This window comes from Choloepus didactylus, chromosome 4 (assembly GCF_015220235.1).
Source record: "Choloepus didactylus isolate mChoDid1 chromosome 4, mChoDid1.pri, whole genome shotgun sequence".
NCBI lineage: Eukaryota > Metazoa > Chordata > Mammalia > Pilosa > Megalonychidae > Choloepus > Choloepus didactylus.
Window position 1 is genome coordinate 48,277,723 of NC_051310.1, and position 139,466 is coordinate 48,417,188.

The 139,466-nt window shown below is 39.2% G+C and overlaps 2 protein-coding genes across 2 annotated transcripts in view; one reads left to right on the top strand and one right to left on the bottom strand.

Moving 5' to 3' along the window:
- The window catches only part of GPHB5 (glycoprotein hormone subunit beta 5), a 1,952-nt gene extending 967 nt beyond the window's left edge, over positions 1-985 (top strand). The window contains exon 2 of the mRNA XM_037831578.1: positions 797-985. Coding sequence (XP_037687506.1) covers positions 797-985 — 189 coding nt within the window. The remainder of the gene's footprint in view (positions 1-796) is intronic.
- Positions 986-14,614: 13,629 nt separating this feature from the next.
- RHOJ (ras homolog family member J) lies at positions 14,615-114,817 on the bottom strand. Its single transcript, XM_037832576.1, has 5 exons — positions 114,191-114,817; positions 37,360-37,418; positions 24,976-25,140; positions 22,952-23,047; positions 14,615-15,553 (listed from the first exon to the last, which is right to left on the bottom strand). Exons 1-5 carry the CDS (start codon positions 114,366-114,368, stop codon positions 15,407-15,409), a joined length of 645 nt encoding a protein of 214 aa, XP_037688504.1. The 5' UTR covers positions 114,369-114,817; the 3' UTR covers positions 14,615-15,406.
- Positions 114,818-139,466: the final 24,649 nt, after the last annotated feature.

The window sequence follows — 139,466 nt, forward strand, 5'->3', positions numbered from 1 at the left end:
CAGCATTGATTACTGATGAAGCACCAGCTCCCATCTTGTCGCTCCTGAAAAACCTTTAAAGATCACTTACTACTACCAAATGTAGAAGGAAGGGGGATAGGAAGTTCTGGGGTATGGAGGTGGGCTGTTGCAATTCAAATTGATGGGTAGGAAAGGCTTCCCTGAGAGAGTGATATTTGAATAAAAACCTACAGTTGGTGAAGGGGGGAACCATATGGCTATTCCAGCTAGAGGGAATAGCAAGTGCAGAGACCATGAAATGCAACCATCCCTAGTGGGTCTGAGGAGCAGTAAGGCCATTTTGGCTGGAGCAGAGAGACCAAGCCAGCAAGGTAGGGGTGCACGGAGACATATCAGAAGGTGAAGGTGCAGGGACGATGGCATAGGGTCTTGAAGGTGATTGTAAGGTCTTTGACTTTTACTCTGAGTGAGATGAGAAATCACTGGTGGTTTGAGCAGAGGAGAGACATGATCTACATTATGTTTTTATGGGATCCCTTGGTGCTGTTGTGATGCCAATAGATGGTAGGGGGCAAGGATGGAAAAGGGGAGACCAGTTAGCAGCCTTTTGCAATGATCAAGATTATTCATTTGCTATATATTTATTGAGACTTGCTGCGTACCTTGGGTTCTTCAGGTTCCTGCTTTCTAGGAGTTTGCTTTCTGCTGGGAGTAGACAGATCACCAAGTGAGCAAATGAATAGCAAGTTAATTTCTGATAGTGATAAATAGTACGAAGAAAATGAAACAGGTTAGTATGTTTTAATGGTTCCTTGTTTTCTGCCTGTGGGGACAGAAGCCCATTCTGGAACCCCCTTACATTGAAGCCCATCATCGAGTCTGTACCTACAATGAGACCAAACAGGTGACCGTCAAGCTGCCCAACTGTGTTCCGGGAGTTGACCCCTTCTATACCTATCCTGTGGCCATCCGTTGTGACTGCGGGGCCTGCTCCACTGCCACCACGGAGTGTGAGACCATCTGAAGCTGGCACGGTCTGCAGAACACACCTGGCACCTCGTGACCCACCTGCATGGCAGCACAAGCAGCTATAACCCCTGGATTCATGGACTGTTCAATTTTGACTTTACCTGTGGAGTAGGTTACTTGTCTCCCTTAGGTCCAGCTAAGAGACAAGTAACTTGTCTCCCTTAGGTCCAGCTCAGGCACAAGGCCCAGATCTAGCATGCTTATGCTAAAAATGTCAAACAATATTTGAGCCTTTACCAAAATAATATATCTGGTTCATAGATGAGTAAATTAATTCTCCTTAGCCTTGAGTCTTGGAACATAATCTGAATATCACAATCTTCCCTCAACTTGGACTTCTGATATAGCAATGATTTAAATGCTTTGGGTATAATTGGGAAATGGAACTAGAAAGTCTTCAATATCTCATATCCCACCTAACTACTGGTCTCCAACTGAATTCCAGGAAGAAAGAGCCAGAAAGTAACAAAACCAATGCTTCAGTTCTTCCTGCCCCTAAGGAAATCCAACTGCAAACTTACTTAGAGAAAATATCCCCTCCCCATTTTAACTGAGCACATTTTTTCTGCACAAGACCTAGAGCCTGCTCAGATCGACAGAGTATAATAGTATCTTAGATTAAAAAGTATCTGGATTTGGGTGTCTTTTCCCAAGAAAAATTTTGTCTGTTCCTTTAAGATCCTTAGTAAGAGGCCCCTTTGTGATTAAAAAAAACACACAAAAAATCAGAGAAATACATACTGGAGCTATCATTTTAAGCTTAAAAATGTATGAAGCTAAACCCATGTTTTTAGAGAGTGCTGCTCTCCCAAAGCTCTTTCCAAAATGGTCAATCACAAGTATTCTTCCCCATTTAGAGTATTTTAAATTAAAATTGTAGTTTATTAAACTCAGAAATTTTACATGTTTGTAAGGGTAAAGCTGCACTGGCTGGCTCAGAGGAAAATGTCTGTGATTATCTAACTCTTGCCTTCTCTAAAATCTTATAGCAGTTGATTCTCTGTGGCTTTACTTTATTTTTTAACTCCAGGCAAGTGTCTTTAACTAATTCTGGAATTTAGGGGGTCAAATTTAACCTTTTCTCCCATTGTAATATGCCAGGAAAATCTATACTAATGCCAATAAAGTATGCCCTCTGCCTTTTGATTTCGTGAAAACTCAAAAAGTCTTTTTAGTCATTAATACACTTGAAATAGCAGCAAGAAGCACACTTTAAAACAAGGTTGTTTTTATTTCAGCATGAATTAAGGATATCATGTTTAGTAAAGGATACTAAGATGTCTCTGGGTAGTCAGAGGCAGATGACTCTGGAGCCAAAGATGACTTGATCTGCATCGATACATACCCTTGCCATGTCACAGCAGGGAGCCAGGAGTCCTCCTTGAATGAGAACTCAATGAGTCTCTATGCCCAACAGTAACTGCTGGTTATTGTTAACCAACCAAAGCAACTGTTGGTATTAATAGTTAAACACTGAGATTCTGGGGTGAAAGTCTGGAAACAAAGGGCGTGAGCGAAGGCCATCCCTAACCTTCAGTGCAGATCTATTGGTGAGCAAGAAATTCACTCCAGTGCAAGGAGTTCAGTGCCTGGTGTCTTTTCTGGGGCAGTGCTCTCCAACCCATCCCTAAGTACATTCCTCAAGGTTTTCCGAAAGGACTGCTTCTTAAGGGAACTTAGGGAGAAGAAATGGAAGTAAGGGCTAGTGAGACTGAGAAAAGATGACCACAGCATCAGTAAGGGTTTTGGTATGAAACAAATGGTACATTCCAGTGGGATATTGAGGAAAGTTAAATGAACAGACTATAAATGTGTGGGCAGGGTTAAGGGAACTAACAAGGAATAGCGAAATGCCTCCAGGTTAGAAGCAATGGGTGACCCTACAAACCTAAGGGAAAAAAGAAGAAAGTGGTTATCAGACTCCAGAGAGAACTGTAGGAGAGGGATGTTGCCAGGGGCTGTGGCCTTTGGTAGGAGGATGCAACCATTATCAACTTGAGACCTGGAGGGAGGGAGGTAGAGGAGCAAATATACAATTAGTCTCTTCCAACTCTCTGATCTTCTAAATCAGATTGGCCAAATCAAGTGGGAAGACAGAGTGAAGAAGCCTATTGATTCAGTCTATAGAAGTTGGCTTCCTGGGCACAATACAGGTTGGAGAAGGATGGTGAGTGGATCTAAGAGGGGTAAATGGTTAAAATCCAATGAGCTACCTTTTGGGAAGCTTAGCTAGAAGGCAGTGGGCAGCAATGTTGGCTATGAGTAGGTGTGCTGTAGCATCCCAAGTATTAAGACTTACCTATGGTGAATTGGGATGGATGAGGTATACACGGAAAAGTATGCACTGGCTGATGCAATACATATAACATGGTATAGAGAGACATGGGGACAATGGTATTTTTTAAGTACTGTGAAGTCAGTTGGTGGTTCAGTGCAATCAAAACGTTCAGGGTAGTATATGGCATGCAAACCAAAAGGCAGCTGAAGGGCAGACTTTACTGAAATTCAGACCTAAGAAATAATTCTGAGAGTAGCTAAATTATTTAAAAAAGGCTGATTTCCCAATGCTGGTAAGTCTCCTCCACTTAAGTCAAGACTTTAATAGGGAAGGAGTGGGACACAGAGACCTGAATGGGAACAACCAGGTAGATGTGCTTGAGATTCCCCTGCAGAAGGGTCCACTCCTTGCTATAGAAGAGCAGGCTCCCCTTGCTTGGAGATCATACAGAGACCCCATCTGAGGAGGGTGATTTACGCAATGATATTTGCCTTCTTCAAATACTGACCCATCTTCTCATTGCTTCTGGGTTAATAATTAGAGTCAAGCCTTAGGGTTGACCCTACTGTGGAAAGACTCTTCCAGCAGTGGGAGGAATGAGATTCTTCACTGAAGGAGCCTTGGGACATGACTAATGCCAAACAGCAGGAAAGAATATGCTTGGGAATGGATCTTGAGGGTGTTGGACTGCGATGAGAGGGAGAAGGTGGCAGAATATGACTGTAGAAGAAGCGTTCGGTGACATAGCATACTGGTAAGGACACCTTGATCTAGTCCTCATGTGCTTCTGGGATGGCTTCTTAAAGCTTGGGCAAAATGATGGCCCACCTTAATGAGGAGGAGATGCCAGAACTACCCTGGTAGAGTATTAAGGAACAAAAGTCTCAGAGAGGTGGGCTGGCTAGAACAGATTTACTAGATGAGACCAGAAAACTCACCAGCTGGTTATGCTCATCAGAAGGGCCCGGTGGACACTCCCTTCACTAAAGCAATAAGGAATCTACTAGTGAGGGGCACCTGATCATAGAAAAGCTCAAGACTGGCTGTCCTTTGTAGGCTGGGATTGATGGCAGGGGAAGCTGCCACGGAACTGTGTTATCTGGTGTTGTGGAGATGTTCTGGAATGGCGGAGACCAGGTGGGGACACATAGCTGTAAGAAGCAAGGTGGATGAAATTGCTGTAACAGGCAGCAAAGGTGCAATTGCAACCGGGGATGTATGGTGCTGGCTAATACTCCATGGTGCTCCTAGTCCATGGTATTCCAAAGTTTTCCACAATAAATATATATTTATAATCAGAAAAATTATTAATAAAAAGGAGGAAACCATCTCAGGATTTATACCTGTGCTAAACTGGAATCTCTTTCAAATCTCCCACTTTCCTCTCCCTTTTCCCCTTCACTTCTCCTTTCCCTTCCTCCTTCTCTTCCACAAATATTTATTCTAGTTTAGGGCAAATATTTATTCTTGTTTAGGGAGAATAAAAACATAAATATAGCTACCATGTATGGGGCTCTTACTATAAGCCTGACCTTTTATACCAATTCTTATTAATTCTTTTTACAGATGATGCAACTGAAGCTCAGAGAGGTCAAGTAACTTTCCCAAGTTCACAAAGCTGGGAAGCAACATGTGCCAGGCCTCTCTGACCCAGAGCCAAAGCCCATGGAAAGTCACCAGACCATGATGCCCTTTGGAATGCTTCTCCCAAGTCATTCCTGCCTGGAGAAGTCTTTGAGTTTATTGACCTCAGGTTGTTTCTTACCGTTGACTAGCATTTTTTGTCTCCTAGAGGAGGCTCAGAGGGAGCTTGTGTTGTTTTATGGAGATTGGCATTTCTTCTGTGTTCCTGTATAACCTCTAGCATGATAATATTTTGCTGTAGCACAAATCATAACTTATAACAATGGAGAGAATAAGGGGGAAAAGAAGCAGAGAGTCAAAGGGAAATTCAGAGACTTCTGTAGAGATGAGGATTTATGCTCTTAGACTTGTTTCCTAAACAATTGGAAAATTGGTTGCAGGGGAATGGAGTTCCAGTGCCTTTCAGGGGAGCTCTAGAGAAAACTAACTCTCAGCAATCCCTTACTCTTGGAAATATGTTCATTTTGCAATTAACGAAAGATAAGGGGAGGGAGAATTCCCTGGAATTTATTTTTCATGGGCGCGTTTTTGAATGAAGAAGATACATTTTCACAGTTCATTTCACTTCTGGCTTTGGGAGTGGTGCGAATCAATATTAGATCCACTGGTTGCAAACGTAATTCATACTTATCTTCTTCCATTGGTTAGGAAATGAATGAATCACCAAGGAAGTACTGATTTCTGCTGCAGTGGCCCAATTAACTATTCAAATTAATTAGACTTTAAAAGTAATACAAAGCATTTCAGAGATGATAAGTGAGCTGTGTTAATTAAAAATAAGGTAGCATAGATAAAACAAATTGTATTTCATAAAGCTTTCCAAGAGGACTGGTTATCTTGTTCATTCATTCAGGAGACATTTTCTTCAAAGGAGTATATAGTTTCCCTTTTTAGGCATCCTTCAAAACATTAAAGCAAACTATTAAGAAGCTTTTAAACCATTCTTCAGCAAATTCTGCAAATTTTATTTTCTGTTGAAAGTTTCTACTAGTGAAACAGTTTATTGGATTAGAAGAAATTTGGTTCTTATTTGTGAAATGAATCTTTTGGCATTTCTTTTGCAATGACTTCCCTTTGGCTTAATGAATGGGATTGTTTGGAATTGCTTATGCAGACACATACAAAGCTTGGTCTCTTGCTATGTTCTGGAGTATCTGAAGGGGGTGCTGAAGACCTCTGAGGAGGCAATGTCTAACAACAGGACAAAGAAAAGGGAAAAGAATGAGAAATAAGAGGGGAGCAGATACAAATCACTGTAATTGGCAATGGAAGACTAGTTTGTCTCCGACATTAAGGAATTTAATGGGAATATTCTATTCTCTTTTCCAGGTCCTGGTCTTTATTATCAGAAGTAAGGTAAATATTTCCTAAGTCTTTGGCTTTATATTTCACCCTAAGTTCCTCTGGCTGTACATTTTCTTTAGCATACTGAATCATCTAATTAAAGGAAGACCTGATATACAGGCTGGATTATAGGCTTTGACTTTGTGAGCAATTGGTGCTTCTGGAAATTCATACAATATAAAAACAAGCATACCCCCCCCCCAAAAAAAAAGAAGAACATAGACCTCCCCCAAATAGAAAAAAAATTTTTTTTTGCTTTAACATAGAATATCAGTATCTTGGTAATAAGATGAGAATGGTAATTTTCTTTTGGTGATATTAAAAATAGGATTATGAACAAGGAATTCATGTGAATAACCCTAAGTCACAAATAATATTACACAACTTAAAATTATTTGGAAGACATTTATTCACTTAAAAATAAACTATATACATACACAATAAAGGATATTGATGAATTATTAATAGTCATTATCTCAAGGAAGTATACATGAAAAATTATGCACTTAAAATAGAAATTTAATCTGGTTAGTTTGTGAGTTCTTTCTATGAGAAATGTTTGGACAGATCACACTTTCGTGGCTTCATTGTTTTGCTCCTGTAAGGGTTCCTGAGACGTCTATAGCATGGACATCTGGGTCATTTCAGATCTCCACCTTTGATTTCCCTCTTGGAATCTGCTTGTCAAAATTAATCTGCTTGTCAAAATTCCCTCTTGGAGTCTGCTTGTCAAAATTAAAATATTTGGGGGGACCAATTTTACTGAGTGGAATTAAAATATCTCATATTTTAAAATACGTTGGAAACATTATTAAGAGAGAGATTTTGATGAACTTACTCAAGATGGACAAACTCAGGAAGCCAATGCTGAAACATCTCCCCTTGAGTCATGAACACCACTGAGTGAGAAACAAAGTCTGATTGAAATTGGTCACAAATTTCAGTATTAAAATCGGAGTCAACTTCTGTTCAAAGCCAAAAGGAACCAATGTGCCATATATTCATTCAGGCCAATCTCTACATTCTAAGTTGTAGACAGGTTGAGGGGGAGAAGTGAGAAGGCTCTGGTCAGCGGATTTCTTTTATTCAGCACTTGATTATTTAAATGTGCTTAATTCAGTAGAAAAGTTTTATTCAACTGAAGAGAGGCTTTGAGACTTCTTGGACTGGGATGTTTCCTTTTACTGTGATGGAGAAAGGGACTGGGAATTAACATCTTAAAATTACAAGTAAATGGATTCTTGAGTAGAAATTGATTGTCGAGGCCAGTTTTCTTCCCATATAAGTGTAAAATAGACCTTACTTTGTGACCTGGGGAAGGAAGCAAATGGGGGGGCAGATGTGATGGTAGATTACAGGCAGATACTCAGGTCCTGGTGGAATCTTGACAACAGAGTAAGAAGCATGTTTTGGCAGCTCATGCCACTGGTTACAATAGAACTCAGGGATACATTTGCAATAATAAAAATAGTCTTTGGTAAGACTTCATTTGTGGATTTGATCAAACTTTTGCGGAAATGTTAGCCACTTTGGGTAGTCAAGTTGCTCCCAGATGTCAAAGCTGCCCCGTTTTACAAGCTTTTCAGCTTAAGGACACCACTGGGACATAGTGCATTCCTGCAGCCTGGAATGTGAGCACCAAAGCCTGCTCAGTCAGAACTTGGATCAATAGAGCAAAGGGAAATCTGACGCAGGAAGCCAACTCGTAATGACTGCACCTGCACAATGACATTAGGTCCTTATTCTGGGATCCAATCACTGATATCCTAGCCAGAAAATTAACTAGGCCATTTGCAGGTGCAAAAGAAGTGGTAACCCTTGTGCTCTTTCTTGATTTGTTTGAAGGTCTTTAGGACTTCTTAGCAATGACAGGAGTTCAATAAAACAAGAATAGGCTTCTTGGCTTCAATCTCTGTCTCTGTCTCTGTCTCTCTCTGTATGTGCTTATTTACAGTTTTTTTAAGGGCTCTCGCATATAGGGTGGAGAGTGGGCATGGAGAACAAAGCATGTTCCCCAGTGATGTCTAATAAAAATATTTGAATAAAGGAACAAGTTGAATACATGCATAAAACTCTGATATGTGCTTAAGACACCAAAGAGGTGAGTCCATGGAATGTCCTGTTTAGAGGACAGGATGTTTGTCATCAATCCTAATTCTGACATATGTCTCAAGCAATGAAGTTAAAAGCCTCACCAAAAACATTATGCTTCAGAAATTTGATTTTTCCTCTTTGTATAAGTTTATAAATTAATGTTCTATGAATTTATCTTATTTCTTCATGGAAAATAATTTGGGGGGGAATTTTTTCTCTCCCTTAGAAACACCAAAGAAACTTTCAGAATGTAAGTACTTCAGATTTATCAAACCTTTCAAACCACTTACTGTTTTTCTGCTTTTGATTCCAGAATATGCTCACACCGTTACTGCAGCTGGACAGCACATGGCAAGAAAAAGAAAGTTCTGCAGACAGCTCTGTTACTTATTCAGTAAATGTGAACTGAACCATCAGTCTAAGGAACACCCAAAAGTAGCATCACAGAGACAGGTTAAGTTGATGGACTGTTCTTTACCTTTTTGTGTCAAGCAGCTACGCATTTCAGATGTAAAGAATGATGATGATCTTGGTTGCCCCACAGACCAGTACTTCCCAAATTTTAGTCTGCACACAAATCACCTAGTGGCCTTGTTAAAATTCAGACTCTGATTCAGGATGTCTGGCTGAGCCTGAGTTTCTGTAGTTCTCGTTGGCTCCCGAGGCTGCCGAGGCTGCCAGTCTACAGCCCATGCTTTGAGGAGTAAGGGGCTAGAATTTCTCATTCTAACAGAGACCTGTGGAAGGCAGTTTCCTTGAGTGACTGATTGAGACACCACAAATGACCCAGAAATGAGACTAGGACAAAGACTTTTTAATGACTTAAAAGTCAGAACATGGCACAGAATAAATTGCGAGGGTGAAGAGTAATTGAAATAATGCTCCAAAAATTATGAAAATTGTACATAGAAGAGCCATTTCATAAGACACAGATGTGAGAAAGCCACCCTGAGAGCAGGCCATCCATGCTTTCCTTGTCTCTCATTTCCTCTGTAGAGATTATATTGTAAGGAATATGAACTGTTTCTGTTGGGATAAAATTCTGCTAAAATGTACTTAAATCATAATTACTATTTATTCAGAGCCAAAAGCAATTTGAACCAGGTAATGAGAAGAATATAGAATTCATTAACTTTTTTGCTTGTGGCTCATTGAGGAGGAAGAAAATCTGATTGGTTAAAAAAATTGATTTAAAACATGGCAGGTGATTGTAATTTTAAGTGTGTTTACAAAGCTGCCCCAACGTATTACCCTATTCTGGAAATTTCTTTTTTTTCTTCAGTGAACTAACATAAACACCAAAGACTGACTTGGGCAGGGTCGTCAGGAGGCTGTGCGCCAAGGTTGCTTTTGGATGAGACTCATATCTGGGTCTCAGGGACCTTTCCCTCAGATTGACCCAGACATTAAGTCCTCTATATAACACTGATCAAACATGTTCAGCAAAGATAACTGCATATACTTGCTTGGAGGTTTGGAAGACTTGGCTAAAAATCCCACAAGATTATTCCATGACACTTTGAAGTCACTGCAGAATTCACTGAAGAGAATGAAATTGCTAGGGTAGAATATGTTTAAAACACGCACGCACATGCACACACGCACACACTCATGCACACGTGCACCCACCCACCCCCACACACACATAACAAAACAACTTTTTAAAGATATGTAATACCCTTAAAGGGAGAATAGACTATGACCAAGATTAATCATGCTGGTTTTACTCTAATTTCCTGTGGTGGAACTTAAAAGCCAATCACTGTCATTGAATTTGTACCCCACTAATTCACAGATGAGCCAAAGCCTCCTTGACTTTCTCCCCAGATCTTCACAAAGCACATCTCAAGCCTCTGACACCTGAAGTGCCTCTGAGTAGAGCCTGGCATTTTAATTTCTGTTCTGGTCTTTGCTGATCATTGAAGCACCATGAACTGTTGCTTTATTTCATGATTTTTCACTCTGTTATTGCTGTATACATTTAAAATGCAATTTGTCTATTTAGAGTTATCCCACTGAAGATGAGTAAATATCATTCGTACAAATAACCATCTTTCCAGATATCCCAAAGTCATTGTTTCCAGGTTTTATGTTATTGTTGTGCTCAAGGAAACCTTAAAAATCATTTATTCACTTGTATTTCTCAGTAAGTTTCCCTTGACTGCCTGTGCTGTGTAAGCAGGGAAGGTGAGAGGTGGTGAGCCCCACTGCTATTAAAGACTCAGGGAGCTGAGGATTCCAAAGAACATTGTCCAGGATTTCATTTTTCTTTTCTTTCTTTCCTTCCTTCCTTCCTTCCTTCCTTTCTCTCTCTCTCTCTCTCTCTCTCTCTCTCTCTCTCTCTCTCTCTCTCTCTCTCTCTCTCTCTCTCTATTTGATTTCATTCATTTTTAACCAAATGTGAGGTGGAATTATCTAGGATTCTCACATGATTAATAGCCCACACTGACCATGTATCATCCTACTTAGCTATGCTGAAACATGGAAAGCTATTGACATAAAATACCTCTTTCTTCCCCATGCCTCTAAAGACCAGGCAGAAGTTAGCAGCTCTCTTGGAAAATTGTCAGGTATGTGTTTTTTGTTTGTTTGTTTGTTTGTTTGTTTTTGCCTTGGGTTTAGTTTTAGCTTCCTTTAAGTTCTCTAAATGCTTCCTTTTTAAAAGTAACTAACTTCCTATGTAAGAAAATTGGCTTCTCTGATGTTCTCTTTTCCTTTCTGTTTCGAATGGTCCTTGAAATGAAAATATTTTTGCTGAGTGCCCTTATTTGTACTTGGGCAGCCTGCTAAATGACTCTTAGGAGAATAGCTGGTGACCTGGAATTCTCTCTGTTGAGAGAGAATGCACATTTTAAATATTTCCATCTAAACATAGGAATGGGCTTAAAAAAGCAATACATAAGTGGTTAGATAGTAATCTCCAGTATGGTTCCAAACAGTCTTTTACAGCAAAACCTCAGTTTCCAACCTGCCATCACTTTGGTTTCATGGATAAGTTTTCTTTTAAGATTGTAATTCTGCTACTTTAAAGACTTACCAGAAATAAAATATTTGTTTTTGAAGACTCTAGTTTGCTGATCACACGCATGTCATGGTCAGACATATTATCACTAAAGAATCAGGATCACTTTCCTCTTCCTGTCATAGGTGTATGATTTAGTTTTTAATTTTCCAGTTTAGGGCTTCTTGGCTTAGGGTTGCTGCATTTATTGCCTTCAGTAATTTTTTTTTGAGTTTAAATTTTCTTGGTGGAAATCACCCCTGCTTTCTTACTCTGGATGTGGCTTTGACCCATATCTTAGTCATTTTGTGCTTCCAAAACAGCCTGAGGAGTTCATTAATTCTACCAAGCAATGAACTGAGTGAAAAAGATCTGTCAAACCAGCTACTTAATTGAGCCATTAGATTGGGATTATATATCCATATTCTGTGGATTCCAGATGTATTTGTACACAGATAAAATTCTTGTCTCTGGGTTATTAGTATTTTGATGGGTTACCTTATTTATAGTGGCCCATCTACATGAAGTCATGTGTTTGAAATGTGGCTGGAATCTACAGAATGAATATATGCAACTCCAATAATATGACCACAAAATGCCAACTTCATATGTGTGATAATGAACAGATGATAGTATGGAACTGAAAGCCACTGGACAGGAAGCCAGAAAAGCTGAGATCTGCCAGAACACACCTCTATTAACCCATCCGGACTTGAGTTGCCCACCTGTAAAATGAGGAGATTGGACTATAATTTTGAGGTCTTTCCCAGCTCTGAAAAGCTAAGACTCTACCCTCAAATAGAGCTCAACTGTCCCTTCTTGACTTTGGAAGATGGTGTAGTCCATTTAAAAGAACTTTCTTCTAGTTTCTGTGTCTCTTCTTATCTCTGGTTTCAGAATGTAGTTTATTCAATTTTGTGGCAGAAAACACATTTGAATGAAATGTACTAGATCTTGCTATGAAATGGGGAATAATTGATTAATGTGGTGGAATGACGTTAATGCATTCGGGGTTCTTTGTTCCTCATTGCTTTATTTATCATTTAACTCCCAAGGTCTCTAGGACCCTGTGCTTCTCTCAGATATCAACAGACTCTACCAGGTTCTGGTTCCTGGCAAGAGACTGATTTTCCCATTGTGAGCAAGTTAGTCCCTGTGGCCCACGGAGGGGATTGATGACCTGGGGATCCATTTGCCTGTCAGGTGCACCCATTTGGAAAATCCTCCTTGGTGGAACAACATCCTGGTCTCAATTTTTCATCCACATTAATGAAAAGTGAGGAGTGGCCCTCTAGCAACATGTAACTATGCAATAATGTAATAAAACTGGCCAGCGCCACTTGATTATTATGGGGCTATATGCTCATTACTTTTTGTAAAGGATGAATTCTTAATTTTTGTGGAGTTCATACACAGTTGATTTCCATTTACAAAGGCAGAAAGTTCTTGTTTTCTCTAAATGCCAAACTTTGACTTACAAAACTACCATTTTCTTTTAGTTTGTGGTTGTGGTTGTATGTGTGTGTGTATGTTTAAGACAATGGCTGGCAATTAGATGGGAGAGAAGAGAAATAAAACTTGAAATGAGGAAGAGGGGAAAACACATTTCAGAAATTCTAAACAGACAAACAAAAACACAAAGTGGAGGGGCATCATTTTGATAGAAAAATACCAACACCATCTTTGCTTTATGTACTTTCTCCAGGAAAGGGACTAGAAGGACTGACTTTTTCCAACAGAAGGCGTTTGAATCAGGAAGGTTTTAAACCAAAATTTCTATAGTTTCTTCTGCAAAATAGCACTTTCCTTATGCAATTGAAATAAAAAATTGTGTCTACCTGGGTATTTCTGGGATACTTGTAAGCAAATAAGATGATTTAAAATCCTCCATAGCCTCTAATTAAAAGCAAGGAAGTAATTCTATGATACATGAATTCCTGGCTATTTGGAAGATTTGTATAGAAATGGCACATGATTTCTTACTAGAAGCTTTTACTTCCCCAAGGCCAAAGTTCCTCTTTTATGTATCACATTATTCCGGAAGGCAGGGAATAAATGGGTCCAGATCTAGCCCCTAAAAAGACAATTAGGACAAAGAGTACGGGAAATAGGGAGAAGCAATATTTTAGTACTTGTTGTACCTGAAAAAATGTCATTTAAATGGAGTGGTAGCTCACACATTATAACCGAGAAGTTAGGATTTAGGGGATGATTATGATAATTAAATCATTATATAGATATTCCTTTTTTACTTTCTGGTATATTAGAGTAGACAGAGGGAAATTCCTGAAATCTCTGAGCTATAATCCAGCTGCCTTGATCTCGGATAATGATTGTATAGCCTTTATCTTGTGCTCTTGTGATTGTAAAAACCTTGTGACTGACCCTCACTTGTACCCATTTTATCTGGTTTTTAAACTTTAGAGTCTTACGTTCATTAAAGATAGCTCTTAATGAATATTAATGAAGGGCTTTGAATCAGCCCAGAACTAACCCACCCCAATTTCAAAGTTATCTTGATAAAGGAAGCTGAATCTAACCAAAATGGGCCCACCTGACATGTGCAGTAGCTTAAACTTTAAGTGACCTATACCTCATTATAATATGAAAAATCATGCCCATCATCATATTAAGGCTGCCATTTTCTTACACACATTCTGTGACTAAGCATGCAATCAATCGGCACATGCTCAATAATTAGATCACCTCTAATGACATCATCTAGAGCCATTGTGCTCATTATCCTAAAGCCTGCCCATCTGTTGATACTATAAAACCATCAAAGTTACTGCAGCCTGGAGAGACAGATTTTTAGGCCGATAGGCCATCTGCTCTCCTGCTTCGCACCAGCAATAAACTCTTTCTTTGAAACCCCAGTGTCTCAGGAATTGGTCATTTGAGTGCATCAGGCAGAGAACCCACTGGTTTTGTTTGGTATCAACATGACAATTTGAGAAGCATTTTCAGTTGAAGCAGGTGGAAAAATTGAGATACTTGAGTTGGTCTTTGGAGATTTTTAAACACTTTCTCCTCCATGCCCAATGGTCAGATCCTTCTTTTAGATCTGGTTATGAGTGAGGAAAGCAATGGGATCCAGGCATGGGAGAAAGGGTGAGCTCAAAGGAGGAGAAGGGCATGCATCGGGGAAGGGAGGGAGCAGACAAGTTTACTGTGCCAAATAAAGAATAATTTAAAAGATGGGTCCTGCCATACTCTGCTCCTCAACCAGTTTGAATGAAAAACCAAAATATTATTTTCTTAAAGACAGTTCATTTCTAGTTTATCATGGCGATATAATATGGCAAAAATCAGGCCACCCAATTTAAGCATTTCTAGGGTGACTTTTGGCAGAAATGTGAACCTGCAACAATTCAGCTGGTATTCTCTTTCAATCAGGTTCAAACATCATGGTTATTTCCACAAGGTTGAAAGCTTTCTTGTTTCTTCTTGTAGTCAGGCAGTCAGAGGTACATGTTGGTTCTAATAGCTTTGGTAGAAATATACTGAATATAGAAATGAATAGAAAACATCTTGTCTTTAGGCTAATTTGGTGTGGATTTATAAGGCCTGAGTAAACTAGAAATTAGCAAATTTCTTGAAATAATACAAATGAGTGTAAGACATGGGTAGAATAGCAGATTCAGAAAAAAAGGTTACCATTGTATTCCCATGTTTTATAAGAGGCATCAAATAAGGCACCAATACGGAACCTGAGTTCCTCTTTCGGTTTCCCTGCGATGGTTTCCTACCAGCTTCACGCTCATAGGAGGAGGCGATGTAAAATGCAAGAAGGCCTTTGACTCTGTTTCCGATAGAGAAATCCGGCTCAGCATTCTCATAAAGTGTGCAACGTGGCTGCTTCTGGCTGGTAGGGAAGACGTGGCAATTGGCTGAGTGGGAGGCTGTGATTGGGAGGACTCGCAGGGTGGAGGAGCAAGCCTGGGCATGAAGTGAACTCCTTTCTGGTCAGGCCCCCGTTTTTGGCTTGAGCTTGGACCCAGAAATGGGCTGTCATTCTCACCCCTAGATGGGATGGAGGTGGGTCTCAGGCAACCTCAGATAATTGAACAGCAGCTGGGGCACTCAGAGCAGTGTTTCTTCTTTTTCTTGGGGTGGAAAATGGTGAGGATTGCTTCATCAAAAACCGCTTTGAGACCTTTCTGAGTCAGGGCTGAGCATTCCAAGTAGCACTGTGCACCGATCTTAAACACAAGAGAAAAAAGCATGAGATCCCACTGCTGGGTAAGGAGGGAAAGGCACACTGGTGTCAGCCCTCTGCCCAGCTGCAAATGAGCCCAGGAGTCGGTCTGCATTTTGTTTCTTGGTTTACATTGCAACTTAAACCTGCTCTCCTAATTTTTTTTGTATTTTCATATTTTTTATATTCTTGTATTAGCAATAAAGGGTTGTAAGCAACAGATTCCAAAAGTGACCCATAACCATTTATTCCTAATATAAGAATATAAAAAATTTAAAAATATAAAAAAATAAGAGCAGGTTCAAAACCAATGATATGATTTAAATGTATTTTGTGAACAACGGGGTTACATGATGTTTTTAATATTCTCTCATTTGTATGCAGAATGTGCAAATCAAGTACAAAAGAAATGTATTTCCTTTTGTATGTGGAAAGGCAAGGTGTCAACTTGGTTGACAAAGCATCTATAAAGAGCAAATGATACGGTTTTACAGGTTGTGCTTGATTAAAATGTATTTGTGATAGTATATTTCTCAGTGAGGTATTATCTGATTTTTACTATTATTGAGTTTCAATATAATTTAAAAGGCATATTTTAAAACTTTTTTTCAAAAAAGCGGAACGTAAAAATAAAAATAATGAAATACTTTATTGACAGAGGGATACTCTTTGTCAGATATACAGTCTATGTATTTAAATGATAAAATATTGTGTAGTTGCCTGAAGCTTTTGATGATTTCACACTAAGGTGTATTTGATAACAACAACATTCTGAGAACAATATAGACATTCAGTCCAGAACTATAGATTCTCATTTAAAAATCACAGGCCAGAGCAGACCAGGCTTGGCAATCAGTTTCATGTGAAAGAGAACTGGGGATTTTAATTGCTCACAAGCTCAGTATGAGCCAACAGTATGATGTATGCTTTTTAACCTTAAGGGCATCTGGTGAAATGTTTCTATTTTACGCTTCACATTATAATTTAATAATAATAATAATTTTGAAAAGTTAAAGTAGATCCAGAAGAGGGTGGCTGGATGGTAAGCTCCTGGAAACCAGGACTGTTAAATGGTTAAAACACGGTAGCACACTAATGTGCCTATTAGGGCCAGTAGCTTATGTAATGAGTGAAGCAGGGCTGGTGCAAGACAGTAGGGAGGGGTGGGGATTGTGGTGGTCTGTAAAGTTCATGCCCCCTCTAGGGTGAATAATGTTGCTCAGTTTTAGATGATTGTTTCCATGTAGACATGTTGATTCATTATTGCCCATCTTTGTATTTTTTCAAGAGGAGCAGGGAATGTGGATTCTTATTTACTGTTTATCAAGTTTTAAAACATTCTGTGGGCCAAACAAGATACTCCTATGGGATGTATTGGCAGCAGCCAGCCAGTTTGCAATGTCTGAATTAAAGGAACCCGTAGGTTAGCATAGACTAGAGCGAGTAAGTGAATTGTTTAGAGGCACCCATCTGGAAAGTGAAAGAACTGGACCTAGAATCTGGGTCTCTTGATTTGTGTTGTTTTCCTTGTTCCACGATAGTAACCATGACCCTTACACAACTCTACAAGAAGCTGCTCAAGTTGTCAATTAATTAAATGAGTTGCCCACTCACTTGGAAGCAACAGAAATGGAAACAAAACATAAAATAAAGTTCTGTTGCTGGTTGTGTCCAGAAAATATTTCCTAACTTTTCCAATGGATATCATTATTATTACTATCTTGTTAAGAATAGAGTTACCATATGAGCTAAGGAAATTACAAAAAGAAAAGATGTTGGATATTGAAAATCTATTTTATGTCTTTCATTTTGACCATGGTTCAGCTTTTGGATTAGGAAACGGCTTTTTTATAATTAAAAATAGTTGGATGCAAGAGAAGCATAAAAGGCACAGACAATTTTCCTAATAATGTCATGAAATGCCACTTGTTGCATTTTGGGACAGTGTCCGATGCTTGATATGAACCAATGTGAAAAGCACACTAATCTAATAAATCGTCAATAAATGATTGCTTGAAATGTGAATGGCTTCTGTCAGTGATCCTGAAAAAGATATCCAGAAAGTGCTGCAAGGCTGTGCAATCGGGAATACCTCCCTGCTAATGATCACAAGCCTCAGGTTGTTTGATTCTGGAAATTCTTGGAGAGCCGGGCTGAACTTGCCTTACACATGGGGTTCTGTGACATTAGGACCTGAAGGGGGACAGGCCATCTCCCCTTCTCTTCCCTTAGAGTGCTGCTGACAGTGTATCAGAGTTTGCCTTTTGATGGTGCGGGAGGAGCCCGAATTTGCCTTGCTCAATTCAGACATTTCTGAAGATAACGAAACGGTAGATAAAGGCATCATTATGACTGTGCTAATATGACATTATAATGTACTGATTTATTCCAGGAAAAGTAGCAAACAGATTTTGGGTGTGATTTGGGAAATACATGTGAGAAATAGAACCCAGTGAAGAGGTGAATATACTGTTAACCACTTATTGGGTATTCTGAGTGTTCTGAGTGTGAGAAGACTTCAGCCTGGATTAGGGAAAAGGCACAGCTATGCTATAGAGTTTGCTAAAAAGTGATGTGTGCCTTCAAATATGTGAAATGGACAACTTTCTAAAAAAAAATATGGCTTTTCTTACAGCAGCAACTTCATCTGCCATTTGAAGAAAATATTTAGAATCAATTAGTGCACACTCAGGATTTGAGAATCCTTGTTTATGTACATGTTAGCAATCTCAAACATGCTTTACCAAATTACTTGTTTTCAAGAAAAAATAGAGATTGAGGAATGTAAACCGAGAGGACACTTTTCTGATACTTTTATAATAGCTAAAAACTGTTGTCTCAAAAGCTAGGAAGTTTATCAGTTTATAAAAGACATTGGATTCCAACAAGAATAAATTAAAAAAAATACAAAACCCACCACCACCTTGATGGCTAATGAAGTGAAAGAAAACCTCACATTTCTTTGAGGTTCTCTTGGTGGTGGTGGGACATGTTACAGAGTAGGATAAAAAGTGTAACTGGAAGGAATAAAGACAAAGAGGCCTTCCCAGCTGTACACATGTCTAAGCTAGACCTTGTGCCACATTAGCTCATTTAATCTTTACAAGAAACTTATGAGTTCTATGTATAGCGCTCCCATTTTACAGCTCAGGAAACTGATGTACAGAGAGGTTAGGTAACTTCCCTAAGGCCACACTACTAAGAAAATGGTAGAGACTTGAACTTGTCTGTCTCCTGAGCCAGGATCTCTGCTGGGCTGTCTCTGGCAAATGGAAAGAAATTGTGGCTGAAAGAGCAAAAATTAATGAGCAAATGGGAGAAGTTGTTATGGACATAGTAAAGGCGATGAACAAAGAAGGGAAGGAAAAGTAAGACATTCCTTACAAATGGAGAGAAGAGATGTTATTAGAATAAACAGTGAGGTGATACCCAAAGAAACTGAAAGCATAAAGAAGTTCTTTCTCCTTATTTAAGTATTAGGAAAGGTCCACAGAGAGGGCAACTAGAGAGTGAAGAAAAGGAAAAAGAACCAAATGATTTGGGAGAAAAATCCTCTCAGTGAATTGGCATGATGATGAAATTGCTGAAAAATGGAAAAGCATTTCTAGGCTGGAAGGCTTCTTAGTGATTTTTTGAACACTGTAAAGCAGAGAGTGCCAACTCAAGGGTGGACTGGGAAAGCACACTTACTGAATAGAGTGGAGGAGATTGTGGCAAACTGTAGGTGGTACACACTGTCTAAAAGACGGTTTAGATGTTGCAGCCGATGAAGAAATGCTGGCCTAGTGTTGCCAGATCTTTTGATTTGTTTTTTTTAGAACCCGGAAATGTGGCTATTTATTTAGTTTCCAAATTGTTAAATGTTGGTCACTAAATCACATTAAAAGTACCTGCATGGACTGATCAAAACATTTGTGGGTGAAATTTGGTCCATCACCTGCCAATTTGCTTCCCATGATTTAAAGGATGCCTTTGCGTGTACTGGTCTCCTTATCTGGAATTTTTGTCTCCAGTCCCCAACTGTGTCCACCTGAAAAACTTGTCCTTATCCTTTAAAATCTGGCTCAGATGTCACCCACTCCAAGAAATTTTCTCTGAACCTTCCCTCCTTCCCTGAATGGGTTAGTCACTCCCTCCTTTCTGCTACCTTTGTACTTTGCACACACATGCATGTATGCAGTTGGTGTGTTTCTGTTTGCCTGTCTCCCTCTTCTCCGTGTCTGTGGGCTCTTGAGGGCAGACTCTCCCTCACTCTGTAACCCAGAACCCAGCAGTGGAGTGAGTGATTTTTGGTGACCATGGGAGAAAGAGGAAATGGCCAGCACATAAAACAAAGAGGGTAACAATGACTTTTTCGGTAAGGAGTTAGGTATTAAAGATTCCACTTGATTTACGTGACTGAACATTGATTAGCAGGATTTTTACAGCAATTTTACTGCTTTAAATTCCACATGTGCATGTTAAAAATCCGGCAGGAAAGGATGCTAAGCCAAAGGGTGACAACAACAAAAGGCCAAATTGTACAAAGCTCCCATGTGAAGAAGACGACAGGGGAGGGCAAAAAAGAGGCCAAAGACCCAAAGAAAGGAAAAATGATGAAGTGTCATACCAAGAAATACCTTAGGAAGTCTGAACTTAGAAATTCAAATGGAAATGAAATTCAAATGGTTTATCAAATGGAACTGAGATAGAGGATGCACAAAAAATTATGATCTTAAAAATAAAATGTAGCACAGCACCTGGCTCATATTAGGTGTTTGGCCTTCAATTATTATCCAATAAATCCAGAAGCAATATGGACATATACAAAATTGTAAAAAGTGGGAAAAATAGACTGAGGATTTAAAAAACACTTTAGTGAAGAAGGAGGAAAAAACAAGTAAAGGCACAATAATGAATATTTGTGATGAAATGAAACAAAATGCTTATGTAAATGTGGTTGACTTTGGAGTATAAATATGTATGAAATAAAAATGTTCTTTTCAAATAAAATAATGCCCTTGGAGACCAAAAGGAGCTGATAGACGAAAAATGCTTTGGAAATTGAAAAGTATGGAACAAAAGGAATCAGATATGAAAAATCTGAACTTGCAATGCATTTAGGTTATGCGGAGAATATGCACATTAAAATAGGGATCTTCAGTATACAAAAGGAGATGGCTCAAACCTCAGGGTTTCTTTTCAGATTATATAAAAGAGGCAGGAAAGGGCGGTGGTGAAAGCACAGTTTCATTTCTAGCTCTGCCGCTTTCTAGCTGTGTGGCCTTAACCTCTCTGAGCCTCAGTTTCCTGTAGGAAAGTGGTGATAATAATATACACACCTCATGGGGTTGCTGGGAGGTTGATTAAGATGAGGCATGTAAACGACTTGGCACCATGCCCAGCACATTGTAAACACTCCATAAATGCTAGCTGTTATAATAAACTACTTGACAGAAAAGTCAGAGAGTAGAGAAACTTAAAGCATCTCTATAATTACATGAATTGTGATGAAACAAGTTAAAATGTTGCTTGGTTTTCTTCTAAATTGGATTTTGTGAGCTAAACGTGATTCTCTCTGTATCTGAGAGCAGTTGCTAGGAGAAACTGGCAAAAGGCAATAAAGTAGTGAACTCAGCCATTGTTCCTAAAATAAGTATGAAATGAGATGGGAGGCTTTGGAACGACTTCTTTTTTGAGGGTAGAAAACAGCTTCCCATATGCAGAAGTAGTGCTGGGAAGCTGACAGGATGACTGCAGCCCAGAAGCAAGGGACCCAGAGAAGAAGGTCCTGATGACAAGCTGGTGCTGCCCTAAGGGGACCTCCTGGCCCTGAAAAATGTATAGATAAGAATCACATACAATTATTTATGGAGCTATATATTTATGTACCTTCATGAGAAAATGTGAGACTGAATGTTCAAGTTGAAGGTGGAAAAACCTATAGACATGTACCCATTTTACTGGAGGAAAAACAGACAGCTGGAGAGGAGACTTTAGCACAATGATCAAGTGCACAGGTGCAAAGTCCATAGACCTGGATTAGAATTTGACTTTGTCATTATCAGCTGTGTGGATCAAACACACTAATCTCCTTAAGACTCTGTTTCTTCACCCATGAGATGAGACACATGCCCTCTGCTTAGGAAGGTTATCCTGAGAATCAGCTGAGATAGCCTTTGTACAGTGCTTAGCATCTTGAGAACTAGGTGAATGGCCAGTACTAGTAGACCTGACCTCACCATTAATGTCAATAACATAAATATGTATGCTAGCAAGCAGAAGTAGGAGTAAGTAGGAAAAGTTCCGTGTCTCAAGAATTAGTGAATTGTTTGCACATGTCAAGCCATCCAAACATAATTTTATTTAATTCATTTTTATTTTGAGTGTTATCATACTTAGCTTTGATGCCTATAATCAAGCTTTAATAAGGTAAACACATACATTTTTGTTAATGAAGAATTTGTAGTTAACCTTATTCTTGACCAGCTTAAAGAGGGTAACTTCTAGCTCTAACCCTGTCTGGGGCATGCATTTTGCAGGGTTAGTTACTTAGAAGCTAAAACAGAAATTTTTAGAACCTCTGATGCAGGGTGGATGGATTTGTGACCAAATCAATGAGGAAGTAGCTTCAAGTTATGGAACTGTGACTGATAAACCTCCGCTTGCATAAAGTACTTCTGTCCATTTTAGTGCTGCTTTGTATACATTTTGGTGTTAATGGGGAGACAAAGATTTGGTGTCTGGCAAATACTTTCTAAAATGTTTCCCCAACAAAATCACTCTTCATGTGAAGCTCTCAAGAATAAAGAAAGGTCTTGTGAAAATAGTGCCAGCTGTGAACAAGTTGCTATTTTCTGCCTGACAGCCACTTGGATTTACCAGCTAGTTACTTTCGGTCGATGTTACTCTTCCAGATGCTGTTTGTGACACAATCCTGCTTCTCTAAGTGCCTATTCATTATATGGTGAGAAATATTGAATAAATATAACCCTGCCAGATGCTAATCTAAGTTTCTCCCAAGAAAATCACAAAATGCCTCTTATGGGGTCATTTAAATGAGTTATGCTGATAATAAGCAGTGCGATTTACAAATATACATCTAAATGACTCCCCTTATTCACACTAAGTATGCAAGTGGATGTTCTAGAGGTTGCTAAATCAAGTAAGTGCTTCAGCTGTTTAAATTCACCAAGTTTCTTTCTTAATGAAAAGCAGACAATGCTGGAGTATAAGAACACTACCCAAACGGCCCCTCCTCGCCTGACTGCAACAGAAGGGAGAATATAAAACAGAGAGAAGATTCTAAACACATTGAACTTTAAAGCAAATCCTGCACAGCTCTCCCATTCCAAACCATTTGTTTGTCACACACCGAACTCTTTCGGCATACATTTAAAATTAAATTCAAAGTCAACTGTACCGCTTTTGCAAGCTTCACACCATGCTCGTAAGTGAGAGGTTTCTCTTTCATATACAGCAACCGGGCCAAGGTTTTGGGGTCATCGCGAAGATCAATCTGGAGAAAAAACAAAACAAAACAAAACAAAAAACCCCATACACATGTAAAAAGTTCGTTTATTTTTTCAGGCCTTACCAAATATTTTAAACTCTGATAAATAGACTTTCTCCCTTTCACATTAAATTTTATCTAAGAAAGCACATATACATGCCTGTATCTATTTAAAAAGTAAAGTGGTTTCTTTTTAAACCAACACACAAGGCTTTCCTTATACTTTCCGTTTCAAAGCAGTTACGTGGGGAGGCTGAGAACTTATGATTCTGTTGCTGTCTCAGATATATTTTTGAAATTTCCTATTTCTAGACCTACTTAAAAGGACGTGCAAAAAGTCATTCTTATTACTTTTGATATGTCATTTGATCCCAAATTGTGTTACCAAACTGGACATTATTTCACAGTTTATTTCCTGGCTCTGAATGCATCTTTTTTTTTCTTTTCCATTTCAAATCTTCAACTCTCAAAGGGATGAAGATTTGCCACGTGTGAAGAAGATAGTTAATAAATATGTGGCAGGCCCTAAGGCAAAAGGACCTTAAATCCAAAGGGTTTGCTCAAGGAATAAACAAGAATCTTTTCAAAGATAGACTTAATTTGAAGATAACATATGTGTTTGGATTAGGTTGATAATTTAATTAAATATTTTGATTGCTTTAAAATTTCACTGTGCATGTAAAACCATGCCTACATGAATGGTATGAATGTGGGCACAGAAAGGCAGGTGTCTTAAAGGAAAACCAATATAAGCATATATATACACACACACAAACACACAAGCTCTAATTTTTTTATGGACTTAATTGTTCAATTTAGTGCCCATCTATTAATAAAAAAAGGGCCAAAATCACACAGATGTTTGAATGTCCCATCACACATTTTGGCACAAGGATCTAGGCTCCATCAATATGATCAAACATTATTATCTACAATTTAAGGCAAAAGACTTCATTTAAATGAACAAACAATTATCCCCCAGAGCAGAAACATCAATGGGACTCTGATTTATAGATGTACAAATTCTTTTACCATGTCACTATTTAAGTGAACACACATACTGTGTGACAGTACAAATCTTCCCTAGAAAATAATTTCACTCCTTTTTGTTTATTCAAAATTTCTCTTTGTGAAGCCAGAATATAAACTGAGTAATACTGAAAGAAGCAGTATATGAAACGGATAACAAGAAGGCTCTTCAGTGTTACTACCTTCCTTTGGGACAATCATTTGGTTTTTAAAAAAGCAAAGGACAAAATCCATTAAAAATATAATGGTTGAAACAATCTTTAATATATTTGTGCCTATGGCTTACTGTTGAAATTGACACTATGGAACTTTATTAGCTTTCAAAACACTTTAATGACTTTACAATCGCAGGTTTGTTTATCTAGTATGCCTGTTTTAACTTCTTTTCTAAGATCTAAAAGATGGAGGGTCTTAAAGGGAACAGAGAACAATGAATTTGTCTTCCTTCTCTAGGAGTGTTGTTAAGGAGTTGCTGTCCTGATGTCCCCATTCTGATCACTGGAGTCACTTTTACATTCACATCTCGTTCGTGACTTTAAAACACCCGTGGATTTCAGATATAAAACCTTTTAGGGAACAAGCTCAACTGACACCCTTACCTGGCTTCTCGGGCTCAGGCTGAAGAAGGGTTCTATTTGAAAAATTACTTTGTTATTTAAAAAGCAATGAGAGCTTAATTGTTAAAGGCCATGTCAAAGTTTCCTGCTTCACATGAAATACTCTATTGTCTTTTCATCTATGGGCTAAATAATCACCTTAAGAACTGCTGTTCATAGGATCCATATGTCAAAGACACGTATCCAGTATTTGGTAGAACATGAAGTTTATACAGAATCTAAAGGGTACGGCCTTTTTTGCAGCCTCCCTCCCTTCTCCATCCCGCCCTGCCATGCCCGTGTTTCAACCTGGGTCCCTATGAGGACGTAAGGCACGTGAGGCATACAATCCTTCAGCTCCGGTACCCATTCCTCCTGGACATTGTGGTAAGAGGCCGGATTTACAACAGAGAAACAGATCAGAAACACATCCGTGTTGGGATAGGAGAGTGGCCTCAGCTGGTTGTAGTCCTCCTGCGGGAAGAGCAGAGCAACATGAGTTTGCACAGCCTGGCTTAGGAGGGTCCCCTGTGGACCAGGGAGTAACACAAGTAAGATTCTACCACCAGATGCTACGGCTGAATCCCTCCCCCCTGCCTTGGGTGTCTTGATAACTGGAAATAAAGGGGCCATCTGCTAGGGAAAAGTCTTTTTGTTGTGTAGAAAGATTGTTATTAATTGCCCCTTTTAAAGATGAACCTATTTATAAAAAATTATTTCAACAGCTTTATTGATGTAATTTACAAACATGAAGTTCACCCATTTCAAATGTATAATTCAACAAGGATTATTGCTATTCACCTGTTCCCTTGGAATTAGGTTGTATTCAATATGGATTTAAATTAGTGTGTCACTGGCTGAGGCACAGAAATCCTCTCCCTGTACAATTTTTAAAAACTGTGTTTGAATTTAATTTGGAATAGGCTGACTAAAATGCAAAACAAAGAACTGTTGCCAAATTAGAGGGCAAGCTATTTGAAGAAATGTGTTGGGTGAGGGCTTTGAGATGAGACTTTGGAATTTGTTTTGAGTTTGCCTAGAAGCCACGGTGTGGCCAGAGAAGTAAGATACCACATTCATGATTTTCTCCCCAAGGACTTTTCAGACCAGATGTGGTCTTGTTGAAGAGTTCCTGGTTATACAAGATGTTTATGGTTCTGCTGTTTTACTGGGAGATGGTAAAGACAAAGTAAAACATTGATTGTGTCATCTCAACTTTGGGAGAATGTCAGCAAGTATCTTTTATTACGTGTAGGACATTCCAAGGTAAAATCTATTTCAATAGAAAGCTTTATATATTTTCCTAGAATTTGGTAACACATAGGCCAAAAGTAATTCAGGAATGTGTGTGTGTATGTATGTGTATTTCTACTTTATATTTATATACATACTATTGAGAACTGAATTGTGTCTCCCAAAAAGATATGTTTGAGCCTGAACCCCTGGTCATATAAATGTGACCTTTATTGGAAATAGGGTTTTTTTGAAGATGTAATTAGTTATGAGACCAAACTTGATTAGGGTGGGCCTTTGTTCACTATGACTGATGTCCCTACAAGAAGAGGGAAATTTGGACACAGAGACGTATTCACAGGGGAGAAGGCCGTGTGAAGATGGTGGTAGAGAATAGCGTAATGCATCTACAAGCCAAAGAACACCAAGGATTTCCAGCAAATTCCAGAAGCTCAAAGAGGCAAGGAAGGAGTCACCTACAGGTTTCACACAGAGCATGGCCCTGCTGACACCTTGGTTTAGACTTCTAGCCTCCAAAACTGTGAGAGAATAAATTTGTGATGTCTTAAGCCACTAAATTTGTGGTACTTTGTTATGACAGACTGGGAAACTAAGACTCACACTCATAAACAATATATACGTATGTACACATAGGCTCTCATATACTACATATGTGCATACATGCAGCCACGGATGCCACGCTGCACACACGCATACACATCACATGTGTATGTGTGTACACACATACGTGCAAACTGATATGTTTACACTTAGTGCATACAGATGATATATAAACTTATTTTTTATGGCCCTGTCTATTCTTCCTAACATTTAAAACAGTTATAAAACTCATATTTGTTTATCACAAAAATTCAACCAAAGTACATAGAAGTGAAAGTTTGTTTTCGTCCCCTATGTGATCTCTAGTAGGTTTTCCTCCTTTCCTAGAGGGAACAACTGCTTAACAGGATTCTTCTAAACATTTTGTATTTATTTACATATATAATATACAGTCTTAGTTTAAAAAATATAATTTGATTTTATAATTCATATCATCATGCCTTTTGCTTTTTAATATATCATGGGTAGCTTTCAACATCCACCATGGTATACTTCCTTGTAAAGAGGATACACACATGTGCTCACATTTGTATACACACATGACTGGAAGTGCCTTAGAAGGCTAAGTGTGGTTCTCTCTGGCTGGTGGGCATGCACAGAGCTATCGTTTAGCTATTCAAAGTACCCAGGACCTAGGAGCTCAGTTGGCAGGGCTGCTACTAATACTACAGCTAGTATTCTGGAAACCTAAGCCAAATTTTAGCTATCTAAGGAAAAAAAGGCAAGGAAAGATGTCATGGATGCTGAAAAATAGAATCCTGGATCAGGTCTACTGGTTGCATCACTGCCAAGGTGTGTCCTTGTCCACGTGTGAGGTGGTGGGGAAGGGGTGGCTCCTCTCTTGGCACGACCCTCTCACACACAACTACTCCTGAGAATCAAATCCTCTCTCTGATGGTCTCTCTGCCTCTCTCCTCTCTCGCTGGGGCTTTCCTTCAAAGAGCAGCTGTGAGTCCCACAGGAAGAAATCTCCTTTCCAGGTTATAATCTACAACTGGCTATGACAGCACCTTTTTTTGCCATGTCGTCCTCCCACCTGGAGTGTCATATATGAAGCAGAGACCATGCTGATTTTTTTCTCATTCCCCACTGGTGCTCGGCCCACTGCAAATATTCCACAAATGATTTCGACTGATTAGAAGAAATGGGGTCTACAGTAACCTGCAGGTGAATTTGTGGCTTTTCTGAGGTATGGACCATTTACTGCTGTGGTTTTCATTAGAATCACCTACAAGCTTCCAAAATAGCCCCACTAACCATCTCCCTCCTACCCCCAGGACAATTAAATCAGAATCTCTGGACTGTGAGCCTGGGTATCTGGGAATTCTGATTTAATTGTTTGGGAGGGGGCTGGAATTGAGAACAACTGATTTACATCTTCATCTTCACTATCACCTTCACTATCTACTGTTGGATGATGTATCAAGGGCTCATTAGTAAGGACCCGGCTTTGTTTCAAGCACTAATATGCATTTTCTCATTGAATCCTTACAATAGCATTGGAAAGACGGGATATCGATATGCTCATTTTATGGATGAGGAAGTTAAGGTTTAAAAAATTTAGTAATTGGCCAATGTCACAGAGCTATTAAATACGGAGGTGGAGTTAGCCTGACTCCAGTTTTTCCTCTCACTTGTGATTATAGTACTTGATGCAGCTGAGAATTAAGCATTTTCTTAGAAATCCAGCTATCAGAATCTTAATATAGACTCATGATTTAGGCAGGGTTCTAAGAAAAGAAATATCGGACCAAAGGGTCTATTATTTCCCGGCCCGCACCTGCTTGCATCTACCACCAGATGGCAGCAGACACTGCCTATTTTAGACCTCAAAGGAAAAATGAAAACAAGTCTGGAGAAATGTCACAGTAGACAAGGTAGGAGCAAGTAACTGGTTGTCTAAAAGGTTCATGTTTATTTGACTCTTTACCCAGTAGCTATCAAAGGAATTCTTGGGCTAAGCTCTGATACATTGTGGAAAGTTAGGAAGAGCATGGGTGGCTGGGTTGACTGTCGGTGGGAAGGTGAGAGAAGTTTGTTTTTCTGATCATTTTCTCTCTCCTGCCAGGGGAGCCATAGCCTTGGAGTGAGTGCCCTCTCGTTGCTTAGGTCATTGGAGACTCTGGGCCTTGGGCTGCACCATCAGGCTTCAAGCCCTACAGGTGATTCTGATGTAGCTCAAGTTGGAGAACCAATCATTTTCTTCCCTCCTTCCCTTAGCCAATTTTATTTTTAAGAAACCAAGGTTTAGACAGATTGTGTGATTCAATTGGAATCACTGAGCAAATACACCTTTCAAGGCTCACACCTGGGCTGGTGGAGGCTCGTTTTGGACCCCCTTTCCTATTGGCTGTAGTTATGAGACATTGCAGGGGATTCGGGGTTAATAAAAGGACGCATCTTCTTGGGGCCGTGTGTGGTGGGAGCTTGGGGGATTTAAATTTGTACCAGTTGGTAACGTATGATTTTTGCAATAAGCGTGCTTTTAGCTTATGTCAGATGCCCACATGCTGAGATGTAAAGGGGCTTGGAGGGTGGATAAAGGACCTGGATGGTGTTTGAGGCCCCTTGCAATTCTGAAATTGAAAACAGCAGACAGGTGCTTGTGCGCGTTTTGAAGAGACAGTCTTCCTTTTTGTTCTAAAAGAAAGTGACTTGAGTGGGACTTTGGAGGGCTAGAATGGACAGAGAGGCTGGGGTCGGGGTAAAGGAAGGGAGGGGTTTGGGACAAGGTAGGCTTTTGAGTGCTTTCTGCCTAACTTCACTCTGAAGGCAGGAGAGTATTTGGTTTGAGTGATTAATAACAAAGATGAGTGCAGGGAAAGTCTTAGCATCAGATGGGCCAAACTCCTCAGTTCCAAATCTGTTCTGGAACAGTTGCATCCTGATGGTACAAGTGGCAAGTAAGTGGAACTATTAGACCAGAGCATCTCATACATTATGAGCATTTGAATCACCTGGAGATCTTGTTAAACATGTAGATTCTAATTCAATAGCAGGTCTGGGACAAGAGGCCTGAGAATTTGCATTTTTAATAAGTTCCTAGTTGATGCTGATGCTGCTGGTTCAGGGACCCCACTTTGAGTAGCAGGAGAGTTGCATTTGGCACTCCTCTCTCCTACCCCATGCCCACATTAAATTGGAAATACAGTCTGCTTCCAGGTCCCCTAGGATTCAGTGACATTCATCCCAGATTTTCCAGTACAAGTCTCATTTTCTTATTCTCTGTAAGTATGCTTGTCTTTATCAGGCTTGGTTTGGAAAACATGGGTACCAGGTGTAGGGTGGGAGTGCAGCACAGAGCTTGTGAATATGGGCCTGGAGACAAATTCTCTGGGCTGGAATCCCAGCTGTGCTTGTGACTACCATGTATTCTCGAAAAACTTTTCTCTGCCTCAGTTTCCTTATCTGTAAAATGAGGTTGATAGTAGTACTGGTCTCATAGGGTTGTTATGAGTATATAAATGTTAATATTTGTAGGCCTCTCAGTACAGTGTCTTGGATGTAGTAAGTACTGTTTCCCCATCCCAGGTCAACAACAGCTGCAGCTTCCCGAGCTTTTTCCCTACCCTCATTGGATACCAGGGCTGAATCTGAAATTACATTTTTCTAAACTGAGTAATAATGAGACCTAAATGTCTGGAAACTTTGATTATGTCTCTGAATCAATGATCAGTGCCCTTACAGCTCCTTCTTCATCATTTGGGGAGAAGTGAGATTGTGTCTGAAGGCTATTTTTACCAATAATCCCTCAGGTGTACAGACTTCTCCCTAATCCTCCAGGTGGCATACTTCTAAAACCATATCAAGTCTCATGTGAGCAAGAAAGTTTGAGTTGCTCATAGAGGAAAAACATTTGTTCTGAGCTTTTAGGCAAACTTTCTACACAGGGTTGATGCCAGATCTCATGCTCCAGATGGCTCCGTCGGTTCAGCCAACAGCTAAGGGGAAGGCTTGTGTCCTTCCAAGTTGACCCTGAGTTGCTGTAATGAACCCCAGCTGTACTTGCCTCCCAGCCTGTTTGCATGCTTCTTTAGCTGTTGGAGGGAAAAAGGGCTTGGGAAATCAGGACGGAGTGAAGATGTGTGGGTGCAGTTATGAGTGTGTGGGTGCTGGGTGATGAATGCATTGGATATCTTTTCTGTACCTACTACTCTCCATTGGTCACTGGTGACACCTGAGCTACCCTCACAGTGACAGACACCATTCGGCTACACTGGGCTCCTGACACCAGGAGAAGCTCACTCCTCCCTGGCAAGGGCTACTAAATGCCACTTGTGCAAATGTTGCCTTCAATATATGTTCATCCTGGAGTTTGGTCTGAGAGGCCTCAATCTGAGCAGGGCTTTGTCACATCACCTTCTCTGAGAGAAGGAGGCAAGGAGCCTGAGTCCTGAGGTTGGCTCCAATCTAGGTGGCCACTGTTGGGATGGGCGGGTGCCTGGCTCTGAGCCACGACCTGGGAAAGACTCCTCTCCAGTTTAGCCTTCCTCAGCCAGCAAATGCTCATGATTTGCTGCCATCCCCACCCCAGCATCCTGCTCTCCACACAGTCTCTAAACAAATAGGCCTGCAAGTACGTCATGGAAAAGTCTGCTCTGGGACTCTCTCTAGCACAGCCAAAGATCTGAGCTCTAGAAATCCCTTTCGGGGAAGACTTTCAGTAACACACTACTATGGACCTGCCGTGCCGAGCGAGTTGGCATGACCTAAACAGATTTGGCTCACAGCCTTTCCTTATTGCCGCCCCTAATTGCAGAGTTGCTCTAAGAAAGTTCCCTCACGTCACTGCCTAACCTAATGTTTGCAATTCTACCTAACAGATGAACCAGAGCTCTGCAGATTCTTTATCATCAAAGGACTCCACTCAAAGGCCAAATATTAGTTTGTTTCGGGGGTTTGGGGAGGGGGCTAATGTTTAATAGTAGCTGCCATGTGGGGCAGTTTATGTGTATGACTTCATGATAAATGTTTAAGGCGAATGCTTGGCCAGATTGTGAAGAGGTGGAAGCGTCTCTGAGGCCAGTGGGGCTGCAGCGGTGTCTGAGGCGGATGAGATGCATCAAAAGTGCAAGGGAACCAGATCAAATGATTTTGCCCAGGGCTGACTTTGAGGATAGAGATAATGAGTTCCCAGCACTTTAACTTTCAGAACACATTTGCTTCTTGAGGTTGTTTTGGTCAACTCCTATCCACAGTTAGCTCAAGATAAAGATGAGGGGCACTGCCTCTTGATTTGCTCATGTAAGAAAATCTAATTATTCACTGGGTTCAGAGCTGGGTTCAGAGACTTGTTATTGCCTTTTTGTGGTTCAGGGACTAATGAATTGGTTTTTATTTCATCTCTCTCATTCTAACTCTGGCCAAAAGTGAGTATTTTTGAATTAGTTATGGATGTTCCTTAGCTGTGTGACCTCAGCAACATTTGCTAGAGTATTCCTGGAGAGGGGTGGATAATTTTACTTATGAGTGGAAATGTACATTTTGGGACAATGCTTCTAAATTAAACTGGTTAGAATGCCTTTTTGGCAGAGTCCTAGAACCATGGGAATTAACTGAGTTATTTTCTATTGCATCCCTCTAACTTTAGGAGCAATACTTCAACCATCAAGGACTTCTAGAGTAGTGCTTCTTAAATTTTAACATGCAAATGTATCACCTGGGAATCTTGTTAGAGTGAATTTTCGGATTCAATAGGCCTAGGATGGGGCCTGGGGTTCTGCCTCCCTAACTAGCTGCCTGGTGATGCCACTCTTGCTGCTCAGTGGACTACACTTTGAGCAGCAAGGTTCTAGGACACTGTTTTCAAAGTACAGTCTCCGAAGTATGGTTTCCAGATCAGCCAGAGCTGCTGCAGCAGGAGCATCAAGGAACTTGTTAGAAATGCAAATTTTTGAACCCCACCCCAGATCCACGGAATCTGAGACCCTGAGGAGGCCCAGCAGCTAGATTTTAACAAGTTTTCCATGTTAATTCTGATGCATGCTCAAGTTTGAGAACCACCGTTCTAGAAAATGAGTTACATGTTATCATTTAGTGTAACACATTCCAATATTTAAAATTCTTTACTGCTGAAAGTTCTCCCTTGGGTCTAGCTTCAAATCCTTTTTGCTTATTTACTCTTGCAGCCTTTCTTTTCTTTTCTTTTTTTAATAGTATTATGCACATACCATACAATCCATCCAAAGTGTACAACCAATGGCTCTTGGTATACTCACAGAGTTGTCTTCATCATTTCTTGAAGTTGTCTTTTTTAAGGTCCTAATCATACATTTTAGGGCTAAAAGGAAACTTAAAATGTGTTCTGATTCCCTTTCCCCATGCTTTATGTTCCACCTCTGAGCTTTCAAAGTAGCTGGTGGAAAGCATTAACATGGAAGTTAAGTTGCAGAAATATCTATAACCCATTTGTTGTTATATTTTATCAACGTTCATCACTTTCTCCCACGTCAGAGGTTTGGGTCATTCTGCTTTCTTTGATTTGGAGTTTAAAGATATTTCTAAATGCCTGATAGCTTTAACTCCTTTACTAGTCTCAACTAAAATTAAAAAAAAAAAAAAAAAAAAAAAAGGAAGAGAAAGAATAAATAAACTCTAAGTGCTTTTAAATAGTTTTGTTGGATTTTAAATTAAATAGAAGCCTGGGGAAGCTGTTCTGGGAACAAGTGAGATACAGAAGCCAACACTTGTCATGGATTGCCACTGAGGAGGGGAGAACTGGATGGGCAGGAGGGTCACAGAGAACTTTTTGTAGAAGGCAAGGGAAACATAGAAAGGCTGCAGACTCAGATCTTCCTGTATTAAACTTTTAAAATGGAATCATATTCATAAAACTTGATTATGGGAGAGAAGGGCATAGACTCTTCTCTTCTGCAGGCTGTGAGTCCCTGGTGAATGGGGACTCGCAAACAGTAGTGTGTTTGAACCAGAGTAGGCAAACTTCAGCCCAAAGAGCAGGATCTCCTGTTGCTGGCACACATTCTGGTGGAGGAGCAGCCGAGTGTGGATTGCGAGAGGCACGTTGTCCTAGTTTGCTAATGCTGCAGAATGCAAAACACCAGAGATGGACTGGCTTTCATAAAAAGGGGGTTTATTTGGCTATACAGTTACAGTCTTAAGGCCATAAAGTGTCCAAGGTAACACATCAGTAATGAGGTACCTTCACTGGAGTATGGCAGATGGCGTCCGGAAAACCTCTGTTAGCTGGGAAGGCACGTGGCTGGCGTCTGCTCCAAAGTTCTGGTTTCAAAATGGCTTTCTCCCAGGACATTCCTCTCTAGCAAGCTTGCTCCTCTTCAAAACATCACTCACAGCTGCACTCCGTTCAGTCTCTTTGAGTCAGCATGTTTTATATGGCTCCACTGATCAAGGCCCACCCCGAATGGGTGGGGCCACACCTCCATGGGAGTATCCCACCAAAGTCACCTCCCACAGCTGGGTGGGGCACATCTCCATGCAAACAACCTAATCCAAACATTCCAACTTAATCCCCACTATTCTGTCTGCCCCACAAGATTGCATCAAAGAATATGGCTTTTTCTGGGGGACATAATACATTCAAACCGGCACATTCCACCCCCTGGGCCCCAGAAAAACATATTCTTTCCAAATACAAAATACATTCATCCCACAATACCACAGAAACTTAAATCATTTCAGTAACAATAGTTAAGTACAAGATCCCATCAAAATCAAATATAGGTGTGGTCAGTCCTAAGGCATACTTTTCCTTTAGCTTTGGATCTGTGGACTTAGAACAAGTTATTTGCTCCCAATATACAAAGTAGGGACATTCATAGGATAAACATTCCCATTGCCATAAGGAGAAACAGTAAAGAAAACAGGGTTAACAGGACCAAAACAGTTTCTAAAACCTGCAGGACAAACTCTATTAGATTTCAAAGTCTGAGAGTCATTTACAGGACAATGTTCCATCTTTGGGGCTTGAGAGAGCGGGAGTCTAACCCTTCCTAAGGGCCTTTGTGGCAGCCCTTTCCTCTCCAAACACTTAGGTGAGTGCTCCAACATACCCACACATTGGGGAGACCACCTTCTTGGCCCCACCCTCCTCAAACATTGGGGCAGCTCCCGGATTCCCTTCCATCTCCGGGGCACACGCTCAACCCCTTGAGAACAGTGTGGTGGCAGCCAGGCTCTCCCCAATTCCCTGGAAATGTGCTCCACCCTCTTTGGGACCTGAGGTGGCAAAACTCTTCCAGAGCATCGAGGCGGAAAGCCCGCCCTCGACCTCCAGGGCAAACTCACCCTTTCCATGCGTGTGGGCTGTTCCGCTCTCCCAGCCCAAGACCTCCTGACTCCAGAACTCAACCTCCATGGCTCTGTCTTTGAAGAGATTTTTCCTTTAATTTTTTCCTTGTCTGTCTCCTCCAGTCCAGACCGGCAATGGCTCTGTCTATAAAGATCTTGCAAAAATTCCGTTGGCTTTGCATGAAGCACGCAGGGGTCAAAGCCATCAGACAATAGGACTTTCCACAAATCCTTTCTGGATAATTCCATCTCCAATCTTGGCTTGTACTGAAATGGTGGCTGGGTTCCATGTTTGGTTACATCCTCACATTGGGCTGTAGCTTCAGGGATTCCACCCCTTGGAAGCTCGTAATTTTCCAAGTCATCAGCTTCTGGTTTCTTTGAACCCAAGAGTTCAGTTCTAAGTTTATCTCCCTCTGCTCGCATTTTACTATAAGCTGCAAGAAGAAGCCAGGGTATATCCTCCACAGGTAGTCTGGAGACCTCAGCTAAGTATTCCAGTTTGTCACTTTTAAATTCTTCTTTCCATCTGACACCAGGACTCAATTTTGCCAAATTCTCTGCCACTTTAAAACAAGGTTCATCTTTCTTCCAGTTTGCAACAACACATTCATCATTTCTGTTCAAGACCTCATCAGAAGTATCTTTAGAGTCCATATTTCCACAAACAGTCTCTTTAAAGCAGTTTTGGCCTTTTCTATCAAGCTCCTCACAATTCTTCCAGGATCTTCCCCTTATCCACTTAAAAAGCCGTTCCAACATGTTTGGTATTTGCAAAGCCAGCAGCAAAAGCACCCCACTTCTCTGGTACCAAAATCTGTTCTAGTTTGCTAACCAAAGTTCTGGTTTCAAAATGGCTTTCTCCCAGGACATTCCTCTCTAGCAAGCTTGCTCCTCTTCAAAACGTCACTCGCAGCTGCACTCCGTTCAGTCTCTTTGAGTCAGCATGTTTTATATGGCTCCACTGATCAAGGCCCACCCCGAATGGGTGGGGCCACACCTCCATGGGAGTATCCCACCAGAGTCACCTCCCACAGCTGGGTGGGGCACATCTCCATGCAAACAACCTAATCCAAACATTCCAACTTAATCCCCACTATTCTGTCTGCCCCACAAGATTGCATCAAAGAATATGGCTTTTTCTGGGGGACATAATACATTCAAACTGGCACACACGTGAACCTTAGCTCTGAGGAACCAAACTGATTCTCTTTTTGGGCACCTGGGGGCATCCATTCCCAGTTGTGTGTCTTGCTATTGATGTGAGGGGGGTCTCCTCCATTCCCCAGTCCTTGAGAGTAGCTTGAAAAAACAGCCATTTGAAGATGAAGGGAAAGTCAAGGCCCTTCAGAGTTTGAGTCACGTACTCGATTTTCCATGTTTCCCCCTGCCTTAGCTTGCCCAACACCAGCGTTTGATATCCCACATCTTTTTATACAGTGGTCTTTGCAAATGTACACAGAAATCCCAAAGTGAATTCCGTTTATTTTTCTTCTAGTAAAGAGCTTTCAAGTTGAGCAGAAAGGCATATCTCCAGATAATTGTGAAAAAAGGCTGAGCAAATGCATAACTACAAATAACAATTACCTGGAAACTCACAGTGGGAAATGGTATGGTTAAATGTTCACTCCAAAGGGCTTAAGATGTATGAATTTGGACAGACTGAACAGCCTGCTGATTTTGGCCTAAATAAATGACCCAAGACATATGGTAACAAAAGCTCTATCCAAGAAATTGGGCCACAGCCATCAATTGCTTAACCACCTTCCTTCCTCCAACCCATGAACTTGCAACATCAGAAACTTTCCATAATGAAGTGTGGAGTGCTAGGAAAGAAAGATAAAGGGGCATTTCACCCAAGTAGAACATGAGCTAACTGATTAAGTGTTGAGGGTTCTAGTCCAGTGCCTCGTATTATTGGTTGGCCAGGTTCTCCAACTTGAAGAAACATTTCTGGCAAAGTGAGACTATTTCAAGAATCATAGAGAATTTGGAGTCAACGCCCAGTTATTAGGGGGTTGATCTTTCCTTTTGGAAAATATCCAGGCCCCTGGCTTTTCTTCCTTCCAACACTTAATCCATCTTCTCTCTACCTCCCCTCTCTTGGCCCTCACCCCCAATCTCTTTTTGGACCTTTTCACAGCTCATTAGGTGACTCATATGAAGGGTAGGGGAAAGAAAGCAACATGAAAAAACAATGGATAAAACTAAAATATTATGAATTTGACTCACCAATCAGGAATAGGTTTGGGTAAGAGGAAATTGAAACTTTCAGTTACATAGGTTATTTTGGGTCATTGGTGGTTATCAGTCAATGAGTGACTAATTTACCTGTCATCACTTTGAATAATGCAATGATTTAGTTTTTTGATACTTATAACAATTTTTAAAATATTTAAGATTGTGCTTTTGGTTGTCATTTACTTGGACAAAAAATTAGCCCCAAATGACCATGATTGGTAATATCTGTCCTGTGTGTTATTTTCTTAGAAAAGCCCCCATGTGCCTGACCAAATGGATCATTCTCTCCCTCCCTCAAATCCCTAATGAAGCAAGATAATGAAAATGTACCTGTCCAGCGGTGTCATACAGTCCGAGCAAGTGTTGCTTGCCTCCCACTGTCACAGTAACTATGGGAGAAGAGAAGAGGAGAGTCTATAAACACAAGCTTCAACCGAGAGCCTTCACATTTCCCCAGGGCAATACCTCCCTGGGCAGTGAGGATAAGCATATGCCTCACCCATGTATATTCTAAACGAAGTTGACAGCACAATTTCCAGATGAAAGGCAACCCTGGGCTGCAGTGAGAGCAGATGGGCTGAGCCGTCCAAATTTCTCAACTGAGATGAATATGATTGGTTCCACCAGGGCACACTGTGGGCTGCTCATTGACCCTTATTAGGCCCTGGGAGATCAAGCTCCTGAAGGGAAAGGACACTGGACCCCTTTCCAGCCAGTTCATTTTCTTCTTTTGTTTGGTCTCAGCAGGCTTTCTGTATACAGAATTGTGTAAACAACTTCTCTGTTAGAAATCTCTCTGCTTTTACCTATCTTTGAAATGTTAATAAAACCTGAGAACAAAGAATATTATTAGCTCATCTGCATGTTTTATAGTCTATAAAGCAAAGGAAATAATTAAATGAGAAGGGCTTAACATTTATTTTAAAAATTTTAATTAAATATTTCTATGCTTTGGCTCAACTGATTTATTGCGATTTTGAACCTTAGTTGCAGAAGGCGATGTCGTATGCATTCAATTTCACACACCTAAAGGGCATAGATAATATTAAAAGTGGAAAACTTGATTTACCCTGCATGCTTTCTGCCTTGCCAAGCAATTGTGTCTGAAAGTGAGAACAAATGCAGGATTATCCACCACTTCGTATATGTCTGGAAATGCAATAAATCTCAACTTTAAATGGAGACTGAGCAGATCAAATGCAGGAACAACATGATTCTCGTCATGAATGGAAAAGACAACTTTATATTTCCAAAGAAATTGTTTCTCTTTTTTGAGAAAGGAAATAAAATAGAAGGATGCTGTGATTTTTCCTAGGTGAATTAAATAAAAAAAAAAAAGGTGTACTAATGCAATTTAAAGACGATTTTTGAAATGAAAGATAAATTGAATAGTAATCTTTTAGAAACATATCTCTAACATATGCCAGCCAAATTCTCTAGTCTGTTGCTCAGTTGTTGATTTGGTGCTGATTTTACTTTTGTTTTCAGGTTCACGGGCTGTATGTATGCGAAATACTTCTTAATGGCTCTTTCTTTGGAAAATACTTGTTTAAAAGCCCCGCCTCACCAGATTCTGGGAACTGTATTTCTAATCTACTGTGATCCACGTGGCTGCAGCCACTCAGATGAGCTTTCAAATGTTTATTTGTAAATGGTGAATCCAAATTCCAACACTGACAGAAGGGCATTTAAACAGTTTTACTTCTTTTCCTAAAGTCAGGCTAGTGATGCAAATGAAGGTGAGATCCTGTGGCCCAGAGTTATTTATCCTGTTTTATTTTCCTCTTCCTGTGCACTGGCAGAAGAGAACCCAGTCAGATGTTCCTAAAATCCGCCTCAATGGTTTCTTTAATGACCAGTTCACTACTTAGTCATGAATCAGGAATGAAGGGAAGAAATCCAGCCATTACAACATGGAATTTCCTGCCTGTGGTGCACCCAGTACGTGGAGGCCAGGGCAGCTGTTCCTGAGACCCCCAAACGTCCCATGACATACAGGCCCAAGGGAGTGGGCACTATAAGCCGAGTTGCTCCCACTGCCCCACTGGGCACAGCAAATATTCCTAGCAATGGCTCTGACCTTTGTCACTGGAGCCCTGAAGTACCTTCCCTGTTTTCCCTGCTTTCTCAGAGAACAGTCCTTCCCTCCCTCCTGAACTTCCTGGGGCCTCACCCTCTTCTCCCGCTGGCAGCTTTGGCTTCAGGGGATTTCACCAAGCCTGAGGCAAGCGGCACACAGGAAGGCTGGGAGGTGAGCTGAGAGTCTGAGCACAGCCTTCTCTCCCCTCTGTCCTTCTCTTCCTCGGGCATTTATTGGGCTCCTGGACCATCTTCAGCACTGGGAGTAGAAAGATTATATATATTCCTTCTGGCATGGAGCATGGAGACCATGGTTTACTGGCAAATCACTGACACAATACAGGGTAGTGTACATTATACCAGAGGCAGCATGCAAGGCTACGGGAACATATGGCAGAGGCACCACTGAGTGTGTGCGTGCGCATGTGCGTGTGGTGTGCTGGTAGGGCGTGGTCAGAGAAGGCTTCCTGGGGGCGTTGATGCTTGGGCTGAGACCCAAAGGATGGCCAACAGCTACTCACAGTGCTCTGGGGGAGGGACGAGGGGTGAGCTTGGGAGATGGTGCTTCCCTGGCTCATTAACTCAGACTTTATTCTGAAGGCTTTATTAATATGGAAGTTCTAGTTTCTTCTTTAACCCAAAGAAAGTGAAAGAGAAGGAGTAACATAATTCCCATGAGTTAAAGTGGAATGTTGGGGGCGGGGGTGGGTGGGTGACTTTTTTGGAAAGAAGCCATATTGGCCTCTCAGTCTGGCTTTGCAGTGGCTGCCTCCTCCATCTGTGTGTGGGGTCAGCCTGGCTGGAGAAATCCTAAAGGAAGGGGGCAGAGCTTATGCTCCTAACTCTGGAATTCCTTTTATCCCTTCTTCTCTGTCCTTTTATCCTTTCATTCTATCCAAAGGGGGATAAGTAGATCACACAGTTGATGCCTGGGGTCATCAAGGGACAACCAGCAACAGACCCGAGTGTCAGGTGCCTACTGTGGTTGTACAGGTCATGGCTTTATGAGTTGTTAACTTGCCAATTTGTGTCCTGTGAGGCTCCTCCATTTGGAAATGAATCAGTGACAACGGCACAGGAAGAAGGCATTGCAGGATCTTTCAAGTGAGACAACTCTGTGTTTGAATCCCATCTTTGCTATTCACCATCTGAGTGACATTGTGAAAATCATCTTGCATCCCTGAGGCCCTCTCTCTTATCTGTTAAGAATGGGGATAATATCATGTACCAAGGAGAGTACTTGTGAGGAGGAAATGAAATGAGAAAGTGCCTGGCACATAGTTGGGTCCATGGTAGGTGTTGATAATTGTCACTTCCCTACTTCAACAGATGCTTGTTGAACCTCTTCTAAGTTGAGAGGCCAGTCTGTCTTGTTCTCTGCTATATACCCAATGTACATTACCTGGCACTTTGTGGGCTCTTAATAGTTGTGACTTACTAGTCACTTTCTATCCTATATGATAGCTATTGTGCTGTGTGTCTCATCTCCCTCACTGGATGGGAGGAGGACAGGAGGGAAGACTCTCCATACCCCATAAGGCCCCACAATAGGCAGCATGAGTCCTGGCATACGTATTAGGTGCCGAATCCACAGTGAACAGAAATGGAGCATGGGGGCAACTCCAGGCAGATGAAGGTCCTTCAAAATTTGCAAAGCTGCAGCTTGAAGCTCCCTGGCAAGACACTAACTGCTGGGAGGTGCCTGCAGCCAGCAAATCTGCCTGGCAGACAGTGGTAAAGCTAAAATCCCGGATCACCTTCTATTCTGGGAGCTATTAGAATTGTTCTCTGGATTTAGAGAGGTTTTAAAGAGAGTGATTCAAATGACCTGCTAATGGCTCAGATGGTTCTCAATAAAGTGTGAAAAGTTGTCAGTGACCTGTTAAATTATGTAAAATAAAGGCCTTCCTCCCCCAATCCATTCAACTCTTTGCTTCCTTTTGTTTATCCTTTGGACTTGTGTGCTTCCATTTTGGGAGGATTGGAGTGATTAATTTTGTGAGACAATGTGAGGTGCTAATGAAGTCTAAGTCATAGGTTTGCTCTCTTGAGGGCCAGTTTCACCCAGAGAGAAAATATTGTAGGCTCTGAACTTACTCCCTTCAGCATTTCAGTCAACTCACAAAGCCATGTGTCATCTGCAGATGTGGATGAGAAAGTATTGGTTATCCTCTGTTAGCCAGCTCAGACGACCAATCCAGCCCACTGCTAGAGCTAGTAAGCTGGTTCAAAGCCCATTCCTCTTTGGGCTGTGGGTTGGCCATCTCAGTTGCCACAAGCAGTCTTTTTGAAGTCAGTCTTCTATATGATGAATCCCAAGATTCATAATGGTGAAAATGCCAGGTTAGTTAGAAGGAAGCCTCAAAGAACTCTTCAGTCCCTAGGACGTAGGCTGCTGGGGCTTCGCTTATGTCAAGCATACTTGACAGGTAGCATGAGGCAGGCTACGTGTGTGTTTGCTGTACCATAAAAGTGTTATTTTGAAAGAAGAAACACTAGGTAATCAATATAGCAAGAAATATAATTTTCAAAAAGTTGAAAATGTGTCTTTCATGCAAATATAAAATGATTACATGTTAAAGATTTATTAATTGATTATAACCAAGAGTTAACAAGTGATTATAGTTACTGAATCAACATATATATATATATATATTTACTTTTTAGTGTATTCTAGAATAGCCAGAGTAAATACCTAAAACTACTGAAACTCACTGAACTGTAACCCAGATGCCTTGATTTTTGATAAGAATGCTTTATTGAATAACTATATAATCTTTATCTTGTGACTGTAAATCCTCATGATAATTCCTGACTGGCCCTATTGTACCCCCTTATCTTGTTTTACAACTTTCAAGTCTTGTGATCTTAATAGACAGCCCCTTAATGTTTATTAATGAAGGAACTTGAGTCAGCCCAGAACTAACTCACACCAATTTCTAAGTTATCTCACAAGATAAAGCTAGCTCTAACCCAAATTGGCCTGCCTGACATGTGCAGTAGCTTAAACCTTAACCAATAAGTGGCCTATACCTCATTATAATACTAAAAATCTTGCCCATCATCATATTAAGGCCACCATTTTCTTACATACATTCTTTGACTAGGCATGTAATCAATCTGTGCATGCTCAATAATTATATCATCTCTAATGTCATCATCTTGAGCCACTGTACTCATTATCCGAAACCTGTCTTTGAATACCATAAAACTTTCAGAGTTACCGCAGTTCAGGGAGACAGATTTAAAGCTCATAGTCCTGTTCTCCTTGTTTTGGGCTTTGCAATAAAACTCTTTCTCCCTTTGAAACCCTGGTGTCATAAATTGACTGTTATGCTCATTGGGCAAAGAATTGTGTTGATTGGAATCATCATTAATGAGTAAACAAGTAAAATGGTAAAGCTTGTTCAAAGAGCATTTTGAGGAAGTGGGTATTTATAGGTATTTAAAAAGGAATTTTTGAATAAGATGGCTAGGTTTGATAGAAAACAGGTTATTGTCCTATAGAAAGGATAACCTTTTGTATTATCTTTTCTACTAGACAAAGTATTTGCATCTCTACCCGAGATTTACAAATTGCTATGTAACTTCACAAAGTCTAAGTCTTTAATTAATAGCAGAATCAAAGAAAGGCACATCCCCCTAGATAAGTAGTTAATCCTTGTGGGATTAATGCATGGGATTGTTAAACAGTGTTTCATATAACATTGAAAGGACATGCCATACTCTCTTGGCCTTATATCCAAGTTTCAGGTAATTTTTCTAACGGTCTGAATTCAAGTTTGCACTTCGCTTTCATTTGGTGCAACTGTGGACAAGTCACTAGACTTCTGTCTCACCTGGAAAATGTACAAGTTGTGTTTATGCTGAAGAGGTGTAAAAGTTCCTTACAAAAGTCAAGGTCGGAGGGAATTATCAGAGCAATATGTCTAGGGGGCTGCAGGAAGTGGAGAATTTAAATTCATTTCTGACTCTCATCATGCCAACTGGATATGTTTGGCAGCACTCACCAACCTTTTTCCTTCTGAACTGACCCTCGTCCTCTCGTTCATTTTCCTTCCCCACATTCTGGAAGATCCTGTCTGGGACAGTGATTTGCCCAACTCCATCGTCCACTCTTAGAACCTGCTTATGCACGTTCCCACATGTTTTCAGCCATACAAATGCACATGTACTTGTTATAAGGGACTGTCTCAGAGGTATTGAGGATGGTGTTCCTCCCAAATCAAAATAAATTAGAAAAAGTTATTATGAAAATAGGAGCAAACAATACATTTTCATTGATCTGAAAGGTGAATTTCTTCTTAGTGGGTTTCATCCTTTCAATATTTGTGTTCCTTTTAATGCTGCTTGAAATCCTTCTCACCCATTTGCCCCAGCTGGCTGCAGCCAGCTCATTTTCCTTCTTGCCAAGAATGTCTGTTATGTGAGCAGCAGAGTGGTGGTGGTGGTGGTGGTGGCGGTGGTGGTGGTGGTTGTGGTGGTGTGTGTGTGTGTGTGTGTGTGTGTGTGTGTGTGTGTGTGTGAAATAAAAGCTGCCCAGGGAAGTCTCTTATTTATGTGCCTTCATGAAGTACTATTTCCATAGAACAAAGACTGAGGGGAAAACAGAAGAAAACCAAACAGGTTTCCTGAGATTCCATTAGGATTCTGAGCTTAGGGCTTTCTTTTTTAGGTCTGTGTATTCATCCTACAATAACGAGAGTCCCATTTGAACTGGATAACATAGCTTGATTAGGCATCTGCCAGCCTTGGGCATGTTTCTTTTCTCCTTCAAGCGTTGCCATTGCGACAGGTGATTTGGTTTGGAGTTGTATCAGTTTGTAAGCTCCCTGGATTTTAAGGAAGAAGAACTAGTTTGAGCCCTGGACTTGCTGTGAACTAACTCCAGGACCTCGAGCAAGTTACAACTCCCTGAAGCCTCAATTTTCTTATGGGCAAAGGGAGGTTTATTTGAAGAACAAAGGAGACTGTGAACATGAAAACTTTGTACACCAAAACCTACACAAAGGTGAGGTGGTATCCCTGAGCCAATGACTTCTTACTGAGCAACACTTCTGGGAACAGAGCTTACAGGTAGGTACAAAGTCGCCCTGATTCTGGGTGTGGAGTGAGTGTGAGGTGGGTGTTCAGGAAAGCTCTGTGCTTGTTGCTCCTGTTTGATGATGGAAGAGGAGGTGGTGGAGGAGGAATTCACTCAGTTCCAGGACTCTTGGTACCAACTAGGGAAGGAGTCCAAACCAAAGACAGAGCCACAATTCCAAGACATCCACATCCTGGAATTCCAGAGTCTTGCCTGGCCTCGCCTTTCCTTCCTCAACATTCATTTGGTCTCCACATCCTGCCAGTTCCACCTGTTAAGTACCTCTGCAATCTGATTTGTAGTCACCATTCTCCTGGTTCTCTCCATGCAGCCCCCACCCACCCCTATCAATTGCGAATGGCTCCTAGTCTACATCCTATTCTCCAGGCTCTGTCTTCTGTGGTTGCTTTTCCTCACGGACACCAGAGTTAACTCTGCATTTACTTGCTGACTCTCTCCCTGGTGCCTGATCATCTCCCAAGTAAAATCTAAATACCTTCTAAGAGCCTACAATGTCTTCGTAATTTGAACCCTGGTTTACCTTTCCAGCCCTCTTTTATTTTTTACCCTTCTATTATCCAAACTTTTGTTCCTTATACTCATAATGCCTTTGCTTAATTTGTTCCCCCTGGAATTCTGGAAAAGAAGTTCTGGAATGCTTTTTCCAGGTTTGCCAGCCTTGAAGACTCCCACAACTTGGAAACTCACCTCCTCAACCCTCTTTTATGGCCCCACACCATAACATGGTGGACCATAAGATCCCAGGCATTTAGCTCCAACTATTGGTTGAGTTATTAAAAACTGCATTCAACTCCAATCAAAGTGAAGATTTCTATGACATCTATTTGCTCTAGATGATTCTTTGGCATTTGCCAAAGGGTGACTGGGCTGGTTTGTATATATTATATCCTCCAGAAAAAGCCATATTCTTTAATGCTGTCTTGTGGGGGCTGATGTATTAGTTGATTGGGTTGGAATATTTTGATTGGATGTTTCCATGGAGATACGACCCACCCAACTGTGGGTGATGACTTTGATTGGATAATTTCCATGGAGGTGTTACCCCACCCATTCAGGGTGGATCTGAATTAAATCACTGGAGCCATATAAAGAGTTCACAGACAGAAGGAGCTCAGAGCAACTGAGTGACATTTTGAAGAGGAGTTGCAGCTAAGAGAGGACAAAACGCCCCAAGAGCAACACTTTGGAGAACACCATTTTAAAACACAACCTGGGAGCAAGCAGATGCCAGCCATGTGCCTTCCAAGCTAACAGAGGTTTTCCGGACACCAATGGCCATCCTTTAGTGAAGGTACCCTATTTATGCCTTACCTTGGACACTTTATGGCCTTAAGACTGTAACTATGTAACCAAATAAACCCCCTTTATAAAGCCAATCCATTTCTGGTATTTTGCATAATGGCAGCATTAGCACACTGGAACAGTGACTGATGAATGTTTCTGGACACTAAATGGCAGGATGGGGTCCCTAACAACGATGTCCTGCACTAGAGCTGGCTTACTTGTTGTGGGAGGATGCTGAGGAGATGTGGCTCCCCTGGGTGATCTGTGCTTTGTCCAGTCAACTCATCAGTGGCAGGGCCACTGCCAAGATCCCAAGGTTCACTGTGGTTGTGCAAGCCACAGTAATTGGGCCAACTTGACCTTAGACACTGCGTACAGGGTAGTTCTTTTTTAATGAAGACTTTGGGATGAAGTGACCAGGTTATAAGGGAAGTCTGCACACAGAAGCTGTGGCCCACAAACTGGAGAGTAGTTTTTACAGAATCCCCTTTTAAAAACAGGCCAGCTCCTTCAGCCACATTCATAAATCATTTGGAAATTCACAATAATTAAGCTTTCATTGAGGTATGGTGTAATAAGTACCTACTTTAGAGGCAGAAACTGAATTTTAGCCTTGACTTTGGCTCTAAAATTTTCATAGTAATCACCCCGGGGGAGTTAGTTAAAAACACAGACCTCTCCTCCCCTGTCCCACCCCCAGAACCCCCTCCCCCAACACCAAAATTCTGAAAAAACAGGTCTGAGATGGGGTCCAGAAGTCTGCATTTTTTATCAAGCACCCTAGATGACTGATTAAGATGGTCAGAGACACATCTTCCTGATCTTTATGATGAGAATAATAATAATAGTAACTCTATTACTCAGGAGTAACCCAACCACTTTAGAGAGGTTTTGTGAAAATCGGATGAGGTAACGTATAGGAGAAAAGATAAAAATTATAAAATGCCACATAAATATTAATTATTTTGATCATATCTGACATATAGTACAGGAACAAGGTTGACCTGTGTAACAGTATTCTCCTCCCTTTGTCTAGAAATAGTCGCTATGGAAATTCAAACACTTAGGTAATGATTGAAAGTGGTACAGTACATTTATGTCAAGAGGATTCAAAGAATGATTAAGGTAACAAAAATTCTGTCCATTACCAGGTATAGGTAGTTAGAAAATATGATGGAAAAATATCTTTTTTGCAATGACAACAAAAACTATAAAATGTCTAATAATGTGCCAGACCTTTTCTGAGATACATAACAGAAGACAAATAGAGAAACAGATAATGTTCTTGGATTGGAAGCTCTATATTGTAAAGATGTTAGACCTCCCCCAATTTAATAAGTTTAAAGTAATTTCAATAGGAGTTGTGAGTTGGGAAAATGGCAAAGTGGTTATAATAGCTGTATGGAAATTTAAATTGGTGAGCATAGCTAATAATGTTTTTAAAAAGAATGACAGGATAACTGTTGATATATATTAAAATATATGGTTATACTAATTTAAACAAAAATAGCACCAGTGCAAGAATTAATAATCAATAAAACAGAATAGGAATTTCAGACACAGAGAGCCTATTTATGTATTGTAAGATTTTAGTATATAAGTGGCATTTCAGATCAGTAAGAAAAGATGACATATTCAATATATTATATTTGGAAAATTGGTAAACTATTTAGAAATGAAAAAGGACTTTGAAAATATAAAAGTAAGTGAATAAAATCATAAAGAAAAGAGTTGATATATTTGACCTAAAAAGAAAAAAGGTTAATGTACTGGTAAAAATGGTCATAATATATGAAGGTCAAGTAAGGTTATTACCTTAATATATAATGGGCGATTTCTAACCAATAAAAACTTTAATTAACCCAAAAAGAAAATAAAGAATATTGACAGACAGTTTACAAAGAACTAAATATAAAGGGTCAATGAATACTGGAGTGAACAAAATTCAAATAAAACGAGATAAAAGCTTTGGGCTATCAAATTGGCAGAGATGAAGACAACACAGAGTTTTGGTGAGAATGTGAAGATAAAGGCACTTATACACTGCTGGAGGAAATAAAAATTGGTTCAAATTTTCTGGAAGGCCATTTGGCAATAAAAATCAAAACCCTAAATATGGATGTGCTCTTTTTTTATATCTTTTTTTTTAATTTAAATTCAGTTTTACTGAGATATATTCACATACCATACAGTCATTCAGAGTGTGCAATCAGCTGTTCACGGTACCATCTTATAGTTGTGCATTCATCACCCCAATCAATTTTTGAACATTTTCCTTACTCCAAAAATAATAAAAATAATAAAAATAAAAGTAAATAAGAACAACCAAAGCATTCCACCCCCCCATCCCATACTATTTTTCACTTAGTTTTTGTCCCCATTTTTCTACTCATCCAACCATACACTGGATAAAGAGAGTGTGAGCCACAAGGTTTTCACAATCACACAGTCACACCATTTAAGCTACATAGTTATGTAATCTTCTTCAATAATCAAGGCTACAGGGTTGCGTTTCCACAGTTTCAGGTATTTCCTTCTAGCTATTCCAGTACACTAAAAACTAAAAATGGATGTCTATATAGCACATAAGAATGCCCTCCAGAGTAAATTCTTGACTCCATTTGAAATCTCTCAGCCACTGAAACTTTATTTTGTTTCATTTCTCTTCCCCCTTTTGGTCAAGAAATTTTTCTCAATCCCATGATGCTGGGTCCAGGCTTATCACTGGGAGTCATTTCCCACATTGCCAGGGAGATTTACACCCCTGGGAGTCATGTCCCACCTGGTGGCAGTGAGTTTACCTGCTGAGTGAGCTTAGAGAGAGAAGCCACATCTGAGCAACAAAAGAGGTTCTCTGGGGAAGACTCCTAGGAGCAATTATAAATAGGCATAGCCTCTCCTTTGCACTAACAAGCTTCAAAAGGGCAAGCCTCAAGATCAAGGGCTCAGCCTACCAAATTGTTACTCAACAATGTTTGTGAGACTATCAGTAATAACTCAGGTGGGGAAGATGGATCTGCTCTTGAGTCAGCAATCCTGTTTCTGGAAATGTAACCCAAGGAAATACTCAGGACACATGCACAAGTATGCGTATAAGCATATTCATCACCAAAGTGCTTATAATAGCTAAAAGTAGGAAACAAACTAAATATTCAACAATCAGGGATTGGTCATCACCAGTTACGGAGCTCCCTAAGCAGGGAAACTTTTAAAGAATAATTAGGGATGTGGTAAAATATGGAGGATAATGTATAGAAAGTAGGATATAACTTACATAGCACATATAAAAACATGCATAGAAAAAAACATTTTATTTTTTCCATACTTTGTTACCATGAACATGTAAAACATTCAGAAATGATATTTGGGTGCTCAGTGATTGTGGTTATTGTGTTGTTAATATTTCTGTGACATACAGATTGGATTAAATGCCATCTAAGTCACTTTCATCACTTAAAGTCTACCATCTCTTCTAATTTCAGTCTCTGATTTTGTCTTCGGCTTATCCAGATTTATTTTAGGCTGTAGAACGGACCAAGCTTATCATTTTTACGAGTAGGAGCATGTGATGAATAGGTCTGCTGCAGGGCAGGTTTATAAACTGTGTATTGCAGAGCAACTCATCTTTCTTAGAGAATTATGATGAACCAGTAATGCTTGACCTATACTTACTTTGTGAAGGTGCCAAGAAAATATGGTGCATTTGAGAATGCTGGAATCTGCTAAAATGTAGTTGCTGTAAACTGAAAGAAGTATTTGAGCTGTAAAGACAACAGCAGTAAATTGGTTCTAAATATAACCCTTTTTTGACAATGTCTAGGCAGAGTGAAATAAACTAACCAAGTGAATATTTCGAGTGTGTGTTTCTACATCCAATAACTTCTTTTCCAACATATTGCAAGATAATTTGGAGAACATTAGGTAATTTCTCTCTGTTTTCTACTTTTGTGCATGGTGATTGCCCAAAGGTTATATTTACTGATCTGCCTCTTTGTTATTCAGGGTCCTAGAACATTTTGTATTTGTATTTTTTCTTTTATTTATTTAGTTTATCTTAGTCTAATATCCCCAACCAGACTAGGGATTCTTTCCAGGCGACAACTTTATTTTGTATTTCTTAATAAGTGTCAAGAAATATTAATACTTGCTAATTATGTTCAAAAGAGGTTGTGTTTATGGCAATTTGAGATAAAACACTTCTTGGATCCTTCCTGCAATAAATGTGAGTAAGACCATCTTTCACTTGTAACTTTATGACATGTATTTTCTCAGACTTTATGTACAGTAACAACCACCACTCTTATGCCCTTGTTCACATATTTTCCCCCTTGTTCACATATTTTTCCCCAACTGCTTTTCTTCAAACCATTGAAAAATAGAAGTATAATTTGGGGGATGCCTGTTGGCAACACCAGGTGCCTGGGTGACCAGTCCTGTAAGGGGAGGACCAACATCAGCTCGGGGAGTCCCTGGCCGTCGGCCCCATCAGAAGCTGTGGTGCGTCTGGTTGTCCATAGCTGCAGAGAGGCCTAGTGTCACGTTTGGCACTTTGAGTCATTTGAATCAATGGATTTGCAAACTGAGGCTTTGAGTTCTTATTCTTGGTTTTGCTGATGATTTTCTATCAGATTTATGCAATGCATCATAATCTAGTTGAGTGTGTGTTTTAAGGGATTTAAAAAATGTAACAAATACAAGTGGGGAACCACGTGGCACACATTGTTTCTGGGGTTTCACGTTGAAGGAAGCACAGCATCAACAACCATTCTGATCTTTGCTGAGATTTCTAAGGGACACCAGAGAAGGATTTAAATCATAAACCATAACACTGCTTCTTCAAATTATCTTCTCCTCATCAATATTTTTCAGGGGCCGCCACAACCTGGAAGTTTTGCCTCTACCCTTCATTCTTCCCCAGTACACCTGCCATTTTAGTTTCCTTTTTGCTTTTTTTGTGTCCTACCTCTTCTGATCACCTCTGATCTAAGAGTGCTTGGCTGGCACTCTCAGACTCTTCCATGCGCTTTGGGGGAGAGGAAAGCTATTTGGCCAAGGGAGCTTTCTTCCTCAGCAGGAGGAGGGGAAATAAAGAAGGGGAGAGATTATAAACATGCATAATTTAACACCCTTTCTTTTATCCCCGACACATTTATAATGAAAGATTTTGGTTTACAGGTCAAGGGGTCATTTGCCAAACTCTCTTATGCTACTAACATCATATTTTTCTTTAGGACTCACAGACAGTCAGTAGTTGAAAATGCTACAATGTCAAGGTCACCATGGGTAACTGGAACTGCAATCTCTACTAACCAGAAGGTTAAGGACTCAAAGAGTAGAAAAGGGAATTTCAGATGAGATGATGGAATTAGTTACTAACTGGTCAGAGACAAGATGAAGTTGTGCCAGTGGAAGTCAAGTGGACGTGGGGTCAGTACTTTGCATGGGTGGAGGGGTGTGAAATGGTCTTTTCAACACCAGCACTGTCCTAGTGAAGCACAGGCAGTCAGGACCAGGGATGGCAGTGATGCTGGGGAGGAGTGTTCGGTGGCTTTGGCAGTAACTCCAGAGAAATTACAACCTTATGGAAAAAATCAAAGAGAAGAGAAAAAGTCAAATTCCTAGAGACCAGGGTTGGGGGTGGGGGTGGGGTAGGGAAGAAAATGGAGAGGAAGGAAAGGGGACTTGGAGAGGGGATGGGTGACTATAATGTGAATTAATCTTTGAAAGCCCAGTGTGGGCCGCAAACCAGAGAAGGTTCAAGGAACTGATTCTATCCAGCTTGTTTGGGCCGGACTCAAACCTTCTGTGATATCTTCAACATTGCCCTAAACTGACCTGGTCATTCAGAAAGCTCTCTGACTTGTGGCCTCTCTCTACTTCCCCTAGTCTTGACCTGTGACCCTCCAGCTGGGCAGACACAACCTCTGAATTGGAGCTGGCTGTGGCAAGAAGGGCCTCTGAGCCTGGGTGTGGGCTTGGCTCTTGAGTGGACAGCTGCCAGGGTGTCAAGGACTCGGTGGAGGTTGGACTGACAAAGAGACTCTGTCGCTTCTGTCTGGCTGATCCTTTTCTAGGTGGACTCATACACCATTGAGCTCTGTCCTCAATGAAGGCAATAGTAAAGGGACAAGGTTTAGACACAAGAATGTTACAGAAAAGCAAAGTGTTGGCATGGTCAGGAAAGCTGCCTGAACACGTCTCTATCAACTTTCCTGCAGCTCTGGCACCCTTACCTGGTGAACTTTTTGCCTCTCCCTCTTCTCCAAACACAGATTTCCAATGAGGCTTAGATGGTAGGACTGTACAGTGTGATTTACAAGCTCTTACCTAGAAGACAAATATCTAGCATAGGGTTTGGCCTACTATAGAGGCTCAACAAATGGATAATAAATGAAAGGATATTTTTAGTCAGAGAGTTTGTTTGATGAGAACAGATGCCAGCCCCAAATTGGAATGTAGTGCACAGGGTAAGGGGCACAGGGTATAAGCCATAAAAGCATATGGTGATGAATAAAGGTGGTAAGATGATTTTCAAATGCCTTGGTCACCCAATGACACAGAGCATCCTTCTATTAATGGTGGAGGAGGCATCCTTGGTGAACTCAAGGGTGACAGCCCCTTTGTAAGGCCCTAAGGAATGTGGCTCCAAAACAAAACGAAGTAGCAGTTGGAGTGGTGATGCTTCAGTTGTGTGTGAGACAGGGGAGAGAACAGGGCTGTAGCTGATTTCATCCCCTGCCACCCTCAAAAGTTGCACTTGAATCATGGAGAGAAGTTCCTATTAATAAGCAGATTCTAATTCAGTAGGTCTGGGTGAGGCCCAAGATTCTACATTTCTAAGAAGCTTTGAGGCTGTGCTATTGCTACTGCTCTCCTGACCACATTTGGAGAGCCAAGTCTCTAATATGCCCTGAAATGTGGCTTCATTGAGCCCTTCTGGTGGTTGGCAGATCTATATGAAAGGGAGAACTGCCCACCACAAAGGAAATGCAGAAAGGAAATGGGTTTGGGCTGCTGCTGGAGTATTGATCATTACCTGCCTCCTTACCAGTCTTCAGAAAATAAGAGGAAGGGGATCATGCTAGGAGTCATGCCAAGAGCCATAGGAGTCTACTATCAGGGAAAGTTTCCCAGGAGGGCTGCCAGCTTCCTCAGTGGCGATCTGAAGCATTGAAAAGAATGTAGCAAAAAAGAGAGGACTGCAAAAAAGAAAAAAAAAAAAGGAAATTATAAACAAGTAATCTTGAGGCTTGGAAAATTTTGCGTCACTCCCCTGGGTCATCATTGAGGGGAAATTGACCTCAAAATTTGAGAGCATGAGCAAAGAGAGAGAGGCAAGTGACCTGGGCAAATGAGAGCATGAAGAGAGCTATTTTTCTCAGTCATTTATTTCAATATTTCATTAGATTGTATCTAGCAGCTTAGATCACAATTAAAACCAATGTGTTTTCTTCTATATAGGGATTTCTGTGTATCTTTTTGACATTCTATGGCCTAATTTTTAAAAATTTGCTTCTGGACCTGTGGCTGTACCTGCTTTTGCTGTTTGTCTGTCCACCAGAAGGGCCTGTGCAGATATGGTTGCAGGGGCAGCTGGTGAAGCAAGAGGGCTTGACCTCCTGGCACCCAGTCTACTCCCCTTGCCCTGTGTCCTCCCCTCTGGTCCCAGTAATTGGTATCCTCCTTTCCTTTTCTCCCTTTGCAATGCCTATGCTCATATCTTTTCTCCACCCCTCCCCCCCCATACTGAGGTAATAGAAATGACTTATAACTGACTAACCTTTGAACTCCTTGTAGGTAAAGGCAAACCAGGCCTTTGACCTCCAGGGACCAGCATGGTGGCTTGTAAGTAATGGGTATTCAATAAATGGGTGTCTGTTGAATGAGTGGAGAGCTTAAAATCTTTTTTTTCTCCAGCCGGGAATATATTTTAAAGGGATCACACCAAATTGATCTAGCTCTAACAGGGACCTGACACAGCATCTGGTAGGCTGGAGAGGAATTTGTGAAGACTTGTGGCTTTCCCATTATTTAAGAAATTACTGCAGATTATCTGGTGATACTTCCTGGTGTGGATGCCAGGAGAGACCATGGTTAAATTGAAACTGATCAATTCTGAAAAACAAGGCCCTTGAGCCCATATCTGGGGCATACTCCAAGGTAGACATTGATGGAATGCTTGGCTAGTTACCAGCACTGATGGTTGAGACGACCCTGATCCGGTCTTGCATGACACAAGGCAGCCATTGCGGTTGTCAATTTCAGGGCTCCGGGCAGGCAGCGGGCAGGAGGGAGCAGCCCGGGCTCTTCACCCCATCTCTGTAAGGGGCTGGTTCACCATCACTCCAACCACTGTGCAGCCTGGGAGCCCAGTATGGGACCATGCTAGAGCTGCAGAGGCAGCAGCCAAATCCGACTCCCCAGGCAAGAAGCAGAGAGAAAAATAGCAAACACATCTGCTGATTGTGTTCTAGATTTTGTTTTTTGAAAATATATAGAATGAATGAGACTAAATGTGCATTAACCATCCCTCCACAAACAAATTTGAAGATTTTCCCTTTTTTTTGAACCATCACTTTGGGTGATCCTCTGAAGGTCACGAAGAAGTTTTCTTTTTCAGACCTGGTTCTCCATGAGGTATGGCATTTGTAACTAGTTGTTTTTGTTACATGATCTCAGAAACTGTAAGAAGGGAGTAGTTTTATCAATCAATAAATGCTGATCTGTCTGAAAATAGAAACGGCTGGAGGAAAACAGAGATAGGTAAGACGGGGGATGAAGCCTGAATCAGTAAAAGGAAATAGTAAACAAATGATTTAAAATATTACTTAAAGCTTACATGCTTTGGAATTATTCAGGGAAGTATATTTTTAACAGACGAGGGGAATAGGAATTGGCACAGGCAAGCAAATGGCAGCCGGATGTTCATATGAATAACAAACATGTAACTCTTGAATGGCCCTTTGCACGACCCAACCCTGGAATCCAAAGGGCTGTTACCTTGAGAATTATAATGGCCTTGACTTTATGGGGTTTTCAAGAATAGTAAGGAAAGGCAAGAGGAATAAACAATTAAGATTAAAAAACAATTCAGAGCTGGAAGCATTATCTAGAAGCATTATCTAGAAATCCAGTGTCCAGCTACATCCCTTCCTAAATAGTTATGGGGAATTTCTTAGTTTCTCTATTAAATTTTATCTTGTCTTATTCTTAAGAGAAACTTCTTATCCCATCGTCATGTCCCTCTTTTGATGCAGTTGCATTTCTGGGAATGGGAGTGGAGGCGTGTGGTGGGCAGATTAGTAGATGACTGGAGTGGGAGGTGGAAGGGGTGGGAAGGCTTTGGAGAACAACATGGAGGTCGGTGAATACCAGGTAGCAGGGCTAACAAAATAGCTTCTTTCCTTTCAGCTGCATGCTAGAGAACTATTGATTGGGAAGAGTGATGTTTTACTTAGGGTTAAAATCAGCTTTGGAAATATCCCTGAGCTACTTCTCCAGAGTGAAAAGTATTTTATATAATGACAAAGCTGCTGTGGTGGTTGGGTTAATAAACTGGTTTGAATAGATGGCACCAGATATTGGAGGCAGTTTTTTGATATGGTTTTAATGGCATCCCAGATTCATTTCTTGGCGTATCTATGGACACCTAATTATTTAATGTAACTATGGTAGGCCAAATAATGAGCCCTAAAGATGTCCGTGGTCTATTCCTGGGACCTGGCAATATGTTATCTTATATGACAAAGGGATGTTTGGATGTGATTAAATGAAGGATCTTGAGATGAGAGATTATTTTGGATTACCAAGGTGCACCAGATATAATATTAAGGGTCTTTATAAAAGAAAGAGGGAGACAGGAGAGTCAGAATATGAGAAGGAGATGTCAGGATGGAGGCAGAGGTTGGAGTGATGTGAAGGGGCCATGAGCTAAGGAATGCAGGTGGCCTCTATAAGCTGGAAAAGGCAAGGAACAGATTCTCTCCTAGATCCTCCAGAATGAGTGCAACTCTGCCAATTTTTGTCTAGTGAGATGAATTTGGGGCTTCTGACCTCCAGAATTGTAAGATTATAAGTTCGTGTTGTCTTGAGCCCCTTAATTTGTGGTAATTTGTTACAGTAGTGTCTTGGTTTGCAGGGCTGCTGTGACAAATACCACGTGATGGGTTGGCTTCAACAATAGAAATTTATTGGCTCACAGTATTGGGGGCTAGAAGTCCAAAATCAAAGTCTTAACAGGCCATGCTTTCTCTTGGAGTCTGTAGTGTTTTGATGGTATCTTGCCAGCAATCGTTGGGGTTCCTTAGGTTGCATCTGTGCTCTGTCACATAGTAATCTGCCTCATTCTCTAGCTTCTTCTGGTTTCTACTTCTGGGCTCAATTTCCTTTGCTTATTAGGACTTTAGCCATATTGGATTAAGGCTTACCCTCATTGAGTTTGGTTACACCTTAACCAATATTAGTATTTATAGGTTTTATTTACAAATGGCTTTATATCCATAGGACTGGGGTTAGGGCATGTCTTTTTTGGAGAACATAAGTCAATTCCCAGCAAGCAGCAATAGGGAACTAATACTGTAACTTCATGTTATGAAGCAACTACTAGCTAAAATAGATATTGTGAAGTCAATGATGTTTTGGGAGGGGGGGATCCTTTTCCTTGGCTCAATGCTTCCATGTTGTGGTAGTTTGACACTGTATATCCCCCTCCAGAAAAACATGTTCTTAAATTTAATCCATTCCTGTGGGTGTGGACCCATTGTAAGTAGGACATTTTGATGAGGTTACTTCAGTTTAGGCATGGGCCAGGATGGGTCGTAATCCTATTAGTGAAACTTTTAAAGAGAACAAAATTCAGACAAAGAGCTAAGGAAGCAAAATGCCAAGATCATTGGCCATTGGGAAGAAATCATTGCCTTGATGATGCCTTGATTTGGACATTTTCCTGGTCTCAAAACCTTGAGTGAATAAATTCCCATTTCATGGTATTTACTTTGAGCTGCCTAGGAATCTAAAACAAATGTGAAGGGACATCACTTAGTATTAACACTCTTTTGACCTTTCTGCCCCCAGAGAATCATCTGATAGAAAACTTCGGGATTGGTAACTGGGCAAGCATAGCTTAGCCCTACCCTCTTTATCTTTTGAATCTTTCTGCAGAAAGCTTGCTGAATCTTAGAGGTAAAAGCTCTGCTCTCTTTCTCTCTTGCTCACTCATTCTTGCTGTTGCTTGGGTTTCTCTATATAAATGGATTTTTGTTTTCCAGCGCTGTGTGTGATGGATTAGGAAGCCCACTGCTGACCATGTGCCTAAGCCCATTTTGGGCTTTTTCCATTTGACACTTCTTTCTCTCCCTCAAGCAGAGTAAAGCGTGTAATCTATTGAATCTCCTCAAACACAACTCCTTATGTACATATTTTTTCCTCTTTTCCTTAAGTTATTTCTCAGTGTTTAATTCATTTATAGTGTCTTGCTTTGTTCCAGAGAGTATTTAAGTTGGCTTAGAAATATAACTAAAAATAATTTTCGTCTGTGGAGAAAAGAAAGAAAATGATGCTAAGATTTGTTAGATGAAACTGGGGTGAGGTTAGAACACAGAGTGCATATTATGAGAGCCTATTCTAGTGTTGTCAGGGGTGGGGTAAAGAGACCACAAATTTTGCTCTGAGCCTCCTATCAGTCAAAGTAAAGAGGAAAACAAAATCCGTTACATGATTTATAGAACAGTTACTCAAGAGAAACATAACTACTCCTAGAACGGATACTGCAAAGAACCCTCTCTCCCATGGGTCTTTGTAAAGAGAACACTTATATAATGTAGTGGACAAGGTTCTAAACATCATCTTTAGTAAATATGGCTATACATTTGATAAGCTGATGTCCCCCAGTGTAAGTAAATGGTACCATAATACACAACTCTTTCATTTACATTGAATAATTATTTATTGAGCATCTACTATGAGCCAGGGGCAAGGCTAGGGAGAGAGCAAAATGCAATAGTCTTTGTCTTCAAGGAATTTATAGCTTGGGGGGCTGGGGTAGCAGGTTTTGGACAACTAGCCCAACCCTAGGAGGGCAAAAAAAAATCTGTAGATCTCTATATCTGTATCTATATATAGGGCACTAAGAGCTTATAAAACAGGGAACTCAATTGGGGGTCAGAAAGAACTTGAAGAAGTGACATTTAAGCTGAGACCTGAACAGTAAGTAGAATGAGCAAGGCAGAGTGTTTGTATGTGTGCAATGGGAAGAGGTAATGTGTATGTGCGTAGAACATTCTCAGCAGAGGGAACATATACAGAAGCCTTGAGATGGGAAAGATGTTGAGGAAAAGAATTTAACAGAAATGAAGTGAATGAATAAGATCTAGGAGAGCTTTTGAATTTAATAGCATGTATAGTGGAAGCCTTGGAAGGTTTCTGGGGAAGGGAGTGACATATTGTAATTTACAGTTTTAGAAGCTCACTCTGGCTGTTGTGTGGAGAATCATTTGGTGGCAGGCAAGAGAAAAATTGCAAGCCTGTTGCAGTGGCCCAAGGAGAAGATGATGGTGAACTAGACCAGGTGGTGGCAGTAGAAATGTGGGAGACATGTCTATGGGGGAGGGGGCGGGGAGGGGTGAGGAAAAAGCAGCACAGATGAGTAGCTTGCTGTTGATCTAGAAATATTTCTCTCTATTTCTGAGTTTGATTTAATCCTATGTCAATTTTGTTTCGTAAGTGATTGGTTTAACATTTATTTTGGCTGCATGCACAAACTGAGCACGTGTCCTAGGAGATACATCTTCAGCTCTAACAAGGTCCTACTTCGAGCAGAGGTTCTCAACCTTGACCATCCCCCAAACCAATTTCAACAGAACCTCTGAGGCTGAGACCTTGGCATTGATATTTTCTAAAGTTCCGCATCGGATTCCCTTGTGCACCCAAGGTTGAGAACCACTCTCTTAGAGCGTTAGATTCATGACGAGATATAACATGTGAGAATAGAATTAAATCAAACATTCAGAGTGGAAAACAAGATGGAAAAGGAGTATTTCCACCAACATGAAGTTTGGATGGAGCAGACTATTTGCAGTTTTCTCTAACCAGATCTACATGGGGAAAATTAAATCATGATTAGCTGAGGAAACGGACATCCTTGCAAACACTTTGATTTTAGCCATCCTTGTCAAACTCATCTGAAACCCTGAACTTTATAAATAAAAGTGCATAGGCACTGTATAAATCAAAGTGTAGGCTAATTGAATGTGAAAGCTCTTACCTCAAAATCACTGCCAGATTCCAAGAGTTTTGAGCATATGGTGGCTGCTCAGTGGTAGTTTTTAACAGAAAGGTGGGTCTGCATCTTATTGCTTTGAGAAGATTCCCAGGGCTACACATTTGATAGCCCTCATCTACTAGAAATGACTCACGCATGCACTGAATTGAAGAGTTCCCATCATTCTGCCAACTCTTTGAAGACTATAAGCTCTGTAAGGGCAGGGACTAGTGAACACTTCTTGTTTCCTTCAGCATCAATTCCAAGCCTTCTTCTTCCTAAAAATGCCTTGAACTTCTCAGCCGTATGCATTGGGCTCTGATTGGCTTAAGCCTATAATGTATTCCATTTTGCTGGTCATGTGTTTGGTGAGGAGTTGGTGCATGACCCAAGTCAGACCAGTTAGGATCAGCAAAACTCAGTTCCAGGTCCTTTATCTGAGCTGCAGATGGAATAGATCCTCTTTCTGGCTGGATGTGAATAAGTAGGAGATAAATCCATAATCTTAAAATTGTGAAAAGAAATCTGTCTAAGAATGGAGCTAGTTCTGAGAAGGCAGGGCTGATAAATGTCTGAGTCATGAATAAAGCTTCATTGGAAGCTAGAAATACCCCTATAACTTGCAATGATGTAGTGACTTGGTCTCTCTTGCTCACTCTGTGGCTCTAGCCTGCCACTAAATGTTTGTTGAATGAATGAATCAGGAACAGAGGAAAGAGAGCAGTGTGTTAGGAAATGGAAATCAGCATTGAGCTTATGTAATTGCAGAAGAAAATACCATTATCTAAAGGGCCAAACTGCCATCATTTTTCTGATTCTGAAATCTACTTGAAATAGTAACTCATGGAATTCCCTTCTGATTACCTTAGAATGACAAAGGCAGCAGGCGTGGGAGCTAGAATGGAAAAGAGTGGCAATAAATAACAAATTTGGCAGTGGGATGGATGGGAGGGAACAAATTCTTTTTCCATAACAGTAACATCAAGGGAAGTCTGACTCAGATTTAAGGCACGTAAGTCAATGAGTTCCCAAACCAAAGTATTTTATTATTTCCTTAGTTCTACAAATGTTCCACTTCATTTAGTCACATTTAGCTTGCCATAAATTATCAAAATTTTGCCCATATTTGAGTTTTTAGAATGATTATATTATGAAAGAAAATATGCACAAGTGTTTCGATACACTTGTGCATAAGCTACACATACCTAGTCAAAGAAAGACTTCATAATTTATTAATATAAGACTTTATGTGGGCCATAATGATTCTTTATATAAAGAATCTATCTCATTTCACACATAACAGATTAGTAGGAAGAAGCAAAAGAAAGAAATCCTATCAGTGGCCTCTATCATGATTTTATCCAGTGACACATCGAAATATGAGAAAGAGACAATTCACTTTCATAAATGCAAATAAGAGGAATAGTTTATATTTGCCAGTAGAAATTTATATAGTCTCCTCCCAGTATATCTGCAATGAATAATTTCATCATTTCTTCCCTTAAGATTTTACTTTTTTGATTTTTTTCTCTCTTTTTTTCACATACTTACCAGAACACAGTAGATTCTAGGTCTTCAGGAAATAAAGAAGTATAAACAAGTGTAGTAGAAAAAGTAGAAAGAGAAGAATGGTGAAAATATAGTTGCAGGATAGCTTCTGCAAAAGGGAAAGGTTTTAATCTCAGATTTCATGCTTTGAAAACTCAGATACAAATGCTAAGTAAGTAACCACCACTGGTGATCCTGCTCTAGAACTGTGTCCTGGTTCTAGGATGTACCCTTCCGAGTCTACTGCTTAACAGACTTGTGGAAGGTTCTAAAGATCAAATATAATACTGATCTACACTGAGTAAACCTTGGTGTATTGTTTCACACAATTACACAAACTTCTGATTGGTGTTTGATCTGGTGACTCCTTTTTTTAACTCCATCCAAGATAAAGGCCAAAATTCATATGTATCTCCTAGAAGCCTCCCCGATGAGCTTCAATTTTTTTCTGATTCGAACCTTGTTCTGCACTGTCTTCCCATTCTGTCTCCAAACCTGTGAAATGGAGCTGGGTAGGAATCCAGGGAACAGTTAAAATGAATTGATGAATGAGCTTCTGCAAGGGGCTGACTGTGAAGGCATTCTCTTATAAATTTGTAAACAGGTTGCGATCTGAAGTTTGTCAAGCTGCAGTTGGAACTTGGAATATATTTCTTTTTGCCCCTCTACCGCACTAAGTGTTTAGGTTCCTAGTCTAGCCCACAATAGCACATAATGAGGCTGACTTCTTGTTGGAATATAAAAAACAGTAGAAAGTTTTCTTATTCTACATACTGATACAGTAAAATAATTGTTAAAAATCTATTTTGGATCTTGATTATGAAAGAAAACCTAGGTATGAGAAATAGGTAGGAAGGTAATAATATTAATAATGGCTAACATCCACTGCACACTTACCATATAGGCACTGTGCTAAGTGCTTTACATGAATTGTTTCATTTATTTCTCACTTTAACAGTTAAGAAAAAAGGAGTCTCAGGTAATACGGGGTTTTCTAAGAACACGCTACTAGGATGAGTCAGGGCTGGGAGTAGAATGTGGGTTGTCTTTCTCCAAAGCCCAGGCTTTAGCCACTATGTGGCTTTTGCAGAGATTTTGAAGTAAGCTTCTGAATACTTACAAGGCTGTCCATGTTTCTGGCTTATTATTAATTCCAATTCTCCTAAAAACCCCAGTACTTTGATTTTTTCATTTTATTTTATTTTTGTTGCTTTTGGCTTACCATGAAATGGAAGAAGGGAGAAACTGTCTGAGACTAAAATAGAAATATTTAGAAGACCAAGGTGAGAGGTGGAGGATTTGAGATGAGTGGTGAAGAGTATGAACATCAGGAGAAAGGAGGGAGAAAGTGGGTACTTCAGAAGGTGATGGGAAACAGACTTGGGGTTGTGTCCTCCCCTGGAGCCTGGCCCAGTTCCCTTGTTATTGCTGGGAGAGAGCCAGAGGTGGAGAAGGGAAGCATGACACATGGCTATCCTTGGTCTTTGAAACATAGAGAATCCTGGTGCTGTAGGTTCTCCTTTGGGTTTACGAAAATGTCATAAATCATCTAATAACATTAGCTATATGGTAAATGAGTGAAAAAACCACAATTAGAATTCAAGTCTGTTTGAATTCAAAGCCTGAGCTCTAACCATTTTCCTCTTTTTATATCTCTGATGGTCTGAATTTCCATGACTGGACATCCTCGATGGGTTCCCTGCCATGGGTGGTTACAGATTTTAGAAGTGTCCCAAACCCTTCAGCTTTATAAGCACTTCTCCAGATTTATTTAATGGTCTGCACATAGGTCAGATTTGTACAGTTCAAAAAAATTTTTTTTTTCTGAATAATATACCCTGTGCATTGATATACCAAGCTGAGCTTTCTGCCTTTCTTTTCAATGAAACAAGGCAATCTTGAACTTCTTTTCCATTACTGAGTTTGCACTTGATAACTTGAAGGTAAAGGCAAAGTAGTGCTTAGAAACAAAAGCACCAAACGAATTTAACTTGCTTCAAGACCTTGATGCATATTTAGATTTTAGAACTAGACAGAAACATGTTGGGTTCAATACTTCCATAGATGTGATTGAAGCAATGAGGAACAGTTTAGTGTTTAGTTATACAGTGACTTGACATTACATTGTGCTGGATCAAGGCTTAGATACATGTAATTTTAAATTCTCTTGGGGTTGCTTTGAGTGAAAAAAATTAATTAACCTTATTAAATGTTCATTTTCTAGGTAAGTACTCAGGGTTTATGATAGAATTAAAAGAAAAAATATCTAAATGTTTATCTTTAAACTCAACTGGGTAGATTACTCCCCCCCACCACCCCTCCCCTGTTTCTTTGAATTGAGACTTGCTTTCTCAGTGCTCTATGGTGTGGTTGTGTGTATGCAAATCCAGGTCACATATATGAAAAGTGATAGAGTTTGGGACCCATCTTGATCAAGATGGTGGAGTGGGAAGCTTCAGGGCTCTGCTCCCACAAAAGTATTGAACACCAGCAAGAATGGCAGAAACATCCTTCTCAAAGCCCTAGAGAACAGTTGAAGGATTGCAGTAACAGGGTGAGTGCTGAATCAAGAAAAAGGGCACTTAAAAGCAGTAGGTAGCCTGAGGACTCATATGTTATCTATGGAAAAACCCTGAAGGTTGATCTGCAAAAACTGGGAAAGGTGCTTTCTTTTTCCTCTCTCTCTCTCTCTCTCTCTCTCTCTCTCTCTCTCTCTCTCTCTCTCTCTCTCTCTTTTTCTTAGCTCCTGGCAGTCAAATAAAATGCTGTCATAACACTAGCTGAATAAGGAACAGATGCCTTAGAGTCTGAATTCTAGGGACACACATTAAAATATCAAAATGTCCAGCCTTCATCATAAAATTAGAAAACATACAAAGAAATAAGGAGTGATAGGCCAGACAAAAGAGAAGATTAAAGCATTAGAAACCATCAGTGAGGAGGCTCAGACCTGGGACATTCCAGACGAAGACATTTTAAAACAAATGGTCCTTAATATGCTCAAAGAGCTTAAAGAAAATCTGGACAAAGAACTAAAGAAAACCAGGAAAATAGTAGAATAATACAAAAAATATCAGTAGAGAGATGGAAATTATGAAAAGGAACCAAACAGAGCTGAAGACCAAGTAGCAGAAATTTAAAATTCCCTAGAGGTGTTCAACAGAAAATTGGAGCTGGCAGAAGAAAGAATTAGTGATCTTGAAGATAAGGCAAGTGAAATAATCTAGTCTGAGGAGCAGAAAGAAGAAAGAATGAAGAAAAGTGAACAAAGCCCGAGGAACCTGTGGGAAATTATCAAGCATGACAATATACATATTGTGAGAATCCCAGAAAGAGGAGAAAGAGAGAAAGGAGCAGAGAGAATATTCAAAGAAATAATGGCTGAAAACTTCCCAAATTTAATGAAAGCATGACTATACACATCCAAGATGTCAACAAATGCCAAACAACATAAGCCCAAATAGACCCACACTGTGCCATGTAGTAATCAAACTCTTGAATGCCAAGGATAAAGAAAGAATTCTGAAAGCCCTAAGAGAAAAGCAATTTGTCACATACAAGGTAGCCTCAATAAGATTAAGGGTTGATTTCTCATTGGAAAATATACAGACTAGAAGTGAGTGGAAAGACATATTTAAAGTGCTGAAAGCAAAAAGTTGCTAACCAAGAATAATGTATCTGGGAAAACTGACTTTCAAAGATGAGGGTAGAATTAAGACACTCCCAGATAACCACTAGGCCAGCTCTGTAAGAAATGCTAAAGAGAATTCCACAGATTCAGAGGAAAGGACACTAGACAATTAACTGGAGCCACAAAAAGAAATAAAGATCTCCATTAAAGATGATGACACAGGTAAATATAAATACCAGTACTATTGAATTTTTTATTTGTAACTCCATTTTTATTTCCTACAGTATCTAAAAGGCAAATGCGTAAAATGTAATGATAAGTCAATGTTTTGGACTCAAAATATATAAGTAAGCAATCTGTTACAAGAACTAGATAAAGGTGGGTGATGGAGAGTTACAGGAATATAGTTTATGTATGCTATTGAAGTTAAGTTGATATCAAAGAAAACAAGATTGTTATATATTTAGGATGTTAAATTTAAGGCCCCTGGTAACCACAAAGACAATATGAGAGGGTATTTAAATTCTTAAAGACAGAATGTAGTGTACTGGTTACCAGATGTTGGGGTCAGGAGCAATGCGGAGATAATGCAACATGAGTTAGGGTTCCTGTTTGGGGTGAAGGGATAGTTCTAGTAATGGAGATTGGTGCAGCTATTGCAACAGTAGGAATGATTTATCTCACTGAATGGTGTGCTTGGCAGGGATTGGGATGGAAAGATTTGTGGTAAATATGTTTCCACAATTAAAAAAATGAACAGAAGACAAACTAAAGGGATGATGACAATTACTTGCCATACATGATACTGGATAGGATCTAAGAATGGAGAAAAGGCTCAAAAGGACATTATTGGGACATAAGAAAAAATTGGATTATAGACTATAAACTTTGTATCAATGTTAAATTTCATGAATTTGATAACTGCAGTTAAGGTGATTACATGGTGTGATGGTTAGGTTCATGTGTCAACTTGGCCAGGTGATGGTACCCAGCTGTCTGGTCAAGCAAACTCTGGTCTAACAGTTGCTGTGAGGACGTTTGAGGCTGGTTTATTAAATCATCAGTCAATTGACTGCAGCTGTGACTGATGACTCACCAAAGGGTGTGCCTTCCACAATGAGGGAATGCAATTGGCTGGATTTAATCCAATTAATCAGTTGAGGACTTATAAGCAGGACAGATAGAGGACCTTCACTTCTTCTTCAGCTGCCCAGTGAAGCATTTCCTGAGGAGTTTGTCGAAGTTGCCAGTTTGTTTCCTGAGGAGTTCATCGAACACGTTCATCGAAGATCCCAGTTCATTTCCTGAGGAGTTTGTTGAAGTAGCCAGTTCGTTTCCTGAGGAGTTTATCGGACATCTTCCTTGGAGTTGACAGTTTGCTGACTGCTCTACAGAATCTGGACTCATGCATACCCACAGTTGCGTGAGTCACTTTTACAATTTGATAGTCAGAGACAAGTCTCATTGATTCTGTTTCCCTAGAGAGCTCTAATACACATGGTGAATATCGTTGTTCATAGGAAATGCACATGAAATTATTATGTGTTCGAGGAGTATGAAATGTGCAACCTGCTCTCAAATGTTCAGAAAATAGTGTTCTGGTTTGCTAATGCTGATCTTATGCAAAATACCAGAAATGGATTGGCTTTCATAAAAGGGGTTTATTTGGTTACAAAGTTACAGTCTTAAGGCCATAAAAGTGTCCAAGCTAAGGCATCAATAATAGGGTACCTTCACAGAAGAATGGCCAATGGCATCTGGAACACCTCTGTTGTCTGGGAAGGTACGTGGCTGGCATCTTCTTCCTTTGTTCCCAGGTTGTGTTTCACCATGGTTTTCTCCCAGGATGTTTTTCTCTAGACGTCTGGGGGTATTCTCTTAGTTTCTCCCAGGCAAACTCTGGAGTAGCAAAAGTCTACTTTCAATGGCTGACTTCAAAATGTCTCTCTTGGCTGCAGCCAACATCAGGGTTCCACAACTCCAAGCATGTCTAAGCATCAGCATCAGTAAGTGTCTGGGCCTGTGTGGCTTTCTTTTGAAGTACTCCAGTGATTAAATCAAGACCCATGTTGAATGGGTGGGGCCACACCTCCATGGAAATAATGTAATCAAAGATATTACTCACTGTTGGGTGGGTCTCATCTCCATGGAAACAACCCAATCCGAAGATTCCAGTCTAATCAACAGCAATACATCTGTCCTAACAAGTTTGCATCAAAGAGCATGTCATTTTGGGGGACATAATACATCCAAACTTGCATAGATAGATAGATAGATAGATAGATAGATAGATAGATAATAGAACTATATGGACAAAGGAGGCAAAATGTTAAAACTGGTGGATTTGGTTATTGGGGTGGGGAAGAAGGGGGTATGTTTGAATTCTCTGTAAGTGTTTTGTATTATTTTGCAATGGTCCTATAAGTTTGGGTACAAAATAATAGTTAAAAAAGTTAAAAAGTGATAGAATGTGGACAATTTATCTAGCTTTGTAACAAACTGGCTATGAAGTATCTGAATTCTTATGGTTAAAGCATTTAAGGCTGTGTAGCTTTTTTTTTTTTCCTTTGCTAGGAAAGACATACTTCCTGCTTTTCTATTTTAGCACTTACCTGATTACTTTCTGCAGCTTTCCCATAGATCATGTTGAATGACCATAATAACTCATAGCAGGGCAGGATAAGACATAAGATTTTGTTTTCCTGCTTCTCACTAATAAGTTCTCTAAGATGGCTAATTTGTTCCCCTTTACCTTTGTCATTTCCTGAAGGGTTTGATGGTAAGTTCCTATTTCTGTCCTTTTAGGTTATAATTTTAATAACATTACTTGTTTCTGAATCTTATTTTCTGCTATGCTAAAGTTTATAGAGGTTTATATAAGTGCCAAAATAAAATAGAATGATATCTTGGCATTTGACTTGGATTTGCCTCAAGCCACCTTTTAGTAACTGGGTTAGGCTGTGAAGAAGGCAATAGGAATGAAAAACACCTCTTAAATACGTGGCTATGTCCTCCAATAATTCAATTTTGTTCCTTATGCATCTAATGTCAAAACAAATACAATTTTTTTTAAGTGAAGAAATAGAGGTGAAAAGAAAATTAATAGAGGAGAAATTAGGCAAATAAGATGTTGTTACTCAAAATGCACAGTCTAAGGCCCTGTACATGACTCGTGAGAGGTAGAGTACACATTTGACTCTGAGCTTTGTAGTAGCCAATGCAAAGAGGGCCATAGGGAGACTCACAATGTTTATGAAATGGACATGCTCACAGCTAGTAAGCCCTGTAGATTGAATTTGAATTCATAGACTTTGAGTTCATGGTGTCCTGGAATTTGAATTCATGTCTTTCTGACTCCCAAGCTAAGGCTCTTTCTGATAAGCTATGCTGCTTTTAGAGTGTGTGAACACTCACGCATTTACACAAAAACCCATCTATGATGGATACAATCAGAGACAGGTATAATGACATCATGATTACCTGAAAACTCCTTTCTTTCTTTATCGAAAATTAATTTTTAAGTAGCTCTATAACCTTGGAAAAATTAATTATGTAATTATGTAATTATGTATTAATTCAGTTTCCTTACCTTTGAAATTGGGATCTTAATACCTTTGTGGTAGTGTAAGGATTAGAGAGAATGTGTCTACATATCACTAATATGATGCTTGAAAATTTGATACATGTTCAAAAACGGTATCCACTATTGATTTCCAACATATAGCTGATCATTTTTCTACCATGCATTACCTTGGTTGATAACATCTCTGATAGTTTCATAAATTACAGTAATAGTAACAATAATAACTAAAATGTATTGAGCTTTGGCAGCCCTGTCGGGCGCTGTTTTTGAGCACTTTGTACCTCACATATTCTTCCCGATATGCCTATAAAGCCAGAGCTCTATCAACCCCCCCATCTGAGAGAAGAAGAGACTGAGAAGAGATGCTAATGGAAACCACCTGCTTCAGAAATGGAAGTTGTAGGTGTTCTGAGTGGGGAGCATGTGCTATTAAATCAATTGCCATTAGTCAGTTGCAGGAGTTCATCTGTAAAATATGCTTTCCATGATGTTACGCTTTTAGCATCATGTAAGAGATAGTGCCTTGCATGTCTTTGGAAATGACTGATAATTGTTTGGAAGAGAGTTTATAGCTTTCATAGCGTAATTCAAAAGAAGGTCACCATTCCAGAGTAGTTACTGTTACTGCCATGTTTCCCACATCAAGTTTAAAGGAGTCATGAGTCCAAGCCTTCCTCACCTTCTGGGGAGTTGTTTCATAGCAATAGTTTTCAAGATATTCTCACCATTTAGGGTCATTGAGTCAAATCCTTTGCTGATGCATCAGAAATATCAAGTTTTATGTCAACATCTCATTCCAAAAAGAGCAAGGGAAAGGGAGGAGCTAGCCTTGGTTGCTCAAGAGTCATTTATTCCAATTGATGCCAGCTAGGTTACTAAGTGACCTACAGGGGCGAAAATGCTTTTCTTTGCTTGGCTTTTACAGGGGTTTTGTTTGACTGGGGTTGGGGAGAGCCTAGAAAGATATATTTTATCACTTTTTTCCCATTGGGTGTTTTTCTTCAATAAGTTTTAAAAAATTTTAATTATTTTTTATGAGAGAGATACAGGTATTGTAGATCTCCAATTGGCCTCCTTCCCATTTTAAATATATCCATGCCCACAATATACATTCCATCCACACTCTAGCATTCACTGGGTTCCTTTTCTTTGATGATGTGGATGGCATAAACATATGCCCTCTGTTGATTTGATCTGTAAGACTCAACAGAAAATGGAAACTTTATTTTTGAATTATTTTTCAGAGTGTTTCATTTATATAAAAATTCTGCATGTGGCAAGTAATTTGGCCATTTCATGTTATATCTCTGAGTTATCCTTTATATAATTGTTTGTATAGTTAGTTCTGTTGACTATTGTATTTGGCTTGGATGAGTTTTTTCACAAAATGGGAATGGGGATGGCTTATTTAAAGAGAATTATGGCAAAAAACAAACAATAAAACAAAACAGAACAAAAAACTTATGGTGATTGCTAATATATGCCTTCCCACCAGAAACAGGCTTCTCAAACTGGGTATGAGTAACTCTCAAAATTTGTGTGGTCTGTCTGGGGTGCATGAGGCACAGAGAGAAGGGGTGCTTCTTTCTGAAGCATCAACCCCCAACAAAACAACCAAATGACAATACATTTTCATAATGAAACAAACAAGGATATATATTATGGGATAGACTGCCAAATTCATAGGATAGTAAAGATAAAACATGAAACATCAAAGAAATTTTGTACTTGCTGCTGCTGGCTGAACTCCCATACATTGCTCCTCTCCTCCCTACCATTTCAAGTCACCCATCATTTGGGCTTACTGCAAAAGGATTAGCTTTGTCATCATTTGCCACCAAGGGACTATATTTGGTGGAAGTTTTTCAGATGCGCTGGTGGTTTCACTCATGACCCTTTAAAGACCCATGGTCTTTAAAAATGGTATCCTTATATCATTTGTTCATTTATCTTTATACCTTGGAATCTCCTGGCCTGAAAATAAATTAGCTTGTCATTTAGCTACTAGATCAACCAGCATCACCAAGGGTTTTGTCCCTGCAGCTACTTGGACTATGCAGACCTCAGGCTGACTTTCTGGCTGGCCCTGGGTGCCAGCCTATCCTTTCCTGTTAACTTCTTAACAACATAACCAACTGCTTTGCAAAGTTAACAGGCTATTGATGTCCCTGTCATCTGTGAAGCTGCAGAAAGCACATAAAAGCAGTTAATGTGGGTGTCTTTTACTTTTACTTCTTTCCTTTATATCAATAAATCCTAAACCCTCCCTTAAAGTTACCAAAACCTCCAAATAGTCATTCTTCTGAATGTGTGCCCAGAGACGGGGAACAAGTATTTGTTTATAATATAATAATAGAGCTGACAAATCGTGGATGTGATTAGAAATCTCTTCCTTTCTCCCTCTGTCCCAGTGCCTCTCCAGTATAATGACTGTATCAAAGACTTGGGAGGATACAAACAATTTTTGGTCCTTGCTTTTCCAGAAAGCTTAGGGGAAGATGATCAGTACTATTACTAGTGTGGCATCACAATTTTGACTCACAGAGAGAAGGCATGCATGGCGTGGCTTCCTGCCACCACGACCTTTCCCCGAGAAGCATTTTGTGAGCCACTGTAGAACTGATAATAACTTCAAAGCAACTTTCCTGGGAATTTATATTATATTAGTCTGTCTTTCTCAGAAGTGCTCTGGGAAGAAAGGGAGCGAAATATTGGAAACGACATGTGTGGGTTGAATTTGAAATCAAGAGCTTTAGCTAATCAGTCCATATTGAACACATTCTAGGCAAAATACAATTGCCATCTCATGGAGCCATTATCAAAAATGGGAAAACAAAGACAGGAGGAAATCCTGTTATAAATGTCTTAGTTACCTGAAATGAGTTGAATAATTTTCCTTGAAAAACCTAATTACATGGGAAATATCCTGACATAACTTGATCTCATTATGTTTTTACTTGTTCTATAAAGCCAGAGGTATTTGTTAAGTATCCACTGTGACACTTAAGAATGATATTATGAAATGGCCCTATGGTCTGTGGGTTTGAGTGTTTTCCTTGACAGCTTCTGTGGGGCATTGATCCTCCTCTCCCCACCTCACTGCTTCTGCTGTGTGTTTAGTGTAAATATTCCAGAACCTCTCTATTTACTATTTATTTTCTGCTGCCTGAATATCCCTCCACATCTTCAACCATATATTTTCTTCTCTTTGAGATCAATCAACCAGCAAGTATTTGTTATATTGTACTACAGCAGGCTTCACCAGAATGAGGCTATAATTCCTACAGAAACAGGAAGAGTTCTGTCTCAATGGCTTTGCATACAACTGATTTAGTATCTCATGCCAAAAAACAACTAATGGTTTTGATGACAATAATAAATATACATAATAGAAAAGGATGGAGTCTTTACCTTCTTTCTTTTAAACACAACCACATTTAGACTATTCCATAAAAAAAGTGTATTCAAATTCTCTTATTAAAACTATTCATGTTTTTGTTCAACCATGAGTCACTTCTCAGCCTTTGCTTTCTTCACATTAAACCCAACTCCTTTCTTCACATTAAAACCAACTCCCTTCTCAAAGGCCCTATTTTCAACATTATAAATTATGTATTTTGTCATTCTACCATATTTATGGAATATAATATAAAATTCTGTGACACATTAGAAAGAAAAGGCAATTCAGGGCCACTGCCCCCAAGGATTGGAAATTGTGACATTCAGATATCCACAAAGGTTTCTATTTTAGATCTTCAGAAATTCAACTCTGGTCTTTTTAGCATAGCACCAACTTGCTTGATAACCTGCCCTTTCCTATGCCCTTAATTCCAAACAGCATCACAGATAGACTAATAAATGTTCTTCCTCTACTCATCCTGAGAGCAGTCTGCTTTCCTGAATCTCTGCCTGAAGTAGACAGCAGAGGCCATCACAAAAATTACAGCTTAGTTACTCTGATGTGACCAACAAAATATAGAAAAAAACCAGTGGCAGGTTGCCACGGGTCAGTCAAGTTTGGTTCTAACAACTAAATTAGTGGTTTTAGTCAAAGCAACTCTTAGAAACTCTTGAAACGATTTTAATTTCCCAAAGAAGTCAGTAAAAATATGACATTCGATATTTATCACACTTAGAATGATACTGGAACCACAGAAATTCGAGGTGTGCCCCCGAAGTTTCTCTGGTAAAATGGATCAAATTTGTCAGCTGAATACTCATTTCTATTTCCTCTTAAAAATGATTTGGAGACTGGTGAGCTGTATGTTTAGTTACTCCTCCAGGAAAGTAGGTAAAAAGCCAGGAACTGTGTGGACTGGACACCACAGAGCAATCTTGTCTTTGGGCATACTTCATACAACACTCATGAAAACGTGGAACTGCTGAGATCAGCGAAATCTGTAAGTTTTTGCGGCCAGGGGACCCGCGCCCCTCCCTGCCAGGCTCAGTCCCGGGGGGAGGAGGGGCTGTCAGCTCCAGGAAGGAGATGGGAGAATTGCAGTGGCTGCTCTCATCGGAAACTCATTTCTACTACTGATTCAAACTCCAACCATAGATAGACTGAGGCCAGACACCAGAGACTCTGAGAGCAGCCAGCCCAGCAGAGAGGAGACGGGCATAGAAGGAAAACAACACGAGAAGCTCCAAAGTAAAAGCAGAGATTTTTGGAGTTCTGGTGAACACAGAAAGGGGAAGGGCGGAGATCAGGCCTTGAGGCGCATATGCAAATCCCGAAGCAAGGCTGATTCTCTCTGCCCAGGGCACCTTTCCTTAATGGCCCTGGTTGCTTGTCTATTAGCATTTCAATAACCCATTAGATCTCTGAGGAGGGCCGTTTTTTTTTTTGTTTTTTTTTTTTTTTAAATCCTTTTTGCTTTTTCTAAAACAATTACTCTAAGAAGCTCAATACAGAAAGCTTCAAAGAATTGAAATTTGGGCACGTGAAGTCAAGAGCAGAAATAAGAGAGCTCTGAGACAAAAGGCAATAATCCAGTGGCTGAGAAAATTCACTAAACAACACAACTTCCCAAGAAAAGGGGGGTGTCCGCTCACAGCCACCATCCTGGTGGACAGGAAACACTCCTGCCCATCGCCCAGCCCCATAGCCCAGAGCTGCCCCAGACAACCCAGTGTGACGGAAGTGCTTCAAATAACAGGCACACACCACAAAACTGGGCGTGGACATTAGCCTTCCCTGCAACCCTCAGCTGAATGTCCCAGAGCTGGGAAGGGGGAGCAGTGTGAATTAACAGAGCCCCATTCAGCCATCATTTGAGCAGACTGGGAGCCTCCCAACACAGCCCAGCAGCCCAGAACTGCCCTGGGGGGACGGCACTCACCTGTGACATAGCACAGTCATCCTCAACAGAGGACCCGGGGTGCACAGCCTGGAAGAGGGGCCCACTTGCAAGTCTCAGGAGCCATACGCCAATACCAAAGACTTGTGGGTCAGTGGCAGAGACAAACTGTGGCAGGACTGAACTGAAGGATTAGACTATTGCAGTAGCTTTAAAACTCTAGGATCATCAGGGAGATTTGATTGTTAGGGCCACCCCCCCTCCCCGACTGCCCAGAAACACGCCCCACATACAGGGCAGGCAACAATCAACTACACACGCAAGCTTGGGACACCAATTGGGCCCCACAAGACTCACTCCCCCACTCACCAAAAAGGCTAAGCAGGGGAGATCTGGCTTGTGGAGAACAGGTGGCTCGTGGACGCCACCTGCTGGTTAGTTAGAGAAAGTGTACTCCACGAAGCTGTAGATCTGATAATTAGAGATAAGGACTTCAACTGGTCTACAAACCCTAAAAGAACCCTATCAAGGACAGCAAATGCCACGAGGCCAAAAACAACAGAAAATTATAAAGCATATGAAAAAACCAGACGATATGGATAACCCAAGCCCAAGCACCACAATCAAAAGACCAGAAGAGACACACCTAGAGCAGCTACTCAAAGAACTAAAGATGAACAATGAGACCCTAGTACGGGATATGAAGGAAATCAAGAAGACCCTAGAAGAGCATAAAGAAGACATTGCAAGACTAAATAAAAAAATGGATGATCTTATGGAAATTAAAGAAACTGTTGACCAAATTAAAAAGATTCTGGACACTCATAGTACAAGACTAGAGGAGTTGAACAACGAATCAGTGACCTGGAAGATGACAGAATGGAAAATGAAAGCATAAAAGAAAGAATGGGGACAAAAATTGAAAACTCGAAATGGACCTCAGGGATATGATAGATAATATGAAAGCGTCCGAATATAAGACTCATTGGTGTCCCAGAAGGGGAAGAGAAAGGGTAAAGGTCTAGGAAGAGTATTCAAAGAAAATTGTTGGGGAAAACTTCCCAAATCTTCTAAACAACATAAATACACAAATCATAAATGCTCAGCGAACTCCAAATAGAATAAATCCAAAAAACCCACTCCGAGACATATACTGATCACACTGTCAAACATAGAAGAGAAGGAGCAAGTTCTGAAAGCAGCAAGAGAAAAGCAATTCACCACATACAAAGGAAACAGCATAAGACTAAGTAGTGACTACTCAGCAGCCACCATGGAGGCGAGAAGGCAATGGCACGATATATTTAAAATTCTGAGAGAGAGGAATTTCCAGCCAAGAATACTTTATCCAGCAAAGCTCTCCCTCAAATTTGAAGGAGAGCTTTGCTTTTTCACAGACAAGAAATGCTGAGAGAATTTGCTAACAAGAGACCTGCCCTACTGGAGATACTAAAGGGAGCCCTACAGACAGAGAAACAAAGACAGGACAGAGAGACTTGGAGAAAGGTTCAGTACTAAAGAGATTCGGTATGGGTACAATAAAGGATATTAATAGAGAGAGGGAAAAATATGGCAAACATAATCCAAGGATAAGATGGCCGATTCAAGAATTGCCTTCACGGTTTTAACGTTGAATGTAAATGGATTAAACTCCCCAATTAAAAGATATAGATTCGCAGAATGGATCAAAAAAAAATGAACCATCAATATGTTGCATACAAGAGACTCATCTTAGACACAGGGACACAAAGAAATTGAAAGTGAAAGGATGGAAAAAAATATTTCATGCAAGCTACAGCCAAAAGAAAGCAGGTGTAGCAATATTAATCTCAGATAAAATAGACTTCAAATGCAGGGATGTTTTGAGAGACAAAGAAGGCCACTACATACTAATAAAAGGGGAATTCAGCAAGAAGAAATACAATCGTAAATGTCTATGCACCCAATCAAGGTGCCACAAAATACATGAGAGAAACACTGGCAAAACTAAAGGAAGCAATTGATGTTTCCACAATAATTGTGGGAGACTTCAACACATCACTCTCTCCTATAGATAGATCAACCAGACAGAAGACCAATAAGGAAATTGAAAACCTAAACAATCTGATAAATGAATTAGATTTAACAGACATCTACAGGACATTACATCCCAAATCACCAGGATACACATACTTTTCTAGTGCTCACGGAACTTTCTCCAGAATAGATCATATGCTGGGACATAAAACAAGCCTCAATAAATTAAAAAGATTGAAATTATTCAAGCACATTCTCTGACCACAATGGAATACAATTAGAAGTCAATAACCATCAGAGACTTAGAAATTCACAAATACCTGGAGGTTAAACAACACACTCCTAAACAATCAGTGGGTTAAAGAAGAAATAGCAAGAGAAATTGCTAAATATATAGAGACGAATGAAAATGAGAACACAACATACCAAAAACCTATGGGATGCAGCAAAAGCAGTGCTAAGGGGGAAATTTATAGCACTAAACACATATATTAAAAAGGAAGAAAGAGCCAAATCAAAGAACTAATGGATCAACTGAAGAAGCTAGAAAATGAACAGCAAACCAATCCTAAACCAAGTAGAAGAAAAGAAATAACAAGGATTAAAGCAGAAATAAATGACATAGAGAACAAAAAAACAATAGAGAGGATAAATATCACCAAAAGTTGGTTCTTTGAGAAGATCAACAAGATTGACAAGCCCCTAGCTAGACTGACAAAATCAAAAAGAGAGAAGACCCATATAAACAAAATAATGAATGAAAAGGTGACATAACTGCAGATCCTGAAGAAATTAAAAAATTATAAGAGGATATTATGAACAACTGTATGGCAACAAACTGGATAATGTAGAAGAAATGGACAATTTCCTGGAAACATATGAACAACCTAGACTGACCAGAGAAGAAATAGAAGACCTCAACCAACCCATCACAAGCAAAGAGATCCAATCAGTCATCAAAAAATCTTCCCACAAATAAATGCCCAGGGCCAGATGGCTTCACAGGGGAATTCTACCAAACTTTCCAGAAAGAACTGACACCAATCTTACTCAAACTCTTTCAAAACATTGAAAAAAATGGAACACTACCTAACTCATTTTATGAAGCTAACATCAATCTAATACCAAAACCAGGCAAAGATGCTACAAAAAAGGAAACTACCGGCCAATCTCCCCTAATGAATATAGATGCAAAAATCCTCAACAAAATACTTGCAAATCGAATCCAAAGACACATTAAAAAAATCATACACCATGACCAAGTGGGGTTCATTCCAGGCATGCAAGGATGGTTCAACATCAGAAAAACAATCAATGTATTACAACACATAAAAACTCGAAAGGGAAAAATGCCAATTGATCATCTCAATAGATGCTGAAAAAGCATTTGACAAAATCCAACATCCCTTTTTGATAAAAACACTTCAAAAGGTAGGAATTGAAGGAAACTTCCTCAACATGATAAAGAGCATATATGAAAAACCCACAGCCAGCATAGTACTCAATGGTGAGAGACTGAAAGCCTTCCCTCTAAGATCAGGAACAAGACAAGGATGCCCGCTGTCACCACTGTTATTCAACATTGTGCTGGAAGTGCTAGCCAGGGCAATCCGGCAAGACAAAGAAATAAAAGGCATCCAAATTGGAAAAGAAGAAGTAAAACTGTCATTGTTTGCAGATGATATGATCTTATATCTAGAAAACCCTGAGAAATCAACGATACACCTACTAGAGCTAATAAACAAATTTAGCAAAGTAGCGGGATCAAGATTAATGCACATAAGTCAGTAATGTTTCTATATGCTAGAAATGAACAAACTGAAGAGACACTCAAGAAAAAGATACCATTTTCAATAGCAACTAAAAAAATCAAGTACCTAGGAATCAACTTAACCAAGATGTAAAGACCTATACAAAGAAAACTACATAACTCTACTAAAAGAAATAGAAGGGGACCTTAAAAGATGGAAAATATTCCATGTTCATGGATAGGAAGGCTAAATGTCATTAAGATGTCAATTCTACCCAAACTCATCTACAGATTCAATGCAATCCCAATCAAAATTCCAACAACCTACTTTGCAGACTTGGAAAAGCTAGTTATCAAATTTATTTGGAAAGGGAAGATGCCTCGAATTGCTAAAGACACTCTAAAAAAGAAAAACGAAGTGGGAGGACTTACACTCCCTGACTTTGAAGCTTATTATAAAGCCACAGTTGCCAAGACAGCATGGTACTGGCACAAAGATAGACATATAGATCAATGGAATCGAATTGAGAATTCAGAGATAGACCCTCAGATCTATGGCCGACTGATCTTTGATAAGGCCCCCAAAGTCACCGAACTGAGCCATAATGGTCTTTTCAACAAATGGGGCTGGGAGAGTTGGATATCCATATCCAAAAGAATGAAAGAGGACCCCTACCTCACCCCCTACACAAAAATTAACTCAAAATGGACCAAAGATCTCAATATAAAAGAAAGTACCATAAACTCCTAGAAGATAATGTAGGAAAACATCTTCAAGACCTTGTATAGGAGGCCACTTCCTAGACTTTACACCCAAAGCACAAGCAACAAAAGAGAAAATAGATAAATGGGAACTCCTCAAGCTTAGAAGTTTCTGCACCTCAAAGGAATTTCTCAAAAAGGTAAAGAGGCAGCCAACTCAATGGGAAAAAATTTTTGGAAACCATGTATCTGACAAAAGACTGATATCTTGCATATACAAAGAAATCCTACAACTCAATGACAATAGTACAGACAGCCCAATTATAAAATGGGCAAAAGATATGAAAAGACAGTTCTCTGAAGAGGAAATACAAATGACCAAGAAACACATGAAAAAATGTTCAGCTTCACTAGCTATTAGAGAGATGCAAATTAAGACCACAATGAGATACCATCTAACACCGGTTAGAATGGCTGCCATTAAACAAACAGGAAACTACAAATGCTGGAGGGGATGTGGAGAAATTGGAACTCTTATTCATTGTTGGTGGGACTGTATAATGGTTCAGCCACTCTGGAAGTCAGTCTGGCAGTTCCTTAGAAAACTAGATATAGAGCTACCATTCGATCCAGCGATTGCACTCCTCGGTATATACCCGGAAGATCGGAAAGCAGTGACACGAACAGATATCTGCACGCCAATGTTCATAGCAGCATTATTCACAATTGCCAAGAGATGGAAACAGCCCAAATGTCCTTCAACAGATGAGTGGATAAATAAAATGTGGTATATACACACGATGGAATACTACGCGGCAGTAAGAAGGAACGATCTCGTGAAACATATGACAACATGGATGAACCTTGAAGACATAATGCTGAGCGAATAAGCCAGGCACAAAAAGAGAAATATTATATGCTACCACTAATGTGAACTTTGAAAAATGTAAAACAAATGGTTTATAATGTAGAATGTAGGGGAACTAGCAGTAGAGAGCAATTAAGGAAGGGGGAACAATAATCCAGGAAGAACAGATAAGCTATTTAACGTTCTGGGGATGCCCAGAAATGACTATGGTCTGTTATTTCTTGATGGTTGTAGTAGGAACAAGTCACTGAAATGTTGCTATATTATGTAACTTTCTTGGTGTAAAGTAGGAACATGGTTGGAAGTTAAGCAGTTATCTTAGGTTAGTTGTCTTTTTCTTACTCCCTTGGCTATGGGTCTCTTTGAAATGCTCTTTTAGTGTAATGTTTGTTTTTCTTTTAACTTTTTTTTCATACAGGTGATTTGAAAAAAGAAGGGAAAGTTAAAAAAAAAAAAAAAAAAAAAAAAAAAAGAAAAAAGACAAACAAGGGAAAAAAAAAAAAAAAAAAAAAAAAGTGTTAGTGCCCCCTTGAGGAGCCTGTGGAGAATGCAGGGGTGTTCGCCTACCCCCACCTCATGTTGCTACATTGACCACAACATAGGGGTACTGGTGGTTTGAGGGGTTGAGCCCTCTACCATAAGTTTTACCCTTGGGAAGACGGTTGCTGCAAAGGAGAGGCTAGGCCTCCCTGTATTTGTGCCTAAGAGTCTCCTCCTGAATGCCTCTTTGTTGCTCAGATGTGGCCCCTCTCTCTCTGGCTAAGCCAACTTGAAAGGTGAAATCACTGCCCTCCCCCCTACGTGGGATCAGACACCCAGGGAAGTGAATCTCCCTGGCAACGTGGAATATGACTCCCAGGGAGGAATGTAGACCTGGCACCGTGGGACGGAGAACATCTTCTTGACCAAAAGGGGGATGTGAAAGGAAATGAAATAAGCTTCAGTGGCAGAGAGATTCCAAAAGGAGCCGAGAGGTCACTCTGGTGGGCACTCTTATGCACACTTTAGACAACCCTTTTTAGGTTCTAAAGAATTGGGGTAGCTGGTGGTGGATACCTGAAACTATCAAACTACAACCCAGAACCCATGAATCTCGAAGACAGTTGTATAAAAATGTAGCTTATGAGGGGTGACAATGGGATTGGGGAAAGCCCATAAGGACCAAACAACCACTTTGTCTAGTTTATGGATGGATGTGTAGAAAAGTAGGGGAAGGAAACAAACAGACAAAGGTACCCAGTGTTCTTTTTTACTTCAATTGCTCTTTTTCACTCTAATTATTATTCTTGTTATTTTGTGTGTGTGCTAATGAAGGTGTCAGGGATTGATTTAGGTGATGAATGTACAACTATGTAATGGTACTGTAAACAATCGAAAGTACAATTTGTTTTGTATGACTGCGTGGTATGTGAATATATCTCAATAAAATGAAGATTAAAAAAAAAAAAAAAAAAAAAAAAAAAAAAATGATTTGTTATTCATTCAAGTAAGTTATGCTTAGCAGCATATGATGATGTAGAAAGACCATGAGCTGAGTTTGGATTTCCACTCCCCCAGCCTAGGGTGTGATAAAGCTGTGTGGCATTATGGTTAGGACCTTGGCATGGAATTCCAGCTATGCTGCCTATTTCTGTGTGCTGGGGCCAGGAGAATATTTCTTGATTGTTTCACTGTCTTCATCTCCAGAAATGGGGAAATCACAGTTAGCTCCCAGGATCACCATGAAAATGTTCTGATGTATGTGGAAGTCCTCATTGCAGTTCTTGTTGCATGGGAAAAGCTCCATAAACTTTGTTGACTTATTATCATCCTAAGTACTACTAAATGTACATAGCTCAAGATTTTCCCCTCACCCTAATTTTTAAAAAGTTAGTCTTACACCATGCTAGTGATGACTGTTGCTTCAACATTTTACATAGCTTCCTAAAAGTGGTCTATTCTGAACTATGTTTTTCTCTTATGCTCTAGGAAAACAAACAAACAAGTGAAGCACAGGAGTTACTTTTAATGGTAATTCCAAAATGGATTTGACTTTCACTTTCTAAAAACATACCTGAACCCTACAATTCTATTTCTTATCTTTCATTTATGAGTTATCAAGAACACATTTTCCCCCTATGTGAAAGATTTGTCATGTTGAGCCAGGATCTACTGCTGGTGGGAACCAAGGCCAAGACGTGACCCTCATTAGAGAGAAATCTAAAGTTTGATGAATGTGGTCTGAAGTAAAGATTGCCGATGCTTGACAGCTGTAGGACCAGCTGGGCGGAGCAGGGTGGGAGAACAGTCAGGCTTAAATGGCAAGAAAAATCCCTTTCACACCTAAGTTGTACTTGCTAAAGAATGAGAAGCATGTGAAAAATCCCTTTATCTCACTGCCTTGTGATAACGAGACCAGGTGTGAGGAAGATAGCCTAATGATATGCATCAGTTAATTCAGGCCAACCTTTAAACACAGTAGACATTCTTAATAAAATGACTTATAAAAAGCGATAGCTAAATTTTTATCAGTATTTCTTAGTTATATCTTTTGTTTCTACCATATGTTGATACTGTTTGGAAAACTGAATAAGAAATTACTCTCTGAAGTCTAAACTTTTAAGTTAAATGGAAACTTAACCGGTGTGTAACTTGAGTTTTTGACTAATGGTTGACAGAATGTCATGTTATCCATGAATCTCCTACTATTGGTCTAAGAGGGAAACCAGCATGATTGAAGAAATAATGACTCTCAAGAGAAGATACATTTTAGTGCTTAAAATGTAAATTTTTCCAAGGAGTAGAATTGATTTGACGTTCATTCTGTTTTAAGTGATGCATGGAGTAGTTTAGGACCTGAAGAAAATTATTCTTTTTAAATTTTAAAGATTTTTCTCATAAGATAAACTGAGCTGGTTAATGTTTTGTCAGATCATGCTTTCTAGGTTATGTCATTTTGCATGCTACTAGAGCCAAGCTCTTTCTTAAAAATAGGGAAATGCTGATATTTTTCTTCTCTCTTGCTCATGAATTTTCTATTTCTATAGGCAAGCTACATCTCATGAAGCATTTTCTTTTGTCTGCTTCTGGCCCTTTGATATTAAGTTTCTGATTGTGCGTGCGTGTGTGTGTGTTTCACAAACTTCTTCCCATGAAGAGAGAATTCTGGAACTTTCAATTGCCTGCTGGCCACCAGAAAACATTCCATGTTGCACAGGGACTTTGGAAAGAATATTCCCGAAGATGCATTCAGCTGGGTAGTCTACCATCACCTGGTTCACAGAGCAGGCTTTTTTGAAGATGTCTTGTTTGAAGCGAAGGTACTATGCTCAGTGGTTCATGGAGCTCTCAGCCTGTCCTAGAACCTGCAGCCTCTTTTGGAACTTGCTGGCCATTTAAGAAACTGGAGTCAGGGCAGGAAGAGGGCATGTAGAAGGGGGATTTGATATATGTAGAAAAAATGCAGAAAATTTAAACTCTTTCTGAGTGCTATATTCAGAGCTTAGAACCTCAAAATAATGAAGAAATGCATGTATGAAGAAGAATTTCTTTGATGGGTCCCATATGCACAATTTTCTTCTGGGGGAATACTTACTCAAACACACAAACACACACAAAGGGTTAGAGAAAGCCATAAACATGCAATTTGAAATTTTCTCTCTAGGAAAAAAAATATTTCCTACCTCAAGTCTTTTGGTAGGTTCTAGAGTAAGATTAGAGGGTCTAATCTTCTGACTTATACCTATTTCCAGAGCAATCATCAGAAATGAATACTGGTAAAGCTATAGTATCAAGCAACAGACTTACTTATCTCTGGTACCCAAGGGTCTTAATTTGAAAAGCAATGTGTTGCAGCAGGGCACAGTTATCATTTAAAACATTTTTCCTTTAAAGAGGATTTTACCCCAATTTTTTGTTTTGAAAATTTTGAAACATACTGAAAAGTTGAAAGAATGACAGGGGCCCTATAGTCCCCTACCCTAGATTGAACATGTTTGCCACATTTGCTTTCTTTCTCCATATATATGCTTGCAGGTTTTCCCCCCAGAACCATTCAAAAGTAAATTGCAGATGTGGTAGCATTTTACCCATAAGTACTTTAGCAGCATCTCCTAAAAATAAGAGCATTCTCTTCTGTAATCACAATACCATTATCACACTTAAGAAAATTAACATTCGGAGGTGGGGCAAGATGGTGGACTGGTGAGCTGTATGTTTTAGTTACTCCTCCAGGAAAGTAGGTAGAAAGCCAGGAACTGCGTGGACTGGACACCACAGAGCAATCTGACTTTGGGCATACTTCATACAACACTCATGAAAATGTCGAACTGCTGAGATCAGCGAAATCTGTAAGTTTTTGCAGCCAGGGGACCCGCGCCCCTCCCTGTTAGGCTCAGTCCCGTGGGAGGAGGGGCTGTCAGCTCCGGGAAGGAGAAGGGAGAACTGCAGTGGCAGCCCTTATCGGAAACTCATTCTGCTGATCCAAACTCCAACCATAGATAGACTGAGACCAGACACCAGAGAATCTGAGAGCAGCCAGCCCAGCAGAGAGGAGACAGGCATAGAAAAAAAAAAACAACACGAAAAACTCCAAAATAAAAGCAGAGGATTTTTGGAGTTCTGGTGAACACAGAAAGGGGAAGGGCGGAGCTCAGGCCTTGAGGCGCGTATGCAAATCCCGAAGAAAAGCTGATCTCTCTGCCCTGTGGACCTTTCCTTAATGGCCCTGGTTGCTTTGTCTATTAGCATTTCAATAACCCATTAGATCTCTGAGGAGGGCCCTTTTTTTTTTTTTTTTTTTAATCCTTTTTTCTTTTTCTAAAACAACTACTCTAAGAAGCCCAATACAGAAAGCTTCAAAGACTTTCAATTTGGGCACATCAAGTCAAGAGCAGAACTAAGAGAGCTCTGAGACAAAAGGCAATAATCCAGTGGCTGAGAAAATTCACTAAACACCACAACTTCCCAAGAAAAGGGGGGTGTCCGCTCACAGCCACCATCCTGGTAGACAGGAAACACTCCTGCCCATCGCCAGCCCCATAGCCCAGAGCTGCCCCAGACAACCCAGTGTGACGGAAGTGCTTCAAATAACAGGCACACACCACAAAACTGGGCGTGGACATTAGCCTTCCCTGCAACCTCAGCTGATTGTCCCAGAGTTGGGAAGGTGGAGCAGTGTGAATTAACAAAGCCCCACTCAGCCATCATTTGAGCAGACTGGGAGCCTCCCTACATAGCCCAGCAGCCCAGAACTGCCCTGGGGGGACGGCACTCACCTGTGACATAGCACAGTCATCCCTCAACAGAGGACCCGGGGTGCACGGCCTGGAAGAGGGGCCCACTTGCAAGTCTCAGGAGCCATACGTCAATACCAAGGACTTGTGGGTCAGTGGCAGAGACAAACTGTGGCAGGACTGAACTGAAGGATTAGACTATTGCAGCAGCTTTAAAACTCTAGGATCACCAGGGAGATTTGATTGTTAGGGCCACCCCCCCTCCCTGACTGCCCAGAAACATGCCCCACATACAGGGCAGGCAACACCAACTACACACGCAAGCTTGGTACACCAATTGGGCCCCACAAGACTCACTCCCCCACTCACCAAAAAGGCTAAGCAGGGGAGAACTGGCTTGTGGAGAACAGGTGGCTCGTGGATGCCACCTGCTGGTTAGTTAGAGAAAGTGTACTCCACGAAGCTGTAGATCTGATAAATTAGAGATAAGCACTTCAATAGGTCTACAAACCCTAAAAGAACCCTATCAAGTTCAGCAAATGCCACGAGGCCTAAAACAACAGAAAATTATAAAGCATATGAAAAAACCAGACGATATGGATAACCCAAGCCCAAGCACCCAAATCAAAAGGCCAGAAGAGACACAGCACCTAGAGCAGCTACTCAAAGAACTAAAGATGAACAATGAGACCATAGTACGGGATATAAAGGAAATCAAGAAGACTCTAGAAGAGCATAAAGAAGACATTGCAAGACTAAATAAAAAAATGGATGATCTTATGGAAATTAAAGAAACTGTTGACCAAATTAAAAAGATTCTGGACACTCATAGTACAAGACTAGAGGAAGTTGAACAACGAATCAGTGACCTGGAAGATGAAACAATGGAAAATCAAAGCATAAAAGAAAGAATGGGGAAAAAAATTGAAAAAATCGAAATGGACCTCAGGGATATGATAGATAATATGAAACGTCCAAATATAAGACTCATTGGTGTCCCAGAAGGGGAAGAAAAGGGTAAAGGTCTAGGAAGAGTATTCAAAGAAATTGTTGGGGTAAACTTCCCAAATCTTCTAAACAACATAAATACACAAATCATAAATGCTCAGCGAACTCCAAATAGAATAAATCCAAATAAACCCACTCCGAGACATATACTGATCACACTGTCAAACACAGAAGAGAAGGAGCAAGTTCTGAAAGCAGCAAGAGAAAAGCAATTCACCACATACAAAGGAAACAGCATAAGACTAAGTAGTGACTACTCAGCAGCCACCATGGAGGCGAGAAGGCAGTGGCACGATATATTTAAAATTCTGAGTGAGAAAAATTTCCAGCCAAGAATACTTTATCCAGCAAAGCTCTCCTTCAAATTTGAGGGAGAGCTTAAATTTTTCACAGACAAACAAATGCTGAGAGAATTTGCTAACAAGAGACCTGCCCTACTGGAGATACTAAAGGGAGCCCTACAGACAGAGAAACAAAGACAGGACAGAGAGACTTGGAGAAAGGTTCAGTACTAAAGAGATTCGGTATGGGTACAATAAAGGATATTAATAGAGAGAGGGAAAAATATGGCAAACATAAACCAAAGGATAAGATGGCTGATTCAAGAAATGCCTTCACGGTTATAACGTTGAATGTAAATGGATTAAACTCCCCAATTAAAAGATATAGATTCGCAGAATGGATAAATGAACCATCAATATATTGCATACAAGAGACTCATCTTAGACACAGGGACACAAAGAAACTGAAAGTGAAAGGATGGAAAAAAATATTTCATGCAAGCTACAGCCAAAAGAAAGCAGGTGTAGCAATATTAATCTCAGATAAAATAGACTTCAAATGCAGGGATGTTTTGAGAGACAAAGAAGGCCACTACGTACTAATAAAAGGGGCAATTCAGCAAGAAGAAATAACAATCGTAAATGTCTATGCACCCAATCAAGGTGCCACAAAATACATGAGAGAAACACTGGCAAAACTAAAGGAAGCAGTTGATGTTTCCACAATAATTGTGGGAGACTTCAACACATCACTCTCTCCTATAGATAGATCAACCAGACAGAAGACCAATAAGGAAACTGAAAACCTAAACAATCTGATAAATGAATTAGATTTAACAGACATATACAGGACATTACATCCCAAATCACCAGGATACACATACTTTTCTAGTGCTCACGGAACTTTCTCCAGAATAGATCATATGCTGGGACATAAAACAAGCCTCAATAAATTTAAAAAGATTGAAATTATTCAAAGCACATTCTCTGACCACAATGGAATACAATTAGAAGTCAATAACCATCAGAGACTTAGAAAATTCACAAATACCTGGAGGTTAAACAACACACTCCTAAACAATCAGTGGGTTAAAAAAGAAATAGCAAGAGAAATTGCTAAATATATAGAGACGAATGAAAATGAGAACACAACATACCAAAATCTATGGGATGCAGCAAAAGCAGTGCTAAGGGGGAAATTTATAGCACTAAACGCATATATTAAAAAGGAAGAAAGAGCCAAAATCAAAGAACTAATGAATCAACTGAAGAAGCTAGAAAATGAACAGCAAACCAATCCTAAACCAAGTACAAGAAAAGAAATAACAAGGATTAAAGCAGAAATAAATGACATAGAGAACAAAAAAACAATAGAGAGGATAAATATCACCAAAAGTTGGTTCTTTGAGAAGATCAACAAGATTGACAAGCCCCTAGCTAGACTGACAAAATCAAAAAGAGAGAAGACCCATATAAACAAAATAATGAATGAAAAAGGTGACATAACTGCAGATCCTGAAGAAATTAAAAAAATTATAAGAGGATATTATGAACAACTGTATGGCAACAAACTGGACAATGTAGAAGAAATGGACAATTTCCTGGAAACATATGAACAACCTAGACTGACCAGAGAAGAAATAGAAGACCTCAACCAACCCGTCACAAGCAAAGAGATCCAATCAGTCATCAAAAATCTTCCCACAAATAAATGCCCAGGGCCAGATGGCTTCACAGGGGAATTCTACCAAACTTTCCGGAAAGAACTGACACCAATCTTACTCAAACTCTTTCAAAACATTGAAGAAAAGGGAACACTACCTAACTCATTTTATGAAGCTAACATCAATCTAATACCAAAACCAGGCAAAGATGCTACAAAAAAGGAAAACTACCGGCCAATCTCCCTAATGAATATAGATGCAAAAATCCTCAACAAAATACTTGCAAATCGAATCCAAAGACACATTAAAAAAATCATACACCATGACCAAGTGGGGTTCATTCCAGGCATGCAAGGATGGTTCAACATAAGAAAAACAATCAATGTATTACAACACATTAAAAACTCGAAAGGGAAAAATCAATTGATCATCTCAATAGATGCTGAAAAAGCATTTGACAAAATCCAACATCCCTTTTTGATAAAAACACTTCAAAAGGTAGGAATTGAAGGAAACTTCCTCAACATGATAAAGAGCATATATGAAAAACCCACAGCCAGCATAGTACTCAATGGTGAGAGACTGAAAGCCTTCCCTCTAAGATCAGGAACAAGACAAGGATGCCCGCTGTCACCACTGTTATTCAACATTGTGCTGGAAGTGCTAGCCAGGGCAATCCGGCAAGACAAAGAAATAAAAGGCATCCAAATTGGAAAAGAAGAAGTAAAACTGTCATTGTTTGCAGACGATATGATCTTATATCTAGAAAACCCTGAGAAATCGACGATACAGCTACTAGAGCTAATAAACAAATTTAGCAAAGTAGCGGGATACAAGATTAATGCACGTAAGTCAGTAATGTTTCTATATGCTAGAAATGAACAAACTGAAGAGACACTCAAGAAAAAGATACCATTTTCAATAGCAACTAAAAAAATCAAGTACCTAGGAATAAACTTAACCAAAGATGTAAAAGACCTATACAAAGAAAACTACATAACTCTACTAAAAGAAATAGAAGGGGACCTTAAAAGATGGAAAAATATTCCATGTTCATGGATAGGAAGACTAAATGTCATTAAGATGTCAATTCTACCCAAACTCATCTACAGATTCAGTGCAATCCCAATCAAAATTCCAACAACCTACTTTGCAGACTTGGAAAAGCTAGTTATCAAATTTATTTGGAAAGGGAAGATGCCTCGAATTGCTAAAGACACTCTAAAAAAGAAAAACGAAGTGGGAGGACTTACACTCCCTGACTTTGAAGCTTATTATAAAGCCACAGTTGCCAAAACAGCATGGTTCTGGCACAAAGATAGACATATAGATCAATGGAATCGAATTGAGAATTCAGAGATAGACCCTCAGATCTATGGCCGACTGATCTTTGATAAGGCCCCCAAAGTCACTGAACTGAGCCATAACGGTCTTTTCAACAAATGGGGCTGGGAGAGTTGGACATCCATATCCAAAAGAATGAAGGAGGACCCCTACCTCACCCCCTACACAAAAATTAACTCAAAATGGACCAAAGATCTCAATATAAGAGAAAGTACCATAAAACTCATAGAAGATAATGTAGGAAAACATCTTCAAGACCTTGTATTAGGCGGCCACTTCCTAGACTTTACACCCAAAGCACAAGCAACAAAAGAGAAAATAGATAAATGGGAACTCCTCAAGCTTAGAAGTTTCTGCACCTCAAAGGAATTTCTCAAAAAGGTAAAGAGGCAGCCAACTCAATGGGAAAAAATGTTTGGAAACCATGTATCTGACAAAAGACTGATATCTTGCATATACAAAGAAATCCTACAACTCAATGACAATAGTACAGACAGCCCAATTATAAAATGGGCAAAAGATATGAAAAGACAGTTCTCTGAAGAGGAAAGACAAATGGCCAAGAAACACATGAAAAAATGTTCAGCTTCACTAGCTATTAGAGAGATGCAAATTAAAACCACAATGAGATACCATCTAACACCGGTTAGAATGGCTGCCATTAAACAAACAGGAAACTACAAATGCTGGAGGGGATGTGGAGAAATTGGAACTCTTATTCACTGTTGGTGGGACTGTATAATGGTTCAGCCACTCTGGAAGTCAGTCTGGCAGTTCCTTAGAAAACTAGATATAGAGCTACCATTCGATCCAGCGATTGCACTTCTCGGCATATACCCGGAAGATCGGAAAGCAGTAACACGAACAGATATCTGCATGCCAATGTTCATAGCAGCATTATTCACAATTGCCAAGAGATGGAAACAACCCAAATGTCCTTCAACAGATGAGTGGATAAATAAAATGTGGTATATACACACGATGGAATACTACACGGCAGTAAGAAGGAACGATCTCGTGAAACATATGACAACATGGATGAACCTTGAAGACATAATGCTGAGCGAAATAAGCCAGGCACAAAAAGAGAAATATTACATGCTACCACTAATGTGAACTTTGAAAAATGTAAAACAAATGGTTTATAATGTAGAATGTAGGGGAACTAGCAGTAGAGAGCAATTAAGGAAGGGGGAACAGTGGTCCAGGAAGAACAGATAGGCTGTTTGACATTCTGGGGATGCCCAGAAATGACTATGGTCTGTTGGATTCTGATGGATGTGGTAGGAACAAGTTCACAGAAATGTTGCTATATTATGTAACTTTCTTGGGGTAAAGTAGGAACATGTTGGAAGTTAAGCAGTTATCTTAGGTTAGTTGTCTTTTTCTTACTCCCTTGTTATGGTCTCTTTGAAATGTTCTTTTATTGTATGTTTGTTTTCTTTTTAACTTTTTTTTTCATATAGTTGATTTAAAAAAGAGGGGAAAGTTAAAAAAAAAAAAAAAAGAAAGAAAAACAAGGAAAAAAAAAAAGATGTAGTGCCCCCTTGAGGAGCCTGTGGAGAGTGCAGGGGTATTCGCCTAACCCACCTCCATGGTTGCTGGCATGACCACAGACATAGGGGACTGGTGGTTTGATGGGTTGAGCCCTCTACCGTAAGTTTTACCCTTGGGAAGACGGTTGCTGCAAAGGAGAGGCTAGGCCTCCCTATGGTTGTGCCTAAGAGCCTCCTCCTGAATGCCTCTTTGTTGGTCAGATGTGGCCCTCTCTCTCTGGCTAAGCCAACTTGAAAGGTGAAATCACTGCCCTCCGCCCTACGTGGGATTGGACACCCAGGGGAGTGAATCTCCCTGGCAACGTGGAATATGACTCCTGGGGAGGAATGTAGACCCGGCATCGTGGGACGGAGAACATCTTCTTGACCAAAAGGGGGATGTGAAAGGAAATGAAATAAGCTTCAGTGGCAGAGAGATCCCAAAACGAGCCGAGAGGTCACTCTGGAGGGCACTCTTACGCACACTTTAGACAGCCCTTTTTAGGTTCTAAAGAATTGGGGTAGCTGGTGGTGGATACCTGAAACTACCAAACTACAACCCAGAACCCATGAATCTCGAAGACAGTTGTATAAAAATGTAGCTTATGAGGGGTGACAATGGGATTGGGAAAGCCATAAGGACCACACTCCACTTTGTCTAGTTTATGGATGGATGAGTAGAAAAATAGGGGAAGGAAACAAACAGACAAAGGTACCCAGTGTTCTTTTTTACTTCAATTGCTCTTTTTCACTCTAACTATTATTCTTGTTATTTTTGTGTGTGTGGTAATGAAGGTGTCAGGGATTGATTTAGGTGATGAATGTACAACTATGTAATGGTACTGTAAACAATCGAAAGTACGATTTGTTTTGTATGACTGCGTGGTATGTGAATATATCTCAATAAAATGATGATTAAAAAAAAAAGAAGACAAGGAAATGGGAAAAAAAAAAAGAAAATTAACATTCATTTCCTAATATAATCTCATCTAGTCCATATTAAAATGTCCCTAATTTTCTGTTAAATTGGGATCTAGTCAGGTTAACACATAGCAGTTTGTTTTCTTTTATGACATTATCGGTTTTTTTTTTTTTTTTTTTGCGAAGTGTCCAGGTCAGTTTTCTTGTGGTATGCACCACATTCTGAAACCAGTAATAGTTTTAATATACCTTTTGAAACCAGTAATAGTTTTCATATACCTTTTGATGAGTTACGAGTTACAAAAGAAGCACCCTACGCACTTGGTTTAGCATATTACTATAGAGATTGTCACCAAACTGATGAATGCTTTTGTATTAACATAAGAAACCCCAGGAGATTTAGATGAGACAGAACAAGTTTGGCAGGAAATGTAAGAGTATTTTGGGAACACAATGTTTCTGAGTTTACTGTTTTTTTGATATTCTAAAATCAAAAGAAAGGAAAGCAATTTCTTTAACAGGACATCATTCCTCAGTGGTTATGTTTAGCAAACAATTAGGAATGTTTGGAGCTTACAGGAGAAATTGTGATTGAATAAAACTGGATGGAGATCTTTGGAGACAGGGCATTTCACCTTTCTTTCCATATGTACATGGTCGTATCTTTTTTTTTTTCTATTCTGAATTTAAATTTAAGAAGCACTTGTGAAAAACAATCCTTTCAAGTATCAGAAAGGAAGAAAGCATGGCTGACTTCCCAATAATCTAAGAATTTGCTTGAGGGTATTGACAATGATTCTGTAGTTGAAAATGATTTGATGAAACCCACATGTAGGAAGGTTTCACCAAGAAAAATAAAACGTGGGTCTGGAAGGCACTCCATGGCATCATTTTATCTAGTCTGCTACCTCAGACTTGTCATTGACCTAACCACCTGTCAGGATTTGAATTATATACTCCAGAAAACATGTTCTTAAACTTAATCCATTTATGTGGGTGTGAACCCATGGTAGATAGAACCTGTTGAAGCTGTAGTCAGCTGAATCAGTTTGGGCTTTAATCTGGATTACTGGTGTTCTTTAAAAGTAGAATGAAATTCAGGCATGGGGAAAAAAGCCATGCAAGCAGCCAGAAACTGGAAGTCACTGGAACCCAGAAAAGACAGGAGGAGATGCCACCATGTGTATTACATGTGATGGGAAAGGTAAGGACCAAAAATCACTGACAGCCACACTCTTCAGGGAGAAAGCACTGCTTTGTTGATGCCTTGATTTTGGACTTATCCTAGCCTCAAAACTATGAGCCAATAAATAACCATTGTTTAAACAAACCCATTATATGGTACTTGTTCTAGCAGCTGGGAAACTAAGACAGTTTTTGGTACCAGAAGCAGGGTGCTTCTATGACAAATACCTTCAGAAATGGATAATGGTTGGAGGCTGGAAAAATTGGAAAAATTGACAGAAAAAGCCTAGATTGCTTTGAAGTGACTGTTGTTAGAAATATGGAAGTTAAAGGTACTTTCAGTGGGGACTTAAAAGGAAATGGTGAACGTTACTAAAAACTGGAGAAAAGGCAGTCCTTGTTATAAAATGGCAGAGAATTTAGCACAATTGTGTTCTGATGTTGCATGGAAGGCAAAAGTTGAAAGCGATGAACTTGGATATTTAGCTGAGGAGATTTCTAAGCTAAGTGTAGAAGGTACTGCCTGGTTTTTCCTTGCAGCTTATAGCAAAATACAAGAGGAAAGGGCTAAGTGAAGAACTAAACTCTTGAGCACCATGGAACCAGAAATTGATGATTCTGAAAATTCTTAACCTATCCAGGGATATGCTCTGAAATTAGGGCCTGAAGTATCTCTGTCAGGGACTTTCCTGAGCTTGAAGGAAGAGAGTTCCCAGAGAACAGAGCTCCATGTGAGAATTTAACTGAAGAACCCTTTGCTAAAGAGGGTGTGACTGAGCATGGATCCAGTCAGCCATTTCTGTGGAAGTCCAGGATTGGAAACGGAGTTACCCAGGAAGTATCCATGGAAAGTTCTTTTGTCTGATGTTTTGGACCCCCTTGAACTGCATGCAAAGCTGACAATGTTTTTGCAAAATCTGTATGAGCAGAACCACTGCCAGTCTGGATTAAGAGGGACAGAGAAGGGACAAACTGAAGGAAGAATGTTCCTGTCTATCATTTTAGGTTTTGCTTTTTGACTATTGATGCCATGTTATGTCTTGCATGGATAGATATACCTTATAGTCTCATTGTGTCTTGAACTCTTTAGTACTGTGAAATGCTTTTTTCTGTTTTGGTACATTTTGATATAAATTTCATTATGTTTGATAGTATAATTAAGACCCCACTTTCTTCTCATTTGCTTCTAACTTGTGAACTTTGCTTGTCATTAAAAACCTTTTCTGAATTAGTTTATTTTGGCCATGTTTTTGTATACAGCATAGAATTGGGCTTTGCTTTGTGAATCAATCAGAATTGTTTTTTAAAAACAGGTTGACTTAGGCCATTTGTGTTTATTGGTATGACAGCTTTGATTGGCCTTACTTCTGTCATATTATTTCATTTCATGTATTCTGTATTTAGAATAAAATATTCCAGAATGTTATCTGTTTTCTTTGCTTTGTTATCTGTGCAGAGTTCTGGTATTTAGATGTCTTCATAGTTTTATTCTAGAGATTACCCTCATTGTTAATTTCACATAATAACATCCTTTCTTCTATTTTTAAAAAAGTATCCATTAGTTTCTCTCAAAGAACAATAACAAAATGAATGTATTTCTCTTTCTCCCTTCTTCACTCGTCTTCATCATCTGATTTCAGTAAAAAGCATTTTTTAAAGAATTCATCATACTTCTATCTATAGTAATTAGTTTGTTAGCTTTAAGTGTTCTTTTGACTTCCACGTTTTACGGATAAGGGAATTAGTATATGTACTCTTTTTTTCTGCCTTATTTCTGCTGTCTACTCCCAATCATTGCTAACTGTATCATGTCTACATTGGTAAGGCTTATTACAATTAAATTCTGTTCTGTAAGTCTAATCCCTACATTTGTTTTGTCTTGGTTCTACTGCCAAATATATTCAATGCAACTACAATTGCTGTTGCTATTGATTCTCCAGCCTTTGCTGACTGAAGTTTGTTCTCTGATAGTTTATTTCCTTAAGAAATGCTCATAGGACCAATATTCCTGGTGTTTTGGCATGTTCAAAACAATTTGCTTATAGCTTTTACTGAAAGTACTGTTTGGCTGAATATAAACATCATTGGCTCATGGCTACTTTATTGAATATCTTTAGATGTCCCATTATCTTCTAGCTTTGTGGAGAAATCTTAGATTCCCCAATTTTTCCCTCTTATTGAGTGACTCAAGTTTTTCACCTGTCTTTCTAAAGCTATCATTCTTTAACTTTACTAGGAGGTATATCAGTGTTGACTGTTCCAGGTCAATTATCTTGGCAAATGGTGAGTTCTTCCAAAATGTAGATTCATGTCTTTCATTCCAGGAAAATTTTCTTGAATAATATTGTTCAGTATTTGTTCTATGACATTATTTTTGTTCTTTTCTTCGGGAAGTCAAATGATACTTGTATTGGATCTCTTTTTGCCTATTCTTATATTATTTTCTCTCTGATTCTTTTAAACTATTGCTGTTACATTTTGTTTATTTTTCATATTTGTATACTCATTCTCCTTACTGTGTTTTCTACAGAGACTTTTTGTTTCTAGGGTTGTAATTTATCTTCATTTCTTTGATGGTTTTATTTTTACTTCTACTTCTTTCCTGGGTTCTTCTAGCCAACATTTCATTTTGTCCAGCTGCTTGGACATTTTTACTCTGATTTCTTGCATTTTACTTTGTGTTCTCTCTTCATAAAGGTGACTCCATTAAATTTTCTAATTCATAGCAAAATGTTTATCCACAATATTCATACATCACATGGAAACACTTTTTTTTCCTGCTGAATGAGATTCATCTGTTAATAAATTTTTCCCCCTTTTCTCCTCTATTTCTCTGGTATCTTTGATTAGACATGGTGCTAGGTTTTGTTTTTTGTTTTTTTTTAATTGATCATTATGTAAAGAGATGAATTTTTCTGTACCAGCTATTTGAAAGGGCCAAAGTGGTACTCCAGGCTGGACAGTCTTTACAGTGCAAAACTCATTCTTTCAACTGTTACAAAAGACCTGCAGATTCCTGCAAATATAACATTATCTGTATGTTCTTCACAAAACACTTAGCTTCTGTAATCTGAACTAAGTCCATGGGGGCTTTTGACATCCCTGGCTCACTCTCTTTTCTAACCCCTTTCATAGACATGAATATAGCTCTTTGCCCCTCAAGGTGTGTCTTTCACCTTCAAAAATTGTATTTTTGCCTGCAGTTTCTGAGATCTGTCACAACTGGACTCTGTCTTCTCAGCTTCTTTTTACGTCATCTCTTTGTCTCTTTTCTGAATGCTGCTGTTTTGGGTATCCTTTTTGAAATATTTTGGATATATGTCTTAGTTTTACTGAAAATATGGTTTATGTTTTTGTTTTCCATTTTTCTTTTAGATGGTTTTCACAAAGAGAAGAAAACTAGATTTATGCAAACATGATTGTATCAGAAATCTCAAAGAGATATTATTTTTAAAGAAGAAAAGAAAACATCAGATTGATTTTCCCAAACCTTCAATAGATGTTCCAGAATAGAAATTACTTGAGAAATGAAAGGTTTCAATATTTATAGGAACGGAGATGAAATTATTATTTTTTATAGCAAATACAAACCTCTCCTGGAGAGCAAGAGCAATTTATATGCTGCAAGGGAGAATTTTTCTCCCCAGTCAACTTCTAACTATAGCTTAGAAATGTATAAATGAAGGTTTTATAAGTGATAAGTTGTTTAAATGATAGTTGGATGCATCGGGGAAAATATCTTTCCTTGAAAAATGACCTCAATCACTTCCCAAATTGTGATGAAGTTCAGAGAATGGTGAAGGTGGCTGGGGGTTATCAAGAGGCACTCAGAATGAGAGTGGGATATAAGGGTGAGCATTAATGTCAGACATTGGAGAATGCTAGGAGAAATCAGGGAAGAAACACACAAAAACTTCCAAATAACCAACCTCTGGGTCTCTCTTAGAAGGGCCCAATTACATTTAGTACTCTGTGAATTTCATATAAAGTAGGCCTGGATTTTTCACCATGCGATACGTTGTTTGAGGTATATTATTAACAGTAAACAGTACAATAACAATTATGTCTTTAGAATAGAGTGTTTTAATATCCAGATGTTCCTATTGTGAGTCTTTTTAAGGTCATAAAAATAGATTTACATGCTTGATTTGAAACGATTCTTCTGATACTGCAGCTGGCTGATCTGGGCTGTGGAGAAGGCCGTGTGTGTGAGTCACAGTGCACGAAGTTCTGAGCCCTATTTCTGACACTCACGCACCCACATTGCTGATGCATGTGTGAAGGAGCAAATAAAATTTGACTGCATTATTAGAGATAAGTGTTGGGGAAACAGGATAGCTTTGGTTTTATGCTTTTGTTGTAACTTGTGGCTAATTACATCCTGTGTTATTCTATAATTGTGGCACATTTAATAAATAAAGTGATTTATTACTAATAAACAATATTTTATAGTACTTTCCAGCGCACAAAATGCTTTCATGTATATTATCTAGTTTGTGATTTCTTGGAGGTGTTTGGTTAACAAATTTGCCTAGGGACTCCTACAACATCATGTTATCAAGAAGGCAGTTTACTTCCTAGATACCTGATTTCAGATTGCAAAATTACATGTTAGCGAGAGTTGTGGTGCTAATACATTTGCTCAATAAGATATTTTTAGAAGCTGTCAGGGTAGAGTGAAATTGGAGTATGAAATGAGACTATAGAAACTTTTAAAGAGCTTTGATGGATAAAACTGTCTTTTATTTTAAAAATGAAAGCATGCTGAAGTCATCTTTTAAGGATGAGGTTGCAATCCTAACCTGGAAAAGCAGAGTTGTGTAAGGACACTGGAGGAAAATGCTTGAGGAATATATTAATATCTTCTTTCTAGCAAGAGAGTTGAGGTTGTTTCTCTCTCTCTCTCTCTCTCTCTCTCTCTCTCTCTCTCTTGTCTTTCTCACTAACAACACAAAAACACACAGAGTCAGGCCCAATGAGCTGGATTGTGCTTTTATCAGTCTTCCAGAGTTGTTCATGCAGTTTAAGGTTGTAACACATTTGAAAGCATTCTGCCCAGCACTGAGCTTATAAGTATGGAAGTTATCCTCTATGAATATTTCACCAATTTCCCTGGACCTCTGCAGAGATTAACATCCCTGTGAGAGAAACACTGATTCAGGCGTGATAGAGTGAGGTTTTTGGGCAATACTCACTGGTGAGTCCCTCTTCTGTGTGAGTCTGAATCACCTGAGATAATTGATGACAGAGTAGGGTAATTGCTAATCATGTCATGCATAGATGCAGAACTTGGATGGAGATGAGAGAACAGTGATTTGTAACACCAATGAAGAACTCTCTGTCAGGTTTGGGGGTTCAGAGAGAGAAGATGAGGGGGGCCCAAGTGAAAGGGGGGATGGTAGGACCTCTTCCATAGCCCCCAAATTCCTGCCAGAACCAACAGCTGGCCATCATTTCCTAACTTCTCAACTATACTCAACAGAGGGGATAAAACTTGGAGGAAGTACCTCCAAGATGGAGCACTTTCTCAGATGGCTTGCACCTCTGAATTCAGTGAGACGCAAACTTAAAATCCACTCATATCATGAGCCCCAAACTCTGCTCTGACTCATTCTTGTCCGAGGTGAGCTGAGAGCAGAAGGAGCGCTTCTGTGCCCTTCCTTTTCTCCTCCCTAGCTATCCCTCTCAGATATGCAAGGAGGGGAGGGCAGGAAATCATAAAACACCTTTGAAAGAAGCTATATTCTTCTGCCTTTGTTCCCTTGGCCTTCAGACCCAACACAGACCCAAACTAGGCTGCTCACATTATGAAGTAGGTTGCTTACATCCAAATCATCTCAGATCCTTTGAAGGGAAAGATGCCAAAATCATTTTGTAAAGTATACAGCAATGTTATATTTACACCTTGTCTAATCTAAATCCCTCAGTTTGCAGTTGAGATTGATCTCTTTGGGCTTGTCCATGGGAAATGGATAACGCAGTTCTTACCATTAGGACATCCATTGTGTTCCTGACACTGGAAGAGGTGCTAGATCCTTTTTTACTATACTCTGATGTTAGATATATCATCAGCATTTATTACCAAGTGCTTACTATAAGCGCATGTGTGACAGGGAAGGAGCCTTGCCTCATTAGGCTGAGCAGCCTGGCAGAGGGGATAAAAGCAGCTATTTTAGGGTTGGCATTCATGCAGCTGAGACATAAGAAAGAAGGTATAGGAAAGCTTGGGGAATCTTATTGCCTCACTAGACTGAGCACAACAATGTAGGTATTTAGAGATAGGGTATAGCTTCAGATTCTTTAGAAAATAATTCCATTTTTTTTCTTCTTATTTCTGTATCTTTATTCATTAAGGGATAGTGTGGATGAAGGAGAAAAGAGTTTGGGAAGTTAAGCTGAAACCACAATTTTTCATACTGCAGGGAAAACTCAGACCTGTTCTAAGAATACCCAGCTCTGTCTCCCACGTGAGGCGCCTACCCTGATTTAACAGAACTGAACTCCAGGCAGCCCAGCTTTCAACCAGCATCTCTCCTGGGCAACGAGATAGAGACACACAACCAAGGATTCCAGGGTCTGGGTGTTTCCTATGCCTGTCTTCAGCCCTAGGAGTATAGAGAATCTTCTTGTCTCTGAGACTTGATATTAAAATAAGAAAAGAACAGAAGTTAGGGGCGTGATAGTGGAGAATTTCTCTCTGCACCAAAAAATGGATTCTAATGAACCCAAATGGAAAGAGTAGCAAGGGGTTAGGGTTCAAAGTAACTTGTCCTTGAAGAATTGCAGAGAAAAATTTTACTTAACTTTCTCTTTTCATAGATTTGATAGACATTGCTCAGGGGTAGACTGGCTTTATTCCTTCAGAACCACTGCTTAATTCATCAGGGAAGAAATATGCAGTCCTTCCTCATTCCCCTTTCATCACAGCAAACTTTTCATAACTGCATTTCTATGATTCTCACCTATACTATTTAAATATATCTTAAGAATTTTTTTCCTAATAAAAGATAAAATTTCAATAGTATTAGCATGAAATTTAGCTTATTAGGAGCTGGTCAACTTGCTATACCTCTGCCTTGTTCTTATACATGCATTGTCTTTCATGTAGAATTCACCAGATAGAGGAGATTCGGGGGGGTGGGGGGCTCTTAACAAATGTGCCAAAGAAAGTGTAGGAACCTTAACAAAAGAAGTGGGAGAACATGAAAAGACTGGATAGAAAAATGCTAACAATTTTTAATGGACAGATGGATCATGCTGTGGACAGATCCTTCTCACCCTCAAAATGTTTTACTTTGTGCTCTCTTTCCCTGAGCTCAGAGTTAATTGCAGGTTTGTGGGAATAACTAGACAAGGGCTATAAAAGTGGTGCTAAGTGTCTCTGTCAAAAGAATAGAAATTCTCTCCTTCATTTCAGAGGGACAGGCTTCTAAACTCTTCCTGAGATAGTGAAAATCAGGAAAGTTGAAGGAGAAGGGATATTGGAAAGGAAAACTGTGGTATGATCATTAGCTCCTTATGATATTGAAGGCAAATAAAATGTGTTTTTCCAAGTGTTGCATGGATGCTTTGGAAGTTATACATCTATTTATCTATGCCCACAAGTCTCTTTCCACTTCTTCCCCACCCCCATAAGCTTTATTTACATCAGTTGAAGTTTTGGAAATCACTGGAGGATTCACATATAGAAATAGCACAATGTGAAGTAATTTCTTCTACTGTGTAAATTACTATATTTAAAGTTAGTTGATTTTGTAGGAAGGCCAAAAATAACTCATGGTCTCTTTCAAGGTATCTTTATAGCTTAGGACCTAAGATTTCTTCCTATGCCCAGAAAATCCACTGAGTTCTAGGTTACTTGGAATAGGATATCTTTTTTGAAACTGGAATTCAATCTGCAGTAATTGGTGAGGTTACTAAATAGGAAGTTTGGCTGCTGTGCACTGCCTGTAAGAAGCTTTCAGTGTGTTAAGTGGTGGGAAGTGAATGAAGCATTGAAAGTAACACAGAATGATTTGTAACCTACTAAGTCCTAAATCCTACTCAGACTAAATGTTAAAATGATAGAGGTTCAGTATTATAGAACACAGTGACCTGTGGTGACCACTGGACCAAAATGTTTCCTATAATACTGAAAAATACATTGACTTTAGGAGCCAAGATTGAGTATCGTTTTTCAGTAATTATATTAATTCTGGGATTCAAAGAAACCCTGTCTTTTCAGTCTTAACATGATATTATAATGTAAATCAAGCTGGGAATAATTTAATTAACAAGAGATAAATCTTTTTTATAGAGATTTATTAGAAGTTGGGAGAGAAATGGAATACTCTCATTTTGGTGACTTCAGATCTGTACATTTAGTAGGGCTGACCTAAGTTTCTTTGAAAACAGGGGAACAAAAGTAAAAGATAGAGGTGGTGTAAAGAGTTTATGAAGTTTAAACTTCCACATCCTGTTAGGGCTGCACCCAACCAAGTTGACGAGATATCCATTCCAGTCAAAAAATTACGAAAGCTACTTTGCACTGTCTGTGGATTTGCAATTTGAGTTGTTCAAGATTGACTTAAAGTGAATTTATATGAGTCTGCCCATAAAAATTGAGGAAAGAATAGTTCAAATATCTGGGTGAATAGTCTGATGATGACAAACATGAAACTTTCCCTGGTCTTCAAGTACATTAAGAACCGTTATTCTGAGGATGGAAATGAGGTTTTCTCCAACTGTGCTGAGCTCGAGGGAGAGGAAATGGTTTGATCTGCAGCATGATAGATTCAGTTTATATAAAGAGAGAACCTTGTGTGGAGAGTTAATAAGAGGGAAAATGAATGAAATGAATAGATCAGACTCTCTATAGCAAGGTTTGTGCCTAATATTGACACTTAAGATTTAACACCCACTCTCTGTCTTTTTTGAAAAGTTTGGTTAAAAACACATTTACCATTGAAAACTCTTAAGGCTCTCACTTAGCAGCTTGAACTATTGTAAATGTCATATGAAATTCATCTTATGAATTTTAGTTGAGGAAAAAAGCATTTATGGTTAATAGTGCAAGCTAATCCAGTATAAGCAGAGAGAAGGAGTCTTAAGGAAAGAAAGCATAGCCTTTTTCTTCTAATAGCTCTTACATTGACAAGTGTAAATTTCCTCATTATTAATATATATGAACATGTTTATTGCATCTCTTGCAAGCATACTGGCTGAAAATTGGTATATTTCTGAGAAGTGAATAATTGCATTTTATAAACATCATACATAATTCTCACGAAGTTTACACTTGATATACTGAAAGGAGATTGACTGCCTGTTATTTTTCCTCTTAATTAATCTCATTACTTGACAAAATGTTATACAGCACATCCTTCTTTAAGGAATTAAATTTTTCTATTTGCCTCGAGGATACACAATCCAAAAATGGCATGTAAAACAGAAATCTTTAGAATAATTAGGAAAACAACTTTTTACTGGTTAAAACATTCAGAATTCACAAGTTTGAAATTTGCATGGAATCAAAACCATTTGGAATTTTTCCCTAGAACAATTATTTTACAAGTTTTAAGTAAGGCCAATACAGTATTCCTGAATGTATGTTCATGATGCTTAGGACATATCCTTTTAGGATAATTTCAATGTAGAAAATTATCCTGTTTACATAGGATGATAATTTCAGTGTACTGCAGTGGTTAAGTGTCTGAGACCTCTGAATGATATCCTTTCATTCATTCATTCATTCATTCATTTAATAAACATATTTGAGTGCTTGAAGAGTTGTGGGCTCTCTCCCAAGCACTAGGTATATAAGAATAAACAAGATAGAAAGAACATTCTAGGGGAAGACAAGCAACGGATGATAAAATAACTAAGATAATAACTATAGAGAAAATAAACAGTTTATGAGAGGGAAACCTGTTTTAGTCAGGGAGTTCTCACCACCGAGGAGGTGACATTTGAGCTGATAAACTTGAATAACAATCCTGCCATTTCCATTGGACAAAGTACTTCTCTGAGCTTCAGTTTTCTCATCTGTGAAATGGGGATACCTTCTACCTAGAGATATTATGAGGTTCAAACAAGATAGCAAAGATAACACAGAGTTTTACATATCATAAATACTCAGTAAATTAATATTAGCTAACTACTTTTTAATTAATAAACTATTAATATCACTGAAAAATATTGGGTACCATTTTGACAATTTTGATGCATTCATTCTTATGCTCCAGTGACACTAAGCATTTTTTTGTTTTGTTTTGTTTGCAAGTAGTATCATGGTCTGAGGTCGAATGTACCAATTTTTATTAAAACAGCTGGAGAGATTCCAAACAAAGTCTTGGTCCTCATTAGCAGGAATTCTCATCTGTTGGTTGTACAGATAAAAATGTCTGAGTCCCAGTTACAAAATTCCTGTCTTTCCTGAATTTACACACTTTTTTTTTCAGAGATCAAATACTAGCCAAAGGAGAAGCATTCTCTGACCCTGGGAAACTGTACGTTAGGATTTTTTCTGTTTTTGTTTTTCTCTCCTTTTCTCCAAATGTTAGGTCAAAGCAAGAAGAAAAAAAAAAAAAAAAAAAAGAGAAGGATTTATAGAGGGGGGAAACAGATGTTTACTGTTTGTTTCAGAATCGTAGGGCTGGGTGGTTATAGAAGAATAATAATAGTGTCCAAGACAGAACAATTCCAAGAAGCCCAGACTCTTTCCTGTATTTTAAGACTCTACTTCTTCCCATGAGAGTAGGTGTTCTGTAATTTTCCTCAGAGACCCCTCCAAATGTCTTACAGCCATGCTGACTATTCACTTTATAGGCAGCAGGCTCAGTGAACAGCGATTCACACTTGTGCTGGTTTGGATATATTATGTCCCCCAAATGCCATTATCTTTGATGCAGTCTTGTGTGGGCAGATGTATTAGTGTTGATTAGATTGTAATTCTTTGAGTGTTTCCATGGAGATGCGACCCACCCGACTGTGGGTGATTACTCTGATTAGATAATTTCCATGGAGGTGTGGGCCCACCCATTCATCATGGGCCTTGATTAGTTCACAAGAGCCCTATATAAGCTCCGACAGAAGGAGCGAGCTTGCTATAGCCAAGAGGGACACTTAGAAGAACACACAGGAGCTGAGAGAGGAGCTGCAGCTTACAGAGACATTTTGGAGATGGCCTTTGAAAGCAGTCTTTTGCTCCTGAGAAGCTAAGAGAGGACAAACGTCGCAAGAGCAACTAAGAGTGACATTTTTGAGAAGCTGCAGCCTACAGAGGAATGTCCTGTGAGAAAGCCATTTTGAAACCAGAACTCCGGAGCAGACACCAGCCATGTGTCTTCACAGCTAACAGGTTTTCCAGACACCATTCTCCATTGAAGGCTATTCTCCAGTGAAGGTACCCGTTTGTTGATGTGTTACCTTGGACAGTTTATAGCCTTAAGACTGTAATTGTGTAACCTAATAAACCTCCTTTTATAAAAGTCAATCCAGTTCTGGTGTCTTGCATTCTGGCAGCATTAGCAAACCGGAACAGATTTTGGTACTGAGAGTGGGGTGCTGCTGTGTTTGCAAATACCAAACATGTTGGAACGGCTTTTTAAATGGATAAGGGGAAGATTCTGGAAGAGTTGCGAGGAGCTCAATAGAAAAGGCCTAAACTGTTTTGAAGAGGCTGTTGGTAGAAATATGGACTCTAAAGATACTTCTGATGAGGCCTTGAGCAGAAATGATGAATGTGTTGTTGCAAACTGGAAGGAAGGCAATCCTTGTTTTAAAGTGGCAGAGAATTTTGCAAAATTGTGTCCTGGCATCAGATGGAAGGCAGTATTTGAAAACAATGACCTGGGATACTTAGCTGAAGAGATTTTGACACTAACTATTGAGAGTGTGGCCTGGCTTCTCTTTGAGGCTTATAGTAAAATGCAACAGGACAGAGATAAGCTAAGAAATGAACTCTTGGGTACAAAGAAACCAGAAACTGTGGTTTGGAAAACTCTGAGTTTCCAAAATGTGAGACCCCAGAAATTATAGCCCCACGTGAAGAATTAACCAAACATAAAACCCGACCGCCATTTCAGTACAAGCCAAGATTGGAGATGGAGTTATCCAGAAAAGATTTATGGAAACTGCTGTTGTCTGATGGTTTTGACCCCTGTGTACTTCATGCCAAGCCAACAAGATTTTTGTGAAATCTATTTAAATGGAGACATTGCCAGTCTGGACTGGATGGGACACAGAAGGGATGAATTGAAGGAAATATTTCTTCAAAGACAGAGCCATGGAGGTTGAGGTCTGGAGTCAAGAGATCTTGGGCTAGGAGAGCAGAGTGGCTCACACACATGGAAAGGGTGAGTTTGCCTCAGAGGTCGTAGGTGGGCTTTCTGCCTCGATGTTTAGGAAGAGTGCTGTCACCTCAGGCCCCAGAGAGGGTGGAGCACATTCCCTGGGGATTTGGGAGAGCCTGGCCACCACCCCACTGTACTGAAGGGGTTGAGTGTGTGCCCTGGAGATGGAAGAGAATCCGGGAGCTGCCCCAATGTTTGAGGAGGGTGGGGCCAAGAAGGTGGTCTCCCCAATGTGTGGATATGTTGGAGCACTCACCTTAGTGTTTGAAGAGAAAAGGGCTGCTGCAAAGACCCTTGGGAAGTGTGGGACAGCTGCTCTCTCAAGCCCCAAGGATAAAACAAAGTTCTGTAAATGACTCTCAGACTTTGAAATCTAATGGAGTTTGCTCTGCAGGTTTTAGGAATTATTCGGTCCCTTAAACCCTGTTTTCCTTTCAGTTTCTCCTTATGGCAATGGGAATGTTTATCCTATGACTGTTCCTCCTTTGCATATTGGAAGCAGATAATTTGTTCTAAGTTTCACAGGTCCACAGCTAGAGGAGAAATTTTCGTTAGGACAGACCACACCTGTAACTAATTTTGACAGGATCTTGTACTTACTTATTGTTACCGAAATGATTTAAGTTTTTGTGATATTGTGATGGGATGAATGTTCATTGTATATGGAAAGATCATGTCATTTTGGGGTCCAGGGGGTGGAATGTGCTGGTTTGGATGTATTATGTTCCCTAAAGTGCCATTATCTTTGATGTAATCTTGTGTGCGCTGACATATTAGTGTTGATTAGATTGTAATTCTTTGAGTGTTTCCATGGAGATGAGACCCACCCAACTGTATGTGATAACTCTGATTAGATAATTTCCATGGAAGCATGGCCCTGTCCATTCAGCATAGGCCTTGATTAGTTTACTAGAGCACTATATAAGCTCAGACAGAAGGAGCAAGCTTGCTACATCCAAGAGGGACACTTAGAAGAACACATAGGAACTGAGAGAGGAGCTTGCCTTTGAGCTTACAGAGACATTTTGGAGACAGCCTTTGAAAGCAGTCTTTTGCTCCTGAGAAGCTAAGAGAGGACAAATGCCTCAAGAGCAACTGAGAGTGGCATTTTGAAGAGGAGCTGCAGCCTAGAGAGGAATGTCCTGGGAGAAAGCCATTTTGAAACCAGAACTCCAGAGCAGATGCCAGCCATGTGTCTTCACAGCTAACAGAGGTTTTCCGGACGCCATTGGCCATTCTCCAGTGAAGGTACCTGATTGTTGATGCATTACCTTGTACACTTTATGGCCTGAAGACTGTAACTGTGTAACCAAATAAACCCCTTTTTATAAAAGCCAATCTATTTCTGGTGTTTTGCATTCCGGCAGCATTAGCAAACTGCAACAACACTTAAGAAGAATGCCAGCCATGCCTGAGGCTTTTCTCCCAGTAGCTGGTGCTTGGTACACATGAGTTTGCCTGGTCACTCTTTCTGCCATGCTTTCCAGTTCCCTCTGGTTTCTGTTCTGAGGCTCCGAGGCCTCTCTGCCCACCCTGTGCATGCCGTTTTCCAGCATTTTCTGATTCTCAGCCATATATATTCTCTTTCTTCTAGGATCTCTCCATGTTCCAGCCATGGATACAGACCTTGTTATGAGTGCCCTGGTTCTGCATTTAGGAATTTACCAGCTATTTCTGAAATGTCCTAAAGGCTTCTTCTGACCATCACAATCTCTCCTGTTAGAAGCTATCAAGTCAATATACATACTCTTAAGTCAATATGTGTGTGTGTGTGTGTGTGTGTGTGTGTGTGTATGTGTATCTGTTTTTTAAATTGCATTTTACTGATCAATGGTTGATTATGGAATTGTTCCTTTTAGCTTGATTTATAGGCATTTAGAAACTTTATAGCAAAAGGAAGGACTTTCCAAATTTGCTTAATTACATTAGATTGAAGTATATGGACTTGCAGTGTTCAACTGGTTTTGACTCTCAAAATGGCAGTTCTTAGGTTCCACCTAATAAAAAATGCCTAGGGTGCATGTTGAACATTTTTATTCATGGCTCCTTCTCTCAGAGGGTCTGGTTTGGTAGCCTAGGCCAGGAACTAAGAATCTGCTTTTTTTTAACAAATAGGTTTTTCTTATGACCAGACAAGTTTGTGAAATAGAGGTAAGTCATTTATAGTTGAATAGCTAATTAAATATGGTGCTTAGCGGGGTTTATAATGTTTATCTGGAACTATTATATTTGAAATAAGCATTTGAACTTGGTGACTATGGTCATTTGAAGTAAGCATTTGAACTTGGCGACTATGGTCATTTGAACTTGACGCTCCTTCTTTGGGCGCACAGCTAACCTCGCTTGCAGTTATATGTGGTCTTGGGTCTCAGTTCTCTCCAATAAAATGTGATTGGTGGTTATGCATGCCACTTATAGTCCTGGCCCACACCACCACACCTGGCCCTCACTCCTTCATATTATTTCATCTTACAATATATAGATGCAGAACACTACAAAGTCCTAGGGTATAGTAGAGACTCATGATGGAAAAAGTAGATCCCCGAATGACCACATGGAACCAAACCCTCTCACCAACCTGAATACCTGCCCAAGTCTGTGATGTGAGCAAGAAATTGATTTCTAATAGTCTGAACCATTATATTGTTGGGTATATTTGTCACAGCATTTTAGCCCACTTAGTAGTGTTGTGTCATCATTATAAAAACCTATAGCTACTTGTTAAATTGTAATTTGAAAGTTATCACTTTTTTGTAAATATATTTCACAACAAGGAAATAACTGAAACTATGATACTGTAACTCATAACATTTTTGGAAATTTCCTATATAACTACTTGTTAAATATTTTGAAAGATACTGCCTTTTTGCATATATGTTATATTTCATAATAAGGAAATAACTGAAACTGTGGAGCTGTAACCCATGACATTCTTTGAAATTTGCTCTCTAACTTCTTATTAAATTGTACTTGGAAAGTTATTACTTCTATGTTTATATGTTATATTCCACAATAAAAAAAATCATTAAAAAAAAGAAACTAAGGAGGTAACCCTTCTACCCCCAAATTGTTTTTTGCTTTGTAGACATGCACTTTTTTGGAGGTTTGTTTTGTTGGTCATCTACATGATGAATAGTAAGGCTAAAGAAAAAATAATAATACCAAGATAACTCTTCACTCAGCCACAGTGTATCTGTGCACAACCTTGTATGTTTGTCTTTCTTGTATCTGAGAAAATGAAGATGCACGTGTTGAATAAGCTCAGACACAAAATTCATAACAAGAGAACTTGTTTGCTATGCATTCTTTATTAAAAAGAAAACAACAACCTTAGAAACCTGCGCTGCTGGTTGAGCAGTTAGATGGCAGGTGGCGAGAAAACAGAGCAAGATGGAAAGTTGAAGATCTCTCTTTTACTGTGGTAAAACATTTTGTAAAACTGTTGGCTGTGGAGCCTGGAAGATAAACCAAATTCCTAAATTCCTATTGAGTCTATCATATTGGATTAAAGGTTGGAAAAAGCCAGAATGTTAGTATGTGTTAGTTGTTCCTGTGTTCCTGTGTTTAGCAAGGTGTTGCGAGAAAGAGAAGAGCTGAATTGGCTGTTTTTTTTAAAGCACAGATTGATGGAGCACACATATTAAAGGCCTCAGAGAGTTGGAAAAATTGACTGTCTCTGGATCCCACAAATAGAAGATACAATTTAAAAAGGTGTTGAGCAAAAATTTTATGAAGACTTCTCTGTTAAAACAGGAAAATCAGCTCAGTGCTAAAGATACTGCCTTCTAATATAAGCCTCCTGTTTCCTATGGCCTCCAGGTAGCTATCATTAATTTGAGATGGAAAGGTATTGGCTAGAGGAAGCAGGCAAAGAAAACATATTTAAGAAGTATGTAGAGGAGAGACATACTTTGGTCTTTGATGTGATTACCAGCACATGGAACTTACTAGAAGCCTGTTAAGTTTTTATGGGAGCAGTATTTTCAAATAAACTCCAAGCCTGGACTAAAAATGCTTATGACTATAGAACAACACTTGAGGCCCCTAAATTGCACAAGCAAGAAATAGGCTCTAAAAGCTGTTCAAACCCCCAAGAAAGGGCCAATTCAGATATGGGTCATGAAAGATAGTGGACAAGGAGGAATAACATTCCAAAAGGTTATTTGGGGGTATTTGTCACAGGAGCTTGGCATAACCTAAGTAATATAGTAGAAATTTGATTAATATAATCAGCTGTAAGCTCATGAGCTACTTATTGTTTTTAGTGTTCCATGACCTCCCTTTTCTCAATTACAAGCTATTTGACCTTGGGCAAATTGACTATTATCTTTGTACCTTGGTTTCCTAATCAGTAAAACTGGGGAAATAAAGCAACTACTTCACAGGATTATCATAAGGAGACAATGAGTTGAATATGAAAAATACTTCAAATATGTTTGAAATTTAGCAAGCACTATATATACAGGTATAGCTATTGTTATGGTTACTGACATATTCTAATGGCATTTCAGTTTCATAATTAATACCACCATGCTGCTTGTAGGAGAACACATGGCTATAATGAAATTCATACTGAGATGGGGAATGAAGACCATGATAGATAAAACAATATTATGACCCAAGACAAAATGCATATGAATCAGGTCTTTTCTTTTTTTGGTGAAAATGGGCATATCCAAAAAGTTGGTGGACTTCAAAGAATTCAGCAACAATGCCAGACCATTCTGTGAATCAGAGTTGGCCCCTATTGAATTCAAGATGGGATTTGTCCAGATAGCATTTTACAAAGAAAATTAACTTTTTGGATTCTGCTAACTAACCCAAATCGTGCTATGGATTTTTGTTTGTGGGAAAGTAAAATTTTAGCCCAATCTGAATCTGTCCCTTACACAAAGGTTAGGTACTTATGGGCCTTGTGCTTAACATTTCTGAGGAAGACAATTTCTGGCTTGTTTTTTTACCTGTCCTGTCTTGAGAGGCTGTATATATGTTTGTTGCCCACCTCTTGCTGCCTTTGTAGAACAGGGCAAGCATACCCCAAAAATATAGATGTGCAATTTACTGAGCCATCTCTAGAGCCAAATTTTCTATTTGCCCAGAAAGGAAAAGGAGATGGCAGATTTTGAAAAATTTATCCCAGAATTACTGTTTATGTGAAGCCCAAATTCAATATGGAGGTAGGCAGTAAAATTTAGGAAGCATTTTCTAGCCTGGACAGTGAAGGGAGCCAAGTTGTGTGGAGCTAAGAGGCTTGTATACAGGAAGCCTGTCCACTAAGGCCTGAATTGGTCACAGTCTTTCCTTTGGTGCCAGCTAAAGCTGGAATGCAGGAGGGTCACTGGCTACAGATGCAGATTCCAACCTTGGGAACTTGGCTTTTCTTGCGCCACTCTGCTCACAGATACTTAATTTTCTTTTTCCCTCTCCTATTCTTCTTCCTAACAAGTGGAGCTCACCGTTTACCATCTCTACAGTATGTCTTCACTTTCTGAGTGTAATTTCCACCGCTGAAGCCCCTGAATGTGTTTTTTTTTCTCCCACTCTGGCAATTAAGACTGTAACTGAGTCTACTTTAGAATGATTTTCATTTAATGTGGTGAAAAAAGTTAGAAGTGACTTTTAATTCTCTGTAAAAACAAAATTTCCTTTTACAACTCATTCAGATGTTAGGGTTACTAGACTTTTCCTGTTCTCCATGAATTATTTTAATTTCCTGTGTAGGCAGGCTGGGTTTGCAAATAGTGACTTAAAGTGAGTTTTCAAAGTAGGTGGCTTTTGACCAAGAAACTCTTGGACAGATGGGTGAAGGAAGAAAGTTCTGCAGATGAAATTAATTCTAATACAGAGGATGGTGAAAATAGTGAATCAGGTATGTCATGCATGGGTTTCAGCTATGTGGGCTTATTTTACATACCCTTGCGCACAAACATACAAACTACATGCGCAATCAAACTAACTCAACACACTAACTAAACTCAAAATGGAAGTCTTATCCTTATGTCACAGATCATGTGAAACATTTATTGATAAGGATATTTTACCAGTTGAGGTATCTGCTATAAAACCTAAAGCTAGAGATAGGAGAAAGATAGAATCTGAGAGGAAAAGTGGCTATTCCAAGTTAAGTTATGAAGGCTCTAAAAGTTTTAGAACATCTGGAGTCATCCCTGGTAGGGAGTAGAAAGCTGGTCCCAGGGATGAGTGCTAAGGCATACTAGTCAAAAGCAGGATTGACATTTTCTACCTTCAACCCTTGGCCCTGATCTTTAGTCTTAGGCCTTCACGGAGCCTTGGACTACTCTGAGACATGCTCTGTACATAACAACTACAAGTGTTTGAGAAGGCCACCCAAAATTGAAGTCTGCTTTAGAATGTAATGCAAATGGAAGAATTTGAGTACATTTCCCCTTTTTCCAAATCACACTTACATATAATAGAGTTAAATTATTCAATAGATGGGACACTGTCCACGTAGGTCTAGAAAGTTCAATGCTGTATTATAATTAGAGTAGAGATAAAGTGATGTATTAAGATGTGAACAAAACCGTTGAAAAATATCATAATTTTTATAGATATTTTAAATGTTAATTCCTAAAGAAATAACTATTGGGCCAGCAATTTTTTTGTTCATTTATTCATCAAAATTTTAATGGAGCAGAAACTAAGTGGCTGGAGGAGTTGAGATGATTAAGACATTCTTTCTTTAGTTCATTTATTCAATGAATATCTCTTGAGAGTCTACTATATGCCAGGCTCTGTTTGAGAAGCCGCGGTCAGAGCAGTGAACAAGAACAAGTCTTTTCCCTCATGGAGTTTACATTCCAGTTGGGATAAAAATGATAAATAAGTAAATACATGTTTTCAGGTAGTGTTAAATGTTAGGGAGAAAAATGTAGCAGGTTAAAGAGTGACTCTGTGTGTGTATGTCTGTGCACACATTAAGTAATGTGGCCAATTGAAGGCCTTTCTGGGGGAGGATCTGGAGGAATGAATTTCAGGAAGGGGTGAGAGCAATACAAGCTCTTCAAGGAAGAAAGGAGCTTGGTGTGTCTGCTGAATAGTGGGATGGCTGGTATGGCTAGAGCAGAAAGACTGAAGAGGAGAATGTTAGGAGATGAGGTTGGACAGATAACAGGGCCAAGTCATGGAATGTCTTTTAGACCCTGATAAAGGATGGGGTCTGAGTATGAAGGGAAGCGATGGGAGGATTTGTAATGTGGATATACCCTCTGCCCGCTGTGTGGAGAGTTGACTATAGGGGGGCAAGTGTGGAAGCAGAAAAATGGAGGCAATTACAGTAGTTTAGATGAGAGATGATAGTGACTTGGACAGAAGTGAAAGCAATGGAGGTGGTGAGAAGTGATCAGATTTGAGATATGTATTGAGTGTAGAGCTGACTGGTAGTAGAGAAGGATAATAATGGTCTGAATGGTGGAGGAGGGAGGTGTTGTCAAAGGAAGAAAGGAGTCACAGATAATACTAACGCTTTTGTTCTCAGCAACTAGGTGGAAGATAACAGCCATGCACCTAACTGGGAGAAGACTAGGGGAGGAGCAGATTGGAGCAAATAAAAAATTGTGTTTTGGGCAGGTTAAGTTTGGGATCCCTGTTAGATATCTAAATGGGCAGTTAGATATGAGTGTGGGCCTCTGGAGGTGCCAGGGGTATTAGTGGTGTTAGGAGTGGAGATACAAATTTGGGAGTCATCAGTATAAATGAGATTTAAAGCAAGAGACTGGGTGCAATCAACCAGGGCATAGGCATAAATAGAGAGGAACAGAGGATCAAAGGGCTGGACACTAAGCGAATGCCCACATTTAGTGGTGGCGAAGAGATGAAGGAGGCAGCAAAGGAGATGTAGGGAGATTTTCCGGCAAGAAAAATATCTATTATATACTTCACATACCCTACTCCTTCAGGAGAATACTACTGGAATTATGTTATATCTTTCTTTGATGCAGTCTTTATCTTTTAATTAAGTTTAATTCCTTTTCAGAGTTGTATGTAAGTTTAAGACCCTATTGTTATTAATAATAATAGCTAATATGTACCTAACACCATATGTGAGGTACTGTTATAAGTACTTTACACGGATTAATTTATTTTGTTCTCACAAACAATCTGTGAGACAGATGCTTTCATTGTCCATGTTTTCAATGTGATAATTGAGGCACAGAGAGTTTAGATAACTTGCTTATTACACAGTTAATAAATGGCAGAGCCAGTTTATAGATAATGGACTATCTGGCTTAAGAACTCACCATCTTAAACAGTACACTGTATTTTCATCCATACTATTTTATCTCTGCTTTCCTGGGATGGTCAGCTATGAGTGAAAAATCTTTTTCAATCTGGACTGCAATTTTCTAGACTCATAACCTAATTGTCATTTTGAAATGTGCCAGTAGGACCCAGGAACTGGATATTCAAATGCAGAAGAGGTCAATTTTTTTTTTTTTTTAACAATTGAGGGTGTATTCTCATCTGACTGCATAGAGATTCACATTCAATCAGATCCCACATAGAAATCTGGTGGTAAAAGGAGCTAGTGTCTTTGCTATAGAGACGATCCCTCTGCTAATAGAAATGGTTACTTCATCATGATCCTGGATGCATGTTCCCCTTTTAATCTAACTGAAAACACATGAGATGATTGTGGAGTTGAAGAGGTTCAAAGTGTAAATCAAAGCAACAGTGTTCAGAAATGCCTACTATGTGCAAAATATTTCGTTGGATACAATGGCTGTGATTCCTTGGGAGCTAAAATAGAATCTTCAAGATGCTTTGATATTTAAACAACAGCAAGTATGTACATAATAGAAATATAAAATAATTTGATCCCAGTGGAATCTAGTTGTGGTTCAGCCTTTGTTTGATCTCAAATTTGTTTTTTAGTGGGCTGATTTTACCTTTAAAGATGGTTTTATCCTTTTTCTTCCCGACATACACTGTAACTGCTTTGCCCAATGCATGGGGATTTGGATTCATAATTTTCATAAACTTTTAGTAGATTTTGAGTTCCACCCTTGATCTAGAAGTTTATGAAATAAGGTTTCCCTTTCCTGGTGGAAAGAAGGTCTAGAGTAAGCAATCTTTACTGAGATATTTTCAGGTCAAGACTCTGAGTAGCTTTCTTAAGGCACAGACTTATTAATTTTGAAGTTACTTTTTTTCTCAAGATGAAATCTGCCTGTTCTTTTCTTTATTCTGTTCTCATTAAAAGGTTCTTCTCTGGGCATAGTCATTATACTTTCAGAAAAGCTTAAGGGAGTCCACATTGGAATTTGCTGTTAACTTCTGCAAATATAGAAAAACCTGTTGGAAAACGGCTACTATTTTCAAAATTATGGTTTTGTCTCTATCTGCTATGTAATATTGTTATAAATCATGTAAATGTAGGTGGAGGAGGGGTAGTAGGTGACTGTTTAGCTCTGGGAAAGAAGCTACTTCCTATGGAAAAAGGATTTCAAATGGCCACAGCACAAACCAAACACTCGCATTGGTTTCCTGTGGGCCATTTCCCTTGGCTGAACCTGACCTGAAGCTGTGTAAGAGGGAGAGAAATTTTCCTTGTTCAAAATCTCAAATCTCTGATAATTTGCCACATCTATCAGTATGTTTTAAAAAGTTATAAAATATAGGCTAATGTAAGTTTGAAGAATTTCATGAACTTGCTTTTGAGGAACTTAAGATTTGGTTTGGAAATAAAGAGGAAAAGTAAGAGTCAAAAGGAAAAACTTAGATCGTGCTATCACACTGACAAGTACACCTACAAACTTCAGAACACTCAAAATATGTCTGCTGAAAGAATTAAGTTGTGACTACAGTATCTTAACTATCATGCTTTAAAATATATTATGCACAATTTTGTCCTTTCTGGACATACTTAAAAATAATTCAGATTTTATTTTTATCTTTCCTTTAATTTTTTAAACATGGAAATTAAAAATATTACTTTTAATCAAGACACAGATTGCCTAACAGATATCTAAAACCTTTTAACCCCCCCCCCCCACCTAAAACCCCAGGAAAATGAAAGGACAGTATTATGGCATCAGTTGTTATTGAAAATGAGTGTTCTAATATTTATTAATCTTCTCATTTTCATTTATGAATGGCATGAGTTGAAAAGTGGCAAGAAAACTTCTTTCACCTATTGTGTCTAGTGGTTTGTTTTTGTTTTTGTTTTTTTTTTTGAAAAAGAATTGTGATACAATTACACTATATTTTAAAATGTTCACAATGAAAGTTTGATGAATCTTCAGGTAAATGTTGCTTAAAATCTCTGGCTCCAAAGCCTAGAGGACAGTTCAGAGTATTTCCCTAGCATTTCTTTGCTTGAAGGAAGAGAGATGAAAGTATTACAGTATAAATTAATGTACAAATTGTTCTAACAATCCCAGCAAACTTCTTGGTTTTATCTTGTTAATGCTACCTGGTTACTGCCAGGTGCCGTACCCAATGACATTAGAAATAAGCCAGTCCCCTCCGAACTTAGGGAGGGGACTCCCACATCAGTCACCCCGTATGCCGAGGAAGGTTTTTCACCTTTGCTTACCTGCATAGTGGTCAAACACGGTGGGCACATATTCCTCTGGGAACGCATCATTGGCGTAGCTCATCAGCAAGCAGGTTTTCCCCACGGCACCGTCACCCACCACCACACACTTCAACATCTTCTTCTCGTCGTTGCCACTGCAGCCGCAGCTGCTGTCATTTCCCTCTTTGCAGTTCATTCTTGCCGCTCCAGCTGCCGCGACTCCCGCCGCTGCTATTGCTTCTCCCGTTTCTTCCAAAGCCCATGAAACGGTGGGTCGCGAGTGCCGGGCTTGAGTTTACTCTAATTCTGGGTACCCTGGATCACACAGACATGACCGAGGTAGCTGGCATATGCCTCGCTTACCATACTGGTAAAGAAAGGTAACACACACTTGGTGGGGTTATTTAAAGGGTCTCTCCCTTTTCCCTGTCAGTTTGAGTTAAGAAACCCTCATTTTCACAGATTTCCAGGGACTTCCTGGCAGTCTAGAAATTTGAGCAGCCTGGTTCACTCTGCCTCTCCTTCTTCCAGCCTGGCTGGAGACACGGTGGAATTCTGCTAAGTCTTTCCCATTTTCCACTTCATATCTAACATGGAGGAAAGCTGGGCTTTTTAGTGGAGTTTTTCCTTTGCTTCCTCCAGCTTGCCGAGTGTCAGGAAATCATGGGTTTCCTGCTGCATTCCTTATTAGGATCAGTGGGCTGGGGAAGGCTGCAACAATGGGATCTCTATGTGTGTGTTTGTACTTCTGCCAGGACATGGAGTGGGAAAACACTAGGGGTCCCACTACAGACTCAAGCTGTCAGACTTCCTGTTTCATCCACGGCTTGTGGGGCTGTTTGCCCGTGGCTGGCTGGGAAGAAGCTGACGAAAGGATGAAAACCAGGGAGTACTGTCTGCCACAGCAACAGAGAGGAACGGTTTAAGTGAGCAAGAGAGAACCATACCAGCAATTGTAGGATAACATATGACATCACCCCTCGCTGAGTCACCGGTTAAAAGCTCTGCAAATTAAAAACGGACAGCTACTCACGCTTAAATAAGAAGCCTTAAGCAATTCTTCTCTGCAATAAAGAAGAAAACCCTCCAGAGTTATATTGCTTGAAAGGGAATAGTTTTTGTAGGTTGTAGGTATTATTTGTGTGATCAGGTTTGTAAGTTGCCACATTTGAGCACAACACTCCAACATATGTTCCAGTTGCAAACGTTTTTATGATTGTAGCACGTAAGAAATCAATCAGATGCTGGATGTTTGCATTCTCTTGTTAGTAAATAACTCATGTGTGTGACTCATGTTTAACACTTGAAAATGAGAGTATGTAGGTTTGGCTTTTTTATTTATTTCAGGTTTCGGATGTTGCTTTTGTGTGGATGTTTCTCTTTTTGATTTGGCCCTCTCACCTTGGGTCAGCCTGGCCCTCTTCAGTTACAGAGGAGCCATTGGCAGCTAATTATGTGTCTGATGGGTTACTCAAAATTAAACCCCTTTGAAGCTCTGCTTTTGATTAATGTACTTGGTCTTAGAAAAGAAGTGGAACTCTGCAAGTGATTTTGACAAATGGGTCAAGTACTTTGTTGACGGGGAACTCTATTTGTCTTTGAGATTTTTGAACACTGATTTTTAAGAATTTTGATTATCCAATTTCTCTCGAGTTTTTTTTGGGGGATGAGTGGGTGGGAAGACAAGTCTGCTTTAATAAGTGCAGTGACAACCCCATTTGAAGGCACCTATGACTACATATCATTTATATATATTTATTTTCATTTAGGTTACCTGGAACAGCAATCATATTTGATAATAAAATGGCAATTTGAACACTTCTCTGTTTCTTTTAGGAAAAAAAAAAAAGTGTGAAGGCAGCAGCCAAACAAATTTGTACAGGTGACAAAATGATTGACTGACAATGTTAAGAGTCCCAAACTGCAGATTAATAATATCACTTTGAGCAGAACTTTGAGGGGGTTCCACCTTTGACCTTGTCCCTGAGACTGGGCAGAAAATGTGGCATGGTACTCCATTCAGATATGGAGCTCTGAAACATGGCTACACTGCCTGGTCCACTCAAACCCTGTGTTCCTCCATTACAACCATGCCCCAGGTCACTGGGCACTTGGCCTTGGAAAAAACTGAGGAAACTTGACCAAGGGGAAATTTTGCCACATCCATTTATAACCTAAACCTTGTGCCATCAGATCACAGATATTAAAATCCATGTCCAGATTCCTATATGGACTGCAAATTGAGCCGTTTAAGAGCATTGAAACAGCCTGTTAAAAACTCTTCATCATTCCAAAAGAATTGCTACATCTGCCAGATTGCCTTGAATGCAAAGATTGGTCATAGCCATGTAGAATATTGGTGACATTTCTCAGATTTAACTTGTTTTGTCATTGTTTACTGTCACCTTCCAGTAGAACATTTATGGGGAAAACTTTTGGTACACCCTAGTTAAAATGGCAGCCAGTAAAATTTTAATGTCTCAGCTTGCTGATTATGTGGATCATATTCTCTGTTTTTTAAATATAAAAAAAATTAACCTGAAGCAGAAAAGCAAAATCTTAAAAAAATATGTAAACACAATTCAGCATGGTTCATATTGGTCCATGAGTTCATAAAATTGTGGTTACTTGCCCAAGTAGAATGGTCAGCAGTACACTGCAATTCCAAAGGTTTATAGGGATAAATTTAGAAGTGGTATGAAGACCATTTGCTAAAATATTCTTTACCAGATGTCTGTACTTTTGGATCCTGGGCCATGTAAATGATTGAGTGGTGGTTATGTAGCCAATAATTATTTGGTTTACCTCAAGCACCAAGTTTACATAAACTTACCAGGACATGGGTAAATCATATTAGGTGATTTTTTTTTTTTTTCTTTTCCCAAGATTTCTTAATTCCTTGGCTCCTTCTTGTCCTCTGAGCTTTGGCCTCATGAATTTCTCCAAAGGCAGGCTGAGCATTTTTGCATAAAACTCTAACTCTGATTGCTTCTAATTGTATTTGAGTTTAATGAAAGACCTCAGACTTCTTTCCCTTGCCTTTGTGTGTGTGTGTGCTTGTGTGTGTGTGTGTGCTTCAAGCTAGAAATTATACAGAAAAGTAATACAATTGGACCAGATACTCTGATTCTGGATTAGCCTCTATGTAGGAGGCTGTTTTGGCACCAGTTTTAGGAATGCAGGATGTGCGGTGGTTACAATGATTCCAGGATGCCCAGCTGAGCCACGAGTCATCGCCTTTCCAGAGAAAGCCCTCTCTGGAGCCAAAATGGAAGTTAGGCTTCTAGTGGTGGCAGGGCAGTTTGAGTGGGGAGAGCTGTGTAGTACCAGAAGCTCTAGTCCAAATCTTCCATGGGTGTAAATCTCAAGGTCATTAGGGGCACTGCTAAAACTGAACAAGCTGTTCTAGGACTGGCCTGGCCTGGAACTGCCCCTCCCCAAGGGGGTGAGTCATCACCGGCAGGGACACTCATGTAGCTGAGTTTTTCATCTGTCGGGCCACCTGCACCCAGCCTCTGACTATTGCCTGGAGCAGTCATAGTTTCTTGGATATGATCTTTTTATAGCTCCAGAAATGGCTTTCCTTTTCTTTCTTCGAAGACTTTTCTTTCTTTGCCCAAATCTCTTAGTTCTGAGAGTATTAGGTTATATGCAAATCACAGACAGATGGGGAATTCTTTCTGTCCCAGGAAAAAAGAGGCAGATTTTGTCAGTAATGGCGAAGGAATGTGTGTGCGTGTGCATTTGTAGGGGTGTGTGTGTGTGTTTTCTTCTGTATTTCACTACTGTATACTTTAACTCTGAATACAAAGGCTTGTCCCAGAGAATGGGAGTTCTGTGGGTGATCTGACTGTTTTCTTGGTCTCCCTTCACAGAAATCCAGAAATAAGGTATCTTTCAAGTTCTTCCAACCCACAAATTCTGGAGATCGATGAAATTTTACAAATTTTACAGATTTCTAATCTGTCAGACTGGACAGGAATGTTTTGGAAGGTAGAGGTTGAGGTGGTGCTGGGTTGTTTCCCATCAAGGCCAAGGGGTAGGGAATAGCTTATGGAAACAGCCAATTTGGAGTCTAAGAAAAGATCCTTGGTGCTTATCTCAACTAGTTAGTGATATGGGCCCAAGGGGGCTAAGGCCATGGGACAGGTTGTTGCCTGGGTGGGCAAGCATCATTGTTTCACTACCACAGGCTGAATGCTGTGGATTCAGGGCCATGACACAACCTGTTGTTCCCTTTGGTTGTCCCCTCTTGGAAGAATGATAAACATTGGTGGAAATCTTCCACCACTGCTAGAAAAACAACTCAAAACTTGCCCCACACTTAGCATGCCCTCTTAGCATCATTATCATATAAAAAACAAATGCAATAGACTAAGAACTTGAAGGGTCTCTCAACAATAGTTGGGGCATGCGGCTCTATTGTATACAAGGAGACATTTTGGTTGTTGTGACTGGACTAAACATAAAAATAAATCCTCCTGAGAGCCTGCAGTTTACCAACCCACTCCTTGATGGTGAAACACCAAAATGCAGAGAGCAGTGCAATTCTATTCTGTGGACTCCATATGTGTGGTTGTACTTCCTGAACAGCCCATTTACTAATTAATTTGTATCTGTAAATGATCTGCATTAAAAAAAAGAATAAATATTACAAGGACTTAAGCGAAACTATAACTTAAACTCAGATTCAGTGCTCATGCAATGAGGGGGACTGGGAGGAAGAATTGGGAAACTAATCCCCAGCAGGATTAGTGGAAGAGAGTGTTGGGGAAAAATTGCATTCAGAAAAATCTATTAAAAATCCCCAAGACAAAAGAAGAAATAAAATTAGAGTGTTCTATGGTTGTAACCCTAGTGGCCCTGGCAGAGTGCTGGTGGAGACATAATGTGAAAGGACATATGGCCTTCAGGTTGAATGCCCCAGAAAAGACTCCAAGTTATTGTCAGGATGGAAACTTCTTACAAAGTGTTTATTTTCCAGACAATTTTAAAAAATTTCATTTTTTTTTGTTTTTCTATTCACTCTTTTTTTTTTAAATTAGAAAAGTAGGTTTACAGAAATATGTATCAAATACAGGGTTCTCTGTATCACTCTTTTATTAATACTGTGCTGGTTTGAATGTATTATGTCCCCCCAAAAGCCATTTGCTTTGATGTAATCTTGTGTGGGTAGACATATCAGTGTTGATTAGATTGTAATTCTTTGAGTGTTTCTGTGGAGATTCACCCCACCCAACTGTGGGTGATGACTCTGATTGGATAATTTCCATGGAGGTGTTACCCTATCCATTCAGGGTGGGTCTAAATTAAATCACCGGAGCCACGTAAATGAGCTGACAAACAGAAGGAACTCAGTGCAGCTGTGAGTGACATTTTGAAGAGCAACTGAGAGTTGTATTTTGAAGAGGAGCTACAGCCAAGAGGGACACTTTGAAGAATGCACAGAAGTTGAGACAGTAGCTGCAGATGAGAGGCAGTTTGAAGACGGCCATTGAAAGCAGACTCTTAATCTTATATGATTGTTCGCTCATATAGTAGTCCTATACTTAGTTTTCTCAGGAAGCACCAAACTGTCTTCCACGGCACCATTTTATATTGCCACCAGCAATGAATGGTGTTCCTATTTCTCCACATCCTCTTCAATGCTTGTAATTTTCTGTTTTTTTTTTTTTTTTTTAATCTCATTGTGGTTTTCATTTGAATTTCCCTGGTAACTACTGATGTTGATCATCTTCTCATGTGCTTTTTAGCCATTTGTGTATCCTCTTTGGAGAAATGTCTATTCATTCAAGTCTTTGCCCATTTTCAAAATTGACTTGTTTGTCTTTTTGTTGTTTCATGTTGGATTTCTTCATATATTCCGGATATTAAACCCTTTTGGATATTTTGTTTCCAAATATTTTCTCCCAATGAGTAGATTATCATTTCATTTTTGTAGAAAGTCCTTTGATGTACAAAATTTTAAATTTTGATGAGGTCTCATTGTTCTATTTTTTTCATTTGTTGCTTGTGCTTTGGGTGTAAAGTCTAAGAAGCCATTGCATAATGCAAGACCCTGAAGATGCTTCTCTACATTTTCTTCTATGAGTTTTATAGTCCTGGTTTTTATATTTAGGTCTTTGATCCATTTTTGAGTTAATTTTTGTATATGGTGTGAGATAGGGGTACTCTTTTATTCTTTTGCATAAAGATATCCAATTCTTCCAGCACCATCACTGAAGAGACTATTCTTTCCCAATTGGGTAGACTTGGCAGCCTTGTCAAAACTCAGTTGGCCAGAGAGACTTCCAGGGAAGATGGTGGAGTAGAGCTTTTCAGGATTCATTCCTCCTCCAAAAACAGCTAGTGGATAGGCAGGAACTGTCTGAAACAACTCTTCTGGGGCTCCAGAACCTAGGGGAGCACTGGGGAGCATCCAGGGAAGAGTGGGGCAAAGAGGCTGAGAGACTGCAATGAGGAGCTGTGCATAATGCACTCTGCAGCAGCTGCTGGAGTCCATCCCCCATGCTTGAGGTGTACTGCCTCAGGACCGGTCCCTGGCTGGTGGCTGTGAACTGTGAGGGATGTGGAGGCCCTCTTTCCCAAGATCAGGGATGGGGCAAAGCTGAGCACTGATCATAGCCTTTGATCAGCAAATTTGGGTCACTTAGGTCCTGGCTCTGAGCCGCTTGTTTTGCCTGCCCTGGACAGGTACTGCCATCATCATTGTTTCAATCCCACCCCTGATGGGACAGAGAACTTGTGGAGGTTTAAAGACACAGGGCCTCCTTAGAGCTGCCCAGAACAGTTTTATGATGAGCACTGTCTTCTGGGCAGGACAGGAAAGTGCAGCTTTGGGGAGCCATTCAAAAGACTTCTTGGCATCTTCCCTGACTCTCTCCCCAGGGCTCTTTGCAGCTGGTCTGCACCCCTTTCATGGGTTCCTCACCCAATTTTTGCTGGGAAACACTGATTTTGGAAAGTCCTCTCCAGGATGACCCTCCTCCCAGAATTTGCCCTCCAGGCAAAAGCAGCTAGAGGAAACAAAGGGAGTATTTAAAAAAAAAAAAACAAAAAACAAACAAACTATAGAGGCAAAACAAAAACAAACTGAACAGATTAAGATTCCCGGAGAAGGAACAGAGGAAAGGAAGTTTTCTCCTGGGAATAAAACAATTACACAAATAGTGCAATCTTAAAAATTGTACTGCTTGTCCAGGGCAAGAATCAGATGAAGAAGAGCTGAAAAAATCTGATCAGTTAAACAAGCGAAATTCTAAAGGTCTGGAATAAGGTGAACCAAGTGTTAAAGAGGAGCCTTAATACAAAGCCAATCAACAATAAAACCCTGGCAAGAGAGAGAAACTGACCTTCAGAGTAAAGTCATCAAGACAATCATATGCCTAGATGTCAGCAAAAACTTACAAGCCATATGAAGAAAGAGGAAGATATGCCTCAGTAAAAGGAACAAATTAAAACTTCAGAGGAGACACAGAATTTAGAACAACTATTCAAAGATGTTCAAATAAATCTCCTAAATCAATTCAAGGAGCTGAAGGAAAATATGTCTAAAGAGGTAAAGGATATTAAGAAGACACTGGGTGATCATGATCATAAAGATAAATTTTGAAAGTATGAAAGAAATATACCAGAAATTGTGGAAATGACAGGCATAATAGAAGAGATTAAAAATATACTAGAGGCATATAACAGCAGATTTGAACAGGCAGAAGAAAGAATCTATGAACTGGAAGATAGGAAAATCAAAATCTTACAGACAGAAGAACAGATAGAGCAAAGATTGGGAAAATTCAAGCAGGGTCTCAGGGATTTGAATGACAGCATCAAGAGGACAAACATACACCTCATGGGTGTCTCAGAAGGCAAAGATAAGGGAAAAAGGGCAGAAAGAATATTTGAGGAAATAATGGTTGAAACTTTCCTAACTCTTATGTAAGACATAACTATACAAGTCCAAGAAGGGCAGCATGCTCCAAACAGAATAAATACTAGGAGACCTACTCTGAGACACATACTAAGCAGAATGTCAAATGCCAAAGAAAAAGAGAGATCCCTGAAAGCAGCAAGAGAAAACTGATTCATCACATACAGGGGAACTGTACTAATCTAAGGGGTGATTTCTCATTGGAAACCATAGAGGCAAGAAGGCAGTGGTATGACATATTTAAGATTCCAAAGGAGAAAAACTGCCAGACAAAAATTCTTTATCTGCAAAAACTGTCCTTCAGAAATGAGGGAGTTTAAAATATTCAAAGACAAAAACTGAGAGTTTGTCAGCAAGAAACCTACCCTTCAAGAATTACTACAGGGAGTGCTGCAAGGTTGAAAGGTTAGAGCTGTCTAGATTTTATTGTTAATTGGCTTTGTGTTAAGGCTCTTCTTTGACACTTGTTGCAGCTTACTCTAGACCTTTCAAGTGGTCCATGTTTGTTCAGATTTTCTAGCTCCTCTTCATCTGATTCTTGCCTTGCATATGTGGAACAATTTTTAAAATTGCGCTTTTTGTGCAATTGTTTCACTTCCAGGAGAAAGCTTCCTTTCCTTTGTTCCTTCTCTGGTAAACTTGACCTGTACTGTTTGTTTTTGTGCAGAATATTCTCCCCCCTCACTCAGTGCTCCCTTTTCCTTACATTTTTCATTTCTGGGACCCTCCTGGGACCTATCAGTTCAGTTTAACCCCTCCTTTCTTTCCTGCGAAGCTTTGCTGTCTCCAGTTTCTTCCCCATTAGGGTATTCTGCCTCAGGGAGCCAGATGGTGTCAATCAAGAAAAGTTGGATCACTCCAGAAAAGGTCATTTTGCATTTAGGAGGTTCAGGCAACAGAAACTGGATTTAGTAAGCACACTTCTTGTCAAGAGTTCTGCAGCAGTCTCTCCCCCGCCCCCACACCTAGGGGCCCTTTTGTATGCAGCATAACTTAGAGGCTTGTTTTCCAACCTTGGTCTCTGTGGACTTGGGTCCCTGTGCCTGGATATGTGTTGGGATCTATCTTGCTTTTGTGTGACTGACTCTATAGTCTGTGGGAGGTGCCTGGGCTGTGCTGCTTCTGGGAGTCTCGCAAGCTGCGCAGGATCAAGTGAGGGGTCTGGGATAAAAAAATTTCCTACCTGCTTCTGTAGATTATTTTTCTTTCTCCTTGATTCAGTATTTATGGAGTCTTTCTCTATCCTCTATCATCTTCCGAAGTCCTAAGCAAACGGGATTTGTCCTTTTATTAGCTGATTCTGAGGGAGCACTTCCCCAAGGGATGTCTTACATTTACTGGTTGATGACATCACTATCATGACTGTTTCTGATATGTATATTTTTAAGAACTAAATACCATTTTTCTCTCTCTCTTCTTTCACCCCAAATATATTTTGGACATAGTACATCCTTAAAAAGTAATTATTGCATTTTCTGTACCATGAAAACATGAGATACTGTTACTGAACAAGTCAATCTGATAAATATTGTAGTGTCTTAGAATAATTATATTAATTTCTGTGCCGGTTTGAATGTATTGTGTCCCCTAAATGCCATTATCTTTGTGGTCTTGTGGGGCAGAGATTTGCTTGGAATGTGCCCCACCCAGCTGTGGGTAATGATAATTTTGATGAGATGTTCCCATGGAGGTGTGGCCCCGCCCATTCGGGGGTGGGCCTTGATCAGTGGAGCCATATAAAACATGCTGACTCAAAGAGACTAAACGGAGTGCAGCTGTGAGTGACTTTTTTTTTTTTTTTTTTTTTTTTTAGAGATAAATGCCAATTTATTTTGCTGGCTTTCTTTTCGTTTACAAAAACAATGTTCATTTGGTTTTGTAACTTGCTTTATTTTATAAGTCATTGATATTTTCTCATACATTACATGCTTTCTAAAACCTCATGTTTAAGGCTATACAGCATATTTCACTGTATGAATGCACCACATTTATATAACTAATACCCTATTGCTGAATATTAAATTGTTTCCAGATACTCAGTTTTATAAATAATGCTGAAATGAATATTCTTGTTTCAAAATAAATCATTGGTGAAAACTCTGATTATATATATATATTTTTTTATCTTCATTTTATTGAGATATATTCACATACCACACAGTCATACAAAACAAATCGTACTTTCGATTGTTTACAGTACCATTACATAGTTGTACATTCATCACCTAAATCAATCCCTGACACCTTCATTAGCACACACACAAAAATAACAAGAATAATAATTAGAGTGAAAAAGAGCAATTGAAGTAAAAAAGAACACTGGGTACCTTTGTCTGTTTGTTTCCTTCCCCTATTTTTCTACTCATCCATCCATAAACTAGACAAAGTGGAGTGTGGTCCTTTTGGCTTTCCCAATCCCATTGTCACCCCTCATAAGCTACATTTTTATACAACTGTCTTCGAGATTCATGGGTTCTGGGTTGTAGTTTGATAGTTTCAGGTATCCACCACCAGCTACCCCAATTCTTTAGAACCTAAAAAGGGTTGTCTAAAGTGTGCATAAGAGTGCCCACCAGAGTGACCTCTCGGCTCCTTTTGGAATCTCTCTGCCTCTGAAGCTTATTTCATTTCCTTTCACATCCCCCTTTTGGTCAAGAAGATGTTCTCCGTCCCACGATGCCGGGTCTACCTTCCTCCCCGGGAGTCATATTCCACTTTGCCAGGGAGATTCACTCCCCTGGGTGTCTGATCCCACGTAGGGGGGAGGGCAGTGATTTCACCTTTCAAGTTGGCTTAGCCAGAGAGAGAGGGCACTATTGATCACTGCCTCCTCTGTAAACCATTCTCTTCACTTGGCCTCCAAAACTTGACACCCTCCTAGTTTCCTCCTAGCTCATTGGTTATTCCTTCTTAGTCTTCCTTGCTCCTCTAACATCAAAAGGTTTCTACTTTCTCCAGGAGAGAGAGAGAGAGAGTGTGTGTGTGTGTGTCTGTCTGTCTGTCTGAAGAAGAGCAAGCTTGCTAGAGAGGAATGTCCTGGGAGAAAGCCATTTTGAAACCAGAACTCTGGAGCAGACGCCAGCCACGTGCCTTCCCAGCTAACAGAGGTTTTCCGGACGCCATTTGCCATCCTCCAGTGAAGGTACCTGATTACTGATGTGTTACCTTGGACACTTTATGGCCTTAATACTGTAACTGTATAGCCAAATAAACCCCCTTTTTATAAAAGCCAGTCCATCTCTGGTGTTTTGCATTCTGCAGCATTAGCAAACTAGAACAATTTCTAAAGCAGAAAGCTTCCTCAGAGTAAATGTGGGCCTTCAAAATTTGGTTGAGGAGATGGGATTTGTGAATCCTAATTAGCTAACATTTTGTGGTCTTAGGCCCAGGACTGAATATACTGAAAAGACAGACTCCTAAAATTAAAATGAAGTGACAACTCAATTGGTTTGATAAGGCTTTGTAGAAATATAGACTTTCTACTTTAAGTCTTCTCTTTAGCCTTACCGTAAACTCAGAAATAATTCGACAGTTGACTCTGACATGATAGAAATATGTCCCCTCACAGTTATGTTAGAAAATCAAATGAGACTTTTTATAATTTGAAACTTATTCTATGAAGCATTGGGGTAAGCCTTTAAATCTAGGAGTGCAGATTTTGCTCAGGTGCTATTAATCTCCCCTCCGAAGCTGAGAGAGCTGGTTCTTATTGAATCTGTACACAACCACCAAATTCTTCTCAACATAGTGCTCCAGGCAGCTACCACAAACTGATTGGCATGCAAAATGAAACCCCTTTTCCAACCCTGCTAAAATTTCACCAGATAGAGGAAATAACTCTCCCTGAAATCGAGGAGGAAGGAGGAAAGATAAATTAAAGTTTGCTAATATTTCACAAACATCAGTTATATACCAGGTAATGTACTAAGAAATTCTGCACACTTAATGTGCAAAATTGCACATTTAATCCTTTCAATAATCAGATAGTTTTCTTGATATCCATTATTCTTCAGTGGAAATGGAGTTTCTCACCCAAAGCCACAGAGCTGATAGGGTAAGTGATGGAGCAGGGATTCAAGTCCAAGTCTAAATCTGAAGGCTTGCTCTTTCTACCATATCACACATACTCTTCAAGTCCTTTATAAATTATTGGTAATTATTGTGGTGGATTGAATTATGTACCCCAATTTAGACATGTTCTTGATCTTGATCTGCATTCTTGTAGGTGTGAACCCATCACAAATAGGTTCTTTTGAAGATATTATGTTAGCTATGGTAAGGTATGGCCCAACTGGATGAGGGTGGGCCCTTAATCTGGATTACTGGAGGCTTTATAAAGAGAAAGAAACCAGAAGCCAGAGCCACTGGGAGGAGCTGGAATCTGGAAATCAGCAGGAACTGGAAGAGAAAGGAGAGAACATGTGATGGGAAAGCCAGAGATCCCAAGGATTGGCAGCCAGCCAGAATGCTACTGACCCTGGGAGGAAGCAAGCCTTCTAGCCAACACCATGATGGGGACTCCTGGCCTCTGAAACCATGACTCTATAAATACCATTTGTTTAAGTGAACCCATTGCATGGAATTTGTCATAGAAGCCTGACAAACCAAAACGGTTATCACTTATTTGTATTATTTAAAAGACATAGTAAAGTTTTGGGAAAATGGTTGGAAGTCAGTTTGCTATTAGTTATTCATTACTGCCACACATAGTTATTGAGCACCTACTGTGTGCAGCAGGATATAGAGGTGAACAAAACAGATAAGAGACACTGCTGTCCTTGTGGAGCATGTGTTCTATTGGGAGGAGATAAAAAATAAACAGCAAACATAGTAAATATGTAAATTATATAGCATCTTAATAGGTGATAAATGCTATGGGAAAATCAGAAAACTATAGCAAGATAAGGAGAATAGCCAGAAGAGAGGGGAAGTCTCAAAGAGTACATGTTAAATTGGGGGATATCTAATATATGGGAGAAGATTGTTCTAGGCAGAGAGATCAGGGATTGAAAGTGTCCTAATATGAGGTCATACCTGGAAAGTTTGAGCTTCAATGTGACTGGAACAGAGTGAACAAAGGAGAGAGCAGAGAGGATAAGGTGGTGGAGGGAACAAAGTCCCCGACTGTGTGGAGCCTTTTAGTTCACAGTATGGACTTTGGGTGAGTAAGATGAGGAGCCACTGAAGTGCTGGAGGAGAGGAGAGATGTGATTGGATGTATTTTAAAGGATCACTTTGACTGCTGTGAAGAACACAGAGGGTAGGGTAGTGGATTGAGGGGAAGATGAAAGCAGGGACACCTGTTGTAATAATCCAAGTGAGATATGGTGATGGCTTGGGCTAGAGCAGAAGCAGCGGAAGTGGAGAGAAGAGGTTTTATTCTGGATATGCTAGCATTTTGAAGGACTTTCAGGAGGATTGGATATTGGGTATGAGAGAATAAGAGGAATCAGTGATCACCCCTAAGGATTTTTGCCTGACCAAGTGGAAAGATGGAGGTTCCATTAATTAAGACTTTGAGTGGGGGTTTCAATGTATAGAAGGTTGGAAAGTTTGGGATTTTAGTTTTGGGAATGGTGTGTCTATTAGACAAACAAGAGGAGATGCTGAGTAAGCAGTGACATATATGACCCTGAGCTCTGAGGAGAGGCAAGCACTTAAGACAGACAGACAGACAGACAGACAGACAGACACTCTCTCTCTCTCTCTCTCTCTCTCTCTCTCTCTCTCTCTCTCTCTCTCCCTCTCTCTCCTGGAGAAAGTAGAAACCTTTTGATGTTAGAGGAGCAAGGAAGACTAAGAAGGAATAACCAATGAGCTAGGAGGAAACTAAGAGGGTATCAAGTTTTGGAGGCCAAGTGAAGAGAATGGTTTACAGAGGAGGCAGTGATCAATAGTGCCAAATGCTGCACACATTCAAGTAAGATGAGGTTTCAGAACAGACCATTGGTTATAGCAATAAGCAATGTGGTGGTCACTGGTGATCTTGAAAAAAGTAGTTTTGATGGAAAGGAAGAATAATGATGCAGAAGATAAAGGGACAATTGTTGGTGAGGATAAGGTGCTCACAAGTTTTTGCAGTGAGGAAGGAGATTAAAGTATTTCTTCATGATGATCTGATAATGACAGCTTTATATCACTGAAATATAATTGCAGGTGGTTTGCTCAAGTGGTGTATCTTAGTGTTCTCAGAATCTCAGAAACTTGATCTATTGTTTAAAAGTTGGTATATCATGATTTTTACCATTGAGGGCAAAATGACAAACTATGTAACAAAGACTGACCTACAGTGAAAAGGACTCAATTGCTGAGAATTTGTCTTTTCTCTAGCACGTAATGATATTCTTCACTGGTCCCAAAATAAATTATTTTGTATTATTGGGTGATATTTGAAAACCATATCTAACTGCTACAATAGAGCCTGAAGAATTGCTGCCAGAATCTAATGCTGTCAGATTGTATTGGGTTTTGGTTCAAATTATTAACCTTCCTGCTTTTGTGTGGGATATGCTCATTGACTTAGCATCTGAGAGAGCTATGAAAGCGATCTTCAGTTAAGAAATCACCTCACAATATTTTGGTCTTCTGCTTAATTCAATTATGAGCTCTCAAAAGATCTACCTTAGATAGCCATTCCTGATGATCTATAATTGTGAATTAAGATTTTCCAGTTCATTAGAAATAAAATATGAGAAAAGAAATAATCTATATGTATGGATGGAAACTGGTCTACAGCTTTAGCTGGACGTCTTTGTGAAAAATTGCAAATAGTCTTCTACTTCTCATTTATATGAAACTGTTGTTTTTATTTTTAAATGACATTTTAATTATTTAAAATTGTCATGAGTCTTTGTTTCTTTTTTTAACTTAAAATTGGTAGCACTGTGTCAAATGGCTGCCCATCATGTGCTCTTCTGTTGTCAAAAGTTGGAGAAACACCATGCTAGATCATACAGGGACATGTAGGCCGTGGAAATGTTTGGATTTTATTCAAGGGTAAATGGAAAGCCAGTGAAAGGCATTAAGAAGGGGAATGGCATGCTTATATCAGTGTTTTTATAAAGATCCTTTACTTGTGGTGTTGGTTGCAGTGGGACAAGAGTGGAATTAGGGAGACTTAGTAAGAGAATGATCTAGTTGAGAGATGATGGTGACTTGGACTGGAGTGGTGGCAAAGGAGACAGTAATATTTAGCATTTATTATCTATCTATACCTATGAGATAGATAGATACCATTATTGGTCCCAGATTTAGAGATGAGGAAACCTAAGCACAGAGAGGCAAGATAACTTGTCCAAGGTCACACAGCTATGAGGTTGCAGCTTGGATTTGAACCCAAGTAATCTAACTCCAGAAATCATTCTCTTTTTTTAATGCAGTTTCATTGATACATATATATATATATATATATATATATATATATATAAATATATGCCAAAGTGTACAATCAATTGTTCACAGTATCATCACATGGAAATCATTCTGTTAACCACGAAGCTAACATTTCTCTGTTATTTGGAGATAAAAAAAGTAGATAAATATGTATTTAGAGATGGGATCACTAGGAATTGGTAATTGATTGAATGTGTGTGATGAGGATGATGGAGGACAAAGAGGCAACTCTCAAGTTTCTCCTTGAATCAACTAGAAGAATCGTGGCAATATTGACTGAAACGGGAAAACTGGAGGATACACACACTTGGAAGGAATGGTCAAGAGTTTGATTTGGCAGATACAGGTTAGGATGCCTTGAATCATACTACAAGTGAAGACATGCAGTAGACTGTGGCCCACTTGTAGCTACAGCTTAGGAGAGAGTTGTGACCTGAAGATAGCCATCTGGGAGCTTTCAGTTTACTGGAAACTATGGTTTTAGTTTAACATGCCTCGCAAGTGACAGTGTTTGACACTTAACAGGGGCCCAGCCATGCTGAATGAATAAATTCATAGATGAACAATGGATTCTTGGGTTTAGAATGCACCTTATAGTAAGGATTCTTGATATTCAAAGTTTAGCTTTCTGGATGTTAAGTGGTTAATAATGTCCTCTCGAAACATTCCCACTCATCAGATCTTTTCAATAAAACTACTGTGAAAGAAAATCACTCTGTAAAATATCCATCTGAATACATGTATGAGCACTTAAAACTGTGTTTAATTAATTGCTCTAATTATCTGTATTTTTAATTTACTAAGTGATAAACATTAATTTTTAGTTCTAGAACTCACCGACATTATTAAACAAGATAGTGGATATTGAAAACAATGATAACTTTTCTTTTTGTCTCTTTGTTATTAATAAATAAACTGAAAGAGATAAATTTTGAGATAAAACTTTTTCCCTAAACATCAATAGCTCAAAAATCTGGTTTTCTAATTGCCAGGTCCTTGGGAGGAAGAAGCATTAGGAAGCTAACAGAAAGATAACTGAAGCTGGCGGGATGTAAGGGAATGGAGTGGTGGGTAAGGGAAGGCTGGGGGAAGCAGTGTTAATTTGTGCAGCTTCTAATACGCATTTGTTTAAATCTCTCAATCACACCATAGAGCTAAACTGGAAAGACATTGGTACAAAAACATACTCTGACATGCTTCCAGCCTATTCTGGGAGACAGAAGAAAACATCTGTTCTTTGTATCACCCGTATTTCCCCACGGCCCGATTCTAAAGAGAGTCTGCCTCATAACTATTTAACACACACCCAAATTATTTTACATAAATTACCATTGCCTTATATTTTCCCTTTGCAAGGATTCTAATATTCCTAATATCCTGGAATTGAGTATTGGCTTTTATCCTTGTTTTGCATGCCTCATACTTTTCAATCTTAGAAACAGTTCTTGAAACATTAAGAATCTACTCAAATAAATATGAAGAAATGCACAGCTGAGCTTGTTTTCATTTTGTTCCTGAATTAAGTGGTTTTTCTCTCAGGCATGTTATCACTTTTTATACAACTCCTGTAACAACCATGAAAACATGAAAAACAACATACTTGTGGTGTGCATATTTTATCCATTTCTGTTTTCTAAACTTCTAATGAGTCATCCAATATGAATTTTGGCAGATTAGTGTAAAATAGCACATTTCTATGATTTTTCAGACTCTGTTAAGATCAGGTCACATTTTCTCTTATTCCACATATGCTTGAGGCTTGCAACAAGTTTACCCAAATTCCTGCTATATAAGGACTTCTCTAAATGTAAGAGATTTCAGAGAATTCTTTTCAAGCACGGATTTTAAAATAAGGCTTTTGTGTTCAATTCCTTTCCATAAAAATTGGCTAACTTTTCCTGTGTTTCTAGTTATTTAACACTCAAATGAGCTCCATTAGGTTAAAAATAATAAAAAAATTTATTCCATTCAATCATGTTGTCTTCTTTATTGACCACTAAGGTGATGGAATGAATCCTTAAGTAGAAATAAAAGTATATCTTGATTCTTTTTAGTAGTGTATCGAATCTGATAAAAATTAATCACCTCCTTTAATATTAATAAATTAAATGAATACTGAATATCCAAGTTGAAACAGGGACCTCACCTCATTTGGTCAAGCATTGAGATTGTACAATTCAAAATCATGCAGTGCTAAAATGAACAACTAATCTTAGCCCAACAGTAGGTTACATACTTTGAGTGCTCTTAGAATACTTTTCAATTAAAGTAAAACATGTAGAAAAATTCCTGTAGCCTTGAATATATTGTGTTTTATAATATAGTATAAGGAATTTTCTTGCACCGCACTGTTTTAGACTATCTTATAGTGTTCCATGTCAGGAAGACAGTTTTCTTTTAGGGAAATATAGGAAGACTCTAAGAATTTTATAATGTTCCTATTATTTCCACTTCATGAAAAGAATATCAACCAATTTCAAATTAACCTCAAGCATTATTTAAAATGAATACATAGAGAGTATAGTAGTTAGGAGAAAGGCTAAGGTGCTATAACAAAGAAACTGAGTAATAGCATAGCTTAAAGGGAATTGAAGTGTGTCTCTCTTGTGTTGTAGTCTAGGCCAGTGGGCAGCTCTGCTCCACATAGTCATTCAGGAAGCCATGCTCCTTTTATCATTTCTCTGCTATGTTTAGGACATTGTCTTTTTTTATGCATGATATTGAAGCTAGGTTACGGGCATATCCATGTTCTAGCCCTTCAGAAAAGGAAGGAACATGAAGAAGTACATGCCCAATGTCTTAAGGTCTTAAACCAAGGAATATACACATTTAGTCTGTTCACATTCCTTAGATACATGGTTACTAAGTGCAAGGGAGGCTGGGAAATGTAGTCTAGCTGGGCAGTCATGTACCCAGTGAAAACCATATTACCATGGAAGAAGGAGAAAACATATCTGGTCCTCAGAGAGGTTGGATAACTTGCTTGAGGTCACGCAGTTTGTAAGTGGAGGAGCTGGAATTCAAATCCAGGCAGTCTTGTTCTAGAGAAAATGACTTTAAATACCATTTCAGTTTTCTGAAAGAAAGTTCTAAATTTCAGGGTTAGGATGCATCTGATTTCAGGAAGAGGGTCTGTGTTAAGCATGGAATCCAATATCTCTAGGGCAAAGTACAGGATCCAATGTTCTTTCAGGTGGGAGTCAATGATCCGGAAGGCAGTCCATAATAGGAAATAAGTTTACTGGGAATGAGGAGAGAGAAGAACATTTGGTATAGGGCAGAGAAGAAGAAGAGTTGAGAAGATCTGAAACTTCAGATGGAAACTTGAGATAAATTAGTCCTGAATTTTTCAAGGGTTTGGAGAATACACATATTTACTCTCACCCCTAGAGCCTAGTCAGTGTTTTGCATGTGATGGATACTCATAAATGTTTATTCAAATAAAGTAATTTTATACTGGAGAGAAAGCTAGGAAGTTCCTAACTGATAAAGTCAAGGAGACCAGTTAGTAATGGATGGTCAGAATTTGTGATTTTGAAAATCAGGGTGAGATTTGTCTCTGCTCATTTTTGGGGGAAGGGTGCTTAAAGGAGCCATGGTAACTTTTGGCTAGGGTCTCTGACCTGAAGGGAAATAAAATCTCTATATGTGTATCCATGAGTATTTGTAGCAATAATTTATCTCTTAACCAAAACCAAATTCAGAAATATATTTGTGAGACATTTTACAGGGGGTTGTGCCAGTTTCAATATATTATGTCCCCCAAAATGCCATTATCTTTGATGCAATCTTGTGTGGGCAGACATATTAGTGTTGATTAGATTGTAATTCCTTGATTGAGTGTTTCCATAGAGATGCAACCCACCCAACTTAGATGATAACTCTGATTGGATAATTTCCATGGAGGTGTGGCCCTGCCCATTCAGCCTTGGCCTTGATTAATTCACTGGAGCCCTATAAAAGCTCAGAAAGAAGGAACGAGCTTGCTACAGCCAAGAGGGACACTTTGAAGAACACACAGGAGCTGAGAGAGAAGCTGCAGATGAGAGACAGTTTGAGGATGGCTGTTGAAAGCAGACTTTTGCTTGGGAGAAGCTAAGAAAGGAAAAATGCCCCAAGAACAGCTAAGAGTGACATTTTTGAGGAACTTCAGCCTAGACAGGAACGTCCTGGGAGAAAGCCATTTTGAAACCAGAACTCTGGAGCAGACATCAGCCATGTGCCTTCCCAGCTAACAGAGATTTTCCGGACACCATTGGCCATCCTCCAGTGAAGGTACCCGATTGTTGATTACTTACCTTGGACACTTTATGGCCTTAAGACTAACTTTGTAACCAAAGAAACCCCCTTTATAAAAGCTGATCCATTTTTGGTGTTTTGCATTCTGGCAGCATTAGCAAACTAGAACAGGGGTTTACTAAAATGTACTGCTAAATCCCCAAATCTTCTGCTGAATAATTGACTTTCAAAAAGTAGTTCAACCTTTTCCAGTCTCTATCAGTGTGAAAATATTAAAAAGATCTTTTCTTAATATCTATAGTATAGTTTTTTTCTGTCCTTAGTTTCATTCATTCAATCAATGTAACTTTTAAATTTGTCTTAATTATTATTATTTTTGTCACTGAGGTTTACCATTTTAGACAAAGGAGAATTTCCTAAAGACTTTTAGTGAGCAGCATTGATAGCAGCCATTACTGTAGTTTTTCTACACTATCTAGTATTAAAGGCTTATTAATTATACCTAAAGGTGCTGTATGATGGAACTACACTTGTCCACATATATACAAGAACAGTGATGTAGCCCTGGAGTATTTGTATATAATGCCTTTGGAGTTCCTATATCTTAGATTTCAGGAGTACATAAAAAAAGACCATTTCTGATCAGGGTATAGAAAAATAGGAAAGACATTTGCTCCTGTGGTAACAATAATGATAAAAACAAAAACAAAAACAAAAACAAAACAAAACAAAAGAAAACCAAACAAAATTAAAATCATGCTTTTATATTGGACTAGTGATGAGAGGTGAATATAGGAAGTCTTGAAGAATGGGATTCTGGTTTTTTTGTTTGTTTGTTTTGTTTTTTAAAGCCTTTCATGGTTGAGCAGAGAAATGCAGCAGCTTCTATACATCAAGGCAGGTTTGGGCAGATGGAGTTGCAAACTGACAAAGATAGAGAAATCTTGTAGAGATGCAGAGAAATCATCCAAGCCTTAGAAGACTGTGTGGGCTGGTGGGATATATTGGGATTTGTAAGTGAAATGAAGGCAAAAGCATATTGTTTGGTTCAAAAATTCTCTTCCACTACACCACTATCTCTGAATATTGCTGAGCAAGCTAAACTGGGGGAGGGCCTCTAAAGCAGAGAGAAATCATGTTGTTTCACATATTTTTATAGGAGTAGATTCCAGGACTCTACAAGAATTGAATCCAGAGATGAATAAAAAAGATCTCTAATTGGAACCCAAACCCTTCCCAGCTTAAATTACCAATTTTCAAAGACTCTGAAGGATCTGGGAGTTTACCCATTTGTAAGTTAGCAAGTTAGGGTGTCATAGTTCCATGTTGCTGATAGAAGATACAAAACTCCTGGTCAGAGATGGAAAGTTTATCACTCACATCAATAGAAGTAGCCAGAGTGTAAGCATATTTACACTGTTCCCCAAGTCCCAATTCCTATAGGGTAATACAAAGAGGGCCAGAGGATGCCTGAACACACAGTGGGAGTTCTAAGGTCCCTAAGGAGAGGAACCCTGCCTTAGGGAACTTGAATATTTTATAATGGGCTATAAGCATATCTGCTCTTTGCTCCAAGGGGAGATAATATCTTTGTTTTACTATACAAACATCCTTAAAAAGATAGAACAAAAGAATTCAGTGCATCTACTTGCTAGATGTGCAGAAATGTAAGATGTGCAAGAATTGTCTTCCAATATTGTTGATCAGGGAGGCAGAATCAGATAGGAAATAGGGGATGGGGCCAATCACAGGTGAATGCAACTTAATTCAAAATGAGCCTACCTCAAGCTGAACTGATCAATCAGCTCCTCAACACAAGTACCTAAATGAGGGCTTTGTACTTTCTGGAGAAGAAAATCCAATCAAATCAGAATGAAAATATTATATGCAATTGCATTGTTGTTTTATACACAATGTGTAGAATTCAGTAAAAATTAAGAAACATGACATGGTCCATAATCAAGAGAAAACAGAGTCAAGAGGTGAAGACTAATGTATGGCCCAATAATTGAAATTAGCTGGCATGAAACAACTGGGATGACTCAAGTTACTGAAAAAGACTTTAGAAGATCCATTATAAATATGTTAAATAATTTTCAGGAAAATATGGGTATAATGAATGAAGAGTTGAAGTATTTCAAGAGAGAATTAGTAATTCTAAGTGAGAACCAAATGTAAATTATCAGATTGGAAAATATAATATCTGAAATAAAAAATCAGTGTATGGGCTTAACACTAGATTGTCACTGCAGAAGAAAGGATCAGTGAACTTAAAAACTGAAAAATAGAGCAGTTACCCCAAACTAAACAGAGAGATAAAAAGGATTTGAAAAAGTGACCTGTAGGATAATATTAAGCAGCCTACATAGTGATGTAATTGGAGTGCAGGAGGAAAGGAGAGAGAAAACAGGGCTAAGAATTTTCCACATATGATGAACCTCCTAAATCCATGGTTACATGAAACTTAACAAACCCCAAGTAGGATCAGTATAAAGAAAATCATACAGAATCAGTGCTAAACTGCTGAAAACCAAAGACAAGGAGTAAATCTTGAAAGTAGCCAGATAAAACAGTCAAACAATAGTGCAAATCAAGAAAGCCAAAAGCTGGTTCTTTGAGAAGTTTGATAAAATCAATGAATCCCTAGCAAAATTGATGGAGTAAACCCCCCAATTATAAATAGTGGGAGTGAAATATTAGACATCACTACAGCTCCTACAGACATTAAAAAATAAGAGAATGTGATGAATAACTTTAGGTCAAGACTTTTGACAACATAAATGAAAAAGACAAATTCTTTGAAAGACACACTTACCAAGACTGACACAACAAAAAATAGAAAGTAAATATTCCTTGAAAAATAAAGAACAAAATTGGATAAATTACATTACCTGACTTCAAGACTTACTTTAACATGCAGTAATCAAGATAGTGTATTATTAGATTAAGACTGGAGAAATTGAATAGAAAAGAGAATCTAGAAATGGGCTTACATTTATTCAATCAATTTTCAACAAAGTTGCCATAGCAATTCATCAGATAAGGCAATTTTTTCAACAAACCTACAGTTATAGCAACTAGATAACTAAATGAAAAAAAAGAACCTTGATCTCTGCCTTGCACCATACACAAAAATTAATTCATGATATGTTATACACTGAAATGTAAAAAAAGAGGAAAATATCTTTGTGACTTTGTGGTACACAAAGATTTCTCAGCAGGATACAAAAAAGCTTTACATACAGAAGAAAAAATTTGATAAATTGGACTTCATCAAAATTAAAAACCTCTGTTCATCAAAAGACACCATTAAGATTAACAGGCAAATCACAGACCAAGAGAAAATAATGGTAATCTATGTATCTGACAAAGGACTCATATCCAGAATATAAAAAAATCTTAGAACTCAAAAATCAAAACTCATAATCCTAACAAGGAAATAGGTAAAATACTTGAACAGACATTTAATTAAAGAAGATGTACAAATTTCCAACATGAATCATCAGTGGAAAGCAATTTAAAACCAAATGAGATACCACTTCACACTGACTAGAATGACCAAAATTAAAAAGAATGACAGTATCAAATGTTGGTGAGAATGTGAAACAACTGGAACTTTAATACTTTGCTAATGGGAGTGTAAAACAGCACAACCATTTTGGAAGATAGTTTTGACAGTTTATTATAAAGTTAATCATATGCATAACCTATTATTTAGTAATTCTACTCCTGGGTATTTTACCAAAAGAAATGAAATTATATGTTCACAAAGAGTCTTCTATAAAAATATGCATATCAGTTTTTTATAATAGCTTAGAACTGGAAATAATCCACAGTTTCATCAAGAGAGGAATAGATAAATAACTTGTGGTATAGTCATATGATAGAATACTGCATAGAAATGAGAAGGAATGAATGATTGTGACATGAAACAACATGCGTAAACCTTACAGATAGAATTTTGAGTTAAAAAAGCCAGTCAAAAAAAAAAAAGAAAGGAGTACAGTATTGTATTATTTCATTTATATGAAGTTCAAGAACTTGGAGACCTAACTATGGTGAAATTGTTGCCCCTGGAGAAATATCTAAAAGGGGCAAAAGAAACTTCTAGGGTGATTGAAATACACCATATCTTGAATGGGATATGGCTTAAATAGTCTTGTGTAATTGCCAAAACTCATCAAACTTAAAATATGTGAATTTCACTGCAGTAAATTATATTTCAATAAAAAAGACTAAAAAACAGAATCAGGGTAAGGAATTGAATGTTACAAAGAAAAATAAAAGAAAACTTCTTGTAGTCCATATGCTATAATGCAATAGATACAATTTCTTCAAAATTAGCTTGGACTAATAATTATTTTATTTAACAGAAATGTGTTGAGTACCTACTCCCTGCTGTCATGCACATTATATTTTAGGGGGGCTGTAGGATGGGAGACAGAGAGACAAATTTACATTAGGACAAACTAAACAAATTTATTTTCCTACAGTTCTGGAGGTAAGAGGTCCAAAATAGATCACAATGGGTATGGTAGCTTGGAGTTTTGTACCCCAAGAAAAACATGTTCTTAATCTTAATCCATTCCTGTGGATGTGAACCCATTGTAAATAGGACCTTGTTATGAGGTTACCACATTTGAGGTGTGGCCCAAGTGAATCAGAACAAATATTTATTTATATTTATTTATTTATTCATTTATTCATTTATTTATTTATCTATCTATTTAAGAAATGGGTGTAAAGAACAATCATGCAAAAAATACAATATTCCCATATACTGCCCTATCGTTAACTCCTTGCATTTGTTTGGGACATCTGTTACAGTTGATGAAAGCACATTTTTATAATTGTACTATTAAATGTAGTTCATGGTTTAACATAGGATTCACTGTTTGTGTGGTGCAGTTCCATAGATTTTAAAAAATGTTTTAATTCTATTACCATATAAACAATCCAACATTTCCCCTTTTAACCACATTCAAATATACATTTCAGTGCTGTTAATTATGTTCACAAAGTTGTGCTACCATCACCATCTTCCATTACCAAAACATTTCCATGATTCCAAATAGGAACCCTGTATATTTTAAGCCTTAACTTCCCATTCCCTATCCCCACCCAATCCCCTGGTAATGTATATTCTAGATTCTGACTTTATGAGTTTGCTTATACTAATTATTTCATAAATGTGTGATGATTCAATATTTGTCCTTTTGTGTGTGGCTTATTTCACTCAACATGATGTCTTCAAGGTTCATCCATGTTGTAGCATGTATCAGCACTTCATTGCTTTTTATGGCTGAATAATATTCCACTGTATATGTATATACCACATTTTGTTCATCCATTCATCAGTTGACGGACACTGGGGTTGCTTCCATCTTCTGGCAATTGTGAATAATGCCACCATAAACATCAGAGTGCAACTAAATGTTTGAGTCCCTGATTTCAATTCTTTTGGGTATATACCTAGTAATGGGATTGCTAGGCCGTAAGGTAATTCTATACTTAACATTCTGAGAAACTGCCATTTTACATTGCCACCAGCAATGAATGAGTGTTCCTATTTCTCCACACCTTCTCCAACACTAGTAATTTTCCATTTTTGTTAATAGCAGCCATTCTAATGAGTGTGAATGAAAGCGCATTGTGGTTTTGACTTGCATTTCTCTGATGGCTAATGATGTTGAACATCTTTTTATGTGCTGTTTGTCTATTTATATATCTTCTTTG

Excerpts from the sequence above, each read along its gene's own strand:
- RHOJ (XM_037832576.1), bottom strand. The coding sequence starts at position 114,368 with ATGAACTGCAAAGAGGGAAATGACAGCAGCTGCGGCTGCAGTGGCAAC. Across the intron at positions 25,141-37,359 it reads TGTATGACACCGCTGGACAG|GAGGACTACAACCAGCTGAG; the intron begins GTACATTTTCAT and ends CTCTTCCCGCAG. Across the intron at positions 23,048-24,975 it reads ACGTCCTCATAGGGACCCAG|ATTGATCTTCGCGATGACCC; the intron begins GTTGAAACACGG and ends TTTTTTCTCCAG.